At 36.1% G+C, this 141,964-nt stretch overlaps 5 protein-coding genes, 1 long non-coding RNA gene and 8 pseudogenes across 6 annotated transcripts; 10 read left to right on the top strand and 4 right to left on the bottom strand.

Annotated features, from left to right (window-relative positions):
- Nucleotides 1–2,766: 2,766 nt before the first annotated feature.
- Nucleotides 2,767–11,957, top strand: LOC137709104 (putative wall-associated receptor kinase-like 11; annotated as a pseudogene).
- An 18,995-nt stretch (nt 11,958–30,952) lies between these two features.
- Nucleotides 30,953–33,859, top strand: LOC137709395 (protein DETOXIFICATION 41-like). Its single transcript, XM_068448487.1, has 8 exons — nt 30,953–31,292; nt 31,539–32,083; nt 32,461–32,547; nt 32,671–32,727; nt 32,831–33,069; nt 33,168–33,286; nt 33,378–33,464; nt 33,563–33,859. The coding sequence occupies exons 1-8, from the start codon at nt 30,978–30,980 to the stop codon at nt 33,629–33,631; spliced, it is 1,518 nt and encodes a 505-aa protein (XP_068304588.1). The 5' UTR covers nt 30,953–30,977; the 3' UTR covers nt 33,632–33,859.
- A 5,835-nt stretch (nt 33,860–39,694) lies between these two features.
- On the top strand, nt 39,695–42,165 carry LOC137709102 (wall-associated receptor kinase-like 1; annotated as a pseudogene).
- A 9,753-nt stretch (nt 42,166–51,918) lies between these two features.
- On the top strand, nt 51,919–53,893 carry LOC137709101 (protein DETOXIFICATION 41-like; annotated as a pseudogene).
- A 90-nt stretch (nt 53,894–53,983) lies between these two features.
- LOC137708453 (uncharacterized) lies at nt 53,984–54,511 on the top strand. Its single transcript, XR_011064791.1, has 3 exons — nt 53,984–54,091; nt 54,182–54,268; nt 54,353–54,511. It is a non-coding gene; the product is annotated as an uncharacterized lncRNA (long non-coding RNA).
- Nucleotides 54,512–54,927: 416 nt separating this feature from the next.
- LOC137709100 (pentatricopeptide repeat-containing protein At3g59040-like) lies at nt 54,928–55,662 on the bottom strand (annotated as a pseudogene).
- A 2,408-nt stretch (nt 55,663–58,070) lies between these two features.
- On the top strand, nt 58,071–63,055 carry LOC137709099 (wall-associated receptor kinase-like 10; annotated as a pseudogene).
- Nucleotides 63,056–64,287: 1,232 nt separating this feature from the next.
- LOC137709098 (wall-associated receptor kinase-like 1) lies at nt 64,288–67,207 on the top strand (annotated as a pseudogene).
- Nucleotides 67,208–68,613: 1,406 nt separating this feature from the next.
- LOC137709097 (wall-associated receptor kinase-like 1) lies at nt 68,614–70,653 on the top strand (annotated as a pseudogene).
- Nucleotides 70,654–78,598: 7,945 nt separating this feature from the next.
- LOC137708525 (protein DETOXIFICATION 41-like) lies at nt 78,599–81,602 on the top strand. The gene is made up of 7 exons (XM_068447620.1): nt 78,599–78,988; nt 79,310–79,854; nt 80,111–80,197; nt 80,367–80,662; nt 80,756–80,874; nt 80,965–81,051; nt 81,137–81,602. The coding sequence occupies exons 1-7, from the start codon at nt 78,677–78,679 to the stop codon at nt 81,206–81,208; spliced, it is 1,518 nt and encodes a 505-aa protein (XP_068303721.1). The 5' UTR covers nt 78,599–78,676; the 3' UTR covers nt 81,209–81,602.
- A 48-nt stretch (nt 81,603–81,650) lies between these two features.
- LOC137709096 (pentatricopeptide repeat-containing protein At3g59040-like) lies at nt 81,651–85,463 on the bottom strand (annotated as a pseudogene).
- Nucleotides 85,464–87,002: 1,539 nt separating this feature from the next.
- Nucleotides 87,003–91,360, top strand: LOC137707707 (protein NPG1-like). The gene is made up of 6 exons (XM_068446611.1): nt 87,003–87,227; nt 88,077–88,329; nt 88,480–88,732; nt 88,836–90,046; nt 90,310–90,457; nt 90,730–91,360. Exons 2-6 carry the CDS (start codon nt 88,177–88,179, stop codon nt 91,047–91,049), a joined length of 2,085 nt encoding a protein of 694 aa, XP_068302712.1. The 5' UTR covers nt 87,003–87,227; nt 88,077–88,176; the 3' UTR covers nt 91,050–91,360.
- A 446-nt stretch (nt 91,361–91,806) lies between these two features.
- LOC137707708 (polyamine oxidase 2-like) lies at nt 91,807–95,366 on the bottom strand. The gene is made up of 10 exons (XM_068446612.1): nt 94,871–95,366; nt 94,598–94,725; nt 94,420–94,508; nt 94,187–94,300; nt 93,722–93,809; nt 93,475–93,560; nt 93,270–93,372; nt 93,009–93,106; nt 92,484–92,913; nt 91,807–92,379 (listed from the first exon to the last, which is right to left on the bottom strand). Exons 1-10 carry the CDS (start codon nt 94,908–94,910, stop codon nt 92,074–92,076), a joined length of 1,482 nt encoding a protein of 493 aa, XP_068302713.1. The 5' UTR covers nt 94,911–95,366; the 3' UTR covers nt 91,807–92,073.
- A 6,164-nt stretch (nt 95,367–101,530) lies between these two features.
- On the bottom strand, nt 101,531–102,163 carry LOC137709094 (uncharacterized). The gene has a single exon (XM_068448232.1). The coding sequence runs from the start codon at nt 102,161–102,163 to the stop codon at nt 101,531–101,533; it is 633 nt and encodes a 210-aa protein (XP_068304333.1).
- Between the last annotated feature and the right edge of the window lie 39,801 nt (nt 102,164–141,964).

Here is a 141,964-nt window from a genome sequence, read left to right as displayed (position 1 = left end):
AGTGTCACATTTGTGGCAAAACAAATCATTCCACATGGTACTATTTTTATAATGACAAAGGTCCCAATTATATTGGTGGTGGTTCCTATTAGATTTATCTTCCTATGTCTCCTCAGACTTATGGACACACTTATTCTTAGCATTTCCAATCTCAGCCATCTTCTATGCATGCTATGCATATTGCAGTTCAACCATCTCAGGCATTCACCTCTCAGGGCCTCCCTCAAGTTGGCTCACTAACTCCGGTGCCATAAATCATATGACTACAGATCTGTCTAACTTGTCTTTGGCAACTCCTCATCCATCCAATGAAACGATTCAAACAGAAAATGGTGAAGGTTTGTTAGTATCACACATTGGTCAATCTGTTATTAACGGTGAAACCAATAAACTTGAATTTTGTGCTTTATGTTCCAAAATTGTCCTAAAACTTGTTGTTAATGCATCTGATCTGTTTGGATAACAACTGTTGGTTAATTTTTTATGCATTTTGCTTTTGGATTCAGGACAAGGCCACAAGGAGGATTCTCTACAAAGGGTTGTGTAGTAATGGACTCCATCCCATTCCTTTTGCATCTTTTCAGTCTATCCTAAAAAATATAACACAACCACCTTAAGCATATCTTGGTCAGCTAGTACTATCTTCTACTTGGCATCATAGACTAGGTCACCCTACAAGTAAGATTGTTACATTGATGTTGCATAAGGCTCATATCTAATGTAACCAGGTTTCTTCACCAATCATGTCACAGTTGTCTACAAGGCAAGTTTTGTAAACTTCCTTTTCACCATAGTGTCAATAAGTCCGTACAACCTTTTCACACTATACATAGTGACCTTTGGGGTCATTCTCCTTGTATTTCTATAGATGGATATAGGTACTATGTGATTTTTGTTGATGAATGTACAAGGCACTGTTGGTTGTTTCCATTAATCAATAAAGGTGACTTGTTTTTTGTGTTTGTTACATTTTACAACTATGATCAAACTTAGTTCTCAAGTTGTATTTAGATCTTCCAAAGTGATTTGAGAGGGGGGTGGAGAATATATTAGCAGAATCCTTTCTTAAAGATAAGGGTATTCTTCATAAAAAAAAATCATGTCCTTATACTCCTAAACAAAATGGGTTGGCTGAGAGAAAACATAGGCACCTTATAGAAACCACAATCACTTTAATGCAGAACGCTAAGTTACCTTCCTATTTCTGGTCTTATGCTGTCCAAACTGCATCTTACTTAATTAATTGAATGCCCATATCAGTTATACTTGATAAGTCTCCCTTTGAAGTTCTATTTGGAGTTGTTCCACAAATTTCTCATTTAAGAATATTTGGTTGTGCCTACTATCCCTTTTTAAAACCATATCTTAGTAACAAACTTCAACCCAAAACCATTGAATGTGTGTTTTTAGGTTATGCTTCACAATATAAGGGGTATATTTGTTATGATGTATCTTGGAAAAAACCTACATTTCTAGGCATGTTGTATGTCATGAACATGATTATCCATTTTCAGACTTATTGCTACATTCCAAGTCCTCCTATACACCTTTTGTGATGCCCCAACCTTCATCTCCTTTACTTACTGTCATAAACACTAATGTTGTTGTTCTACCTGTGTCTCATGTCACTTCCATTACTCATACAACTCCTACATTTAGTAATTCGACTGAGTCTTGTTCTCTAGCGCCACAAACATCACCCTTGTCATCCTCATCCTCTCTATTTGTCCCACACTCACCTCTGTCCATTATTGGTAAATCTGAATCTTCTCCATCAGTCCTTATGGTACCTGAGTCCAATGCTGAAGCAATATCACTTGTTCATATGCATCAAGGTTCTTCATTTCAACTTGAAATTTTGCAAATAGTTTTGGAGATTCCTCCTATCAATTTGCATCTGTTGCAAACTTGAAGCAAAAATGGAATTGTGAAGAAGAAGGCTTTGCTAAGTACTTTACAAGAATCTGGTGGTGTTGATTGGTCTTTGGTTGAGCCAATTAATTACAAAATTGCATTAAAAGTTCCTATTTGGATGAAAGCTATGACAGAAGAAGTTGATGCTCTTCATTCTCAGGGAACATGGAGTTTGGTGTCATTACTTACAAATAAAAATTTAGTTGGGTGTAAGTGGATATTTAAGATTAAAAAGCATACAAATGGCCCTATTGCTAGACATAAAGCTTGATTAGTGGCTAAGGGCTTCACTCAAGAACCAGGTCAAGAGTATGGAGAAACCTTTAGTCCTGTTGTCAAGCTAACTACTGTCAGGATTGTCTTGGCCTTTGCAGCACACTTTGGTTGGAGTTTAAGGTAGTTAGATGTCAAGAATGCATTTCTGCATGGAATTATCCAAGAAGAAGTATATGTGGCTCAACCTCCTGGATTTGTGGATCTCAATCATACAAATTTCGTCTGCAAACTTCATAAATCGTTATATGGGTTAAAACAAGCCCCAGAGCTTGGAATGAGAGGTTAACTACATTTCTACCTACACTGAGGTTCAAAAATACATACTCTAATTCTTCCTTATTTGTGAAACAAGTGGATTTTGAGATTGTTATCTTATTGTTGTATGTTGATGACATCAATATTACTGGCAGTGCATCCAATGCAATTCAGGATGTTATTCACTCTCTCATAGTTGAGTTTGAGATCAAAGACTTAAGAGATTTGAATTATTTTCTGGGAATCCAAATTTCCAAAACCAAAACTAGGTTATTTATGTCTCAGACCAAATATGTTTAGGATTTGTTACTCAAGACAGAAATGAATGAGTCCAAATCTTGTGATACTCCCTGTCTACCCTATAACAGATTGCTTAAGGATGATGGACAACCGTATGGAAATCCCACTTTGTACAAAAGCATTGTAGGGGCATTGCAGTACCTTACTTTTACCAGGCCTGATATTGCATTCTCTGTGCATCAGGTTTGCCAGTTTATGCAGAATCCAATGGTTGCTCATTTCACAGCTGTGAAACGCATACTCAGGTACTTAAAGGGAACACTACAGTTGGGAATTAGTTATAATAGAGGTGATTTGAATTTAACAACATTCAGTGATGCTGATTGGGCAGGAGACCCAAATGATCGACGATCTACTACTGGACTAGTTGTATTTCTAGGACCAAATCCTGTGTCTTGGTCTTCTAAGAAACAACAAACTGTTTCCAGGTCCTCTACTGAGGTAGAATATCGTACTTTGTCTACTACTTATGTAGAACTCGATTGGATCAGACAACTACTTGTGTTTCTGTAGGTTCCTATCTCTAAAGCTCCAGTATTGTTTTGTGACAATCTGCGAGCTATTGCTCTCTCATTTAATTCAATTCAGCATTAAAAGACAAAGCATATTGAAATCGAAGTGCATTTTTTTAGGGAACGAGTGGCAAAACAGCAGCAGTTTGTTCAGTTTGTTTCCTCCAGAGAACAGTTTGAAGATATCTTGACCAAGGGATTGAGTACTCCTTTATTTCAAACACATTGTAACAATCTCATGCTTAACTTATCAAAGCAAGAGATTGAAGGGGGATGTTATAGTATGAGTTAGTGAGTGTAGGATTGTTACACTTGTCACAAGATTAGGAGCTATGGGTTGGTTAGGTAGTTAAGTTTGTTGTGTACAAATAGTAATGTAGATTGCATTACTTGCTGATTAAGTTTGTTATGTATAAATAGTGATGTACATTGCATTACTTGCTGATTAAGTAAAATCATATACAATTTCTTTCTTCTTTCTCTATCTCTCACTCTCTCTCTAAAACTGTTCTTCGTAGATCACAAATCTTCCATTGATATTGATTAACATCCATCACTGTGACCCAACATCATGGCAGCCACCGCCATCTCATCTCTCAATCTTGGAATTGAAGTCTTTCCTCTCATTGAAAGCAGCTCTTTCCTCTTTTTGAAAGCAGCCACCGCCGTCCGATTATGAACCCCACCGCCACCCTCCTTGCTCCGCCGTCCGGCTTCCTTCCCTCATTTTCTCAAACCCATTTCGCCTCCCTCTCCTTAACCGCCGTCGGCATGTCCCCAACTCACTCTCCACCATAACCACTACCATGAGGTACATAATATAAGTAACTCAAACCCTAAGCTACCCTTCTTCTTTTTTGTTGGTAATTTTGCGATTTAATCCATTTTTTCTTATGGATACTCACAGGTACAGAGTGTTATGAGGTGCTTTCTTCCTTAACCTTGACAGATGAAGATTTGGACAAGCTGGGTTCGAGAAGGTCATCGAGGAGTTCATCGGAGAGTGCAAGTCGGAAGCTTTGCTTCTCCGCCATAAAAAGACAGGTGCCCAAGTCGCTTCCATGTCCAACGCGATGAAAATAAGGTCTTTGGCATCGTTTTCCGAACCCCACCGTGAGTACTCTTTCAAAATCTGAAAATTTTCATTTTTTGTCTGTTTGTTTATTTATTAATAAAATGGAGCTACCCATTTATGTAGTTGCTGATTTTCTGTGCTCTGCTAGCAGTTAAGTCTTCAAAAATATTATATTAACTAGCATACACACACAAACATATATATATATATATAAGTGTGTGTGTGTGTGTGTGTGTGTGTGTGTGTGTGTGTGTGTTTGTTTTTGTTTTCATTTATTTTTCGGATCAGAGCCTCATTTTTTAGCTTTAATTATTTATTGATGCAAGAAGGATTCCACTGGAATCTCATACATTCTGCAAAATGCTGTGAGGTGTGGGTCGAGAAAGTACCCCTTGAAAAAGCCATTTGATGAGTTGTTGAAAGGGAGCCTGGGAGCTGGGGTAGACCATTTCAAATATTCTTATAGGTAGCTACCCAGTCATGTCCCCAAACACAAAGGTAAATCATGGGTTGAGAATGTATAAATGAAAATACATGTATCTACTCTGTAATCTGTATTCTAACACCAAGGATTGTTGTCACATCCCGACCCAGGCTCCACGACATCCGGGGCTCGACTCTGCCATAGCACGATATTGTCCACTTTGAGCCCTGACCATGCCTTCATGGTTTTGTTTCTGGGAAATCACACGAGCAGAACTTCCCAGTGGGTCATCCATCCTAGGAATGCTTTGGCCCATTCTCGCTTAACTTCAGAGTTCCTACAGAACCCGAAGCAGTGAGCTCCCAAAAGGTCTTGTGTTATATGGAGGTGGGCATGTGTTGGAAATGTGCCCTAAAACCAATCATATGATGATACTTTATGGACATTTCACATGTTAAACTAATCTAGTTTAATATTAAGGGCAAAGATTATTGTTTGAGCCGTCTCATATAAATGTTATATGCTTAAACGATAAGTCCAAGGAATATGTGATTGGAAGAATGCGATCTAAAGAAGTTAGATTCATGAGACCATTCTTTCGTTGACACATCCTAAACGTTCCTGATCATAGGATTTTCAATTGGGCATTGACAGTCCGTTAAGATCAGTACGTGCTATGTCTTCTCTCAGGGAGAGTGACTAGTCTCGAGTCATTGGTGTGTGTGACATCAAGACAAGTACGTAGGTGCTCAATAGAGAATGAGTTCACTGAACACGATCAACGAAGAGTTCTCATATTCATGTCACATGAGAACTCATGGTTGGGATAATGCAAAGTAGTCCTTTGACCTGAGGCATCACAGTTGTCTTGTGGTTAGGTCCTTAATCTTTGATTATGTCAAAGTCACTCCATCAGGAGGGTGTCCACGGCATCGTCGGGGTTAAGCCACTTAGCCATGGAGGCAAGTGAATGCGCAACAAGGGATCTCTAACCTTCAAACTGTTTGAGGGAGAATACTCTATGATATGATTTAGAATCTCTGGCCAGAGTATGAATGAGATGTTGGAATGCGTTCCAAGTCACATTCAAGGTAATCATATAAGCACACGACTCACATTGGATAGTAGACATGAATAAACTATCAAACCAAACAATGTGGTCAAGAGTATTGTATTAGAGAAAGACCGTATTGCATTTGTAATCCTAAAACTGAATAGGTTCTCCACCTCTTCTGATTAGCTTGGGTAACCATGACATACTGCTAGGCGTCAACCATGGTTTGTGGAAGCCCTAAAAGTGTATTATCACTAACGGGAGAATTGAAAGTAAGTTTCAATTCACAATCGATTTGAAAGAGTTTGAATCGCCCACTACCTCGCTAAAAGGAACCTAATGGATCGTACACCGTGTAAGGTAGAGATTGAAGATTCAACGGAGATGAGTAAGAATAATTAAATGGTTTAATTATTTATGGCAAGGATTAATTAATATGATTATTAATCAAACGAATAAGTTCGTTAAAAGACCTCGGGATAGTTTTGGACCTTAAGGCCCAATGGGCTTCGAACGTCAAGTCCATTGACTTAAGTTGTATGACAACTTAATGAATAATGATTCACAAAGGCCCAAATAGCCCAATAAATCCCCTTAAATTCGGCCATTTAGAGGAGGGTAGTGAACTTGGCTTAATTGCAAGTTTGCCACTCCATTGTGAGGTGGTATAAAGACATCTTTATAGCCATTTCATCCTTAGGGTTTTTCTAAGGAGTAAAGATGAAAACAAACTCTCCTTTCTCTCTAAAATGGCCGGCCACTCTTGAGGAAAACATCTAGCAATCTTACTTCCTCAAGGTCACTCATTTCTTCTCCAATCTTACCTTGGTGTGGAGACTTAGAGGTTCTCAATTTTGGGAACTTGGAGAAACCTTTTCATCCATCCAAATCCATGGATCTAAGATGCAAGGAATGAAGGCCCTCTCTTTGGGTGATTAGCCTTTGCTTATGCAAAGAGGAATCTACAAAGGTATTGATTTCTCAACTCACTTTGTTTTGAGTTGAGTCTTGGTTCACCTATCTACTAGGCTTTGAAGTTCATGGGTTAAGTTTTGTTTTTGAGTGCATATAAACATGATTCCGCCTTTTAATTGTTAATTGCATGTTGTTGATGTTGCTCAAATGAACTTGTTTTTAACAAATTTTCCTTCAGCATGTACATATAAGACACATCACCCCCTCTCCGTTGGTCGATGTGAGATGTTACAATCCACGCCCCTTAGGGGCCCGACGTCCTCATTGGCACACGCGCACCAAATGGCAGAGTGGCTCTGATACCATCAAAAGTTGTCACATCCCGACCCGGGCTCCATCACATCTCAGGCTCGACTCCGCTGTAGCACGATATTGTCCGTTTTGGACACCGACCACGCCCTCACGGTTTTGTTTCTGGGAACTCAAACGAGAACTTCCCAGTGGGTCACCCATCCTAGGATTGCTCTCGTGCGATCTCGCTTAACTTTGAAGTTTCGATGGAATCCGAAGCCAATGAGCTCCCAAAAGGCCTTGTGCTATATGGAGGTGGGCATGTACATATAAGGCACATCACCTCCTCTCCATTGGTCGATGTGGGATGTTACAATTGTTGTTTTTGAATGATCAGGATTTTTATAATCTCGTTGATATGACCCTCGACGCCGTCTTCTTTCCTAAATGTGTGGAGAACTTGCAGATTTTCTAGCAGGAGGGTTGGCATTATGAGCTCAACCGCCGTTGGGAAGATATCACTTATAAAGGTTGAAAATTTGATTCATGTGCTTAGTTCTCTTTTGTTCTTTTTTTTTTTGTTTTTTTTTGTTTTTTTGTTTCTTCTTTTGAAATGTGTTCCCTTATTTCATTTGGAAATGTTTCATTTTTGTTAAACTCCATTAATTTCCAATTTTGAAATTAATGTGTTATTTCTTCTCAAATGATTATTTTAAAAGCTACTTTCAATGAGAGGAAAGACTTTTGTTATTTCATGATTGTCATCCTTACCGTATTTTTTAACATGCCTTTGCATTTGTTTATTACAAATGTTCTCATTGTGACAGAATTACTCATTGTTAATAATCTATATATTGCCTTTGTTTCCTATATTTTCTCTGTAACTGTTTGGAGTCTAAGTGAGAAATGGTTAATTTCTTACGTTTTATCACATGACAGCTCATTTAGAAAGGACTGACTATAGATTTTAAGGGTATCTGATTATGATAATCCCATTGGCAACTCATTGGAGTCTATGATAATCCCATTGGCTTTGGTAGACTCAAATTGTATATTGCCTTTGGTTCGATTCATCAAGTACTAATCACCGTCAAATGCTTTATGCATAATAGCTAGTATATATTCGTATTTCTTAGTATACATATGTGGATGTATATAAGGATAGGTCATCGCCCTAACGGAGGAAGTGGAAACCCTAAAAGATAAGATTGCAACCGAAGAAACAGCCTGGAAAGCCCGGGAAGCCCAGATTGCAGCCCATTTATCGGCCCAGGACGAGAAGATGAGTATGATCTTACGGGCCTTACATATGTCTAGCCTTCAAATCCCGATGCCAGCACTTGTTCTTACTCCACCTTCGACCTCCCAGCCACTTTGTCCAGCCGATACCCAGTAGCCTGATGCATCCAACCTAGACGATTACTTGTTGTAGTTTTTTCTTTTATGTCCGGATAGCTTGTATAAACATTTTCATATATGTTATAATTAAATACGTTTTCTTGGTTTATTAATTATTATTTATAATTTAATTACAATATTTATAAATAAAAAAAAATTAAATAAAAAATATTTTGTCAAAAAAAGAAAAAGCAAAAAAAAAAAAGGTTTGCGCGACGAAGAAGTAACTTGCATCGCGTAAAAACCTTTTGCGTGACGCAAATACTGTCGTCGCGCAAAGAGCTTTTGCACGACGTAGGTATTGTCGTCGTTCAAAGACTTTTTGCGTGACACAAGTACTGTCATCGCGCAAAAGTTCTTGGCACGACGCGGGTTACTTCTTTGTCGCGCAAACCTTGTTTTCACGACCTTTGCACAACAGTTTGCACGTGACAAAGTTGTCGTTGGGCTAATTTTCAAGCAACATTTTTTAACTTTGCGCTACGACATTACCTACGTTGCGTAAACTCTTTTTTGTACTAATGTGTGTATATTATATATTCAGTACATCAATTCTTATAGTTATTCACACACACACACACACACACACTCACACACTCACACACAATCGATTCAAATTCAATTTAATTCAACAGAAGTTTCAAACTTAGTCGATTCAAACTCAATTCAATAAAAGATTTGAAATTGGAACACAACAGAGGTCAAGGTTCAAGAACCCAACAAAATCCCTAAATCTAGAAAACCTTAATTTAATTTTCAATCCTAAATCCCTAAAACATAATACCTTAAAACTGAAAAGGACTATGAGCAGAGTCGTACGCTGCAAATATGTGTCTGAGTCAGACGAAGAAGATGACTAATTTGTCGTTTCGAGTTATTCGACTTCATCGTTCGTCCCTTTGAGTTTGTCAAAGAAAGGGAGAGACTAGTTTCCAAAGAGTGAGTTAGGAAGAGAAATCGAGGCTTGATGATGATGGCAGCGAACGGAGCGAGGAATACATGAGAGAATCAAGAGGAGAGATCGAGGTCTGATGATTATGGTGGCGGCATACGGAGCTGGGACGGTGGGAGCGAGTTAGGAAGAGAGAGGTCTGAGTGAAATGAGAGGAGTCGGGAAGAGAGATCGAGAAGACTAGGATAAGGAAAAAAAATTCATTTTAAGATCCGCCTCAACCCGCTAATTTTGTATACCCGCCTCGCCCTGTTTTGTGTTTTGAAATTTTGAACCCGCCCCTACCCACGTGTCATGGACCCGTTTGCTCACCCCTAGTCTTACCTGCTTTTTAAGGTTTTTGATCCATGATTTTTAAAAGACAATTAATTCTCTTAAGGAAACTTTCATGAAAAGTGTTTGGGCTAAATTTATTTTAACAAAAAATCATGCTATAACTTTATTTAATGAAAAGACTTAAATTTTAATAAAAATCTCTTAAATTTTAATAAAAAGAATAAAAGAACTTAAATTTTAATGAAAAAAACATAACTTTATTGATATGAATTGATGAATAGAATTGTTGATTATTGATGAACTGAGTTCTTGATTATTGAATAATTTATACGGTTAGTGTTATTGATTAATTGAATTTTTGTTTATTGGATAACTTATATGATCATTGGTATTGATTAATTAAATTGTTGGTTTAATTAGTTATTAGTCATATAGTATACTCTACTCTAGGATTAAGAGTCTAAGACTTTTTCTTCTCATTATACAATTATTTAATGAAACGATACTATAAGAAACAATGCTTAAATCCTCCTTCAAATATTCAGAGTAGTCATCCTTCGAATATTCTAGGTAGTCCTTCTTCGAATATTGACGTTAGTTCACAACAAAATGAGATTGGATGAAATATTGACTAATTTTCCTGCAGACCCCAGGTATAGATATCGAATGCTTGATTTAACCGCCTAATTATCGTGAATCAATTTGTAGACACTAGCCCCAAAATGATCATTGTCAACCTAAATTCCACATCATGCCAAAAAAAGTTTAGTGACAATCGATTTTTATGTTCCTCTGTCATTGAAATGCAGATATTGATGAATGCAAAGATCCAAATAGATGCGGTTTCGGCAATATCTGTGACAATATACGATTGTGTCGTTTGAATGCCCTTCACCTGCACGACCATCACGGGTTAATGTGGCCGTCACATTGCTCTCTTCAAATCCCATAAAAAAAAAATAAAAAAAAAAAGAAAAAGATAACCTTTGATTATGGCAGCTGGTATTAGCATTTCTAGTGTTGCTCCTCCATTACAAAACTTTTTTGTTTCAAACCATCCCTGCATTACTTAGATTAGATATAAGAAGGAACAATAATATCTGACCAATTGATTTTTTTTCTTCCAATTGAGCTATTCAGTTACCAGCTGCATTGTTGGCCTACTGTTAATACACATTGGAGCATGGTGGTCGCACAAAGTCAATATGAAAAGGAAAGGCACCAACCGCAAGCAGAAGTTTTCTAAACGAATTGGCAGTTTCTTGTTGGGGCAGCAATTATCTTCCGCTGAAGCTAACGTTGATAAAAATAAATTGTTCAGTAAAGAGGAGCAAGAAAACGCCTGGGACCATTTCAGCGTAGAGAGAATTCTTGGTCAGGGAGGCCAAGGTACCGTATACAAAGAAGTGTCAGCAAATGGGAGAACTATTGCTGTAAATAAGTCGAAAAAGTGTAGTTAGTGGAGACGAAGTGAGACAATTCATCAATGAGATTGTATTCTGTCACAAGTTATTCACAGGAATGTGGTTAAATTACTGGGTTACCGTTTGGAGACTGAAGTACCCCTTTTGGTTTACGAGTTTATACACAATGGAACACTCTTATTATATTCAGCACCCGAATGAGGAGTTTCCTCTTGCATGGGAAATGTGGTTACGAGTTGCAACCGAAGTTGCAGGAGCACTATCATACTTACACTCGCAGTTCCTGTCCTATTTACCACCGAGACATCAAGTCTTCGAACATATTGTTGGATGATAAACACAGAGCCAAAGTGTCAGACTTTGGGACATCAAGATCTGTCGCCATTGACAAAACACACCTTACCATGACACAGGTAAATGGAACATTCGGTTATTTGGACCTGGAGTACTTTCAGGCTAGCCAATTTACGGACAAGAGTGACGTTTATAGCTATGGAGTGGTCCTTGTTGAGCTATTGACAGGGAAAATAACCAATTTTTAAGACAAAGTCACAAGAACCCATGAGCCTATCACATTATTTTCTTCTTTCCATGGACGAGAATCGTTTGTTCGATATTCTTGATGCCCGAGTTTTGAAAGATGCTAGGAAGGAAGAGATTATGGTAGTTGCTAATCTTGCAAGACGTTGCTTGAATTTGAATGGAAAAAAGCGTCCTACTATGAAAGAAATAGAAGTGGAGCTGCAGGGAATTCAATTGTCAGTGAAAGATTCGATGTCCAACAAAATTTTTGACGTTGATTATGTCCAAACTCGAGTACACGAGGTTTGGGATGTTGGTTCGGCATCAACACATGAACCTAGCACATTATTTCTTCTCCATTTGATGTAGATCCAGTTTTGTTTATCTGGACAGAGTGAAAAATAAATGTTGTTTTCATTGTAATATTATGTATGTATTAGATGTAAGGCTAGTTTAGGGATTGTTGTGCTATTTAAAAAAAAAAAAAAAAAAAAAAAAGTCTTCTATTGTGCGTTGAGAATAATCATTTGTAAAATAAAACAATCGAGGATTTGATAAACTTTATTTTCAAAAGTGTTATGAGTAACAAATCAGTGGAAAAAAAAATGCTTTTTTAATGTAAGAGTAGTATAGTTTTGTATAAAGACGAAAATAGACATAACAGTCACCTAATATTTGTTGAGTATGGGGACTGCTAAAATGTACTTATATTTAGGGTATGAATATCACATTAGAGAAAAAAATGACTTTATATATGTTCTAAGTAGTTAAGCTAGTTCTCATACCGCCAATTAATTTTATAATAAAATCTTAACTTTTTTTTACGTAAATGTGAATGATAGATTTTAACTTACCCTTCCAGGAGAGTTTCAAGATTACAATGTATAGTATCCTTCATGGAGACAATCGTTCCTCAAAACATACTAATAGAAAATAATGTAGAGATTATTTACATGCATATATCTCTTTTCATTCACCCCTTATTTTTTTAATGTTCTAAGAAAGTTGGAAGTAATGAAGAAGCTTATGACATGGGATGTATATCCAATATTTTTAGTCTAGTAGTGGCGTATGAGACACTGCCCACTAGTAACTTTTTTAACAATAATCCTTAGCAGTCATTTGCACAAAGCATATACCGAAGCAATTAATAATATTAAATGCTAAAGTGTTAAAAAGGATTAAATATTTAGTAGCAAAAAAGGAAATTTAGGGAGGGAACAACTTTTTAAGGTTAGTCCTCTCTGTGTGCCCAACTGTCCTTCTACAAATTAATTAGCACAACTATGTAGGACATGCAACTTCCCCTTGAGCAAAAAATGATCATGAATTTTGGAATGATTTAAATAGGAGGGCGTTTACAAGTTTTTCAACTTGTTAGTGTCAAAGCTTCAGATTTTTGTGCCAAGTCGTTAAAGTATGGCAAATAAATAAAAGCCCAGCTCACAAAGCTGGCAGAGTTATGTTTCAAGCTTAATTGGGCTTTTTGACGACAATAACGTTTTTGGGGGTCTAGACCTTGGTTTAGAGCGCTTTTGACGATTTGTTTCGAGGGTGTTTTCTATCTTTTATTCTTAATAATATTTTTCTTTTTTATTATAATTGTGTGTAATTAATTCTTTTTACTAGGGCGAGCCCACAAGTATTAACATAAATGCCACAAGCACAATATGCATTAGGAAAACTTAACCTTCAAAGTTGCATATGTAATTCTTAAATATATAGTAAAATTACATAGGATTGTTAACGATGATGGCTAAACCTTAGTGCATTTTAGAACGAATTTTCTCAAATTGTTTTCTTTCCTGCTGCCGATTTAATTTACAAAACCAATTTCAATTATTTTATTTTATTTTCTGTATTCATTAGTTTAATTCATAATTCAAATCTTTTTCTAAAATAGGTTTTTAAATAGTTAATTAAGGATTAATTTTAAGTAGAAATTATTTATTCAAGTTTTGTGGAGAACAATCTTGAATGAGGATTTATACTATGACTATTTTATGCTTTTGTAAGTATTTTGTGTAATTTTAATCCTATTTAAATAGGGAATAAAAATCCTCTCATTGGCCAAACAAATATAATCAATTTAAGCCTAACAATGGACCACCTTTGGAGCACTAATAATCACAAATAATTAGCAATACAATTCTTCAAAGTAGGCGCCCTTTGAAAAACTATGCACAAATAATATAATTGATTTTGTTGGCATGGTCTTGATCAGAAAAAGAGAGAGACACGGAACTCCAACATATCTAGGAGACAACCCTTCCTTAAAACTTACCAACTACATGTATATTCTCTGTTCAGTATCCCCTTATTTTTTTAATGTTCTAAAAAAGTTGAAAGTAATGAAAAAGCTTACGGCATCATCTGTAGCCAAGATTAATTAATCAAGTAGTGGCTTTTGAGACGATGACATCAAGTAAAATTTTCAACAAGAATTCTAGCTAGAATCTTTAGCAGTCATGTTCACAAAGCATGTACTGAAGCAATCAACAATATTTAAATGCTGAGGTGTTAAAAAGGATTAACATTTAGTAGCAAGGAATAAAGGAAATTTAGGGAGAGAACAGCTTTGTTAGGTGAGTCCTCTATGTGTGCCCAACTACCCTTCTATAAATTATTCAGCATAACTATTTAAGTAAAATCCTCCAATATATTATTTCTTGATTTTATTGTTCTTTACCCATACAATAGAATTATTGCAGCCGGCTCTTAATAATCAACTGGAAGAAGAGGTTGCATGCATGCATCCCTGGTGACTTCCTTAAATTCTAGAGAGATTTTTTTTCATACACTTTGAAACACATTTTGATACCCTATATGACATAATATAAATGGAATTTGGAGCGAAAATCTATTTTCAATATCCTTCCACTGATAATAATGTGACATGTAATGTACCGGCTTATATTTTAGGTACACTAAAAAATGATCTTCTCCTTCTCGTCATGCCAAAATAAATCGACCCGAGCAAAACAATGTGCTTCCTTTGAAAGTTCAAACCCTTCAAGGGTTTAGGTTTTGTTTAGGGTTCAGAGATTTAAAATTTATGTCCCCTCTAATTGTTTACTTTTGAGTAATTACCTGTAATATTGGGTGTCCTAGTTGTGATTGTGAGACTATGTTTCTATGTATGTATACCCTATATATATATATACACACACACACACCTCAACATTAGATGAATAATATGTTAGAAAATTGGGTACACGATCCGAAACGGATGTCGTTAGACTATCGATCACAATATGGTGTGAAGGATATGAACAAAGAGTGAATATGGAATTTAATTGAATGAATTTGACAAAAAAGAATTTGACAAATATATAGAGATTGAAGTAACCTTTCTGGAGGAGTTGTGTTCTTTAGGAGAAGTTATAACTTCTCAGGTTGAAATACAAATGTTCATATCCTTTAACTAATTAATTAAATAAATAATTATATTATTTTCTTTATTAATTAATTTATTTATTTCACTACAATCATATGTATATTAGTACACCAATGTTATGGTGTACCTTCACATATGATTACACATATTGTGAAAACCATGTTATCATAATTATATTCCAGCATCTCCTATTTGATTATGATGACATAAATGGTTTCCTATTTTGATTTGTTTCTCAAGAGTATTACTCATAAACAAATTGAATGAAACAACAGATATGTGGCTTCTTTACCTGGTGCGCACCATTCCACTTAATCTGATAACATTTTACTCTTTAGTAAAATGGTATCATATCCAAGTCACTAGGGAAAAAACAATCCATACCCAGTTACAAATAATGACTTAGCCCCGCACTATACGCCACAGTGTTATATAAATTATTTCTTGAAGCTTATTATGGATTTTACTTTCAAGATGATTTATTATCACATGGTTACCTCACTAGTGCCCTCTATCTTTAACCGACCAAGTACTAAAGAACCAGATAGAGTCACATCTACTTGTCCATGTTTCAAGCATCCTTAAAACCATACAACGATGCCCGCCGCACATCTCACACTACAACACATCTAGATCTTTTGCAAACCCGTTATAGTCCCATGCTCTCTGAATTTTTCCAGAGACAATCCCTTGGTCATTGGATCGGCCACCATCTCTTCGGAGGATATGTAGTCGACCTTTACCTCTCCTCTCTCCACTATATCTTGTGTATAGTGATAATTAATATCAATGTGTTTTCCTTTGGAACTATTTGCTCCACTCTTTATTAGAAAGATGGCAGACTTATTATCACAAAACACATTGACGTGTTCCTTAGGTATACCTATATTTAAATTATCGATAAATCGTTTAGCCCATACTGTAGTACTTACCGCTGTGTTACAAGATATATATTCTGCTTCCATGGTAGACTTTGCAACACAACTTTGTTTCTTACTTAACCAAGAAACAGCAGTTCCACCAAACAAGACAATGTTACCACTTGTTGACTTTCTGTCATCCAAGTCGCCTGCGAAATCTGCATCGCAATAACAAACTAAATCCAGATCATTTAATCCGAAACAAAGCTTCATGCCTTGGGTGCCTTTTAGATATCTAATAATTCTCCTTACTGCCATCCAATGTTGCTTTCCGGGGTTGGATTGATATCTACTTACCAATCCAACTGCATGACATATGTCAGGTCTTGTGTTGGTCATAGCATACATCAAACTTCCAACTGCTTGGGCATACGGAACATTTCGCATACCAATGATGTCTTGCTTATGTACTGGACACATATTTTTGGAAAGCATCATTCCTTTACAAACAGGTGTACTAACTGGCTTGCAATCTTGCATATTAAATATTTTAAATATTTTATCCAGATAATTTTGTTGATCCAAATAGAGCATTTTGACATCTCTATCCCTAGTAATTTTAATTCCTAAAACATAAGATGCTTCTCCCATATCTTTCATTTCAAATTTGGATCCCAGATATAACTTAGTCTTTTCAATCATATCTATAGAGTTACCTGCAAGTAAGCTGTCATCTACATATAGTGATAATATACAGAAATTATCTTGGCACTTCCAAGAGTACACACAATGATCCAATGGATTTATTTTATAGCCCATTTCCATAATGGCTTGGTGGAACTTTAAATACCATTGTCTTGATGATTGTTTAAGGCCATACAATGACTTTCTTAATTTATAGACTTTGTTTTCATGTCGTTTGACATGATATCCTTCGGATTGAATCATATAGATATCCTCCTTCAATTCTCCATTCAAGAATGTTGTTTTGACATCTAACTGATGAAGTTCTAAATCCATTCTAGCAACAATTGCCATAAGAATACGAATGGATGTAAACTTTGCAACTGGAGAGTAAGTGTCCACAAAATCTATACCGGGTTTCTGAGTATAACTTTTAGCTGCAAGTAATTGATCAAGATTTCCATCTTAATTTAGACTTGTCTCATGATCATGACATTGACAATGATCAAGTGGGAGACGTAAACATGGGTGATCATAACAATGTCAATCATGACACACACATGGATGATGATCATGATATTATCATGGAAGACATAAATAATGGGAGAAATGATCAAATCAATGGGCGTAAAAGAAAAAGGGAACCATCTAGAAGATTGAAAGATCACTTTGTTTTCAATCTTGAGGAGGTAGATCATTCAGTGGGAGATCCAGACCCAAGGAATTATAAAGATGCAATGGATAGTTTTGAGTCTGAACAATGGCAACAAGCAATGAATGAAGAACTAGATTCCATAAAGAAAAATGAAGTTTGGGAATTGGTTGATCTACCTAATAAAAGAAAGCCCATCGGTTGTAAATGGGTACTTCGTAAGAAGTACAAATCAGATGGTACCCTGTGTAGGAGAATTTTCTTCTCCCAAAGATTCCAATTCTTGTATTGGATTAATCAAATAAGTAGTTTCAATAAAAGTAGCATCTCTACTTTCGATCAATCATTTCTTAGGATGACAAAACCTATATCCGTTACTATTATCAGGATATCCTATAAATTTACATTCCAAAGTTTTTGCTTGTAATTTATTTCTTAATGGCTTTGGAATGAGGACATGCGCTTTACAACCACAAATTTTTAAGTTTGATAAATCGGGTTTTCCCCCATGCCATAATTCATATGGAGTCAGTGGCTTTGCCTTTGTATGAACTTTATTCAATATATATGTTGTAGTAGTCAAAGCTTCACCCCAAAAATGTAGAGGTAAGTCAATATAAGACATTATAGATCGCATCATATCCATTAGAGTTCGATTTCTTATTTCTGCAATACCATTTTGTTGCGGTGTATAAGGCATAGTATAATTATGCCTTATACCATTCTCTTTGCAGAAATCATCAAAGGCTTCAAATTTCTCCACCTCTATCACTATTAAGGGTCTTTATGGATCTACCTAATTGGTTCTCTACTTCTACCTTAAACTCTTTAAATTTGTCTAAGGCTTCATTTTTATGTTGCAAGAAGTAGATATCTCCATAACGGGAATAATCATTGATGAAAGTCACAAAATATTTCATTCCTCTACGGGTTTTAGTTCTCATTGGTCCACATAAATCTGTATGCACTATCTCAAGTAAATTTGTAGAAATTCAATGCTGAGAAAATGATTTTCTAGTCATTTTTCCTTTAATACATGATTCACATGTATCAAAATCAGGTGCATGTACTTGAGGCAACATTCCATTTTTACTCATTCGTATCATTTTATTTTTATTTATGTGACCTAAACGTAAATGCCATAAATATGACAAATTTTGAACAGTAGAGACAAAGACATACTCGGAAGAAATACTTTTATTAAACAAACTGAGTACATATCATCGACTCTTATTCCTCTTACATAAATATAACCCTTTTTCCCAATAGTGACAGCACCATTCATGAACCTTGTCTCAAAACCTTTATTTTCTAGGATAGAGATAGAGACAAGATTCCTCCTTATATTTGGTGCAGACAAAACATTTTTAAACACAATGGTAGATTTACTATTGTTGATCTTGCAATCTCCTTCACCCAAAACATCAACATAAGTATTGTTACTCATGTAGAGACGATGTTCTCCTAGTGCTTTCTCCTTGAAATTGATGAAGCAACTTTTGTCCTTGCATACATGACGAGTTGTTCCTGAGTCTATCCACCATTGTCCTTGATCTTCAGCAATGAGTGCTTCGGAGACAGTCAAAATTAGTTCTTTAGGATTTTTGTTGTTCTTGCGTCATTTTGGGCATTTATACCTATAATGACCACACTCTCCACAATTGTAACATGCACTCTCTTTTCCTTTAAACTTGTTCTGCTTGCGATGTCCAAACTTTTTGAAGTTCGGGCGCTTGTTACTACTATGTGACTTATGCATGTGTTGCTTGTTTTTCTGAGAATCTTTCGCTATGAGGAGTTTGGCTCTACCTTGTCTAGTTTCCTTTTTCCTATAACTTTTATGAACTTCTTCAATAGCCAACATTGCAGGCAATGTATCCATTGTTAATTCAACTTGACCATAAGTCATGGAAGTAACTACATTTCCCCAAGAATTAGGGAGGCTACCAAGAAGAACACTAACTTGCATTTTATCAGAAACTGGATGGTCAGCATTGGCTAAGTCTTTAGCCATTACTTCCATTTTAGTAATATGATCGACCAAAATCAGTTTCCTCCATTTTTGTCCCATTGTATTTCTCAAGCAATAACTGAATGTACGTTTGAGATTTAGGGCCATACTTCTTTTCAAGTAATTCCATGATTTCTTTGGCCGAATCATATTCTTCATAAAGAGGTATTAATTTATCTTCCATGTAATTGAGAATTGTAGCCTTAGCCAACTCATTATCTTCCACCCATTTATTATAAACTCGAGAGGGTCCAAGGGGTCTTTCATCCTTGATGGTGTACAAAGTCTTGTCATGGATTAAAAGATAAGTTATCATTTTCTTCCATATTCAATAATTAACGTTATTAAACCTCTCTACTTTAAAAAGTTCGGATTTGGAAGATTTAGTAGCCATAGTTCAGAAGATTACAAAACAAACACAATACTTACAAACTTAAATGCAAATATAAATACTACTAGTGTACTTTTAATTATTACAAGCCACAAATACTAAATGTTCTTAATAAATTAAAAACTAAAAAATAAAATAAAAATAGAGACTTATTTATTCTTAGCAGCAGATACCGCACACACTCACAGAAGTTTTGTCCAATTAGTGAAAGACGAGTATTTGTTCCGACAATCACGTCGATAGAAGACTTGTGGATTTCTTATTTGTCTACTTGGCCAGGTGTGATCAATTCTTCCTCTGTTTGCTTGATTGTGACTTTGTGATGGACACCAACAGTTTTCCTCTTCACATACACTGTCAGAGTGCAAAGAATCAAAAGCCTTTGATTTCGTCCCCACGTGATGCCTTTGAAATATCACCAAAACTTTTGACTTTTGTGTAGTCTCCGCGTGAAGCCTCCCCCAAAATAAATTCAACTTCTTTATTTTCAAAACCATCTTCTTCTTCTTTATTTTCAAAATAATTCCTCTGAGAGAAAACCGGTTCCACTGTCTGCTTTCTCTGGAAAAATTTTGTTCCGCAGCCTGGCGGATAATCTCGAACAGCAGAGACAATTCTCCTTGGCGGATAACGGTGTCGGCGGTATTGTGTATTACCGCGAGAGGACGAGATCACGGTTGAACGACGAGACCACGGGGGAAGAACACCCCCACGCTGCTGCCTGCTATGGTTCAGTGGGTTGCTGTGGCGAGTCCACGGTGGAGGAAGGCGCGAAAATCGCGGGTTCAGTCTCAGATTTGCAGCAGTCAGCGAAGGACTACGAATCAATCGCGATGTTGCAGGTAAGCCTTTTGGGTTTTGTGACCAAATTGCAGAAAAAGGTTCTGAAATTATGGATCTAAAAGGACACTGCAGGTCTTCAATTTTCTGTGCAGGTTTGATCTTTGCAGCCAGAAACCCCGATTTGTCTGAGGGCCTAATGGGACTAAAAACTTTCTGAATTTGGATAATTGTTGGATGAATTTGTATGATAAAATGGTTTATTTTCAGAAAGAATTTTGTTCTCTGTTGAATGAAATGGTGTAGGGGAATAAAGTTCAAATTGTTGGGTTAATTCAGGCCTAGGTTCAAATGGGTTGTAGGATGGGATTTCGAACGATTGGGTATTTTTGTGAGTTTTGGATTCTACAGGAAAATTCTCAGATGACGATTTCGAACTTTAGATCAAAATTGGTTCAATATTCTCCTTGGTCACCAACCCCCTCTTCCCTATTTCTTCTCAAGTTGAAACTTAGAAAGAACGGTTGGATTCGTTACTTGACGAAGAGGAAGTCTCGAATGAAAACTGGGCTAATTGTTTTGATTCATGAAAACCTGGCTCTGATGCCAATGTTAGAAAATTGGGTACAGGATCGGAAACGGATGTCGTTAAACTATCGATCACAATATGGTGCGAATGATATGAACATAGAGTAAATATGTAATTAATTGAATGAATCTGACATAAAGGAATTTGATAATTATATAGAGATTGAAGTAATCTTTTTGAAGGAGTTGTGTTCTTCAGAAGAAGTTATAACTTCTCAGGTTGAAATACAACTATTCATAACCTTTAACTAATTAATTAAATAAGTAATTATATTATTTTCTTTATTAATTAATTAATTAATTTCACTACATATGTATATTAGTACACTAATATTATGATGTACCTTCACATATGATTACACATATTGTGAAAATCATGTTATCATAATGATATTCCAACATAATATATCATTCAGAATCAAACAACATTCCTCTTTTTAGCATCAGAGCTGGGTAAAGAAAATTGAGAGGAAAAAAAACCCTGGCTAGCAGCCACGGCAGAACCTCGCAACCTTTGCAACCCGCGAGACCCCACGATCGACAAAACCCAACGCAACAAACTCGTACCGCTGAATCTGTCGCATTAAACCTCGACAACCCACAAGTACTTGCGACCCAGCATCGATCCAATCAAGGAATGGCCATTACTACAATATTAACTTTAAGTGACGGATGATGGTGGCAGATATTAGAAAAATCATGTCTGATAAATTATATCTGACACATCATTTAATTAGTGACGGATATTAGAAAAATCATGTCGGTTATATCCGATATAAATTTCTTATGGATATCAAAAAGATCATGTCGGTTATAACCGACAATATTTTTTAATCCCTTTTTTAAATACTTTTGACATATTATGATGGTTTTTAAGTTAATGGTGGTGGTTATAATCCACAGAAATTGACTATTTTATTATTTCTGATGGTTATTATTTTAGTATTCTGGTGGTTATAACCGATAGAAATGAAAATTTTATTATTTAAAATGTTATATTGATTAAAATAAATAAATAAACACATATTTAAAAAAAAAAAATTTCACTCATGACCCTAAAGTCTAATGAACCCAATTCCCACGAGCCATAAATTTTCTGAGAGAATAATAACAACAAACTACAATCTGAAGCTCTATCATTTTTGTAATAAGGATTATGCTCCCTCATAGGCAAGCAACAAGATACAAAGAAATTCAAACAATTTTTTTCAATGCATCACAAAGCACATTGTCTGGCACATAAACATACATGAACATCTGGTGTACTCTATCATGTTTGATTTTATTATTTTAAAATGTTATATTGATTAAAAATAAATAAATAAACACATGTTTTAAATATTTTTTTTTTCACTCATGGCCCTGTCGGATATAACCGACACGAACAAAGCACAATTTTGGACAGCCGCCAGAATAATTTCTGAATGTTTTTTTTTGCAATTTTTTACACATGCTATCTCATAGTATATACAAACATATTTGAGGGTTGGATCGTCAAAACTAGTTTCGTGCAATGCATATCCTATCAAATTGATAGATTTAACAAACACTTAAGAATTTATGTTATACTTCTATTAAGTATAAAATAAGATTTATTCACTAGTGTAAATATTTTAAATTGATCGAAGATCGAATTCATTCATTGCATTCTTATAGGGTTGAGGAGTTTAGCTGTAAAAAATCATCAAAATCGAAGCTAAAATGACTGTTAAATTGTGATTTTTCATTTATAACCATCGAAAACTTTTGTTCCGTTACCTAATCTCTGAATGTTTGTTTTTTGCGATTTTTTACATATACAATCTCGGAGTGTGTACAAACAAGTTTGACGGTTGGATCGTCGAAAACATTTCATCGAATGCGTATCGCATCAAAACAGTAGATTAAACAAACACTTAGAGTTAATGTTATACTTCCCCATCAAGTATAAAATAAGATTTTGTGGCATCCAATAGTGTAAATATTTTAAATTGAAGATCGAATTCGTTCAATGCATTCTTATAGAGTCAAGGAGTGTAGCTGTAAAAAATCATCAAAATCAGAGCTAAAATAATCGTTAAATTGTGATTTTTCGTTTATAACCGTCGAAAACTTTAGTTCCATTACGTAATCTCTGAATGTTTGTTTTTTTTACGATTTTTAACGTATGCAATCTCGGAGCGTGCACAAATAAGTTTGACGGTTGGATCGTTGAAAAAAGTTTCGTAGAATAAATATTGCGTCAAAACAATAGATGAAACAAACACTTAGAGTTAATATTATACTTCTATTAAGTATAAAATAAGATTTTATGGTATCCACTAGTGTAAATATTTTAAATTGAAGATCAAATTTATTCATTACATTCTTATAGGATCGAGGAGTGTAGCTATAAAAAAATCATCAAAATTAGAGCTAAAATAACCATTAAATTGTGATTTTTCGTTTATAACCGTAAAAAACTTTTGTTCCGTTACGTAATCTTTGAATGTTGTTTTTTTACGATTTTTGACATATGCAATATCAGAGTGTGTACAAATAAGTTTGACGGTTGGATTGTTGAAAAAAGTTTCGTAGAATGCATATTGCGTCAAAACAATAGATTAAACAAACACTTACTGTTAATATTATTCTTCTATTAAGTATAAAATAAGATTTTGTGGTATCTACTAATGGAAATATTTTAAATTAAAGATCAAATTTATTCATTACATTCTTATAGGGTCAAGGAGTGTAGCTGTAAAAAATCATCAAAATCAAAGGATAATTCCAAGGAAGGATGATACCAATGCTGGATACCAATTTCCTGCACTGAGAATTTGACCTCAACAAGTATAACAATGGATGGAGCATGGAGGATGGAGGAAGAAGAAACATAGAGAGCATGCTTGTATTTTTTAATATATATATTTTTTTTTTTTATCAAATAACCGTTAGGAGACTATTGTTCCCTTTAAAGGCCTGGACCGTCCAAGAGAGCCAACTCAGCAATCCACTAAAAACCCCTTATAGAAAAGACAAAATAAGAAAAATTGGCTAAATAACTAATTCTTAGTGATCAAGAATAATCACTTATTTTAAGTTCCTATCACTCGTAGCTAAGGTTTTGGAAGATGTTAAGTTGAGTAACGAATAGTTATTAGATAAAATAAATATATTTGTTGCATTACAATAACACAAATTGAAAGTTGGTTTACTGGTTAAGACTTTTTGATCTCCTAAATGAGATATTGGGGGTTCGAGTCTTCTAGGCATCAATTTTCGAACCAGTCGGTTCAGGATAAAAACAGAACCTAGAATGTAATCAAATGGATTCCAAGATAAATTTGCCCGATTTTGGTTAGGGTTGGGTCGGTTTCGAGATTTTCGACTTAAGAAGTTTTTATATGGATTGAAGCATTCACTGAATTTCAAAATCCATGAGAGACTTTAGTTACAAGCAAAGAAGTTCAGCTCACACTTACTTATTATGTATGTCGATGATATGGTTGTAACAAGAAATGATCCAGATGAACTAAGGGCATTACATCATTATTTGTCTTGAAGAATTCTTGATGAAGGACCTTGGTCCTTTGAAATACTTTCTTGGTATCGAAGTATCTCGATCCAAGTTTGGAATCTTTTTGTCACAAAGGAAGCATATGATAGACTTGCTAAAAGAAACTGGCATGTCCTTCTGTCAGCCTGCCACTACACCATTAGAGAAAGCACTCAAACTTGGAATTGGTCTGAATTAAATACTGGTTGATAAAGGCATGATCTTGTATACACCTAAGTATGGTTAGTCAGGTTATGCATAATCTTGGAGAACAATATATGAATGTTGTTATGAGGGTATTGTGGTATTTAAAAGGGAGTCCAAGAAAAAGTATCTTGTTTGCAAAAAACAGACATCTCAAAGTTGAAGATTATACCAATGTAGGTTGGGCATGATCAGTTGATGATAGGCGTTTGACATCGGGTTATTTTACCTTTGTAAGGGGAAACTTGTCATGTGGAGAAGCAACAAGTTGTAGTTGTTCGTTTTAATGAAAAATATAGTTTAGAGGAATGGCTTTGAGAATTTGCAATATTTTATGGATTCAGCGGTTACTAAGGGATTTGAATTTTGGGCCAAATCAGCCAATGAAACTATTTTGTGATGATCAAGTTGCGCATAATATTGCTCAAAATTTAAACACGATAAAACGAAACATGTTGAGATTGATTGGTTCTTCATTAAGAAGAAGCTTGAAGATAAAATTATTGAGGTACCAACAATTAGGACAGAGGAACAATTAGCTGATATGCTTACAAAGGCAATATCAGACCAAGTGCATTCTAGGTTCTTGGACAAGTTGGGCAGATGTTATATTAATGCACCAATTTGAGCAGGGGTGTTGACGTTTGTGTAATTACTTGTATTATTGGGTTTCCTAGTGTAGTCCTGATTAGTTGTAACCTATAACTAGTCCTGTAATTGTGGGATTATATTTGTAAATCATGTATATATACCTCAATGTTAGAGATGAATAATGCATCATCAAAATCAAACAACGTTCTTCTTCTACTAATTGGCCGTAACATGTCTCTCTCATTCATCATAATAATTTTCATTGTAGGGCTGAGATTTCTTGTTAGGAAACAAACGGGCCTTCTTCTGACTAACAAAATCATAATAATTCTTAAACTCACCTTCGGACCTTCTAACTAACAAAATAAACCTTGCTCACGTTAGGCCAAAGAAAATGAGAGCCAAGTTAGGCCAAACAATGGACCACAATTTAAAGCACTAAAGACTAGACTTGGCATTCGTGTCATGTTTCTCGTGTTCGTGTCGTTTTCGTGTCATACCCGATAGCTTAACAGGTCGTGTTGTGTTGTGTAATATCCGTTAAAGTAAATGGGTAATATGACCCGACCCAAATCAACCCGTTAATATTATCAGGTAATATGACCCGACCCGTTACCCGTTAAGAAAAATATATTTTAAATCAATAAAAATAAAAATGAAAAACATAATTTGACCCCAAAAAAGATGTAAAACATAATACTAAATTAGTATATACATACTAAATTTCGGAGTTGACCCCTTCATGAAAATTGTAAAGCTTTTCATTACGAGTGATTACATTTTTCACACTTCTACAATAATTTTTACTAATTTTATTAATTTTGCGCTCAAATAAAAAAAACACTATTCATGAGATTTGGAGGGTTTTAAAAATCTAAACGACTATGTAACCATCGTCTAAGTGTTGAGGATGCAATTATGAACGTTTATTTTGCTTTCACATATTTCAGACTTATCCATTAATGATTATGAATTTTATTTATTTTGAACTCCCTTAAAAATACTATTCATGAGAGTTTGTATGGTTTTAAAAATTCAGACAATCATATACCCATCCTCAAAGCGTAGATGATGCGACTACGAGCGTTTGCATATTTTTTTTCATATTTTTAGCACTTGTAAATTAATTATTATAATTTTTTAATGTGTTCGGTATTTTTAAATTACTTAATATTTTTATTTTTAATGTGTTTTATGATTTTTAATCTCTATCTTTGCCTATAATATACTATAAAAATAAATAAATAAAACTTAAATTTTAAAATTTATATAGAATAATAATTAATAAACAATATATACATATTCTTTATATCTATTGTATTTTATAGTAATTTTTTTTAGTAGTTTAAAATATTAAAATCATCAAAATAATTTTTTTCTTATAGTGTCGAAATAGGTTATCTGCGTGTTACTCTCGTGTAAACCTGTTAATGGCCCGTTATTAACGGGTTATTATCGTGTTGACCCGAAACCCGTTATTTTCTTGTCGTTTACGTGTTGTGTTAACGGGTTGTGTAAGAAATTGTCAGGTCTACTAAAGACAAATAAGTAGCAATATAATTTTTCAAAACAGTAGCCGTCCCTTTTTTTTTTTTTGGTAAACCAGTAGCCGTCCTTTGAAGAACTATACAGAATATAATATTATATCAGAAACCGATCGCAATTTTTAATTAATACACCAAAATTTTACCTAAAATTAATTACGCTAACTTATATTTTTTTTCAATTTTTTAGCCAAAATAGTCTTTGAAATTGGCATAATTTCTCACTTGGTACCTGAGTTTTTTTTTTTTTTTTTTTTTTGAACAATCGATATTATCTACATCAAGGAGTGGGGGTATAGGCTAAGCCTTACACTGAGTTAGCATAATAATGTGGTTTAAATTCACCTTTGATGAGAATTGAACCTAAGACTTCTCACTTACAAGTGAAGAGGAATGGTACTAGATTAGATATTTGAAATCAATAAAAGTGATCCTGAATTTGTCTACCATCAATTATTTTGGTCATTTCATAATGGCTAACAAGCCTTATTTATACTACTCTAATTAAAATCCTCCTAGTAAAAGGTCTTAGAATAAAACTAGGAAACCTAATAAAATAGAAATAAAATAGAAAACATAATCCTAAATTAACGTGGTAAATTCGGTTAAAAATCTGCATAGCCACGTTTTGGACCCAAATCAGCTCCAAAACTGGCCCAAAATAGTTGGAATTAAAGCTTTGACTATTTTGAACACTTCTCCAGAAGGCCACGAATCCATCTGAGGTCATCTTGTGCTCCAAAAACTCAATTTAAGCCTATAAACGTCATTTTTCAGCAACGTGCACTGCTTCTTTATTTGATCGTCAGAAAATAACTGCTTGGTAGAAAAATCCCAAATTTTGACACGAAGATGGCAACAGACACATGAACGTCCTCCAATTTGAATCACTCCAAAATTCATCCATTTGGCCACGTTTTGCTCTAGAGGAAGTCGAATGTCATATGTTGAAAATATAAAGTAAAATATCAAAATTCTACCAAAATAATCAATAAGCTAATACTAAGAATAGGGTAAAATATATAATATAATATTGACTCATCATTAGGCCAAATAAAATGAGAGCCAAGTGTGACATCCCACATCGCCCATGGGAGTGATCCTTATATGTATATTCCCATCCCTACCTAGCACGAGGCCTTTTGGGAGCTCACTGGCTTCGGGTTTCATAGGACCTTTGAAGTTAAGCAAGAAGGGGGCTAGAGCAATCCCATGATGGGTGACCCACTGGGAAGTTGCTCGTGTGAGTTCCTAGAAACAAAACCGTGAAGGAATGGTAAGCCCAAAACGGACAATATCGTGCTACGGTGGTGGAGCGGGCCTGGGAAGTCATCCACCCCAGGCCGAGATGTGACAATTGGTATCAGAGCCTAACCCTGGCCGCGTGTGTGCCGACGAGGACGTCGGGCCCCTAAGGGGGGTAGATTGTGACATCCCACATCGCCCAGGGGAGTGATCCTTATATGTATATTCCCATCCCTACCTAGCACGAGGCCTTTTGGGAGCTCACTGGCTTCGGGTTTCGTAGGAACTTCGAAGTTAAGCGAGAAGGGGGCTAAAGCAATCCCATGATGGGTGACCCACTGGGAAGTTGCTCGTGTGAGTTCTCAGAAACAAAACCGTGAGGGAATGGTAAGCCCAAAGCGGACAATATCGTGCTACGGTGGTGGAGCGGGCCTGGGAAGTGATCCGCCCCAGGCCTGGATGTGACACCAAGTTAGGCCAAACAATGGACCACAATTTAAAGCACTAAAGACAAATAATTAGCAATATAATTCTTCAAAAACCAATATAATTAACAAATAATTAGCAATATAAGTAGCCATCCTTTTTTTTTTTTTTTTTTTTTGGTAAATCAGCAGCCCTCCTTTGAAGAACTATACAGAATACAATATTACATCAGAAACCAATCACAATTTTTAATTAATACACCAAAATTTTACCTAAAAGTAATTAAGCGAACTTATATTTTTTTCAATTTTTAGCCAAAATAGTCTTTGAAATTGGCATAATTTCTCACTTAGGACCTGAGTTTTTATTATTATTTTTTTTAACAATCGATATTATCTACATCAAGGAGTGGAGATGTAGGCTAAGCCTTACAGTGAGTTAGCATAATAATGTGGTTTAAATTCACCTTTGGCGAGAATTGAACCTAAGACTTCTCACTTACAAGTGAAGAGGAATAGTACTAGATTAGAGATTTGAAATCAATAAAAGTGATACTGAATTTGTCCACCATTAATTATTTTGGTCATTCCATAATGGCTAACAAACCTTATTTATATTACTGTAATTAAAATCCTCCTAGTAAAAGGTCTTAGAATAAAGCTAGGAAACCTAAAAAATTGAAATAAAATATGAAACATAATTCTAAATTAATTTGGTAAATTCGCCCAAAAATCTGCACAGCCACGTTTTGGATCCAAATCAGCTCCAAAACTGGCCCAAAATAGTTGGATCTAAAGCTTTGACTATTCTGAACACTTCTCTAGAAGGCCACGAACCCATCTAAGATCATCTTGGGCTCCAAAAACTCAGTTTAAGCCTATAAATGTCATTTTTCAACAACGCGCACTGCTTCTTTATTTGATCGCCAGAAAATAACCAATTGGTAGAAAAATCCCAAATTTTGACACGAAGATAGCAACAGACACACGAACATCCTCCAATTTGAATCACTCCAAAATTCGTCCATTTGGTCATGTTTTGCTGCAGAGGAAGTCAAATGTCTTATGTTGAAAATATAAAATAAAATATCAAAATTCTACCAAAATAATTAATAAACTAATACTAAGAATAAGGTAAAATATATAATATAATATTGACTCATCATTAGGCCAAAGAAAATGAGAGCCAAGTTAGGCCAAACAATGGACCACAATTTGAAGCACCAAAGACAAATAATTAGCAATATAATTCTTCGAAACAGTAGCCGTCCTTTTTTTTCTTTTTTCTTTTTGGTAAACCAATAGCCGTCCTTTGAAGAACTATACAGAATATAATATTACATCAGAAACCGATCACAATTTTTAATTAATACACCAAAATTTTACCTAAAAGTAATTAAGCTAACTTATATTTTTTTTCGATTTTTTAACCAAAATAATCTTTGAAATTGGCATAATTTCTCATTTGGTACTTAAGTTTTTTTTTTTTTTTTTTTTTTTTTTTTTTTTTTTGAACAATCGATATTATCTACATCAAGGAGTGGGGTGTAGGCTAAGCCTTACACTGAGTTAGCATAATAATGTGGTTTAAATTCACCTTTGGTGAGAATCGAACCTAAGACTTCACACTTACAAGTGAAGAGGAATAATACTAGATTAAAGATTTGAAATCAATAAAAGTAATCTTGAATTTGCCCACCATCAATTATTTTGGTCATTCTATAAAAAAATCCACTAAAATAAAGATAAATAACAAAAGTATCCTAAATTTTTGTCAAGTCACTCTTGGATGTTATTTTATTGAGGTTATTTTTATTATTTTGATTCTTATTTAACAGAATCTTTTACACAAGAACTAAAATAATTGAAGATTGAAAAATTCAATAACTACTTCTATCGATTTCAAATTTTAGGTATTAAAATAAAGAGTTGTGTCAATATTAAAAATCATTTTGATTAAAAGTTTTTTTATTTTTTATTTTAATTTTTTTTATATTCAGCTGACCTATAGATACCCACGTGTTTTTTCAAACCAACCACAACAGAAGCAGATTCGTTAAACCTGTTGGAATGCATTCGCTCAGAAAAGACACTGAACTGGCCGCCACTAAGGTACAACTGAATAGATATTGAAAAGTACAACTTGCAGAGTTTCATATGAATAGACTGGCGTGATTTATGCATTGTGAATAGATTGGTGTGATTTAATATTTTAGTAGATTGAGTGCTGAATTTCTATTTATGTATTTCAAGAATGAAATTCTCTTTTTCTTGAATTATTGTATTCTTTCTTTTAATAATATTTTTTCTTTTCTTTTTTTGAAATAGACTGGCTGTAAATTATCTAACTTCCGTGAATGGTAGTTAAACCTAACAGTTTCAAGTATTTTTATTCACTTTGTTTGGTCAGGCATCATAGTACAAATATGTCCGCCCTAGCCTCTTCCGAGTGACACACACTTTTGAAATCCTCAAGTAGTGGTGGCACGGAAAACCAACCATGAGAACGGTGGAGGAGAATCAGCAGCCGCTGTTAGTTGGACTTGACACGCATTCTAGGCTTACTGACTCGTCATCCCGCGCAATTGAAGAGTTTCTAGAGCACCCGCCAGTGGCACTCCGATGGTGGCCTAGGCTGGTTGCTTGGGAGTCAAGACTCCTATGGATTTTATCTGGTTCATCCATCATTGTTTCCGTATTCAACTACATGCTCAGCTTTGTCACCCTTATTTTTTGTGGGCATTTGAGTGCGTTGGAGCTTGCCGGAGCCTCTATCGCTAGTGTGGGAATTCAGGGTCTTGCTTATGGGATTATGGTTTGTACCCCAACTAATGTGCCTATAATAAAAAATGTGAACCATTACTTACGCTCCAAAATAGTTATCATGCATTCCTTTTCGTTTTTTCACCTAAGGGTTCATGATAACTATTCTGAATTGTCACTCCTCCCTAAATTATTCATGTACGCAATGTCATCTTTATGTTTTCTTCCATTTTTCTATTTTGTTGGTTGACCTAATACTTTTTTGTTCTTGTTTCTTATTCTCGGTTCGGATTCAAAGTTGGGGATGGCAAGTGCTGTGCAAACTGTGTGTGGGCAAGCATATGGAGCCAAACAATTGCCAGCAATGGGAATCATATGCCAAAGAGCAATAATCTTGCACTTGGGAGCAGCAATCCTCCTCTCATTTGTGTATTGGTGGTCAGGTCCTATCCTCGTAGCGATCGGCCAATCAGAAGAAATAGCCGAGCAAGGCCAAATCTTTGCAAGAGGAATTATTCCTCAGCTTTTTGCATTTGCCATAAACTGCCCCCAGCAGAGGTTCCTTCAAGCTCAAAACATAGTCAACCCCTTGGCTTACATGTCTGTTGGAGTTTTCATCCTTCATATTCTTCTCAATTGGGTGGTGGTTTTTGTTGTGGATTATGGCCTAATTGGGGCTGCTCTTACACTGAGCTTCTCTTGGTGGCTTCTTGTCATTATATACGGGCTTTACATTCTTCTGAGTCCCAAGTGCAAAGAGACTTGGACTGGCTTCTCTTGGAAAGCCTTCAAAGGAATGTGGCCTTATTTTAAGTTGACTGTTGCCTCTGCTACCATGCTCTGGTAGGTGAAAAATAATTCAAAATTGCAAAAGCGACCACTTTGGCTTTCTTAGACCACGTTAGTCAAGATCCTTACTTACGTCGAAGCTTATGTGTCAATTACTCGGCAAATAAGGCGGTTCGCTAATGTGGTTTTAAAAAATGTAGTGTCTATATCATTACTCGTGTGTAAATTTTGACCAAAGCTATTTAGACACACAAAGTTAACTACTTTGCTAACACACTCTCTAACATAGGTTGATCCTTGATATAACAGTACGGCCTACCTCTACTAGAGAGTGTCTAAAATAGCATTACCAAAAAATTAAACCCTTAGTCCCCCATCTTTTCCAAGACTATCACATGCTAATATCTTTTTCCTTTTGTGAATGAATGTAGTTTGGAGATATGGTACAACCAAGGGCTAACACTAATATCAGGGCTCCTCCCCAATCCTACAATCTCCCTAGACTCCATTTCTATTTGGTAAGTATGGATTTGTTAATGCATTTAATCTTTTCATTACCAGTTTACTCCATGAGTTATTTAACCATGATTGCTATTATTATATCCAACTTTTACATGTCCTTATATGATGAACAATTCCAGCATGAACTACTGGAACTTCAGTCTGCAATTTATGTTAGGCCTAAGCGCCGCGGCCAGGTTTGTGACAAAAAAAAAATGCTTATAAGAAATCAAATTATTCCTTTACATGCTCTATTATTGGAAGTGATCTAATCATAATAAGATGACTTGGCTTATGCAGTGTCCGAGTCAGTAATGAATTAGGGGCTGGTAACCCAAAGGTGGCAAAATTTTCAGTGTTTGTAGTGAACGGAACGAGCATCCTGATTAGTATAATCTTCAGTGCGATTATATTAATATTCCGAGTTGGACTTAGCAAGCTATTTACAAGTGATGCTGATGTTGTTGAGGCGGTGTTGGATTTAACTCCATTGCTGGTTGTTTCCGTTTTCTTGAATGGGATTCAACCCATACTTTCAGGTATTGATATACGATAGAAGCTGCAGTGCAGACGAGCAAACCAGGTTTTCATACAAATGTTTACAACCATTTCTAATTTCAAATGCGTGGAATTTCAGGTGTGGCAATTGGTAGTGGATGGCAAGATGTCGTGGCTTACGTCAATCTCGTTTGTTACTATATAATTGGTTTTCCAGTTGGATGTCTTCTTGGCTTCAAAGCAAGTATGGGAGTCGCGGTAAGTTCACTCGCTCCCACTCTCATTCCGTACAGTTGTTTCTTTGTGAGGAATACTGATAGAAAGTGATGCGTTTTGGCATTTTTTTCAGGGGATTTGGTGGGGGATGCTTATCGGAGTTTTTTTACAAACAGTAGTTCTAATTGTTCTCACCGCTAGAACAAATTGGGATGCCGAGGTGAAATAACTTTGATGAAAGTAACTCGTGAACTTATATAGTAGGCATGAACCGCGTTTGGCCACGTTACCAATGGATTTTATCATGGTTTTCTGTAGGTTCTAAAGGCTGCTGATCGCTTGGACAAGTCTGCAAATGAAGGAAACTCAGACTTGGTCTCCGCATAAGCCCAAGGCCATGAAAGTGTTCAAACTTCATTTAAGCAGGTTTTCGTTTAGTGAATTGGAATGCAATTCTAAAGGGAAAAAGTTGTAGTGAAACAGTAACCATGTCAATTACTGTCTAGCCTTTCGACACTGTGATTTGTGAAGGCAACAGCTAGAGATGGGAAGTGGGATGTTGCTTGTGCATCAACAGGATTTTGTATGCAATGGTGTACCGGTCTTCATTTGATGTCCAACCACAATTTTTCTACTTAAAATACTTTGTTGTATATGTTCTTACAGTTGTAATTTGTTACCTCATCTGTAATGGTTTTTAGCTTTTCTTGGTTATATACATAAAAATAAATCCTTAATTTTGAATTTGTTTCCTCGAGTTTGATTTGATTTTAAAACTACAATTTTATCCAGACTCACCTAAATGATGAAGGTCTTTCAAGTATCCTCAACCTACATGACAAGGTCGTTTACGAGATTTTCAAAATTTATGAAAGTACTTCTCCTTAAGATAGTTTTTCAAAAAAAAAGTAGGACAATGTATTAATATTAGAAAACAATAACTTAAATCAAAACAAAGTTTAGGACTCATTGATTCTAAGTTTACAAATGCTATTAAATAATAAGCAAAAGAACTACAAGCATAAATAATCAAAAGCGGTTCAATCTTAAACAACTAAAAAGGAAAAAAAAAAACAAAAACTTCAACGCTCTAATTTTAAAGTTGCACTTGAAATTGAAAGAAAAAAAAAATCATTTTAAGGTGTTATTATTGCTACTCCAAATATCTCATTGTGCACTCCAAATTTTTATATTTTGAAAGAAATCAAATTTACACTTATAAAAACTGCATGATGAGATTTAGGTGCAAATAAAAATAATTTTTTTTAATATATTTAGGATCATGGGCGATCGCACCTTTCACTCCTCGTAAAACTGCCTCTGCTTCCTGATGTAATCAAACAACAAAAAGCATTGTTTTTAGCATATTCATCGACAAAATTTAGAAGTCCTAGCAGAGGATGACGAAATTTGGTGTCAACTTCGACTTTTTGTTAGGGAAATATTGATTTCTGGATACCATGCATTTTACTTTTCATGCACACTCCTGACCTTCAAATCAATTGAAACAAATAAAATTAGGGGGTATAAAAGGAGAATTAGGGTGTGCATAAATAGCATAAGGCATTAATGAATACCCATTACAGGAGAGTATGTCTCCTCATAATCAATTCCAGGTCTTTGCGAAAAACCTTGTGCAACGAGTCGTGCTTTATATCTTTCTATCTCGTTGTTCTCATTGCATTTCCTTGTGAATACCCATTTGTAACCCACGAGGTTTACACCAGGCGAGGTTTGGACTGTTGGTCCAAAAACATTTCGCCTTTCCAAGGAATTTAATTCTACATGAATTGCATCTTTCCACTTAGGCCAATCTTGTCTCTGTTTGCATTCATCAACAGAGTGGGGCACAAGATCATCACTTGATTTTTCATTGGCTACTATGAATACAAACATGTCGTCGATGATTATTTCATTATGATCCCACAATTCATTAGTACAAGCATAATTTATGGAGATTTCTTTACTTTCATGTACCTTTATGTCTTCAAGTACATGTGTCTCATCAATGACATTTTCTTTTTGTGAAAGTATAGAATAAAAAATTGTGGACGTGTCATTCTTTGAACCTAGGGGTCTACCACGCTTCAAGCGGGCACCAGATGAATCATTCGCTAACACTTTATTTTTTCCAACAGGGACATCAATTCTTGCAGGTGCATTTGCAGCTGGTACATGTGATTTTGTCACTTTCATAGCATCATTAAATGCATCTAGCATTTGATTAGCAATACTTTGAAGATGAACAATCTTTTTCACTTCATTTTCACATTGAGTGCTATGTGGATCAAAATGAGATAAGGTGGGAACAACCCATGTCAGCTCTTTCCGTTTTTCTAGAACGGTATTTTCTCCCCCTAACGACGGAAAGACTGTCTCATCAAGGTGACAATCAGCAAAACGAGTTGTAAACATATCACCTGTCAAGGGTTCCAAATATCAAATGACAGATGGTGAATCAAAGCCCACGTAAATTTCCAGTTTGCGTTGAGATCCCATTTTAGTTTGTTGTGGTGATGCAATAAGTACATAAACAACACAACCCAAAACTCGTAAATGTGAAATGTTTGGCTGATACCCAAACACAGTTGTACTAAGGAGTATTGGTGGTTGGCTATAGGTCTCAATCGAACCAATGATGTAGCATGTAAGATGGCATATCCCCATGCAGAAACTGGCAATTTTGTTTTCATGAGCAAAGTGCGAGCTATTAACTGAAGCCGCTTGATCAATGCTTCTGCTAAACCATTTTGAGTATGAACATGAGGAACATGGTGTTCAACATCAATGCCCAATGTCATGCACTAATCATCAAAGGTTTGAGACGTAAATTCACCAACATTATCAAGTCAGATTGACTTAATGGGGTAATCTAGGAACTGTGCTCGCAACTTAATTTTCTGAGCAAGAAGTCTCGCAAAAGCTACATTCCAAGTAGATAAGAGACAAACATGTGACCATCGGGTAGATGCATCAACCAAAACCATAAAATATCGAAATGGTCCCCAAGATGGTTGAATGGGCCTACAAACATCCCCTTGAATTCTTAGCAGAAATGATGGGGATTTAGCATCAACATTTAGTTGTGATGGTCTAATTATCAACATCATTTGAGAACAAGCCTTGCAAGAGTTTTCATTTGAGATAGCAATGTGTCTGCTCAATAATGGATGTCCATTAGAGTTGGTAATGATCCTATGCATCATGGTAGATCCTGGGTGACCCAGACGGTCATGCCAAAACATGTAAACTTTTGAATCAATGAACTTTTGGTTCATGACAGTATGTGATTCAATTGTCTTTATGTATGTATGATACAATTCACTCGACAAACCACACAACGTCTCCAATATACACTTCTGGGTATCATTGGAGGTAATGTATAGATACTCCACATTTTATGCACTTTTTGTTTCAATGTGGTATCCATTTAAACGTATGTCTTTAAAACTTAACAAATTTCAAGTAGATCGAGTAACGTACAATGCATTCTATATGAACAATAGTGTTTCATTTGGTAACATAATCTGGGATTTCCCTGAGCCTTCAATCACATCTGATTGCCCTAATATTGTTGTTACCCTTACTTTTGTAAGCATCAATCTTGAGAAATACTTTCGATCTCAAAGTATTGTATACGTGGTTGTGTTGTCTGCAAGACAAATATCTCCGTTATTTCTCATGTTTTGAGAATGACCATAGTTTTTATCCATGCTCTCTGAGTAAGGGAATCATAGTTAAAAGCAAGTTATAATAGGAAATTTAAACACCACTTTTATTGAATTTGAAATGCTAGTTTTGAACTACAAGTTCATTACATCAAACATAACTAATTTAGTCAGACTGGTGTACTTCATTCCCCTTTTCCACAATAAAATCTAAGACATCTAGGTGGGTTGTGTTCAACTGCCCTAATAAGTCACAAACTGGATCAGGTATATCCATTGATTTAGCCTGGTCAAAAAAATTAGTCTCGACACCCTTATCCTTGATGGAGGCTTGATATAGATCCACCAGATGTTTTGGGGTACAATAAGTACGCGCCCAGTGCCATTGCCACCACATTTATGGCAGGCTCCTTCAGAGTTTCTAGGAGCATTGTTCATATAAGCTTTGCCTTTGTAGCGATTTACATTTTTGAAGCTTGGGCCTGAATTATGCCTTGGAACCTAGTTGTGAAACTGGACACCATGATTCTTGCCTTTCTCGTTCTACCGTCCTCACCTATGGCCACGTCCTCATTTATGATTATTGCCATCAGAGGATATGGCTTTCACTTCGAGGGAAGCATCATTCACTTCTGGGAATGGTGCAGATCTAGTAGGTCGGGAATGATGATTTTTCAGCATGAGCTCATTGTTTTGTTTAGCAACCAGGAGCACAGAGATCAGCTGGTTATATTCAGTGAAACCTCACACTTTATACTGCCGCTGCAAGAGCACGTTGGAAGCATGAAAGGTGTTGAAAGTCTTTTCTAACATATCTTTCTCAATGATGGTTTCCCCACAGAGTTTCATCTAGGAACTAATTCTGAACGTCGCAGAATTGTACTCATCCACTGACTTGAAATCCTGGATCCTTAGGTGAGTCTACTCATAATGAGCTCTTGGAAGAATCATTGTTTTCTAGTGATCGAATCTGTTTCTTAATTCCTTCCAGAGAGCTAACGGATATTCAATCATTAGGTACTCGCTTTTTAGTCCTTCATCAAGGTGACGACAGATAAAGATTATGGCATTCGCCCGATTTTGAGAAGATGCATTGTTCTCCTCCTTGATTGTTTCTGCAAGATTCCCTGCCTCCAGATGGATCTTGACATCCACTACCCAGGTAAAGTAGTTTTTCCCAGTAATGTCCAGGGCAACAAAATCAAGTTTTACCAAGCTTGCCGTTTTCTTTTCTGAAAGAAAACTGAGATGTGTAAGAACTTGCAATAATATGTAATCTGGGGATGTAGTGTTAGAACTTCTGGTTCTTACAAATTCTTCATTTTGGTCTTCAGGACAAAATGATAAGCACTCGAAACTTGTGGCTCGAGATTTACACGATGAATGAGGAGAGCGATTGTATCACACCATTCTCATAACATAAGATGGGCGATTATTCCACACCACTCTAGTTGGAAGAAAATTTAAATACGCAGAGTAGGGTGGGCAATTATACTGCTCCACCTTAAAATGCAATAAAATTAAACAACAGGCAAATTTAAATATGCAGGGTAGGGTGGGCGATTATATCGCTCCACCTAAAATTTGCAGTAAAATTAAATCTGCAGTCCAAGATAAGCAATGATACCGCACAACCTTGGATTGCAGTAAGATTAAATTTGCAGTTCAAGATGGGTGATTGTACCACACCATCTTAGATTGCAGTAAAATTAACATAAATAAACACTGGGGTTAGTAATCAAGATCTACACCAAACAAGAAATCAAAGATATATGTAACTATTAGGTTGAGAACTAAAAGTAGGCATGGTGCAAACAGTTCTTCGCGAGGGTATATCCAACAGTTGAGGCAGAGGAAGAAGATGAACATTAAAATCCTTAGAGGAAACACTTTTTTTTTTTTCGTTCGGCGAAAAGGAATGATTTATTTCGGCGAAGAGAAATGAGAAATGGTTATATTTAGAGAGTCGTGCTGATAACGTGTTATAAATAAGTAAAAGTTAGAGAGATAACCTTTATTAATGACATGAGAGAAGCAGGTGTAATATATCATAATATAACTATAACACAAAGGGATGACAAATAAAAGAGGGAGAGATAGATAATGATGTTATTGATCCTTCTTGTTCTTTCTGTGTATCTTGATAGTAGTCGGAGTGCTCTATTTATAAAGCAACTCCAGACAAACATTTTGAAATTTACATTACACATCTTTGAAAGTACGATCCTCCTTCATCTCCCAAGTCAATATCATTTTGTATGGGCATTGAAAATATGTGTGGGCATTCATAACACTGCCAATGTTTTCAATACTGCATTGAACATTGCCAATGTTTTAAAAAAAAAAGATTATTTGAGAAAAGAAGGGAAAAATCAACATAACCATTCTATTTCCATGCGAATTTCCTCGTGTTAAAGTGACTTGTTGAAAATTTGGCTTCAGATGGATTGGAGAGAAAGGAACAGGTCTAATATTCTAGAATGCTGGAGAATTTTCACAACACAAATTTCATTATACCAAGAATTGTTCCTTCAATCTTGTAAGGCCTTCAGTGAAATCAGCAGGAAAGTGCAAAGAACTATATATCCGAGCCCAACCTTCAATGTTTCTTCTTTGACTTTGATCTTTCTGCGTAACGCGTAAAAGAATATATTATTAGTCGGACTCCTCTTTATAAAGCAGGGATGGGGAACTCGGATTTTTTTCCGTCACATTCAAAGGCAGAGAGAGAGAGATGAAAATGTTGGTACAAATTTTTCAGATGGTTTTGCTTTTCTGGTAAATGAGTAGTGCATTAGCACAATCACCGCCTCTGGCAAAGTCTGGTTGCCAACCAGAGTGTGGGGGTGTTACGATTCTATACCCTTTTGGAATTGGACCCAACTACTACCTTGATGAATGGTTTTCAATATCTTGCAATGATACTTATAATCCTTCCAAGCCCTTCTTAATTAGCACCAAACTTGAAGTTCTGAATGTATCGATGAAACTAGGCACAATTTGTGTCAACTATCCTGCAAAGTCAACGTGTGGTGATAGGAGCAGTGCCTATGTTATGAGCTTGGAATGAGGCCCTTTTGTTTTCTCCCAATGCAACAATAGATTCACTGATATCGGATGCAACAACTTGGCTCAGATGACAATGAACGGTTCTACCATTAACGGGTACTTATCTTTATGCCGAAGTGGTTCAACTGCAGGTAGTAGTAGTAGTACCTTCGGATCTTCAGATGTTCAATACATCTATAGAGAGCGTGGAAACCAGGGAACGCATAGAGGGATGCAAGTATGCATTCTTAGTAGATCAACAATGGTTTGAGAACGAAGGACCAAGAAAAGCCTCAAACATACAAAACATGGACTACTTTCCTGTGGTGCTGGAGTGGGGATCGATAGACGGACATATGACTCGCTTGCAACGAATAAATCAACAACTTTAAACAATTCAACTCGGTGTGGAAATACCACCTCTTTTAGTAACCAGAACTCCGTGGTTCGATGTTTTTGCAAAGGGGGATACAGAGGAAATTCGTATCTTCCTGATGGATGCCAAGGTAAACCTCTCACAAATTCACTATCTTCTTAATTATTTTTTTTTTATTTTGAACTACAAATACTTTGGCATTTCAAGAAATGGCCTCAAGTACAAGGCAAATATTTTCACTATTTATTTCTAATTCATTTTTTATAATGTTCATTCTTCTGCCGTTTGGTTAATCAGTCTTTTGCACTTAATTCGTATCAGATATCGATGAATGTGCGGATCCACAGATGAACCCTTGTTTGCTAAAAAATCTTGGAAACACTTGTTTCTGTGGAAATTCTCTTGGGAGTTATGTAGCTTACATTTACAGTCATCCTGAAAGGAAAAAATCTGCAATGAAACCAATGGTTATAGGTACGCCTCTGTCCCCTCAGTTGGTCTGGTGCAACTTTCAGTGGACTCAAATGCAAAAAAACTTGAACATTTCACTAAGTTTTCCAAAGAGATTAACCAAAGATTTGGGTATTTTTTTGTAAAATGTAATGATTTGTGCAGGTGTTGGTGCAAGCTTGGGGCTATTACTCCTTCTTGCTGTTGCGTGGTGGTTATCCAAGGTAGTGAAGAAAAGAAATGACACTAAACGCCGAGAGAAGTTCTTCAAACAAAATGGTTATCCAAGGTAGTGAAGAAAAGAACAATTGAGCTCCGGTGAAGTCAATGTTGAGAAAATAAAAATATTTGATCCAAATGAGCTAGAGAAGACCACAGATCATTTTAATGTGAACAGAATACTTGGTTAGGGAGGCCAAGGTACCATTTACAAAGGAATGTTGACAGATGGAAGACTTGTTGCAGTGAAAAAGTCGAAGGTGATTGATGAAGGGAAACCCAGGCCTTTCATTAACGAGATTGTCATTCTTTCACAACTTAACCACAGGAATGTGGTTAAGCTATTCGGGTGTTGTTTGGAGACAAAGATTCCTCTACTGGTGTATGAATATGTTCCCAATGGTAACCTTTTTGAGTATATCCACGAAGATAATGAAGAGTTTCCTCTTCCGTGGGATATGCGCTTGAGAATTGCCATTGAGGTCGTTGAAGCCCTTTTCTACCTGCACTTATCAGCTTCTATTCCCATTTATCATTGTGATATTAAATCCATAAACACACTTTTAGATGACAAGTACAGAGCAAAAGTAGCTGATTTTGGAACTTCAAGATCAATTTCCATCGATCAAACTCATGTAATAACACTAGTTCAAGGCACTTTTGGATACTTGGATCCAGAGTACATCCAGTCAAGCCAATTCACTAAAAAGAACGATGTTTATAGCTTCGGAGTAGTCCTCGTTGAGCTCTTGACGAGTCAAAAACCAATTTCATTCACAAGATCGGAATAAGGCAGAAGTCTAGCCACATACTTCATTCGTAAAATGGAAGAGAAACATCTGTTTGATATCGTTCATGTTCGGATTATGAAGAAAGAAAGTAAAGAACAGATTGAGGCACTTGCTTGCCTTGCAAGAAGATGCTTGGACTTGAATGGAAAGAGACATCCCACGATGAAGGAAGTTGCAATGGAGCTGGAAGGGATTCAAAAATCAGTTAAAGGTTTTAATGTGCAGCCAAATCATGAAGAAGTTGAATATGTTCCAAATGAAGTGACTGGTCCTTGGGATGATTTCTTTACATCAACAAGTTCAGTTGTGGACAGTAGTACTGCTTCATCAACTGATCGGCATCTGTTATTGTCGTCCAAATTACTATGAACATAGACCGATCTTAGGCTGCGTTTTATACAACTTTTGGGAACAGATTCTGAATTGTCAACTGATCGGCATCTGTTATTGTTGTCCAAATTACTATGAACATGGACCGATCTTAGGCTGCGTTTTATACAACTTTTGGGAACAGATTCTGAATTGCATCCAAAGCTTCTGTCTCCCAAAAGTGTCTACTTCGGCCTAAAGCTAAAGGACCACCATCTATTTTGAGCACATTGGTCCAACCTAGCTTTTAGCATATTTAAAAACAAAAATGATTTTAACACTCATTTTTTAGCGACTCGCGCACCTCTGTTTAATCGTATCTATTAATTATGTTTCTTTTTGCACTTTTTTAATTTTTTTTTTTTTGTATTTTTTAAACTTTAAGATGTTTAATTTGTACTTGTTTTTAACTTTTTTTGTATATACTTTTGTATTTTTCTGTGGCTATTCTGTCTATTTTGTACCTGTTTTTGTTGAGCAAATTCTTTGATTGATCTGAATGATCCCCTCTGATAAATTAGCTTATCTTATAAGTGTATATGTCCCTTAGGCATATGTTTTTCATTTTTATTTTTTTCCAGTAGAGTAATTACAAATGGAATAGAAAGGAACATAGAGATCCTTCCAAAAACTAGTTGGATTTGTAAGACCCATTCAATTTAGTAATGGTTCATGAGACTCTATATTAATTTTTATTATATTCAAGGGGATTTTCTACAATAATCCTACAGTTATAATAAAAACATATGACGATGTGATTATTGTATTTAAAAATTTCTTCTAAGTAGTCATGTGTAAATAAATTATTTTTAAAAAATTTTAACTTGGTTAAATTGTGACGAGCATTTAGTTTTGAGATACTATTAATTAGGCCTAATAAACGGATCGTGTCGTGTCACATTTACTATCTTAACGAATTCTTGACAAATCGTATTATTTTACCCATTAAAATTAACAGGTAAATTGACTCAACCTGTTATGGTTGGTGGTTGGTAAAAGGATCTAGTACATACACTTCAGTAACAGAACTATTTTTGGTTGGTGGTTGTGTAAGAGGGCTACTAAACTAATTCTCCAAAATAGAAATTTAAATTTAGAAAAAACAAACTAAAGAAAGAAAAAAAGACCTGAAATGTTTGTTGGTGGTTGTGTAAGAGGGCTACTAAACTAATTCCCCAAAATAGAAATTTAGATTTAGAAAAAACAAACTAGAGAAAGAAAAAAAGTCCTGAAATGTGGCCTACTAACGTAATGGCACTTGTCCTGACACACACTGATATCATCTGATGTGTCAATCAATTCAAGCTTGTATTTAATGGAATGTCGACCAAAAAAATAGGTAGTTTAGTTGCAGCTACACTTCTCTTGCTAAGATAACACGTACAAACTAGTGGGTGCCTAACATTTTGAATGGTAGGTAACTATACCTTCTTTTTTTTTAATCCGAAAGTCAATTTTCATTAAGGCAAAAACTAGTACAAAATTCAAAAAGGACCGGGTAAATAACTACCGAAAATGTAAAAGGTCCAAGAAAATAAGAGTAACAACTCAAGATATAATGGAAGACCCATATAAGCTTAGGTCCAAAGGCAGTCGACACTACAAAAAATATGGGCACTGCACACTATAAATTATTTGTGCCCTTTGAGGTCAAAGGGCACCAACATATGCGTCCATAGACCAATGGCAACCGTGCAGCAACTAAGTTTGTATCTGTGCCCTCTATGGGCGTCACCATTACTAAAAGGGCACAATACACTGTTTGGTACTCAAAGACACAGGCACAAATAAAGGCCTTTTTGTGTCTATGTTCTGACAAACTTGTCAGATGACTTTCTCCATCCATGTTTGCACTATTTTTGTTATTGTGCCCAGTAGGTTCCATTTAAAAAAAAAATAGAAATGCAAAATTTTGAAATAAAACCAAAAATTTAAAATTTTCATAAAATCAAAGATGGCAAGCAATCCAATAGTAGAAATGGAATGTCTATAATGAAACTACAGAAATATTCCTCATAAAGAACATGTTTACAAGTGTTAAAGATAAAAGACCAACAAAATAATGAGATTTTCCCATCAATGTATCCATGCATTCCTACATAATTGCCACCCGTAACTGATTTTACCCTTTTTCCCAGCTCAGTGGATTATGCAATCACCTTCCTGAAATCCAAACCAAAGGAAAAATGAAAAAGGGAAAGGATCACATATTTTCAGTGAGTTTAACTACCCAAACATCCAATCAACATTGAGAATTCATAGTATCTTGAAAATCGATTTAAAATAACCAAATGTGATCAGAGCTCGTAACACCAGCATGCTTATGTTTTCAAGCGCATTCTAAGTGCTGCTTGAAATATTATATGATTAACATATTGGAATCTGGTAGCCTGTTGTTACCAATGCGTAGAAAGGGTAGCTCACCTTAAGTTTGACTCCAGACTCTAGACGTGAGCGCGCCCCCACAATGGAGTGTTGAACGCTACATTCTCGCAAGAAGCAACCATGAGAAATAATTGCATCCATAATCTACAAAATTCATTTGGCCATGTGATCAAATATGTTCTCAATAATTACAAATCAAGTGATATAATATTTTTAGAGCCAGAATTTGATCCCAAGTGCAAACCAATCCATAACTATAATGCCAGTGAAGAAAAAGACCAACCTCTGCCTTCTCGATGACTGGAGACTTCTTGAATGGCAGTAAAATATGTGGGAACAAATACATATAGACCACAATTGATCAAATCACTCATTTGCATTTAGAAAATAGATAACCCTTACATAATGTGGCATGTAACAAAGTACATAAAACAAAGAATTGAGATCATGAAGCACCAACTAAATGAACAATTTTGGGACAGTAATTGCATCGTGTACATACAAAAGTCACTGGATTCTCAGTATAATGCAATAGTTCTTTGGTGGCAGGATCAACAACCAACTGCCAAAACTGGTTCAAAGATTCAGCAAAAACTTACAGATGAACCCAAAAACGAAGTATGGCATGACGAAAAAACAAGAGGAAAGAACATCAGGAATATGGGGGAGAGTTGCAACATTATTCAATAGTTCAAGCAGTCTATCAACAAACTAACCCTTTATTACTAACATTGTACCCATCACCTTATATCCTTTATGAGCAACCGCAATGACGAACAAGAAGAAGCAATAAAAGGAATTAACTTTTCAAAATCTTATCTATAATTCCAAGCAATAATCACAAACAATTTTCATTAAATTCCAGAAATGAATTGTATAGTGGTACGACTAACAACTACTAATTGATCTTTTGACATGTCGCAACAGGCCACACCGCAATCAAAATTTAGGTCCATTGACATCAATGGCACTCTAGATTAGAATTTCATTAACCTTCAATGTTTATCGTGTTTGAACTCCAATCCAAATCAGTCGTGACTATGTGTTCGATATATGCAAATGGATTTGAGTGTTTAAAAAGGATTAAAGGCAACTGCAGAAGAAGATGGGATGGTGCTTAGATAACTACACATGCTTAGAAACAGAGAGCTATTCTTCCTACTATCCAATCAACAAAATTTGAAACATCAATTTGTTGCTTTCCTAGTTTTATTATGCCAATGCAAAATGCAATGCTAATTAATATGCAGTATGCTGTGTTTAAGGTTCAACATTTCTTACCAAAGAAACATGCAAAACTCGCCAGGGCCTAGCTCGTCCCATAATCATAGCAAAGATTAAGAAATAATTAGATGAAAGTAAAACCCATAACCTCATGTATTCCACACACAAAAGTAATAGAAGAAAAAAGCACAGCAGACATGCAGCAGAGCTATAAACAATCAACGTAAACAAAATTAAGAACCAAACAGATGAGTGAATCGTTTCTGCACCTCAGAATCGCTTCAACTTTGTAAAATTTGGAGTCTGGGACATAACCCACGAGCAACTAACAATATGGAGTCAGAAGCCATGCCAAGATTTAAAATTTAAAATCCAAGACACCCAAATCATAATTTGAATGGAACATGCAATAACATTGAAAACCCATAAACCATTTTTCCAGAAAATGGGAAGAAGACAAACCATTTTTCCGAATTCGAAGGTTTCCACAACGGCGATGAAATATTGATGACGACCACGACTCCTCACTCCCTCTTCGACTCGCACCTGCTCTTCCCTCACCAACACCTCCTAACCTGACGCACCTCCCTCCCATGATCCCTCCCTATCGGACTCCGATCCCAACGCGATTTCCGATTCAGGCTCTACATCCACCGATCATCCCAAACCCGACCCACCCCCTCCCTTGATCTCTCCCTACCAGACCCCGATCTTCCCAAACCTTCCTCCATCACGTGCATGGGGTTTCTGCTAGGGGATTCTGGCGATTATGGGGCTCAAGAGCCTCCACGATTTGTCTGGAGAAGGTAGAGAGAGAAAGAAGGGTTGGAGAGAGAGAGAGACGAAGGTGAGAGAAAGAATCTGAGGGGAAGCAGGGCGAAAGGGGAAACTAAAGGGAAAGAGATAGAAGGGACCCGAGATAGAATTAGGGTAGAATTTTAATTATTATTATAAGAGTTAGTGGGCACAATTGTGTAATGCGGTGGTGGAAACCTAAGTTTTTGAATTTAGTAGTGGGAAACCCAAACTTGCACCATAAAAGAGAGGGAGAAGTCCAATTTGGAGAAAGGGGAAACTTATTATAAATCCAATTTTATAAGCTTGTCACTTCCGATCTCGACATACGTCCCGGATTGACGCGTGACGTCATCAAGTATCCGTACGTCTATCATACCCCGTCTTCGGGATATGGCAAAACATAACTCGAGCATTGATTCGCATAGTATTTTTTTTTTCTTTCTAATTTCTGATTGGTTGCTCAACCTCCAACACCCCCCCCCCCCCCCCCCAAAATTCTGATTGGTCCTCCACCATTTAACTTATTGGTTCCTTCCCTTTGGCCTGAATGGCCTCTTTCCCACAAGGTGGGAGTTTATATTCATTTAAATCTATAGTTTAGTGAAATGACTTCAAATGTTTGTAACTATGCCGTTATAATCCGGATTCGCAAACGGTTTTCATCTGTGCGTTCGTTGTCTCGAGATCTATTTGAAAACATCAATTGTGAACTTGAAAGGTCAACGAATTTTAAAGATTGATTACGAAAATTCAAATCCGATAGTTATTCGATTTAATTCCAAAAATCAATGGAATTAAAATTAACTAATGAAAATAATGTAAACGTAAAATACGAATTTAAATAACGAGATATGTAATTAGTAGTGAAATTTCGAGTATGGGATTTCACAAGGCCATTATTAGTTATAGTCCAATTTTGTTTTAATTTTGAAGCTCTATCGAAGGTTAATTGTGTTTAGCATGATAAAAGGCTTGCGTTGTTCTTTTATTATTTTTTTCTTTTTTTCTTTTCGTTTTTCTTTTGTTTTTTCTTTTCTTTTGTTTTTTCTTTTTTGTATGAACCGGGAAACATAATTATAAACCAAAAAATATATAATGTTGGGAGTATCTATATCATGGGCCAATTAGAAAGAAAATATTATTATATTGTAATACTACATAAGTTGATAAAAGGACCCAAGAGGAGTCCAGCATAGCATAAGATAGTTATATTTTCACAGTACACCAGTGAAATATAACATAATACAAAATATATTAATTGTCCTCGTCATCGCTGCTTAAAATCTCAACGGTAACATTCTGCATATTTCGTGAGCTCAACTGTGGGAGAGACAGACCTCTAGGACGAATTTGTGCTTGATAAGTGCGTGGTTTTTCAATAATAACGACAGAACTGGTAGACTGTTTAGTTGTTGTTTCAGCAGAAACCAAATTGACAGGATATTGTTCTGTCCTACCTGGGTTTGCCCATGCTGGCAATACACGTCCTTGAGGTGCGCGTACGCATCCGTTATTGAAGGGTAATGCGTAGCCAAGGCGACCATCAGCAAAAGTAGTAAGAATGTACTGATTATCAAAAGAACGAGGTATGCGCCCGGCATTAACAGGTTGTCGTGGACGTTGAACTGGAGGATTCGTTGTGGAATTTGCTGTTGTAATGTTGGAAGCAATATACGAATGTGATGCTGGAGATTCAGTTCCAATTCTAACTCCACGACGTCGCCTATCCGCCATTCTCAATGATGTAGAACTTGATCAAATTCAAAAGAAACACAAGTGTATGAAGCAACCTTCTTAATTTCCATATACAAATTAGTAAGGGAGTGTGTGGACATTTTATGGTAGAATAAAGGCACAAATCCATAATTGTGCCAACATATTCTTTTGCTATAGAGTATTTATTATTTATTAATATTTACTGGACACAATTTCTAACATTTGTGTCAGAAAAGAGGAATTTATAATTATTAAAATATATTCTCTATTTGAAGACCCAATGAGAAGTAGAGTGATTTATTATTTATTAATATTTAGTGGACACAATTTCTATCATTAGTGTCATAAAAAGGAATCTACAATTATTAACTCATTTGTCTATCTGAAGACCAACTAACTTTTGCACAGAGACCAACCCTAAGGGCACAATTGTTGGTTATGTGTCAGTGCAGGTAGGACTTTAAAACCAAAAACCATATCACCAAGTATAAAAAACAAACCTGCAAGAAGATAACAATCTAAAAAGCAGTTCAAAAAGATACGAATCTAACAAACATTCATTGCACCAGGAAATGATCCTTTGTAAATCTAAAACATGCCACTTAGTACTACGGTGTAGTAGTATTCTTCTTTACTTGTAAGTGAGAGATCTGAGGTTCAGCTTTCAGGTAAAACAAATTTGAACAACATTATTGCTAACTTATTTTGAGGCTAAAATATTGCACGGTAATAAACAGCTTCATACAATTATTTACCACAATTTTATAAATTTTAATTATTGGTGTGCTAGTGGAGGTAAAGACAAACGAGAGAGAACATATAGTGCCTCTGACAAATAATTTTTATAGACACAAAATATTTTTTGTGCCCATTTTCAGTAAAAAAGTTGTCATGTGACCCCACTCGACACGATTTCCGTGCCCATTAGTGTTTTGTGTCTACTTTTTTTAACATTGGGCACAATAGATGGTGCCCTCTATGGAATGGGAATTGTTTAAGCTTTTTGGTGGTCAAACTGACACAAAATTCTCAATTGTGCCCTTTATTTTGTACCCAAAGCTCATTTTTCTTGTAGTGCGAAAACAAAAAGCAAAAAATTCTAATCTCCAGCAGCAAAGACCACATCGTCACCACCATCACATCCTCGGATAAAGCCAAACTCCAGATCGAGAAGGTGTCTACCAGATCTAAATCCACTTCACGAACTCCTGCAAATATATACAAACAAAGTATCATATGGGTAGAGGGTGAGACTAAGGGTATGTAAATACCTAACACTTGACCTCAATTGGGATCCTGCATAGGTATGCGGGTTGGGGAAGGGGAAGTGAAGGAGGGTAGCAAATTTAGAATCCATTTTTTTATCAGAGGCCGCCTATCCGAGTACATGGTGGGATGGGAATGTAGTATCACAGCTAAAGAGAAGGGAGGACATAAAGTTAAAAGACAGTTTCTCCTCTTTCCCTTCTTATTTTTCCTACATAATGTGACAACGTATAAATATATTCACCTTACTCCTTCTAGTTTCAGGTGAAACACTTACATTCTCTCTCACCCTGCACCTTTCAAATAAACATATTCTTTTAAACTTAATATTCTCTGATTATTGAATGTTAACGCATAATGCAAATTTATAATAAAATTTATTGCACATGTAGCATATCGAGCGAGTGGTAGGATGAAATAGAACCTCATGATTAGAGCTTCTGACATGTGCAACCATTCAGCTGGGCCAAATAGCATGACTAGTGCTCTCAAACTAGGTTATACCGCTAGCTCGACTTCGCCAGGAGAGTTCAAATTCTCACACATTTTCTAAGGTGTAGTTATGTCTATTCGCATCCAAGCATGGTTATTTCGTATGCAATATCAAAATAACTTCGTAAACTTGTTCTAGAAGTTGGAATGTTAATTCAAATTGAATAGACATATATTCTGTAAATAGATTGGATTCCGATCGGATCAGGATGAATTATCAGATTTGTATGGTATTCAAATCATCGATACAATTGTAGAAAGAAATATGTTAAATTTTAAAAACCAAATCATAGGAAATTGGCCAAAGACCACTTTAAGATTTAAAGGATATCTTTGAAAAATAACAAGAGGCGTCGTCAACTGAAATGTGCCTCGCTAACCTAATGACACTGGTCCTTTGAAAGAAAACCTAATGACAATGGTAGAGAATGACTCATATGGCGCAGGTGCAATTTATATGGCATGAGTTTGTCGTCACGGTAGCTTTTTGTGCTAATAAAATAAAAACATGTGAAAGTGTTTGTTCATATATCTTTATTTCATTAGCACAGAACATAACGTGATAATGAACTCGTGTCTTGTAAGTCATTTTTGATACCAAGTACCTGACCAGCCACTAACAATTTTAGTTTATCTTTATATATAAAGCCAGCAGACCCCATTTGGGGTCACAACTTCACCAAAACATTTTGGACAAAAATGCCTCCAAAAAAAAAAAAAAAAAATCAAACGCAACCAAAAATAATGCATCAAATAATGTAGGCGATTTTGGTAATTTTTTCATCATAAAATATAATATAAATATAAGTGCGAAGAGATAAATGAATAACAAAAAATGAAAGAATGAGTGAAAGTTGATGGTGCTTATGTGAAGGAGAAAGGAAAATATCATAAAAAATAAGAAAAATCATCAATATTGTGTTCAAAACAACTTAAAATGTGCGTAGCTCCGGTGATAAAAAGAAAAGAAAATAATGAAATAAAAAATATTGAAGCAATTTACGCATATAAATACATTTAAAATATATAAGTCGCACGTAAGCTGTGATTCAAAAAATGCATTTTGCACACGGTTGTTTATTAAATATTATTTCTCTATTTTCAAATACTTAAGAGACGTGTAGTGCCAATTATAAAATAAAAAATAAAATAAATAAATAAATAATGTTCTTGCATGCTCATAATAATTTGATTCAATTAGTTGTTAAATGATAATTTTTTTCTAATTGAACAAACGATGTTATCTACACTAAGGGGAGGAAGTGGGCTTAGCCTCATAACGGGTTAGGAATAATGTGATTCAATCAGTTGTTTATTAATTTTTTTTTTTCTAATCTTAATGTAAATTCAATAGAATGTAAATGGAAATTGAAAGATCGCTTTTATTAATGTGGATTTAGCTGCTTTGATTGGTTTATGAGGGGTTTCTTCTAGCATATTACTTACTTCAAATATTTGACTTTCTTTTTTGACAAAAAAAATTATGGAAGCAATTCTCGAATATAAATACATTTAAAACGCGTAAGTAATGCATAGCACGTCGTAATTCAAAAAATATTTTCTGCACTCATGTGAGCATGTGCATGAAGGTTAATACATATATAATTGAACACTGCCTTTGAATGTGGACATTTGACTTTATGTCAATTTCAAGAATATATAGGTAGTTGCAGCTAAACTTCCCCTGTACACCTAATATTTTGAATGGTAGTTAAATATAACATAGTTTCTCCTCTTTCCCTCCTTGTTTTTCCACACAGTGTAACAGCGTATAAATACATCATGCACACTCCTTCCACGTAAAGCACATACACACTATCTCACACAGTTTCACAACCATCAAATGTTGGTGGCTCAGCCGCTGAGATAACCATGGGGACGGCAGAAGAGTACCAACCGCTACTTAACGGGCTCGACTCACATTCCCGGATTTCTGACCTTTCGTCCACTGCCGTTGAAGAGTTCCTGGAGCACAAGCCCGTTGCAGTTCGGTGGTGGCTTAGGCTGGTGGCATGGGAATCAAGACTCTTATGGATTTTATCCGGCTCATCTATCATCGTCTCCATATTCAACTACATGCTCAGCTTTACCACCCTCATGTTTTGTGGGCATTTGAGTGCCTTGGAGCTTGCTGGTGCCTCTATTGCCAGTGTTGGAATTCAGGGTCTTGCTTATGGTATTATGGTACGTACCCAAACTGCTAATGTACTCTGATAATTAACGACAACGGTTATTAGCACTCTAACATAATCATTCTGCACTCGTGCCAGATTCATTGAATGTCTATTTTAAAGTGCAAATAGCAGTTTTCATTTAGTGTCTTTTTTTTTCGCTGCTTCAGTTAGCATCAAGCGCTCACATTATACATGTAAAAAAACACAAAATGTTCAGTTTGGAGTATCTGAATCTAAACCGAGAGTGCCAAACTTGTTACGCTAAAAAGCCACGTAGCCCAATTTTCTTTCCATATTTTTCTTGTATGGTTGGACTAACACTTTTGTGTTCTTAATTCTTGGTTTGGAATCAAAGTTGGGAATGGCAAGTGCTGTGCAAACAGTGTGTGGGCAAGCATATGGAGCCAAACAATATCCAGCAATGGGAATCATATGCCAAAGAGCAATCATCCTGCACTTGGGAGCAGCAGTGCTCCTAACATTTTTGTACTGGTGGTCAGGTCCAATCCTCTTAGCCATTGGCCAAAAAGAGGAAATAGCAGCGCAGGGACAAGTATTTGCCAGAGGAATAGTCCCACAGCTCTATGCATTTGCCATAAACTGCCCTCAGCAGAGGTTTCTCCAAGCACAAAACATTGTCAACCCTCTGGCCTATATGTCGGTCGGGGTTTTCCTCGTCCACATTCTGCTCAGTTGGGTGGTGGTTTATGTGGCGGATTATGGGCTGACGGGGGCGGCTCTCACTCTGAGTTTCTCATGGTGGCTTCTTGTCGTCGTATATGGGATTTACATTTTTGTCAGCCCCAAGTGTAAGGAGACTTGGACTGGCTTCTCTGGGAAGGCCTTTAGGGGCATTTGGCCTTACTTTAAGTTGACTCTTGCATCCGCTATCATGCTCTGGTAAGTGTAAGATTTTTAGGAAATACACGCAGATACAACCGGTTGCAAAGTTTTAGTCACAATAGAACGGAGAGCGACAACTTATTGTCTTTTTAGCGTCCCCAAGTTCTTCTTTTGATTAAAAATTTGTTTCCGGTTTTATTTGTATGTATTACTCTTTTCACCTTTTTTGTACTTTACGTCTCACTTATAAAACTCATTTTTACGTACAAATAACCGTTGGGTTTTGTCATGCATTGATGTAGTTTGGAGATTTGGTACAGCCAAGGGCTGGTGCTGATATCAGGACTCCATTTCTATTTGGTAAGCCTTTCGCTAAATCAATTTATTTCAGAAATATTTTATGCTCCGAATCACCATAATTTTTTTTTCTTTCTATTTCATCTTTTATTGGTCAATTTTGATCAGGTTTTTTAACAGACATTTTAATCTAATTTTACATTTTTTGATGTGATGCAATTCCAGCATGAACTACTTGAACTGGGACTTGCAATTTATGTTAGGGCTAGCCGCGGCAGCCAGTGTTCGAGTCAGTAATGAACTCGGTGCCGACCACGCGAAGGTGCCCAAGTTTTCGGTGTTTGTAGTGAACGGGACGAGCATACTGATTAGCATAATCTTCACTGCGATTATATTGATATTCCGAGTCACTAAGCAAGCTTTTTACAAGCGACAACGAGGTTATAAATGCAGTATCGAATTTAACCCCATTGCTGGCCATCTCTGTTTTCTTGAATGGCATTCAACCTATACTCTCTGGTATTCATACATGATATATAGATGCAGTAGATGAACAACCTATAAGCAAAGTATTTAGCCGCCGTTTAGAATTTAGCTTGTGTGGAATTTCAGGGGTGGCGATCGGAAGTGGATGGCAAGCTGTTGTGGCTTATGTTAACCTGACATGTTACTACATTATCGGTCATCCAATCGGATGTGTTCTAGGCTTCAAAACCAGCACGGGAGTAGCAGTAAGTTGAATATCTCCTAACTCTTGCTAGTAAAGTGATTGATTTTCTTTGTGAGTGATGAAAAATGATGAATTTTTTTGTATATTTCAGGGTATTTGGTGGGGTTTGGTCATTGGAGTTTTTCTACAAACAGTAACTCTAATTGTTCTCACTGCAAGAACAAACTGGACTGCTGAGGTAATTTAAATTTCGAAATCTAATCTTAATTGCAAATATGAAGTGCATTTGACTAAGTTCTCACCAATGGCCATGCTTTTGTAGGTTGAAAAAGCAGCTGAACGATTGAAGAGATCTGCAAGTGCGGAAAGATTAGACTTGGTGACCGATATATGAGGTGACCATGAAGGTTTCCGAACTTCATTTCACCTGCGCTTCATGTAGGAAATCCTTTGTTTTGATATCGCATGGTTGACAAGAATTAGCCTTGATGTTTGTTTTGTTTCTTCCCCTGCACACAGCTCATCAGACTGAAAGCAAAAGTCACTGTTTGATAGAATGAGCAGTAAAAATTTCTACCGGACATTTTAGTGTGGAAGCTGCAACACTTGAATCACAAAATTGTGCTTGTGGTTATACACAAGTGCGAATTCCCAAAAAAATGCACATTAACTAGGCTGCAGCAACATCAAACGGTTAGATTTTGTTCTCCCTCCGTCTCATCTCAAAGAGCAAGACGATCAAGGGTGGCCGGAATACTGATCCAATATAGTTCACAAGCAGCAAAATATACTCACTTAAGCTGGTGTGAAGTAATTCCGCTCCCACAAAGTAACTCTTAACTTATATTCTTGGCTTAACCGTCAAGCCACTATACCACAAAATAGAATATCGCAACTTTACAAATCTGCAACTGCAAGTAAGTCCTCGAGGTTTTTCTCATTATCAGAGTGTAAATAAATCAGTTCATGTTTTCGCTCATCATTTGATGAAGTGACTTGTGAAGAACACTCTAATTCATCATCATACTTTTCATCATCCTCTTCGTCATACTCATCGTCACTATCATTCTCATCACAGGCACCAAAGACTTACTAGTTCCTTGTTCATTGTTAACTCTGATCCAAATTTCCTACAAGCTGGTTAGCCACCTTCTGTTCCTCTGCTGTTTTTGCCAGAGAAAAGGGTATTTTTTGCTTTCTGATCAGGCGGAAGCCTACAGGATTCCATTTCCTGGTACCAAACAACAGCACTGCCGAAATCTCTGTTCTTTCCATACGCATCCATGATTGTCGTCAAGACTGTTTGATTTGGTTAATACCAGATGCCAGTATTTCCTCATATTTCTCCATCATCTTCTCAATATTATTTGTCTTAGAATACCCTTTGATTAAGGTCCCATAAGTGACGACATTGGGTTTAAATGCATCTTGTATTATTCTTATGAAGAATTTCTCAGCACCCTCCATGTCAGATGCATTCACATATGCTGATAGCATCGTCATATAAGAGCAAAGATAAGGGTTAAACCTGAATAAAAAACAAAGAAAAACAGAGGGGTCACTATCGAGATCAGAGAGTAAATTTTTAGGGATATCTTTAATTATCTGTAAATGGACCACTGTTTTTGACATACGATACTTGACATTATGCCACCTAATAATTCATGTTCTATCAGACAGTAGAACCATAAATTGCATACAAGACCTAGGTATTTCGCTCGACAAACACATGTCAAGGTAATTGGTGAAGGGAGAGAAGTGAGAGGAACGACCTGATAGATGCCGATCGAATCCAATCCAACATTGACTGGTTTGTAGTATTCTGCTCGTGATGGAGCTAGACAAGAAGGGAAGACGACGTAAATATTTTACAGAGTTGAAACTTTTTCTTATCCAGTTTTGTTTATTAGGCCTATCCCATAAAGTGCACATGGTGATCAGTATTCATTTACTGCCACTAGTTAGCACAACAATCCTTTCGGAAAAAGCGAAAAAAAGAAAAACAACGTAAAATGATAAGCATGAGAAAGAGGAAAATACAGGATTTTTACGTCTCCTTGATCAATAATCTTTGCCAATTTTAGTAATTTTCATGTGCGATTGGCAACCATGTAAAATCATTGTTAAACCTCGATGATAACAAAACGCATATTCTCATTTAGGCAAGCTAGCTCTTTTTTTTTTTTTTTTTTTTTTTTCTCAAAATAGACCAGGAAATTATTGCTGCAAGACCGCACATTCTTCTATTTGGATCATATATCAACCAATGATGCTTAAAAAGTAGTAAAAAAAACAGACCAAGGAAACTATTTTCTTTCTTCAAAACAGACCAGCAAAATATTGCTGCAACCCTATTTTATAATTGTAAAGCATACTCAAATAGGAAGGTTTAGCATGCTTTACCGAGCTACATGGCTAATTAAGTAATTATTCATGTACCTTACAAAAATTTACCTGGTTATACATCTTGGAGACTTCCTTGTATTATTTTCAAATGATATCCAGCTATTATAAGTGATCGTCGATTGTGGAACACCTCTCTCAGACATCACTGCAAACATCTTACGAGTTTTGTCATAGCTCCCCGCCTTCTTATACATATAAATCATCATGTGGAACATGTTTTGGTCTGGCTTTAAAGGTGATTTTTCCTCATTTAAAAGAGTCTCAAATATTTCTTCAGCTTCCTTGAACTTACATCCCTGTAATTCAAGGTACTATATGAGGCAGGTAGAAAGACTCCAACGAAAGCATGCATAATGCTCAAAGGGCGGCAACATTGAAAATATTGAAGATGCCGGCATCATCAAAATGTTGTCAGCACTAAACTGAAAATTAAGATTTAATCGAAGTTGTTAGGACAGTGACAAGTTCGGCTCAACAAATATCTTTAGTTTATTTGATGTGTCACGGCAGACGGTTCAGGCCCAGAAGACAGCATCCTTCTAAATATTGCTTCAGCATTGTTATATCGCCGTCCTTTTCCATATGCTTCCATAAGAGCAGTATGAGATATTACACTAAGAGGATGACAATGAGGATACCGACCAAGAGGATTCTTCTACAACCACCCGAAAACCTTTCCGGAGTAAAGAGCAACCACCAGAAAACCTTCCCAGGGTACAGAGCAACCACATCATTGAATCACCATTCTCGAGATGTCGAGTGTCACCCCAGTTGAAAGAGATGCATTATCTATTGACCTCGGGCTCCTACCACCAATTCACCGGAATTCCTTGCTTGACAATAGCACCGATTACTTAAGCAATGAAAGGGATATTGAAGATGATAGGGAAACATACTAGTATATAGACAGCGATTAAAGGTTCACTTCTGTAATATTATTATATACTAAATAAAGTATTCAATCAACTTTATTTGAGTTCACAATGACCATTTATTTTCATGTTTAAAAAGAAATTTAAATCGTCCGATGAAAATTCGATAATTTTGTCGGGTTAAGATCTGTCGCTCGACAGAAGTTTAAGAATTTCGTCGGGCAAACGTTTATTTTATTATTTAGGATTTAGGGTTTAGCATTTAGAGTTTAGGGTTAGGTTCGTTGGGCAAAGTTGAAATTTTTTTTGTCAGGCAAGGATTTAAGACATTTTCAAATATTCAATTACTTCGAGGATTGTCTCAGGAAGCAAAATTAATTTGAACAATCCAACTGTCAATGTAATTGATATATACTATGTAACAACTTGTTCTAGAATTTACAGAACGAAAAGAATATTTTTGTATTTTGACAAAATTTGGAAGTATTTTCATTTTTAAAATGGTTTTTAGGTGTGCCCAAGGGGCCCACCCCCTTATTTTTGTCCCCCGAGCCTTTCATCTCTGTCTTCTCTCAGTTCTCTCTTCTCTCTCATTTTCCTCACCCCTGGCCCTGGACCTCTCCCTCCCCGTGCACTACCTCTATGATCTCTCCCTCTCTTCTCGATTTCATCACTCACAAGCAACAACAACCCCAAACCAACATCACTGGACGTAGGAACCTCAGGAAAACTCAAGCAAACCTTCACGAAACCCCAACAGTGATGGTGTCACTGTTCATCGTCTTCTCCGACGTGTTTCGTGTTTTTCCGACGTTGGTAAGCTTCTAGAAACCCTTGGGTTATGTTTTAGGGTTAGATCGAAGGTTGTTTTAAGTGTTGTATACGTGTGAATCGCAAAAAATAGCTCGGAGTAGCTTTTCCAAATTTTTCTGCAAGCACCACCCCTGTCGAGGAAATTTCCGGCGAAACCACGGCGGCTTGGCCGGTGTACCAGGTATCAATCTCTTCATCTCACTGAGTACTACAACTTTCCTTTTAGTTTCACCCAATTTCGTTGAGTATTGAAGAAGTTATATTCATTTGAATCTTGCCCAGTTTCCGACGACCTCCACGGCTTTCGAGGCATTTTCCGGCCAAATAACGACGATTTGGACGTCTTGTAAGGTACCATTCTCTTCCTCTCTTTGAGAGCTATGATTTCCGTTTTTGAATCACTCGATTTCGTTGAGTATTTACAAAGTTATGAGGGTTTAAATTTTGTTCAGTTTTCCGGCCAAATTCCGGCCTTCTCCTTGCTTTGGGTCCTGCGACGCATGTTTTGAACTCAGGCCGGGCTTTCAAGCCCAAAGCCTCTTCGAACCAAACCCTTTGGGCATTGTAAAACGTGGGCCTTTGGCCCGTTGCCAATAAAGCCCAAACCCTTATCCTTTTATTTGGTTTAAACCCCAAAACCCTTGTAGATAGGCCTTTGGGCCATTCAACGTAACCCATCCCTTAGGGCAGCCCAACCCGTGTCCCTTTAACCTTTTATCTCAAGCCTTTGGGCCGTCCTACCAAGCCCAGCAGCAAGCCCAAGCCCTAAACCTATTTCCCCTTAAACCCATTAACCCTAAACCCTTAGGGCCCAACCCGGATCTAACCCTAAGCCCAAATCCGGTTGACCGACCTGATACGTTGACTTTTTCTGACCGTTGACTTTGACTTTGACCTGTCAAAGGTCAACGTTGACTTTTCAGGTTTTTGTCCGTCACCCTCCTAGGCTAATTTCGACGTCCTGGACCCGTTTTTGAAGTCGGTTTTTCCAAATTCAATCATTCGAGTAGAGTTTGACTAAATGTACCATTTATGTGCTTAGGGGCAATTAACTGTGGTGTTTCCATCTTCGCTAGTTGCATGACTACTGTGAGTGAACCCCTTCTAAAAATACATGTTTTGATAGTAGAAATGCATACATGAAAAGCATGATTTGATGACTATGTTTTATGAGATAATATGCTTACTGAGGTTAGTTTGAATTATTACTATTTTTCCTATAACCTGTGTTCTTATAGAATATCCGATGGATAACGATATGATATTTAGAACATGTTTAGAACACCTCTTTATAGTATAGATGATGGATAACTTTATACTATGAAGTTGCTTTTCAATATATGTATGTTCACTGGTTTTGTACTTATCTAGTGGTCCTTTTCGCTACGGGGCGTAGGGATAGATCTGGTCCGTCCCGGGAGACGGTTTCGGTGTTGGCATAGGGCCTGAAGTGTGTTTCCTCTGGCTATTTAGCACAGGGACGGGGAGCCGACATGGGGCCTGGAGTGTATTTTCCTCTGATTATCTGCTCAGAGACGAGGAGCCAGCATGGGGCCTGGGGGTTATTGGACATTCACTAGTGATTATTGTATATACAAGTTATGATTTTAGACATTACACAGCATGCTGGGTTTCGGAAAACCTATGTTTATCATGGTATATGTGTTTTCATAAAACCTGGGGGATAGTACGTTGATAACTGTTTTATTATATATATATCAACTTAGTCCACTCATGTTTGTTTTGCACCCCCTTCAGGACTTAGAATCGAGGCATACAATCTCGGCGTACAGGTACTTCCACATTGGTATCTTCAAGTCCTCTTGGTGTAGGATCCATTCTTTTATTTATTCAATTTTATATTATTTCTTTTAGTGTTCTAGATTAGATGTGTGCTCTGAACACGTTCCTTAATTGCATATTCATTATTCCTTTATATTTATAAGTCTTATCTACCCTTTGTTTTCAACATTTACACTCAATAAATGACTTTCGTCACCCTCGGGTATCGGCCAGCACGTACATAATTGTCCATCACGATTTAACGACTATATCAACTTTTGGTGATTTTTTTTTTTTTTTTTTTTTTTTGTAAGGATGCTAATTGAGGTTTAAAACACATGTTGAATATACCTGATGTTCATATTCGATGATCATTTAACCATTTGAAAATAAATTTTAAAATTATGGAATAATAGAATTTTTAAGTTTGACCAAGGAACATAGTATTTCGTTGAGTAAAGTTTACCTAGTTCGTCAAGGAATATAGTATATTTTGTTCTAAATTTTTAGAGGTTGAAAATATCAAATTTTCAGATAATAGTTTATTAGATTGATTGATGCTTCCTCCAATCTTTTTTGATGAATTTTCTTATTCTTTGACTGATATTTTGCAATTTGAATTTTGACTTATACATATATAATATATTTATAAATTAGCATGCTTCAGTCTTTCACCGTCAAGTCACCTAATTTTTCAATCGTCAAGTACTAAATGCAACAACAAAAATATATAAAACAAAAAAACAAAAAAAAAAAATTGAGAAAAGAAGAGAAAAATCAACATTACCATTCAATTTCCACGCTAATTTCCTCGTGTTAATGTGACTTGTTCAAAATTTGACATACCAAGTAGGAGGTGCTGGAAATCCAAAACCTTTCTTGAGCCGTACCAAGTAGGAGGTGCTGGAAATTTCTGTTGAGGACAGAAACACATTCAAGGTCACAAACCGGATCGCCTTCTCAAATTGCAACAACAAGCCAATCAACCGCCAGACGGCCAACTTGGAGGGAAGCCCTTTTGCGTATTCCATTGATAACATGTTCACTGCGGTAGGTTGTGATGTTACGGCCAACATCACCTCAAACTCAGACGGCTACTCTATTTCAAGTGGATGTAAGTCCGATTGTAACATTTCGATCAATAAGAGTAACGGTACTGGGCATAATGAATGCAATGGGGTGGACTGCTGCCAAACTGCCATCCCTTCATTTCTCTCCGCCTTCAATACCAGCTTCCAACCTGATGATAATCAAAGACGGAGTTCATGCAATTCCGCATTCTTCGTAGACCGCAAATGGTTTCAGTGGTATGTCAACAATTCAACAAACATTTCTGCCATCAACGACAGGGACAATATTCCTGTGGTGCTGGAATGGAACTTGTTTCATTCCACAGCTGATGTGTTTGGAACCGTTATGGAAGTAAATGCGACGACAGTGAGTTCTGACACAACCCGGCCTTATTGCCAATCCTACAATGACACTGTTTCCATATATAATGAATCCTTAAGGCTTGAATGTACTTGCAGAGGGGGCTACGAAGGAAATCCTTTTCTTCTCAATGCATGTCAAGGTAAAACTCTAATACAACAGTTTCAATGCTTTACGGAATAATTTCTAATTTTTTCAATACGCATTAATCCAGACATTAATGAACGTGTGCTCAACATGACGTGTAGCAAGAACCAAGTTTGTGTGAATACTGTTGGGGATTGGCGATGCTATTCCCGCAAAGAATAGCAAATCGTAGGTCAAAATCATCTTAATATGTATGTCCCTGCACTACACGTTCTATGCTATATGTAACAATGCATAATCTAGCATTACCAAGATGAATTGGAATTTTGAAAAGCAATTCATAACCAACCATGTAACACATTCCAACAAATGAAAAAGTGAAATATCTCTGGTTATATTTGTACTATCCTTTCTTATTTTCTAAAGTTATTGAGGTATCGGCAGTGGTCTCGAATTCCTGTTATTGCTCGTTGGTGCATGGTGGTTGCACAAATTCATACAGAAAAGAAAAGCCATTAAACGCAAGGAGAAGTTCTTTGAACAAAATGGTGGTATACTGTTGGAGCAACAATTGGCTTCTGGTGAAGTAAATGTTGAGAAAATTAAGTTGTTCAATTCAAAGGAGTTGGAGCAAGCGACTTACCATTTTAATGTGGATAGAATCCTTGGCCAGGGAGGCCAAGGTACTGTTTACAAAGGAATGTTGACAGATGGACGCATCGTAGCTGTAAAGAAGTCTAAATTAGTTGATGGAGGCGAAGTTGCACAGTTCATTAGTGAAATTGTCATTCTTTCGCAAATTAACCACAGGAATGTGGTTAAATTGTTATGGTGCTGTTTACAGACAGAAGTTCCTCCCTTAGTTTATGAATTCATACCGAAAGGAATGATTTATCAATATCTGCATGAAGAAACCGATGAGTTTTTACTTACATGGGAAATGCACTTAAGGATTGCCACCGAAGCTCTTTCCTACTTACATACAGCAACAGGTTTTCCAATTTACCACAGGGATATCAAGTCTACAAACATACTCTTAAATGATAAATACAGAGCAAAAGTTGCAGATTTCAGGACTTCGAGATCAGTTTCCATTGACCAAACGCACCTCACCACAATAGTAGTTGTCACCTTCGGGTACTTGGAACTGGAGTACTTCCAATTGAGCCAGTTGACGGATAAGAGCGATGTGTATAGCTTCGGAGTTGTCCTTCTTGATCTATTGACTGGAGAAAAGCCTGTTTCTCTAACAAGGTCACCTGAAATCAGAGGCCTGGTTACATACATATTTCAATTTTTCGATGGAAGAGAATCGTCCGTTTGATATTCTTGATTCCCGAGTTAAGGAGGAGGGTGTAACGGATGACATTCTGTCAGTTGCTAACCTCACATACAGATGCCTGGATATGAGTGGAAAGAGACAGCCGACGATGAAAGAAATGGCAATGGAGTTCGAGAGGATTCAGAAATCAGTCAAGGCTTCTTATAGCCTGCAACAAGACTACGACGAGGTCGAATATCTTAGAAAAGAAGGAACTTGTCCTTGGGATATTACTTCGAGATCAACAGGGTCGGGTTTGGATGGAGGTACTGCTTCATCGAAAGATTCACTACTGCTATTAGCATATATGTAAACTGGAGATTTCCCTGATCTAGGTTTGGAAACGAGAATTTTCTTTATTTTTTTCTCTGGTTTTGACCAGCTTTTTCAGTGGTGTCTGTCTGTTGTGATTTTGCTTGATGTTTTTGTAGTAAAAATATTGATGTGTTTGACAATTGTATGTTTGTCTCAGCAAACTGTTATTAGCAGTTTAAAAATGTCGTCTTGCATCGTTCGTATATATTTTATGTCTCGTATTTTTATTTTTTTAGAAAAAGACTAGAGAATTATCGTTTTGGACTACAAATAACGGCAAGGCTTCTAAATCCTAATCAGCTTTTGTGTTGTCCACTTCTGTGGCGTTAATTTTCTGTTTTATTCCCGCCACCCACTAGTCAAAAGAGGGTGATATTTGGCAGTCTATTTCCAACTTGGATGTCTAATTAGAACTGTCAAGGGACACTTGGCTGATAACCTTCACTGTCCAAAGATGGTCTGCGCTAAATGTTTGAATCAACCCTGGAAAGAAAAGGAAAATTATACAATTAAAAAAATTTAAAAAAAATTAATAGAAAGAAAGTTTGGAAATATAGGAAAAGAAAAGAAAAGTCCGGTAAAACTTTCTTAAGTAGCACCAAAAAATGAAGTACTAAGGGTAATGTTAAGAAACCAAATTTTTTTAAGTGGTGATTGATAATTGCATTATTATTTTTTTCTTTTTTAAAAAAACGATATTATCTAAACTAAAGGTGTGGGGAAGTAGGCAAAATCTCATAATCGGTTGGCAATAATGTAGTTCAAATTCAACTCTAGCGAGAATCAAACTTAAAACATCTCACTTACAAGTGAAGAAAAATAACATTATACCGTAGTACCAAGAATAACATTAAACCATAACACTAAGTAGTAATTGGATTATCACCTAAGTATTAATTAATATACTTATTTCTTATTGGTGACACATCATTTAATTGTCAAATTTAGTTTATAAATCCTTAAGGTAAATTAGTCAACGGCACATGACAAATTTGCTATTATAGTAATCCAATCACAAATACTTGGGTTTAGATCATTGGTTTGAGTAACAGTTATCAATTAGATTTGTCAATCATGGTTACTAGAATCCAATCCCGACCTTCAATGTTTATTCTTTGACTTTGATCTTTCTGCACAACGCATCGAGGAAAATTCAGCACAGAATTTTCACATGGGCAAAAAGAATATATTACTAGTCGTACCCCTCCTTATAAAGCACGGATGGGGAATTCGGATTTTCTCCGTCACGTTCAAGAGCAGAGAGAGAGAGAGAGAGATGAAAATGGTGGTACAAATTTTTCAGATGGTTTTGTTGTGGCAAATGAGTAGCGCATTGGCGCAATCACCGCCTCTAGCAAAGTCTGGTTGCCAAGCACAGTGTGGGGGTGTTACGATTCCATACCCCTTTGGAATTGGACCCAACTGCTACCTTGATGAATGGTTTTCGATATCCTGCAATGATACTTATAATCCTTCCAAGCCTTTCTTAAATAGCAGCAAACTTGAAGTTCTGGATGTATGTCGTGTCAACTATCCTGCAATGTCAACGTGTGGTGATATGAGCAGTGCCTATGTGATGAGCTTGGAAGGAGGCCCTTTTGTTTTCTCCCAATCCAACAATAGATTCACTACTGTCGGATGCAACAACTTGGCTCTGATGACAATGGTCAACGGTTCGACCATTGGCGGGTGCTTATCTTTCTGCCGAAATGGTTAGTAGTAGTACCTGCAATGGGATTGACTGCTGCCAGACAACAATCCCTTCAGATCTTCAGGTATTCAATACAACTATAGAGAGCGTGGAAACCGGGGAACGCACAGAGGGATGCAAGTATGCATTCTTAATAGACCGACAATGGTTTGAGAACGAAGGACTAAGAAAAGCCTCAGACATACAAAACATGGACTACTTTCCTGTGGTGCTGGAGTGGAGGATAGATAGACGGACATTTGATAGACGGACATTTGACTCGCTTGCAACGAATAAATCAATAGCTTTCAACAATTCAACTGTGTGTGAAAGTGGAAGTTTCATCAATTCCACCTCTTTTAGTAACACGAATTCAATGTTTCGATGTTCTTGCAAAAGGGGATACGAAGGAAATCCGTATCTTCCTGATGGATGCCAAGGTAAACCTCTCACAAATTCACAATTTTTTAATTATTTTGTTTTTATTTTGAACTACAATTGGTTCGGCATTTCAAGCAATGGCCTCAAATACAAGGCAAATATTTTCACTATATATTTCTAATTCATCTTTTATAATGTTCATTCTTCTGCCATCTGGTTAATCAATCCTTTTGCACTTAATTCATATTAGATATCGATGAATGTGTGGATCCACAGAAGAGCCCTTGTTTGCTAGAAAATCTTGGATATACTTTTATTTGTAATAATACTATTGGGAGTTATGAATGTTACTTTTTCGGTCCTCCTGAAAAGAAGAAATCTACAGTGAAACCAGGTACGCCTCTGTCCCTTCAATTGGCCTGGAACAACTTTCAGTGGATTCAAATGCGAAAAAAATTGAACAGTTCACTAAATTTTCCAGAGAGATTAGCCAAAGATTTGGGTACTTTTTTGTATAAAATGTATTGATTTGTGCAGGTATTGGTGCAAGCTTGGGGCTATTACTTCTTCTTGCTGCTGCGTGGTGGTTATACAAGGTAGTGAAGAAAAGAAATGATACTAAACGCCGAGAGAAGTTCTTCAAACAAAACGGTGGCTTATTGATCAAAGAACAATTAAGCTCCGGTGAAGTAAATGTTGAGAAAATAAAAATATTTGATCCAAGGGAGCTAGAGAAGGCCACATATCATTTTAATGTGAACAGAATACTTGGTCAGGGAGGCCAAGGTACTATTTACAAAGGAATGTTGACAGATGGAAGAATTGTCGCTGTGAAAAAGTCGAAGGTGATTGATGAAGGGAATCTTAGGCCTTTCATTAATGAGATTATCGTTCTTTCACAACTTAACCACAGGAATGTGGTTAAGCTATTCGGGTGTTGTTTGGAGACAATGGTTCCTCTACTGGTGTATGAATATGTTCCCAATGGTACCCTCTTCGAGTACATCCATGAAGATAATGAAGAGTTTCCTCTTACGTGGGATATGCGCTTAAGAATTGCCATTGAGGTCGCTGGAGCTCTTTTCTACCTACACTCATCAGCTTCCATTCCCATTTATCATCGTGATATTAAATCCACAAACATACTTTTAGATGACAAGTACATAGCAAAAGTAGCTGATTTTGGAACTTCAAGATCAATTTCCATCGATCAAACTCATGTAACAACACTAGTACAAGGCACTTTTGGATACTTGGATCCGGAGTACTTCCAATCAAGCCAATTCACAGAAAAGAGCGATGTTTATAGCTTCGAAGTAGTCCTCGTTGAGCTCCTGACAAGTCAAAAACCAATTTCATTCACAAGATCGGAAGAAGGCAGAAGTCTAGCTACATACTTCATTCTTAAAATGGAAGAGAAACGTCTGTATGATATCGTTGATGTTCGAATTATGAAGGAGGGAAGTAAAGAACAGATTAAGGCAGTTGCTTGCCTTGCAAGAAGATGCTTAGACTTGAATGGAAAGAGACGTCCCACGATGAAAGAAGTTGCAATGGAGCTGGAAGGGATTCAAAAATCAGTTAAAGGTTCTAATGTGCAGCAAAATCATGAAGAAGTTAAATATGTTCCAAATGAAGTGACTGGTCCTTGGGATGTTGTTTCTACATCAACAAGTTCAGTCGTGGACAGTAGTATTGCTTCATTAACTGATCGACTTCTGCTATCGTCGTCCAAATTTCAATGACCATGGACCGATTTTAGGCTGCGTTTGGTACAACTTTTGGGAACTGATTCTGAATTGCATCCGAAGCTTCTGTCTCCCAAAAGTGTCTACTTCAGCCTAAAGCTAAAGGACCACCAATCTGTTTTGAGCAAACTGGTCCAACCTACATTTAGCATATTTGAAAAGGGAGATGACTTTGACACACATTTTTTAGCGGCTCACGTACCTCTGTTTAATCATATCTATTAATTATGTTTCTTTCTGCACGTTTTTAATTTTTTTCTTGTATTTTTTAAACTCTAAGATGTTTAATTTGTACTTGTTTTTAACTTTTTCTGTATATGGTTCTATATTTACCTGTGGCTATTTTGTCTATTTTGTACCTGTTTTTGTTGAGCAAATTCTTTGATTGATCAGAATGATCCCCTTTGATAAATTCGCTTATCTTATAAGTTTATATATGTCCCTTCAACATATGTTTTTCATTTTTTTTTTCAGTAGACTAGTTACAAATGGAATAGAAAGGAACATAGAGATCCTTCCAAAAACTAGTTGGATTTGTAAGACCCATTCAATTTAGTAATGGTTCCTGAGACTCTATATTAATTTTTATTATATTCAAGGAGATTTTCTAAGATAATCCTACAGTTATAATAAAAACATGTGACAGTGTGATTATCGCATTTAAAAATTTCTTCTAAGTAGTCATGTGTAAAATTATTTTTAAAATTTTTTAACTTTGTTAAATTGTGACGAGCGTTTAGTTTGAGATACTATTTATTAGGCCTAATAAACGGATCGTGTCGTGTTACACTTGCTATCTTAACGAATTCTTGACAAATCTTGTCATTTTACCCGTTAAAATTAACAAGTAAATTGACTCGACCTGTTATGGTTGGTGGTTGGTAAAAGGATCCAGTACATACACTTCAGTAACAGAACTATTTTTGGTTGGTGGTTGTGTAAGAGGGCTACTAAACTAATTCCCCAAAATAGAAATTTAAATTTAAAAAAAAAAAAAAACAAACTAAAGAAAGAAAAAAAGACCTGAAATGTTGGTTGGTGGTTGTGTAAGAGGGCTACTAAACTAATTCCCCAAAATAGAAATTTAAATTTATAAAAAAACAAACTAAAGAAAGAAAAAAAAGACTTGAAATGCGGGCTACTAACGTAATGGCACTTGTCCTTTCGAAGAAAACCTAATGACACACACTGATATCATCTGATGTGTCAATCAATTCAAGCTTGTATTTAATGGAATGTCGACCAAAAAAATAGGTAGTTTAGTTGCAGCTAAACTTCTCTTGCTAAGATAGCACGTACAAACTAGTGGGTGCCTAACATTTTGAATGGTAAGGTAACTATACCCTTTTTTTTTAATCAGAAAGTCAATTTTCATTAAGGCAAAAACTAGTACAAAGTTCAAAAAGGACAGGGTAAATAACTACAAAAAATGTAAAAGGTCCAAGAAAACGAGAGTAACAACTCAAGATATAATGAAAGACCCATATAAGCTTAGGCCTGAAGCCAGTAGAAAACAAAAAGCAAAAAATTCTAATCTTTAGCGGCAGAGACCACATCGTCACCACCATCACATCCTCGAATAAAGCAAAACTCCGAATTGAGAAGGTGTCTACCAGATGTAAATCCACTTCACGAACTCCTGCAAATATATACAAACAAAGTATCATATGGGTAGAGGGTGAGACTAAGGGTATGTAAATACCCAACACTTAACCTCAATTAGGATCCTGCATAGGTATGCCGGTTGGGGGAGGGGAAGTGAAGGAGGGTAGTAGATTTGGAATCCATTTTTTGATTGGAGCCCGCCTATCTGAGTACATGGTAGGATGGGAATGTAGTATCACAGCTAAGGAGAAGGGAGGACATAAAGTTAAAAGACAGTTTCTCCTCTTTCCCTTCTTATTTTTCCTACATAATGTGACAACGTATAAATATATTCACCCTCCTCCTTCTAGTTTCAGGTGAAACATTTATATTCTCTCTCACCTTGCAACTTTCAGATAAACATATTCTTTTAAACTTAATATTCTCTGACTATTGAATGTTAACGCATAATGAAAATTTATAATAAAATTTATTGCACATGTAGCATATCGAGCGAGTGGTAGGATGAAATAGAACCTCATGATTAGAGCTTCTGACAAGGGCAACCAATCAGCTAGGCCAAATGGACAAGGATTGTCTGCCCTCCCACTTCCAGTGCCCTCCCGTGTCCTCCTGTTTTGTGTGGTCACAGTTAAGCCATGTCAACATTTTATATTGTTTTTTTATAGAGATAATAAAACAAAAATGAATAGTAATATAAAATGTTACGTGGTTTAACCGTGACCACACAAACAGGAGGGCACCAAAAGTGGAAGGGCAGACAATTCTTGTCTGAGCCAAATAGCATGACTAGCGCTCTCTACCTAGGTTATACCGCTAGCTCGACTTCGTCTGGAGAGTTCAAATTCTCACACATTTTCTAATGTGTAGTTATGTCGATTCGCATCCAAGCATGGTTATTTCGTATATAATATCAAAATAAATTCATAAACATGTTCTAGAAGTTGGAATGTCAATTCAAATTGAATAGACATATATTCCGTAAATAAATTGGATTCCGATCGGATCAGATTGAATTATCAGATTCGTATGGTATTCAAATCATCGATACAATCGTAGAAAGAAATATGTTAAATTTTAAAAACCAAATCATAGGAAATTGGCCAAGGACCACTTTAAGATTTAAAGGATATCTTTGAAAAATAACAAGAGGCGCCATCAACTTTAAGATTTAAAGGATATCTTTTGCGAGTATATCCGTGAAGATAATGAAAAGAGTTTCCTCTTACGTGGGATATGCGCTTAAGAATTGCCATTGAGGTCACTAGAGCTCTTTTCTACCTGCACTCATCAGCTTCCATTCCCATTTATCATCGTGATATTAAATCCACAAACATACTTTTAGATGACAAGTACAGAGCAAAAGTAGCTGATTTTGGAACTTCAAGATCAATTTCCATGGATCAAACTCATGTAACAACACTAGTTCAAGGCACTTTTGGATACTTGGATCTGGAGTACTTCCAATCAAGCCAATTCACTGAAAAGAGCGATGTTTATAGCTTCGGGGTAGTCCTCGTTGAGCTCTTGACAAATCAAAACCCAATTTCATTCACAAGATCGGAAGAAGGCAAAAGTCTAGCCACATACTTCATTCTTAAAATGGAAGAGAAACGTCTGTTTGATATCGTTGATGTTCGGATTATGAAGGAGGAAAGTAAAGAACAGATTCAGGCAGTTGCTTGCCTTGCAAGAAGATGCTTGGACTTGAATGGAAAGAGACGTCTCACGATGAAAGAAGTTGCAATGGAGCTAGAAGGGATTTAAAAATCAGTTAAAGGTTCTAATGTGCAACAAAATCATGAAGAAGTTGAATATGTTCTCTGTGGCTATTCTGTCTATTTTGTACCTGTTTTTGTTCAGCAAATTCTTTAATTGATCAGAATGATACCCTCTGATAAATTAGCTTATCTTATACATTTATATATGTCCCTTATGCATATGTTTTTCATTTTTTTTTCCAGCAGAGGAGTTACAAATGGAACAGAAAGGAACATAGAAATCCTTCCAAAAACTAGTTGGATTTGCACGACCCAAGTCAGCGTCGTTGGTCTTCCCGGAGTCGGCGTCGTGCTTCTCCAGAGTTGGCTTCGTGATCAAGCTTTTTCTCAAGCTTCCCATGTGTGTATCTTTCCATACGGACTGGTGGTGAATACTAACAATAACTTTGATGGTGGTACATTTTTCCTGATTTTTTCTGCAACATTTAAAGAATAGAAGATGATGATGTGTGCAGATAGCAGAGAGAGAGAGACTTGAGTTCTTCATGGTCTTTAACTCATTGTAAACAATCTGGGAGAGGACCAAAGAAGAAGGATCCGGTGGGTTTGGGTCTGGAGGGGATCCTCTCCCCCTTGCATGAAAGCCTAATGACAATGGTAGAGAATGACTCATATAGCACATGTGCAATTTATATGGCATGAGTTATATATCACGGTAACTTCTTATGCTAATAAAATAAAAATATGTGAATGTGTTGTTTATATATCTTTATTTCATTAACACAGAACATCACGTGATAATGAACTCGTGTTTTCTAAGTCATTTTCGATACTAAGTATATGACCAGTCTCTAACAATTTTAGTTTGTTTATATATCTATTCTATATATTAAGAAAACCCTCGTGGTCAACTTTTTGCCATTTTTCTTTTTTCAATTTTACCCTCACTTTTGAGACACTCTTGACAAAAAGGATGGTAAAATAGTAATTTTGTACCTTTTGACAAAATGACAATCATATCCCTATTTTTTCTATTTTACTCTCACTTTTGATTAGACTTGACAATTTGTTACACAACCCATTAACACGACACGTAAACGACACGAAAATAACGGGTTTCGGGTCAACACGATAACTCATCGAGTCATTATCGGGTCACACGATAATAACCCATTAATAACGGGTCCTTAACAGGTTTACACGAGAGTGACACGCGGGTAACCTCTTTCAACACGATAAGAAAAATGCTATTTTGATGATTTTAATTCTTTAAACTACTAAAAAAAACTTAATATAAAATGCAATAGATATAATGAATATGTATATATTGTTTCTTAATTATTATTCTATATAAATTTTAAAAATTTAAGTTTTATTTATTTATTTATTTTTATAGTATATTATAGGCAAAGATTGAGATTAACAATCATAAAACAAATTAAAAATAAAAATATCAAGTAATTTAAAAATACCAAACACATAAAAATATTATAATAATTAATTTCCCGCCTTATATTTCAAGAGTTTCATCCATTTCCTGCCTAATATTTAACCCAAAGAAACTCTAAGTGTTAGTTAATGTATCGTTTTGATGGGATACGCATCCTATGAAACTAATTTCAACGATCCAACCGTCAAACTTGTTTATATATGCTTTGAAATCGCACACGCCAAAAATTACAAAAAAAAAAAAAATTCAGAGATAAAGTAACGAGACAAAAAATTTCGACGGTTATAAATGAAAAATCACGATTTAACGGTTATTTTAACTCTGATTTTGAAGATTTTTTACAACTACACTCCTTGACCCTATATGAATACAATGAATGAATTCGATCTTCAATTTAAAGTATTTACACTAGTGGATACCACAAAATCTTACGTTATACTTGATGAAAGTATAAATAAACTCTTAAGTATTAATGAATCTATCGTTTTGATGGGATACGCATTCTACGAAACTTATTTCAACGATCCAACCGTCAAACTTGTTTATATATGCTTCGAGATCGCATACGCCAAATATTGCAAAAAAACAAACATTTAGAGATCAAGAAACAAGATAACTTTTCAACGGTTATAAACAAAAAATTACGATTTAACGGTTATTTTAACTCTAGTTTTGATGATTTTTTACAGCTACACTGGTTGACCCTATATGAATACAATGAATGATTCGATCTTCAATATAAAATATTTACACTAGTCGATATCACAAAATCTTATGTTATACTTGATGAAAGTATAAATAAACTCTTAAGTGTTAGTGGATCTATCGTTTTGATGGGATACGCATCCTACGAAACTAATTTCAACGATCCAACCGTCAAACATGTTTATATATGGTTCGAGATCGCATACGCCAAAAATTGCAAAAAACAAACATTCAGAGATCAAGTAATGAGACAAAACTTTTCGACGGTTATAAACGAAAAATCACGAATTAACGGTTATTTTAACTCTGATTTTGAAGATTTTTTACAGCTACACTCCTTGGCCCTATATGAATACAATGAATGTATTTGATCTTCAAGTTAAAATATTAACAGTAGTGGATACCACAAAATCTTACGTTATACTTGATGAAAGCATAAATAAACTCTTAAGTATTAGTGAATCTATCGTTTTGATGGGATACGCATCCTATGAAACTAATTTCAACGATCCAACCGTCAGACTTATTTATATATGCTTCGAGATCGTCTACGCCAAAAATTGCAAAAAACAAACATTCAGAGATCAAGTAACGAGACAAAACTTTCAACAGTTATAAATGAAAAATCACGATTTAACGGTTATTTTAACTCTGATTTTAATGATTTTTTACAGCTACAATCCTTGACCCTATATGAATACAATGAATGAACTCGATCTTCAATTTAAAATATTTACACTAGTGGAAACCACAAAATCTTACGTTATATTTGATGAAAGTATAAATAAACTCTTAAGTGTTAGTGAATCTATCGTTTTGATGGGATACGCATCCTACGAAACTAATTTCAACGATCCAATGTCAAACTTGTTTATATATGCTTCGAGATCGCATACGCCAAAAATTGCAAAAAACAAACATTCAGAGATCAAATAACGAGACAAAACTTTTCGACGGTTATAAACGAAAAATCACAATTTAACGGTTATTTTAACTCTGATTTTGATGATTTTTTACAGCTACAATCCTTGACCCTATATGAATACCATAAACGAATTCGATCTTCAATTTAAAATATTTACACTAGTGGATACCACAAAATCTTATGTTATACTTGATGAAAGTATAAATAAACTCTTAAGTGTTAGTGAATCTATCGTTTTGATGGGATACACATCCTACGAAACTAATTTCAACGATCCAACCGCCAAACTTGTTTATATATGCTTCGAGATCGCATACGCCAAAAATTGCAAAAATCAAACATTCAAAGATTAAGTATCGAGACAAAACTTTTCGACTGTTATAAAAGAAATATCACGATTTTACGGTTATTTTAACTCTGATTTTGATGATTTTTTACAGCTACACTCCTTGACCCTATATGAATACAATGAATGAATTCGATCTTCAATTTAAAATATTTACACTAGTGGATACCACAAAATCTTACGTTATACTTGATGAAAGTATAAATAAACCCTTAAGTGTTAGTGAATCTATCGTTTTGATGGGATACGCATCCTACGAAACTAATTTCAACGATCCAACCGTCACACTTATTTATATATGCTTCGAGATCGCATATGCCAAAAATTGCAAAAAACAAACATTCAGAGATCAAATAAAGAGACAAAACTTTTCGACAGTTATAAACGAAAAATCACAATTTAACGGTTATTTTAACTTTGATTTTGATGATTTTTTACAGCTATACTCCTTGACCCTATATGAATACAATGAATGAATTCGATCTTCAATTTAAAATATTTACACTAATGGATATCACAAAATCTTACGTTATACTTGATGAAAGTACAAATAAACTCTTAAGTGTTAGTGAATCTATCGTTTTGATGGGATACACATCATATGAAACTAATTTCAATGATCCAACCTTCAAACTTGTTTATATATGCTTCAAGATCACATAAGCCAAAAATTGCAAAAAACAAACATTCAGAGATCAAGTAACGATACAAAACTTTTCAACGGTTATAAACGAAAAATCACGATTTAACGGTTATTTGAACTCTGATTTTGATGATTTTTTACAGCTACACTTCTTGACCATATATGAATACAATGAATGAATTCGATCTTCAATTTAAAATATTTACACTTGTGGATATCACAAAATCTTATGTTATACTTGATGAAATTATAAATAAACTCTTAAGTGTTAGTGAATCTATCGTTTAGATGGGATACGCATCCTACGAAACTAATTTCAACAATCCAACCGTCAAACTTGTTTATATATGCTTCGAGATCGCATACGCCAAAAATTGCAAAAAACAAACATTCAGAGATCAAGTAACGAGACAAAACTTTTCGACGGCTATAAACGAAAAATCACGATTTAACGGTTATTTCAACTCTGATTTTGATATTTTTTTACAGTACACTCCTTGACCCTATATGAATACAGTGAATGAATTCGATCTTCAATTTAAAATATTTACACTAGTGGATACCACAAAATCTTACGTTATACTTGATGAAAGTATAAATAAACTCTGAAGTGTTAGTGAATCTATCGTTTTGATGGGATACGCATTCTATGAAACTAATTTCAACGATCCAACTGTTAAACTTGTTTATATATGCTTCGAGATCGCATACGCCAAAAATTGCAAAAGACAAACATTCAGAGATAAAGCAACAAGATAAAACTTTTCGACGGTTAAAAACGAAAAATCACGATTTAATGGTTATTTTAACTCTGATTTTGATGATTTTTACAGCTACACTCCTTGACCCTATATGATTACAATGAATGAATTCGATCTTCAATTTAAAATATTTACACTAGTGGATACCACAAAATCTTACGTTATACTTGATGAAAGTATAAATAAACTCTTAAGTGTTAGTGAATCTATCGTTTTGATGGGATACGCATACTACGAAACTAATTTCAACGATCCAACCGTCAAACTTATTTATATATGCTTCGAGATCGCTTACACCAAAAATTGCAAAAAACAAACATTCAGAGATCAAGTAACTTAACGAGACAAAATTTTTCGACTGTTATAAATAAAAAATTACGATTTAACGGTTATTTTAACTCTAATTTTGATGATTTTTTGTAGCTACACTTCTTGACCCTATATGAATACAATGAATGAATTCGATCTTCAATTTAAAATATTTACACTAGTGGATATCACAAAATCTTAAGTTATACTTGATGAAAGTATAAATAAACTCTAAAGTGTGAGTGAATCTATCGTTTTGATGGGATACGCATCCTATGAAACTAATTTCAACGATCCAACCGTCAAACTTGTTTATATATGGTTCGAGATCGCATACGCCAAAAATTGCAAAAAACAAACATTCAGAGATCAAGTAACGAGAAAAAACTTTTCGACAGTTATAAACAAAAAATCACAATTTAACGGCTATTTTAACTCTGATTTTGATGATTTTTTACAACTACACTCCTTGACCCTATATGAATACAATGAATGAATTCGATCTTCAATTTAAAATATTTACATTAGTGGATACCACAAAATCTTATATTATACTTGATGAAAGTATAAATAAACTCTTAAATGTTAGTGAATTTATCGTTTTGATGGGATACGCATCCTATGAAACTAATTTCAATGATCCAACCGTCAAACTTGTTTATATATGCTTCGAGATCGCATAGGCCAAAAATTGCAAAAAACAAACATTCAAAGATTAAGTAATGAGACAAAACTTTTTGACGGTTTTAAACGAAAAATTACTATTTAACGGTTATTTTAACTTTGATTTTGATGATTTTTTATAGCTACACTCCTTGACCCTATATGAATACAATGAATAAATTCGATCTTCAATTTAAAATATTTACACTAGTGGATATCACAAAATTTTATGTTATACTTGATGAATGCATAAATAAACTCTTAAGTGTTAGTGAATCTATCGTTGTGATGGTATACGCATCATACGAAACTAATTTCAACGATCCAACCGTCAAAATTATTTACATATGCTTCGAGATCGCATACGCCAAATATTGCAAAAAAAGCAAACATTCAGAGATCAAGTAACAAGACAAAACTTTTCGACGGTTATAAACAAAAAATTAAGATTTAACGGTTATTTTAACTCTGATTTTGATGATTTTTTACAGCTACACTCCTTGACCCTATATGAATACAATGAATGATTCGAACTTCAATTTAAAATATTTACACTAGTGGATATCACAAAATCTTATGTTATACTTGATGAAAGTATAAATAAACTCTTAAGTGTTAGTGAATCTATCGTTTTGATGGGATACGCATCATACGAAACTAATTTCAACGATCCAACTGTCAAACTTGTTTATATATGATTCGAGATCACATAAGCCAAAAATTGAAAAAAACAAACATTCAGAGATCAAGTAATGAGACAAAACTTTTCGACGGTTATAAACAAAAAATTACGATTTAAAGGTTATTTTAACTCCGATTTTGATGATGTTTTACAGCTACACTCCTTGACCCTATATGAATACAATGAATGAATTCGATCTTCAATTTAAAATATTTACACTAGTGGATACCACAAAATCTTATGTTATACTTGATGAAAGTATAAATAAACTCTTAAGTGTTAGTGAATCTATCGTTTTGATGGGATACGCATCTTATGAAACTAATTTCAACAATTCAACCGTCAAACTTGTTTATATATGCTTCGAGATCGCATACACCAAAAATTGCAAAAAACAAACATTCAGAGATTAAGTAAAGAGACAAAACTTTTTGATGGTTATAAATGAAAAATCACGATTTAACGGTTATTTAACTCTGATTTTGATGATTTTTTAGAGCTACACTCCTTGACTTTATATGAATACATGAATGAATTCGATCTTCAATTTAAAATATTTACACTAGTGGATACCAAAAAATCTTATGTTATACTTAATGAAAGTATATATAAACTCTAAGTGTTAGTTAATGTATCGTTTTGATGGGATACGCATCCTATGAAACTAATTTCAATGATCCAATTGTCAAACTTGTTTATACATGATTCGAGATCGCATACGCCAAAAATTGTAAAAAACAAACATTTAGAGATCAAGTAACAAGACAAAACTTTTCGACGGTTATAAACGAAAAATCACGATTTAACGGCTATTTTAACTCTGATTTTGATGATTTTTTTATAGCTACACTCCTTGATCCTATATGAATACAATGAACTAATTTGGTCATCAATTTAAAATATTTACAGAAGTAGATACGACAAAATCTTATGTCATGATGATTTATGAAAATTGAGGATTTTGTAACAGGATTAACATGTAAGCTTTGAGTTCCTTTGGGAAGGTTGCATGGTCGTTTAGATTTTTAAAACGCTCCAAATCTCATGTACAATGTTATTTATTTTAGTGAAAAAGTAATACAATTAATAATAATTATTGTAGAAGTGTGAAAAATGTAATCGCTCGTAATGAAAAACTTTACAACTTTCATTAAGGTGTTAACTCCGAAATTTAGTATGTATATACTAATTTAGTATTATGTTTTACATTTTTTTGGGTCAAATTATATTTTTCATTTTCATTTTTATTGATTTAAAATATATTTTTCTTAACGGGTAACATGTTGGGTCATATTACCTGAAAATATTAACGGGTTGATTTCGGGTCGGGTCATATTACCCGTTTACTGTAACGGGTATTACACGACACGACCCGTTAAGCTATCGGGTATGACACGAAAACGACACGAACACGAGAAACACGACACGAATGCCAGGTCTACTTTTGATACCCAATATTTACATGAAGAGGGCAAAATGATAATTATGCAATATTAAGAAAAATATGCCCTTACTAAGAGATCTCATCATCATTGTCTCATATTTTTTAAAAAAAATTTAAAAACTAATCACACTCCTTAATCAAAAATAAAAAATAAAATGAAATTATTCACACATAAAGTGTCCCCATATGCTAATATATAAATAATTGAACACTGCTCGATATTTGACTTTATGTCAATTCCAAGAAAAAAAAAGTGTACAGATATATTGACTTGGGTAGTTGCAGCTAAACTTCTCCTGTACACCTAATATTATATCCATATATATATATTGACTTAGGTAGTTGCAACTAAACTTCTCTTGTACACGTAATATTTTTTAATGGTAGTTGAATATAACCTAGTTTCCCCCTTTTCCCTTCTTATTTTTCCACACAAAGTAACAGCGTAAAAATACATGGTGCACACTCCTTCCGCGTAAACCACGCACAGTATCTCACACAGTTTCACAAGCATCAAATAGTGGTGTCTCAGCCGCTGAGATAACCATGGAGACGGCGGAAGAGTACCAACCGCTACTTAACAGACTCGACTCACATTCCCGGATTCCTGACCTCTCGTCCACTGCCGTTGAAGAGTTCCTGGAGCACAAGCCCGTTGCAGTTCGGTGGTGGCTTAGGCTGGTGGCATGGGAGTCAAGGCTCCTATGGATTTTATCCGGCTCATCTATCATCGTCTCCATATTCAACTACATGCTCAGCTTTACCACTCTCATGTTTTGTGGGCATTTGAGTGCCTTGGAGCTTGCTGGTGCCTCTATTGCCAGTGTCGGAATTCAGGGTCTTGCTTATGGTATTATGGTACGTACCCAAACTACTAAAGTACTCTGATCATTCTGCAGCCGTCCAGACTCATTCAATGTCTTTTTTTTTAAGTGCAAATAGCAGTTTTCATTCAATGTTTTTTGTCTTTTTTTCACAGCTTTTCAGTTTAGCATCTAGCGTTCACATTGTACACGTAAGAAAAACACAAAATGTTCAATTTTGGAGTATCTGAATCTAAACCGAGTGCGCCAAACCTGTTACACTAAAAAAGCCATGTAGCCCAATTTTCTCTCCGTATTTTTCTTGTATGGTTGGACTAACACTTTTGTGTTCTTAATTCTTGGTTTGGAATCAAAGTTGGGAATGGCAAGTGCTGTGCAAACGGTGTGTGGGCAAGCATATGGAGCCAAACAGTATCCAGCAATGGGAATCATATGCCAAAGAGCAATCATCCTGCACTTGGGAGCAGCAGTGCTCCTAACATTTTTGTACTGGTGGTCTGGTCCAATCCTCTTAGCCATTGGCCAAACAGAGGAAATAGCAGCGCAGGGACAAGTATTTGCCAGAGGAATAGTCCCACAGCTCTATGCATTTGCCATAAACTGCCCTCAGCAGAGGTTTCTCCAAGCACAAAACATTGTCAACCCTCTGGCCTATATGTCGGTCGGGGTTTTCCTCGTCCACATTCTGCTCAGTTGGGTGGTGGTTTATGTGGCGGATTATGGGCTGACGGGGGCGGCTCTCACTCTGAGTTTCTCATGGTGGCTTCTTGTCATCGTATATGGGATTTACATTCTTGTCAGCCCCAAGTGTAAGGAGACTTGGACTGGCTTCTCTTGGAAGGCATTTAGGGGCATTTGGCCTTACTTTAAGTTGACTCTTGCCTCCGCTGTCATGCTCTGGTAAGTGTGAGATTTTTAGGAAATCCACGCAGATACAACCGGTTGCAAAGTTTTGGTCACAGCACAACCGAGAACAACGACTTACTGTCTTTTTGTCTTTTTAGCGTCCCCAAGTTCTTATTTTGATTAAAAATTTGTTACCAATTTTATTTGTGCGTATTACTATTTTCCCCTTTTTTTTTCGTTACGTCTCACTTATAAAACTCATTTTTACGTACAAATAACCGTTGGGTTTTGTTGCCATGCATTGATGTAGTTTGGAGATTTGGTACAGCCAAGGGCTGGTGCTGATATCAGGGCTTCTTGCCAATCCTACAATCGCACTGGACTCCATTACTATTTGGTAAGCCTTTTGCTAAAGCAATTTATTTCATAATTATATTTTATGCTCCGAAGCACCATAAATATTTTTTTCTTTTATCCATTTCATCTTTTATTGGTCAATTTTGATCATGTTGTTTAACAGAAATTTTAATCTAATTTTACATTTTTTGGATGTGATGCAATTCCAGCATGAGCTACTTGACCTGGGACTTGCAATTTATGTTAGGGCTAGCCGCGGCAGCCAGTGTTCGAGTCAGTAATGAGCTCGGTGCCGGGCACGCGAAGGTGGCCAAGTTTTCGGTGTTTGTAGTGAACGGGACAAGCGTACTGATTAGCATAATCTTCACTGTGATTATATTGATATTCCGAGTCGCACTAAGCAAGCTTTTTACGAGCGACGAGGAGGTTACCACGGCGGTATCGAATTTAACCCCATTGCTGGCCATCTCTGTTTTCTTGAATGGCATTCAACCTATACTCTCAGGTATTCATACATGATATATAGATGCAGTGGATGAACAACCTAGAAACTAAGGATTTAGCCGTCGTTTATAATTTAGCTTGTGTTGAATTTCAGGGGTGGCGATCGGAAGTGGATGGCAAGCTGTTGTGGCGTATGTTAACCTGGCATGTTACTATATTATCGGTCTTCCAATCGGATGTGTTCTTGGCTTCAAAACTAGCATGGGAGTAGCAGTAAGTTGAATATCTCCTCACTCTTGCTAGCAAAAGTGATTGATTTGTTTTGTGAGTGATGGCAAATGATGAATTTTTGGTACTTTTCAGGGTATTTGGTGGGGTTTGATCATTGGAGTTTTTCTACAAACAGCAACTCTAATTGTTCTCACTGCGAGAACAAACTGGCCTGCTGAGGTAATTTAAATTTCGAAATCTAATCTTAAATTGCAAATATGAAGTGCATTTGACTAAGTTCTCACCAATGGCCATGCTTTTGTAGGTTGAAAAAGCAGCTGAACGATTGAAGAGATCTGCAAGTGCACAAAGATTAGACTTGGTGACCGATATATGAGGCGGCCATGAAGGTTTCCGAACTTCATTTCACCTGCGCTTCATGTAGGAAATCCTTTGTTTTGATATCGCATGGTTGACGAGAATTAGCCTAGATGTTTGTTTTGTTACTTGCTTCTTCCCCTGCACACAGCTCATCAGATTACCAGACATTTTAGTGTAGAAGCTGCAATGCTTGAATCACAAAATTGTGCTTGTGGTTATAGACAAGTGCGAATTCCGAAAAATGCACATTAACTAGGCTGCTGCAACATCAAACAGTTCCATTTTGTTCTCCGTCCATCTCATCTCAAAGAGCAGGACGATCAAGGGTGGCCGGAATACTCATCCAATATAGTTCACAAGCAGCAAAATATACTCACTCAAGCTGGTGTGAAGTAATTCCGCTCCCACAAAGTAACTCTTAACTTATATTCTTGGCTTAACTGTCAAGCCACTATACCACAAAATAGAATATCACAACTTTACGAATCTGCAACTGCAAGTAAGTCCCCGAGGTTTTTCTCGTTATCAGAGTGTAAATAAATCAGTTCATGTTTTCGCTCGTTATTTGATGAAGTGACTTGTGAAGAACACTCTAATTCATCATCATACTTTTCATCATCCTCTTTGTCATACTCATCGTCACTATCATTCTCATCAACGGGCACCAAAGACTTACTAGCTCCTTGTTCATTGCTACTCTGATCCAAATTTCCTACAAGCTGGTTAGCCACCTTCTGTTCCTCTGCTGTTTTTGCCAGAGACAAAAGGATATTTTTTTGCTTTCTGATCAGGCGGAAGCCTACAGGATTCCATTTCCTGGTACCAAACAACAGCACTACCGAAATCTCTGTTCTTTCCATACGCATCCATGATTGTTGTAATACCAGATGCCAGCATTTCCTCATATTTCTCCATCATCTTCTCGATATTATTTGTCTTAGCATACCCTTTGATTAACGTCCCATAAGTGATGATATTGTGTTTAAATGCATCTTGTATTAATTTCTCAGCACCCTCCATGTCAGATGCATTCACATATGCTGGTAGCATCCTCGTATAAGAGCAAAGATCAGGGTTAAACCTGAAGAAAAACAGAGGGTTCACTATCCAGATCAGAGAGTAAATTTTTAGGGATAGGGCTATTTCTACCCTCCAACAAAGGCATATCTTTAATTATCTATAAATGGACAACTGTTTTTGACATACGATAGTTGACATTATGCCACCTAATAATTCATGTTCTATCAGACAGTAGAACCATAAAATGCATGCAAGACCTAGGTATTTCGTTCGACAAACACATGTCAAGGTAATTGGTAAAGGGAGAGAAGTGAGAGGAACGACCCAATGGATGCCAACCAAATCCAATCCAACATTGACTGGTTGGTGGGATTTACAATCTGATCTAATAATGATCAGTTTTTGGAAACTCAAGTACGTTCATGTACATGCTCAGACACGTAAACAGACAAAATTCACTATAAAACAATATTTATGTAAATAGGATGGACAAAAAAAGGCAACACATGTCAAATAAATTATACAAGAAAAGTCCTGCTTGAAAATGATACTAATTTAAATATCTTATCAAGTATGAAATACTGAATCATCCAAGACTTCTAGATCCTAGATTCTTAGGATAAGTGAACCCAACAACTAACAGGTCCAACCTAAGACGTCAATGAAAGAGAGACGACGTAAATATTTTACAGAGTTGAAACTTTTTCTTTTCCAGTTTTGTTTATTAGGCCTATCCCATAAAGTGCACGTGGTGCTCAGTATTCATTTACTGCCACTAGTTAGCACAACAATCCTTTCGGAAAAAGCAAAAAAAAGAAAAACAATGTAAAATGATATGCATGAGAAAGAGGAAAATACAGGATTTTTACGTCTCCTTGATCAATAATTTTTGCCAATTTTAGTAATTTTCATGTGTGATTGACATGGTTTTACGTCTCCTTGATCAATAATTTTAGTAATTTTCATGTGTGATTGGCAACCATGTAAAATCATTGTTAAACCTCGGTGATAACAAAACGCATATTCTCATTTAGGTAAGCTTTGTTTTTTTTTTTTTTATCAAAATAGACCAGGAAATTATTGCTGCAAGACCGCACATTCTTCTATTTGGATCATATATTAACCAATGATGCTTAAAAAGTAGTAAAAAAAACAGACCAAGGAAACTATTTTCTTTCTTCAAAACAGACCAGCAAAATATTGCTGCAACCCTATTTTGTAATTGTAAAGCATACTCAAATAGGAAGGTTTAGCATGCCTTACCGAGCTACATGGCTAATTAAGTAATTATTCATGTACTTTACCAAAATTTACCTGGTTATACATCTTGGAGACTTCCTTGTATTATTTTCAAATGATATCAAGCTATTATAAGTGATCGTCGATTGTGGAACACCTCTCTAAGACATCACTGCAAACATCTTACAAGCCTTGTCATAGCTCCCCGCCTTCTTATACATAGAAATCATCATGTGGAACATCTTTTGGTCTGGCTTTAAAGGTGATTTTTCCTCATTTAAAAGAGTCTCAAATATTTCTTCAGCTTCCTTGAACTTAGACCCCAGTAATTCAAGGTACTATATGAGGCAGGTAGAAAGACTCCAATGAAAGCATGCATAATGCTCAAAGGGCAGCAACATTGAAAATATTGAAGATGCCGGCATCATCAAAATGTTGTCAGCACTAAACTGAAAATTAAGATTTAATCGAAGTTGTTAGGACAGTGACAAGTTTGGCTAAACAAGGTATTTACCTCAACAAATATCTTTAGTATTATTTGATATGTCACAGCAGACGGTTCAGGCCTAGAAGACAGCATCCTTCTAAATATTGCTTCAGCATTGTGATACCGCCGTCCTTTTCCATATGCTTCCATAAGAGCAGTATGAGATATTACCCTTGGTGGATGGCGGCCTTTCTCATTCATCAACCTTAAAAGCTTCTCAGCCCTTGTGTAGTGCCCTTACTTTCCATAAGCTGTCATAAGCATCAGGAAATCCATTTTGCTGAAGTCCCACCAGTTTTGCGTCTGAAGCCATTCGAGAATCTAGAAGTCAAAGGAACATAAGCAACAAGTGATTTAATCATCAAATAAAATCCAGCATTTAAAGAAATGCGCTCAGAAACCGAATAATTGCACAACAAAAAGAGCATCTTTACACACCTGGCTGACAAGGTTCCATTTTTTCAGTTGCTTAAATCTAACCAAAGTTCCAAGGACAACATCCTTGGGAATAGTCTTGTCTTTGAGCTTTTCACTTTTGAGCACAGAAACTGCAGAACCTGTCTTTTCAATTTCATTCATAAGTCTCCTCCAGTTCTTCTGCTCGGCTTCATCAGCAGCATCTTTGAAAGCTTCTACTTTCTTCCTTTTCTGCAAGAACCTTCTTGGTGCCAGCATGCCCATACAAATGACACGGGAACCTATAGAATTTGTGCATTCTTTCAATTTACTGAAGACAAAAAGTCCACAGTTATTACTGAATATCACAATGAACACATATATCATCAAATATCTCTCGGACTAGTAATTTCTAAGAAAAACATGAGTGTCCCGGGTTGCCGGCAATCTGAATGTACAAAGTCGATATGCATCCACTTGCGCAAACAAGCCAAAGGCCGGAGCGCAAAGAAGTAAATTACTTAACACTGCAATTAGGAAGATATAAAATAATGTAAAACTCCTATATCTATAGTATATGCTTGTACTTCGACTTTGAGTGTAATGGCAACCCAATTTCACTCAATGAATTATATGACTCCCTACTTTGATTCCAAAGACATACAGAACCACCATTCTCACCTTCAACCCCAAGAAATGCAGCAGCACCAAATGCAAATATGCAAGATAGGAAAACTATAACAAGAAGAAAAAAAACATACTTCATATCCATATCTTTCAGTATTTTGAATCAAAATTGAAAATTTAATGAACCACGGTTCCCTGTTTGGCTGCCCAGATAATTTCATAGCTAAAGCCTAAAGCATGCAACTTTCAAAGTAAAAACTAAAAACTACAACCCAGAGACCCAAATTCTCCATGTTATCCCCCAAATTACACAATCAACCCAACAGGACACTAAAGATTCAAACTTTAGAACCTGAAACAAAACACAAATGCTCAAATGTAAGATGGGGTTCTGAGGGTTTTGCAGGGGTTTAACAAACGGGGGTGAAGGAAGAGAAACAAACCTCCAATTATCCAGAGGAGCTGATGAAATGAAAGGCTTCAAGAAAAGGGTTTGAGGCATTTCTTATCTGGGTGCCTCTCAGAAGCGTTTGAACCAAAGCTGAGTGTCAATGGAGTTGAAGGGGCTTTTGTGAAGGTGTGGGAGCGGAAGACTCTCATTTTTCTTTGACAAAAAACTTAAGTTACTCGCTCAAAAAGGAACCAGAGTGGACTAGGTGGACACGTGGGAATAATAAGTTGAAACAAATTTAGACTTCATAATTTAAGATATTTGACCGTTTAAAGAACATTTTAAATAACTACTTAACGTTTTGAAAATTAGATATATGTTAAGTCTTTAGAGTGTAATTAATGACGTGAACAAATATATTGATGGGCATGTTCAAATTTTTATTGACACGTCGTCTATGAAGCTTTGATTCCTCAAACAGATCGTTTTTCGCAAAGTTATCCTTAAATTTCCTTGGCTAAAAGGATAGCTTTGAGGATTTAGAGCTCCATAGATGCCACGATAGTAAAATTCCAACATGCCCTTTAATTTATTTGTCTACGCCATCACTTGATGCGAGTGATATCATCAAGGCTGAAAACTAGTTAAGGGTTAGTGGGGGAATGTGCCACCAATAAGTTTTTGGATTGGGATATAATGTGGCCTAAGTAGGAATTAAAGTCCCACTTAAGTCGTAGTTGATTTTAATCGCTCAATACGATGTCGAACTAGACTATGACGAATAATAATCAACTCACAATCACCACCAAGTCTATCACTCATTCTTCATTAACAACCACTAGGAGGCGGATATAACAGAAAGAAAAAGAAAAAAAACGGTTTAGTTGCAAAGTTGGTTCTTGTAACTCATGAAGAGGAACAAGAAGAAGAAAATAAAAAGTCTATATGTTTTAGGGAACGTAGTTTTGATAAGAAAAGTTCTAAGTTAGCCATTTTAAAACGCAAATTAACCCTCTCTACTGCCATACATCATTTTAATTTGAGCTCCTAACCCTATATATATATATAGGGTTTATATTTGTTCACTATAACAATATTAACCTAAAGATGCTATTAAAATGACACAAAAAGTAGGGATGTTAAGCACACAAAATGTATGAGTTAACCAAGTGCTCGATGAAATGTCTCACTTAAAAAATTAAAAAGAAAATGGGCACTCTTGGATTGCACAAAGACCTGCATTCGCCACTTCTTAGTCGTGTCTCGATGAACTTTCTAGCTTCATCCTTGGATGTCATCACTTTAGGTTGGCAACATAACATTAATGTAGGTGTAATTTTAAAAATATTAGATATGTATTTGGAATATTCTTAAAATTAACACTAATATGAAATTAAGTTATTAGTACTTAATATTTAAATTTATATTTAGATCAGAATATTACTTGAATTATTTTAAAAAAAAAAAAATATATATATATATATATATTAATTAAGAGTTAAATAAAGGGATCTAGGGAACCGTTCACCTTTTTTTTTATTTTTTGGAAACTGAACCGTTCACCTTTGACACCAATTTTAAATTAAAGATTTACCCCCAAGAACGAAATAAAATAATGAGGACTGAAGACGGTAGAGAAGAACGTTTTTTTATGTCTCGCAGCAGCTCCGAATAACCCCATTAAATTCTCTCACACACGCACACACGCACACACATCGCTTTCTCAACCTCACAAACGCCCTGAATTTTCTCACTTGCCAAACACCCCGCTTCCGCTTATTCTCCCCTCACCGGTCGCGTTCCGTCGCGGGAATTCAATATCCAGCTCCGTCGTTTTTCAGCGAACCGTGATCTGAATCTGGTACGACAGGCAAGGTGAGCAATTAGTACGAACTGGGGATTTTTAAAGGTGTTTGGTTGGTGAGAAAATTGAGAGAGAAAACGAAAGAAAATGGAATGGCAGTGTAATGAAATTGTGAAAGGTCGTGTTTTGCAAACGGGGTTCTTTTGGAATTTCAACTCAATGGATACTGATTGAAAATGTTGCTTTTTGGGTCCTGGATTATGAAAGCTTGTAAATTTTTATTTTTGATAACTTTTCATTTCAAATTATTGTGTTTCTTAGCAACCGAATAATAGTTTGACTTAAAATTCTCCTTTTCCAGCTTAATTGGATTGCATTGGATCTGTAGATTGGTAATTGTCCCTTGGCATTGTTCTTTACGTAAAACTCTAGTTTATCTAGATATCAGTAATGTAGTACTTACCATCTGTTTGGCTCCTGAGAAAATTTGGGAAATGGAATAGCTTCGAGTTATATGCATTTGGGCTTAGCTGAGATGAAATGTGTTATAGGTTAGATAGGGAAAACCTGAGATTCAAATTTTGTTTTTTGGCTTCCAATACCCTCCCCGCAAAGTTTTGGTATGATTCTCTGTTTAACTAGAACAATTTCCCCCACATTTCCTGTTATTTTTCATGTTATTGTTTTTTGGGAAGGAATGCTAGCATGGTCTAATGGTGTGAAGGTTATGCATTGTAAGGTTTTGTTTCAATTAAGTGAAAGTTTACAGCTCGTGACTTTTTTGTTATACAAGTCCATGTAGATGTATACATGTAAGTAGTGCACATGCACCGAATGTGTCAGGGTAGCTGGATTTGTTACACAAATTGTTATGTTTTATACTTTAACTAACTTTACCGTTTGACTTGTAAGAACTGCAGCGTTATATGTTTGTCAGCTAAGTGTTGAATGGATCAGAGACCAGGACAAAAGTGATATTTGTGAAACAGGGTGAGGCAGCAGATAGTCAGGAGCCGATCAATGGAGTCTGGCGAGTACGAGGAAGGCATGGTGGTTGAATTCTCTGCAAATGGGAATTCCATGAAAGCAACAGAGGTTCAGGCCAAGCTTGATGAAGGAAACATTCAGGAGGCAGAATCTTCGTTACGAGAAGGGCTCTCACTCAATTTCGAGGTTAGTTTATGCCATCATCTATAGGTGTCAAAATATTTTCCATAATTTAACCTCTTTCTGTGCAACTATTCGCACAAATCAGAGTAGTGCTTTCATGATTGATTATGACCTACCCAAGATGGAAAGACACTCATTTCTGATAATCTACAGGAAGCAAGAGCCCTTCTTGGAAAGCTGGAGTATCAAAGAGGTAACCTAGAAGGTGCACTTCGTGTGTTTGATGGCATTGATCTTCAAGATGCCATAGGGCGATTGCAACCTAATCTTGCTGAGAAAACACCTTCTAAGAAGGGCCGAACTCGTTCTGACTCACAGCATACAGTCTCACAGCATGCTGCTACTCTCATTCTTGATGCCATATACTTAAAAGCCAAGTCTCTACAAAAGCTTGGGAGATTAAAAGGTTTGGTACTGTTCCAGTAACTTTATGCGACGGTTTTCATTCTCTTTTACATTTTAAGTTTGAATTAAAGTAAATTGGAACCTCCTTGTTTATGTGTTTGTAGAAGCTGCTAATGAATGCAACAATGTGCTTGATGCTGTGGAAAAAATATTCCATCAGGGCATACCTGATGCACAAGTAGATAGTAGATTACAAGAGACAGTCAGCCAAGCTGTGGAGCTTCTTCCTGAGCTTTGGAAGCAATCTGGCCACCCTCAAGAAGCAATATCTGCTTATAGACGTGCCCTACTTAGTCAATGGAACCTTGACAATGACCGCTGTGCAAGAATTCAGAAAGGATTTGCTGTGTTTTTGCTGTACAGTGGAGTAGAGGCTGGTCCACCCAGTTTAGGTGCTCAGGTTGAAGGCTCATATGTCCCTAAAAATAACCTGGAGGAGGCTATTCTGCTTTTGATGATCCTTTTGAGAAAATTATCCCTAGATAAAACCAAATGGGATCCCTCATTGATGGAACATCTAACATTTGCTTTATCCTTATGCAACCAAACTTTTGTTTTAGCAAAGCGACTTGAAGAAATCATGCCTGGAGTATATCACCGTGTTGATCATTGGAATTCTTTAGCCCTTTGTTATAGTGGAGCAGGACAGAACGAAGAGGCGTTGAACCTATTAAGGAAGTCTTTGCACAAACATGAACGGCCAGATGAACTCATGGCATTGTTATTAGCCGCCAAAATCTGCAGTGAGGATTCCCATGTTGCAGCTGAGGGAGTGGGATATGCACAAAGGGCTATTAGCAATGCTCAGGGATTGGATGAACATTTAAGGGGTGTGGGACTTCGCTTGTTGGGTCTTTCTTTGGGGAAGCAAGCTAAAGTTTCTTCTTCTGACTTTGAGAGGTCTCGTCTTCAGTCTGAAGCACTGAAATCACTAAATGAGGCGATTACTTTGGAGCCGAACAATTCAGATTTGGCCTTCGAGTTGGGAGTTCACTACGCAGAGCACCGGAATCTGAATACTGCTTTGCGCTATGCAAAACAGTTCATTGATCAAACAGGGGGCTCCCTGATAAAGGGTTGGAGGTTGCTTGCTCTTGTTTTGTCTGCTCAACAGCGATTTTCAGAAGCTCATGTGGTCACTGATGCTGCTTTGGATGAGACCACAAAATGGGAACAAGGGCCACTTCTCAGGCTTAAAGCAAAGCTAAAAATTTCCCAATCATTACCCATGGATGCAATTGAAACTTATCGTAACCTTCTTGCTTTGGTTCAAGCCCAAAGGAAATCTTTTGGACCTCTCAGAATGAGTCCTCAGGTGAAACCTCTGACTTCTGCTTATGTTCTTAACTTTGTCTCAAAATAGAGTCTATCGGATTGCTACTAAATAGAGGAGTCCTCCCTAAGCTATTATTTGTAGTGGTGGGAAAGTTAAGTGGTATCATACTATGATTCTGCAATATTGCGGGGAGATTCACATAGTTCATTTCTGATGCAATACTTTGTCTTTTCTAAAATTACATTTTAAAGATTTTATTCTCAACAAGTTCCTTCTATGTTTTTGTTCGCCTTTTTTGATAGGCTGAGGATGATAAAGTCAGTGAATTTGAAGTTTGGCATGGATTGTCAGACTTGTACTCTAGCCTTTCGTATTGGAAGGATGCAGAAATATGTTTGAGTAAAGCCAGAGAGCTGAAGCAGCACTCTGCAGAAACGCTGCACATAGAAGGCAAGAACTAAACTCATCTATTACATTTAACGAGATTTCCAAGGCATTTCTATTCTACTTCTTCGAAAGTGATATGCATGAAAATTTCTAACATGTCTTTCAAGGGTGAGTTTTAATCATGAAGGAACTAAATAGCGTAACAAAACTTTCGAACACTTCCAACACTAGGGGACCTAACGTGGCATAGAAGCCATATACCTCTATAGCAATCAGCAACGTAATGTGATCATTTGATGTGCATTATGTTGACTGTTAAGTTACATTATGTGTAGGTGTCATCTTTGAAGGACAGGGGCAAATTCAAGAAGCTCTAGCCACTTATATCGATGGTCTTCTGGTGGAACCCTGTTATGTTCCTTGCAAGATTTTGATTGCCGCTCTTCTGTCAAAGATGGGATCAACGGCATTGCCTGTGGCAAGGAGCTTACTCTCGGATGCATTAAGGATTGATCCTAGCAATCGAAAGGCTTGGTATTACTTGGGAATGATTCACAGAGATGATGGACGAATAGGGGATGCCATAGACTGCTTCCAGGCAGCTTCCATGCTTGAAGAATCGGATCCAGTTGAAGGCTTCAGCTCTGTTCTCTGATGTCTCCCTCCGAAAGAGCCACTCGGGGAACTTGGAATCTGCTCACTTCAACTCATTCATCTGTTGAAGGGAAACTATTTTTTTGAGCATATTACACGAGAAGAAACGAAAGCAAGGGAAGTAGAAGCTCATTTAATTTTTGTGGATTGCAGAGAAGTGAAAATATAGGAGATTTATTTTCTTTTATTCTTTGTTTAATTTTATTTTTTGGAGGGCAGGTTTTTAGCAATACTTCTGCTCAGCTGTGTAAATGTATGTGGTTTAACCGAGGAAAGTACATATCTAAACGAAATTCACATTCGTTTCCTTCATTTGTATCAGGTCTATCTTCTCATTCTCTCAGTCTGTTTCAAGTGTAAATGGCACTCTTAACACTTGAACCCTCTTCTACTCAGAAATGGTTTTACGTAACTGCATGCCACCATGTAGCGTTACAAATTCACTTCACGAAACACACTGTCAAATACTATATTCTAATCCAAGTTTATGAAATACCAACTATGTCATTTAGCTATATTGAAATACCAACTATGTCATTTAACTATATTGTAGCACGCAGATTAATAACTCATTTCGGTGGTGCCACAACCACAGCCGGAAATCATCTACCCTCTACGCCACTAGTCCTAAGTTTGCCATCATCATCTCCATCTCCATCTCCATTATCGCTTGTATACAAAACACGAAACACAAAGTTTAAAATGCTCATTTCAAGATGTTTCGCACTCTAAATTGAGGCATTTTAGCCACTCGGGTATACATTGTATCACAATTTATTTATTATTCCATTAGCTATATTTGTTTAGGATAGATTGAACAATAATTCAGGGATCCCCAATGATTGTGCAAATACAGACATGCCACTCAGATGAGAGCAACGAACACAAACACCAGTGCTTGATCCACAGGGAAAACGGTAATTTTCCACGACCTTTCCCGGACAGCCAATCGAAATGGCATATGCGTGTGAGCCCATATGAAGTGAACATATCTAAAATACTTCCGGAGGATGGTGGCCGGGAAGTTACAGGCGGGAGATCAGAAGCGGAATGGATATGGCCTCCTCACCCATGACTGGCTCGAATAAATCCAACTCCCCATAACGCTCAAGAACGCGCATTCTGCAGTCTTCAGCAGCCATTACTCCAGTTGCGAATGCACCATGCACTGAGCCTGGGAAGTCAACACTTGTTGCCTCCCCAGCAAAAAATAGGGTATCTACTGGGACCCTTAGCTTCTCGTACAGATCATGTGGTTTTCCAACTATGTCGTAGCTATACGACCCAAGTGTGTTAACATCACTGCCCCAATGAGAAACAAGATACTGAATCTGCAAAGTTGAAAAGGCATCAATTAAGTTAGGGTTCAAATATGAAACAGACTCAATTGCATTTCAAAATGTCTTGACAGAGTTTGAAAGAAAAAAAGAATTACCGGAGTAGAAGCATCAGGAAGGATCTTCTTGAGTTGCGTAAAAGCAAAATTAGCAGCCTCTTCATCAGACATTTTCTCTATGTCTTTAGCCAGCTGCCCTGCAGGCATATAAACAAGCACAGAGTGACCAGTTGCCTTGTGAAGATTTAGAAAGTAGCTGCAGCAATAAGATGTGTCAGCAACCACTCCTAAAAACTCCACGTTTGGCCAAAACACCTTTTCGAAGTGCAATACAATTTTATTCTCTATTCCCACTCCGAGGTCTTCAATGGCTGCTTCCTTCCAATCAGGTAGCTTCGGCTCAAACGTTATGCTCTTTGCTTTAAGCACACCAAGAGGAACAGCAACAACAGCAGCATCCGCAACAAATGTTCTCCCATCCTCTACTGTCACCTTCACCCCATTATATCGCCTTGTTATTTTTGTGACCCTGAGAACAGGAATGTACGTACAATGCTTGTTAATTTAGCTACAAGCAGATAGCCAAACATATAATAAAACAAGAATAAAAACATATATGCATACCTGTGGCTCAAGCGTATGTCAAGACCTTTGGCTAGGGTGTTAATAACAGGGAGGTAACCCCTGACCATGAGACCATGGCCACCAGGGAGCAGTTCTTCCTATAGAAGAGAGACAAAATTTCTAATTAAATCGGCATTCAAGGTTATAAACTTGTTAATGCAAGGATCAGGATTACTGTACACAGACAACAAATTATAGTCGAATTAAAAACTCAAAAAGGCAATGAGTATAGAAATGTAATCTGATGGATGAGAAGCTTGCCTGATCCCAGCATTTAAGTGAAATTGTATCAGCATCAGCTGCAAACCATCCTTCCATTCTGCACAAATACCACTGCAGTACCTTATGCGCAACTCCCTCCAACCTGTCCAACGTAAAACATAGCACTTCCCACAAACTATTTCTCGACCAACAAGACATAAACAACCGAAACAAAATAATTAAATATGATATTAAATTATGGTACCTTAATTCCGGTTTCCTTTCAAAAACAATTGAGAAAGCACGGGTGATGGACATGTCCTCACTAAATTCCTGTCTTACCGCGTCTGTCTGCATCAAAGAAAAACAGCGTATCAAAAAATGGCCAAAATGGCAAGACACTATTTAAGGCTTAAGATAAAAGCAAAGCAACTATAAGAGCATTTCAAAAACCCTAAGTCATAAACAATGCAACAGCTACAGAAACAATAACTATACATCACATGACTTACCTCTTTCAAAATTTTCTCAAATGCTTCACCAACTTTCGTGACCAAATCTTGAGGAACTTGATTCCCATCCATATCAAAGAGTGCATAGCTGCAAAGAACACATGAATATATCCCTAATGTCAGACATCCCCCTACATATGAAGGCTGGGGAGGAAAAAATCAACTTCACATAAAGGCGAAAGCAACATGTTACCATCACAAATATTTAAACACACTTGAATGTATCAACCATATAAATTACATTGTTGACTGTTGGTAATACTTTAAATCATCGATGGCATACAAATGTAGGACAATAACACATTTTTTTGGAGTATGAATCGACATAACTGTTCAGATCCAAAAACAAAGAACCAAGCACGGTAAAACTAAAGCAATGCTCACCGACAACCCAAAATTGAACATTTAAAATTCAAATCATTTCAATACAACCACTCATTTCAGTTAAAGGAAGATATTAAGTACCTTTCCAAGTCATGGTCATATAAGACAGAGTTATCCTCACTCGTACGGTATAAAGGTAACCCCAGCCTCCCAATTAATGGTGCCAATGGGTTCTCTTTGCACACTCCATGCAACCTGAAGCGTCAAAAAAACAAGATTTAGGCTTCTAATTCTAAATTCAAGCAACCTGAATTCCAAATACAAGCAATTCGAGTTCCAAATCAAAGCAAGCAAATCACACATTGTTGGATTACCATGATGCACCCAAGTCAATAGGGAAACCAAACGAGTAATCGGTGCAAACTCGACCGCCCAGCCTGTCTCGAGACTCCAACAGCACAACCTGAATCAAAATTCAAAATTTTAAAAAAAAAACCCATAGCTGCAAATTTCAATGTGCAAAATCCTGATCTGGAATTTCCATCTGGGTACCTGAATTGATGCATCATGAAGAGCCCGAGCAGCTGAAATGCCCGCCATACCGCCACCTATCACTATTACAGATGGGGACGGCGCCGTCGCACTCGATGGCTGCCTCTTCTCACCATTTGAGCAAAGAGCTGCATTTTCAAAATATTACCAAACAAATTATACTTACATTCATAATTTTACAAATAATCCATAATTACGAAAAGCAGTAAAACCGTTAAAAGAAACGAACTTTCAAACCCCAAAAGAAAATTAAAAAGGGATTTGCAAACGGACCTCTGCGCAATTGGGGATTACTCTTGCTTCCAGACGCCATGGTGATTCAAATCCAAATTCGTATTGGAATTAAAATTATAATTTAAATTAAAATTAAAATTGGGTAATAATAATAAGGGATCGAGGGCCTTCCTCTCGAATTTAAGAAGGGTAAGAGGCAATTGAGGGGAGTAATGGAGAATGAAGATCAAAAGACACGTAAAGAAGTGATTGGAATTGGAATTCAATGTCCTCTTTGTAAAACCCAGCTTTCCCAACCAGCTCATGCGACTTTCTTGTTACCTAACGATTTCTCAAACAGCCGCGATCAGAGATCGGCTTCCGATTTCCGGCGAGAGATCGAGCGCAATCGCGCACCAGAGTCGCCGGCTCTGGAGATATTGGGGTGTGAAAGTCGGGATTTTTGGCTACGGATTTGGGTGCAAACAGAAATTTAGGGGGCTTTGGTGAGAAATTGGTGGGAATGGAAAGGTGAATTCTGGAGAGAGAGATTTGATTCCCACCGTCCTGGTTGCTGCGTATATATAGACAGCCAGGCCAGCCAACAGGTGAAGAAGATGAAAGGTTCCTGTACCCGCGGGGGTAGCTGGATGTGTACTCGCTCCAGGATTTTGCCACGTGGAGACAATATTTTGGAATTTACCCGGACTGTGATTCCATATTTCGCGCAAAAAGGGCCTTTCCCGAGTAGGGGTAATCTGGTAATAACAAAAAGAAAGTGAGAAGTATTGTTGGTTTTGGCGTCGATTGGTCTTACCGTGTACGACCTTCAACCTTCAAATATTTTTTGTGATATTCACAAATTACTTTTTATTTTTCACATATTTACTTTTTATTTTTAACTGTTTGATCGAATGAATTTAAAGAATAAATTATATAATTTAAAAAAAGAAGTATGAAAAAGAAAAAAATAACATGTGAATTGCATTAAAATATGATTTTTTTTTTCTTTTCATGTAGGTACTTTGTGGCCCATTTTAATTTTGTTTTCTATTCTTTATTTTTATTTTTTAAGTTAATGAAAATTATAAAAAAAAATTCATGAAATATATGCCACGTATCACTTGTTATTGTTATTATAACACATCTAATTTATTGTTGTTGTTTTTTTTTTTTAACAAACGATATTATATACACTAAAAGAGAGGCGGTGGGCTTAGCCTCACAATGTGCTAGTAATAATGTGATTCAAATTCGCCTTTGGTGAGAATCGAACCTAAGACCTCTCACTTACAATAAAGAGGAATACCACTAGACTGTAGTACTAAATAACTAATTTATTGTTGTTTGTTGTTGTTGTTATTATTAGGTTTTTTTTTTTTTTTTTTTGGTAAAAAAATTAGGGTTATTTAGGGTTGACAACATCCTTTAAGTTTAAGGTGGTTTTCAAAATAGGTTACGAAATTCAATTTTCTCACATTGTGGCTAGGATTTTGAAATTAATCAATTTACACTTTTTGTTTCTTTGAATGTCTAAATCTCTATTAAATTGACGATTTTTGTTTTGTCAAGTTGGTGAAAATGAGAGTTATACCTTAGATTATCTCCGAAGGAGATATCAAATATGTCAAATAGGACTAAAAGACATTCAGGTACTAAAAGACATTCAGGTGCTCTCCACTGAATATGTCATATATGATGTGGCAGCTGAGTCGTTTTTTATTTTTTTTCGAACAAACGATATTATATATAATAAGGAGAGGGGGTTGGCTTATCCTCACAATGCGTTAGCAATAATGTGGTTCAAATTCGTCTTTGGCGAGAATCAAACCTAAGACCTCTCACTTACAAGTGAAAGAGAGTCAAATATATTTAATTTAATTTAATTTTTTTAATGCATTGGTCCCATTGGAAACTAATACAATAAAAATTAGATTTAATTTTTTTTAATATTTAATGTAACTATGGGCTAATACAACAATAAAATCAATATTTGACATATCTATTTTAAAAGAAGAAGATTTAACATTTGTATCCATCAAATAAAATTTTGACATATTATATTTGACATCTATTTTGGAGAAGCTTTTAGCCCGTATAAGACCATTTTCAAAGGAGATGTCCAATACGATAACTAGGACTAAAAATCATCAAGATTTTCTCTAAGGGATATGCCATAACTGACGTGGCAATTGAGCAATTTGACTTCTTACTTTCTAGCTGTCTTTTTATACAACAAACAAAGATAGAGTCAAATGCCTTAATTTATATTTTTAAAGCATAGGTCCCATTGACAATAGGATGAAAACTAAAATCAATTTCAATTATTTTTTAATAGTTAATGTAACTATGGAGCCCATATATTAATCAAATAAATATTTGACACATCTATTGGAAAATAAATTTTTTTAACATCTATATTTAATTGACCAGATCAATCATCACATGAAATTTTAACAAATTATATTTGACATCTTCTTTGGAGATGGTCTAAGTGTGACAGCCCGTCCCGGACTTTTCGTACCGTAGGGGTGAAATGACGGTTTTGCCCCTAGCATGTTTGTTTCGTTGTGTGTCATTTTTAGGCTTTGGTTAGTGGAGTTTGGACCACACACACACCCTCACACTCTCCCTTATTCCCTCTGCCCTGTCCCGAGCACTCTCTCTCTCCCTTTCCTATTCTTTTTGTACGGACGACAACCAAAACCCTTGAAACCTTCACAGATTGAGGAAACAAATTACATATTCGTGCTCGTGAGGTCCTTAGGAGTTCAACCATACCCATTTCAGGTAAGGATACCTTCGTTTTCACGTCGAACTCGGGATCCCTCGATTTGGTCACTGTTCATGCACACATTAATTCTTGTGTTTTTAGGAATTTCAAGCTTGTAGGAAGCTTGGTGAGGTCTTTAGGAGGCTCGGGGTGGTTCGTTTGAAGGTTTTGGACGTCGGGATCGTGAGTTACAAGTTTGGCCGGAGTTGGTGGTGTTTTCCCGGCGAGATTCTGTGGGTTTTAGAGCTTGAAAGTGATATGGATTTGTTCCTCTTGTTGTAAGCTTCAATTTGGTACCAATTTTGTGAAATTTGGTTAAAAAACGAAAAAGATACAAGGTTTTAAAATTTCTCGGTTTTCCGACGCCGGCGACGGCGCCAGAGTTTGGCCGGAGAAGACGACGGAATATTCCATCAGTTTGGACGGAATATTCCTAACTGCGTTAACGGAATCCGTCAGAGTTAATGGAATATTCCTGACGGCGTTAATTGACGTCGTCAGTGTGCCAGGCACGTGCCTGCGCGTGGGCGGTGCGCGTGGCCGTGACTTGGCCGGCGCGTGCGGCGTCGGAAATTTTTTCTAAAAATATGGGGATGTTCCTGAGGTTGAGCAGATCACGTTGGTGTATTCATACACCCCATTTGAGCATTGTTTGAGAAGTTATTTCGTGATGTTGGTTATGTGCTTTAAAATAAACGTTTTTATAATTGTTTCCCATATAGGTGAGACTTATCCCGAGGACGAGCGTGGTCACTCGAGGCAAGGGGGTTACGACCCTTCTACATACCAGTGAGTGGGCTTTTGGTTTTCCGTATATGCGTATATACTCACGTTTTTCCCAGAAAGTGAATGGAAACGTTTATACATTTATATGCCATGCATTATGTTTGCCATTTGTTTATGCATTATTAGTAGCATATATATTTTTGTATGTTGGTGCTGCGAGCGCATAGGTAAGTGCCAAGTGAGTATGGTTTATGCTTATGTTCAGTAGTGATTTGACATGCATAGAGAGCTCATAACCTGCACCCCCGGTGTTAATGCTCATGCCCAGAGTTGGGCATAGTCCTTCACATGATGTTCACCTCCCGCACCACACGCTCATCTTGGATCCAAGTTAGGTGCACAGTTTTGTCGTACATACCACTTTAGGTGGTTCCGACTTGTAGGTGACCCGCGATTATTCGCCCAGCCTTCACGTGATCGTAGTACTTAAGCGTACTTATATTACACCCAGTCCTGTCGTACAGACCACTTTAGGTGGTTCCGACTCGTGTGCAGGTATAGTTAGTGAGATGGAGATTGAGCTCTAGATTCAGCTGTACATGTCACGTTAGATGACTCTGGTTGACAGATTACATGGCATTGATTTGACTTTTCCTGAGCACTTGCATTCTATTTAGAGGCATTTGACATGACATATTTTCGAGCATGATTTATATATATGTATATTATATTTTCTGGGAAGTATACAGGTTTTACGGTGACGGGTTAGAACTTTGTTTATGAAATGGTTTTTGAAAAGCTTTGTGTTTGCCCACTCACGCTTTCTGTTTTACGCCCCTCCAGGTTTTAGTTGGCTAGCACTTTTGGTGGCTCCCCAGAGGATTTCCCCGGCATATCTGACAGATTATCACCAGTGTAGGACCACCTTTGGGTGTGTTTATGTAGTATTGTTTCTCTCGGACTGCATTAGGTCTTCGTGCTCTGAACTTTGTTTTCACACTTACGCTTGCACATGTATGTTCTTACGTTGTGTATAGCTGGTTTTTATTTATTCGTACTCTTATTATTATTTATTAGCTTCCGCACTGTACACATGGTTACGTCACTTCCACGTGACGCCCAACATGCCCTGATCTTGGTCGGGGTGTGTCACTAAGGGTCTCAAGATCACAATGTTATCAATTTAATTAATTGTCTTACAATTAATGAGATTAAAGGCACAAATTGACAAGATTACAATACCTTGGATGCAAAATGAGAAAATTGAAATTTGTGGTCAATTTTAAAGATCACCCCAAATTTGAAGGATATAAAATATAGTTAACCCTTATTATCATAATCATCATCATCAGATCTCATCATAATCATCATCATCATCGTGATGTAGAGTCTCTTAAAGCATCTCATTTCTTAAGTGAAAAGCCATGCAATAAAATTTAAGATAAATAGAAAGAACTTAGTATTACGGTGTAGTGATATTTTTCTTCACTTCTACGTGAGATGTCTTCATTCGATTCTTATCAAAGATGAATTTAAATCGCATTATTATGGCTCGTCAATTGTGAGGTTTAGACCCACTCATTATCATTTGTAAAATTAAAATTAAAAAAAAAAAAAATAATAATAATAAATAATGCACTAATTATAAATAATAAAAATTAGTTTTGAATATTAATTGAATAAAAAAACATATAAGTTAAAAAGGAGAAATTTGATATTTTTCTTTTTGACATTTCCATTAGAAATACTCCTTAGCATTTCACTTGCTTGTAATATTCGTAATATATAATTATCTGAAGTTCATTTAAACTATCAACAGAAGATGGAGCACACTGAAGCCAATTTGGCTAAAAAATAAACCGAGGATTGCTAGTCCTATCATTTGCTTTGTCGTACATCATACATCCTATATTCGTCATTTCCCTTACAATTATATTTACTTCTCTTAAATCTAATTCTTACTTATGAAAACGTTGCAGATTGTTGTATTTTATAAGAGACAAAATACCGTTTTTGCAGGAGTAATGATATTCATACCATGTTTTTATATCACATTTATATACTACCTTAAATAGCATCTGATGTCACATCCTGGCCCAAGCCCTCATCACATCTCTGGCTCGACTCCACCATGGTAAGATATTGTCCGCTTTAGGCCCCGACCACACCCTCACGGTTTTGTTTATGAGAACTCACACGAGAACTTCCCAATGGATCACCCATCCTGGGAATGCTCTCATTCGAACTCGCTTAACTTCGGATTTCCGATGGAACCCGAAGCCAGTGAGCTCTCAAAAGGTTTCGTGTTAGGTAGAGATGAGAATATACATATAAGGTTTACAGGATCCACTTCCTAGATGATGTGGGTTGTAGTGATGCAGTTGCATGATTTTTATTGGATTACGGGAAATTTTCATGCCCATATCGTTGAAAAAGATGAAGTAAATAACCGATGCCGTGTGCCAAAGACGAACGTGATTTCTAGTGTGACGTTTTCTGCAACCAAATACGACGAACGTGATGAGTGCAGCTGCTAGGGCTCAACTACTGATGTCATGTAGAATTTCCAATTTACAAGCCAATGAATATGTCCAATCGGGCTTGCTGCGAAAAGTTTTAATTAATTTGTGTACATTTGAAATGAATTCATTAATATTATTCTAATTCTTGGTTTGAAATCTTAATTTTGTCGTAGTTATTGGCTACATGTGTGATGAAATACGAGTGAGCACGTATACGGGAATGGGGTTACTCACAAATGCTAATTAGGAACCCTTTTTTGTATCATATGGCTCCATGTTTTTGACATCTTCCATTAATATTAAACTCCTTGTTTGATTTCACAAGCCACAATGGAGAGTAGGGATCGTGAAAAAGTTTAGAGTTTTACTATAAAATTAATTGGTAATTTGGCGAATAGTTCATAAGCCAATGTAAGGTCTTTTGTTTCCATGAAATGAGATTCATACACTCAACACAACATCTCACATACAGTGGCAAAGCCAGGAATTGACAGAGGAATGAGCGAAGTTAAAAGAGTGCAACGTTCAAAAGAATAGCAACAACCAAATTATTTTATATAGTAATGTCTTCCATAATTTATCAATACAAACAAATTACAATTATTACTGACAATGTTTCATATCATGAAAAAGTCGCATAATAGGCTCAATAAAAGCAAATACATCTCTCTCAATGTAAACAAGCATGCTATCACTCAATCATTGATCTCCCATTTTGTTACGCAATGGTGTTTTCACAATATTCATAGCAGAAAAAGCTCTCTCCACCGAAACGGTTGCAACCGGTAACACCAAAGCCAATGTAAGAAGCTTATACACTAATATATAGCTTGCACAGCTCCCGATCTTCACCAACTCCTTTGCAAGATCACCAATTCCTCTCAATGATGAAAACTCACTATGCATCTTCATATCGTGAATGTAATTGTCAAGTTGAATTGGAAGATTCATGAGGTCCATGCGATCAAAATCTTGAGGATAAAGTTGAGCTAGACGAACAATTTTTGCTTTGTCAAAAGTTGCAAAATTATTTACTGGACTCAAGCATGTCATACAAAGAAACAACTGGGTGTTTACCTCATTGAACCGATCATTCAATTCCTTTAATTGCGTATCAAGAACTTGAACATAAAGGTTCACATGATAGTAATGGAAGTTTGTGAGTCTTGGAGCTTTACGCCTTGATTTTCCGGGTACGAAATGCAAATCCTCCATGTTAGGAACGACAATATCATGCTCTTGACAAAACTTTTGTACATCATCAAGCAAGTCCCCAAAGTCATCATCTCTCAAGGATTGTAGTCTTTGCTTGCATACTTCCACTAACGCCATTGCATTCACAATATCTTGATTTTTCTTTTGTAATGCTTGTGATAACTCATTTGTAACTCCCAATATGAGTCTCATAAAAAAAAAGGTGAAACACAAAATCAAAAGTTTGTATGTTATGGAATAACTTACTTGTTTCACCAAAATTGTCTTGGTTGTTATCATCTTTAATCCATTCAAGCACCTCCACCATGGCTTCAAACATGAGAATAATACTAACTATAGTACCATAATGTGAGTTCCAATGTGTATCACAAGGACGCATGAGACTACTCTCTTGATTTAACCCTCTACCCATTTCAAAATCACCAATATCAAGAACTTTCTTAATTTGTTCTAGTTGTTTCTCTCTAAATGCATCACGACGCTTATACGATGATCCAATAGTACTGACCAAAATACTAGCATTGTTGAAGAAAATGGCGACACCCTCAATTCCCTTTGAACGGCTACAAGAGCTAGTTGAAGTTGGTGTGCAAAACAATGAACATAAAATGTTTGAGGATACTTGTTCAAAATCTTTGTTTTAAAGCCATTTAGCTCACCTTTCATATTACTAGCTCCATCATAGCATTGTCCCCGTAACTTGGACATACTCAAATTTGTTGTAGCAAAGAATCTCTCAATAGCCTCTTCAAGCGAGTTACTAGTTGTGGAGGAGACATGTTGAACACACAAAAACTTTTCAATTGTTTCTTCTTCTTTGTTCACATAACGCAATACCACCGCCATTTGCTCTTTAGTTGAAGAATCACGTGATCCATCAACCAAAAGAGAAAAAAAATTCACCTTCCATATCTTTAGTGATTGCATCTATAGTTTCAATGGCACAAGCACGAACATGATTTTTTGAATATCGGAAGAAGTATACTTAAGATTCTTGGGAGCATTCTCAAACACAACCTTCCTAACTTGCTTATTATGCTTGGAAAGAAATTGCATAAGCTCCAAATAATTACCTCTATTACTTGATTTCAACGATTCATCATGACCACGAAAAGGCAAACTTTGTCCCAACAACCATCTTGTGCACTCAAGTGAGGCACTCAATAAAGTATGATAATTAATGCAAGCTTTATCGGTTTGCTTAATCACAAATGTTTCAATGTGTGGTTTTTATTTCATCAAATCTCTAGCTTGTTGTATAGCTTTATTATGAAGACTTCCAATACCTCTATTGTGGACTCGAAGATTTTTGGGTCCTTTCCTCTAATTTGTAAACCCTTTCTCATTGAAGACATCACTTCCAGTGCTACCCATTTGATCAAAATCACATTTGAAAAGATAGCAATAACGGCAAAATGCAGCATCTTTTGATATACTATACTCCAACCACTTAAACCTATCAAACCAACCGGTGATAAAACATCTTTTGTTGCTAACTTTTATTGGCATAATGTGGTCTCTAGGTTGACAAAGATCATTTTGGAGATAGAGTCTATGAACTGCTTCACGATAATTAGGTGGATAATCAAGCATTCGACGTTTATATCCAGGGTTTACAGGAAGATTAGCCAATATTTCATCCAACTCAGTGTGCTCACTTTGTTGTGAACTACTCGAAATATTCGAAGGAGGACTTCTTGGAATATTTGAAGAAGTAGGAGGACTACTTGGAATATTTGAAGGAGAAGGACTTCCCGAAATGTTTAAAGGAGGATTTAAGCATTGTTTCTTATAGTATCCTTCCATTACGTAATTGTAAAATGGAAAGAAAAAAATTTCTTGGACTCTTAATCCTAGAATAGACTATACTAATATGCATAATAAATAACCCAACCAACAATTCAATTAATCAATACCAATAAGCATATAAATTATTCAAGAAATAAAAAATTCAATTCAACTAATCATATGAATACAACTAATAAAGAATTCAAATTTTAATTTTCATCCAAATTAATAATTTCATATCAATAATCATAGAATCATATCAATAATCAATAACCATATTAGTGCATTACCATATGATTCTATACTAATTAAATGAAATTCGTATTAAATAATTAAGTAGGGTTAGGGATTATAAATTTAGGAATTAAAAAGTTTACCCTTGAAGGCTAGAAGCTGGAGTGGAGCCTAGAGGCTGGAATGCCTGGTGTTAGTAGCAAAAAGCTAACGAAAATCAGCCAATGGGGAATTATGTTCCGTTCCATTGGGGTTGGGCATTGGCTGCAGGCTGCTAGGATTTTGGGAGCAGCTTTGCTCTCTCTTCGTCTCTGATTGGCGAAGGGAGAGATTGGAATGGTAAAGGCACGACACACAGGCCTGAGTGAAGGAACAGGGGACATGCGGTCCCCCCAATACATATATATTTTTTGTTTTCAAACATCGAAACGACGCCATTTGACTTTTGATTTTTTAATTTTTTAATTTTTTTTTAACTAGGACCAAAACGACGTCGTTTTGGCCTGGATTTAAAGAAAAAAAGAAAAAGAAAAAGAAAAAAAAACCCAATCTGATGTTGCACAAAGCAAAACCAGTTCATCGGAGCCAGAACAGACATGGAGGGGCTGGGTTTTCCGGTGAGGGGAGGGGTAGAACCTCCACTCCTGTTGTGTTTTCTGATGAGGAGAGGGGCCGCCACTCCTTGTCCTCATGTGGCTTCGTCATTGCTCACATATGATGAACTTTCAAGCTAAACATGTGGGCAATACTAGCTGGGTAACGTGAAGCACATGTGGCATTTGGGCATCACACGAGGGACAACTTGCTATAATAGCATGAAGAAAATTGAGGTTTCTCCATATGACCAATTAGTAATATGGGAAGTAACCCAATTACGTATAACACTACCAGAAATTGAATTCAGATTTTTCTAATGGCTCAAGTTATCAAAATAGTCGTGCCACATCAGCAAATTAACAATTTTTATGACAGAATAAGGTAGTGTTAGACATAAATGAAGAGTAAGTTTGGTAAAGTGAAACAAAAAAAAGTGTTGGAGGTAAAATGAGATTGTATGAAAATTACGAGTGTCATGGATAAAGTTAAGCCAATGTTAAAACTGATGTAAGTGGAATCTTTATATCGTATAATGATAACATCTAAAAGTCCTATTATTTTCTATGATAATCTAGCTAGCGTTTTTTTACTATACTGTCACACATAGAACTTTCATTGCCAATTATATTCACTTAACAGGTCTTCCAATAAGAATAAAGTGGAGTTAAATGAATAAATACAAAATTAAAAGATTAAATAAAATGCCGACGTTAAAACGAAAAAAGTCGTATCTAATAACCATTATAGTTGGGTAAATTCTCTATTTACATTCACATGGATCTTAACTTAAAAATGAATAAAATCAGAGAATCACGTTTTTACATCACCTTGACCATACAGAAGAGAAATTTTTAATTGTGACGGGAACACAGATGGTATATCACGTGTTTTTATGTAAGTGATGGAAAATTTTAATATTTAAGTTATTAACTTTTTAACACACATAACTCATCATTTATATAAATATACATGATGTACCATCTCGTATAACGGTCACATTGAAAAATCTCTTCATACATACATTATCACATCATGTTATTATTATTTTTTTTAATTTCAGCCCCCACTTATTATTATTATAAATCCAACCAAGTTGGACCACTTGCTTGCTTTTTCAGCGGACGCTAACAGCACCAGATGAGTGCCTTCTGCAGAAACAGAAGGAGCCAAAAGTTCATCATAGCTTTTCGAGTGGTCAAAATTAATCGAATGCTTAGTATAAAACTAAAAGCGAGATGGTGACCGCCTTCTTACGCTTTGGATTTAGGGTTTCCGGTTTCCCATATTACTAGTGCATGCAAACTCTACTGGACATGTGTAAAATAAAACAATATAATTTAGCGCATTTAACTCATTCATATATACAAAATTAAAAAAAATAATAATATATAAAAATGTGATCATGTCAAATACTCCGAAACTTAAATTTTGCTTGTCCTTGAGTAAAACAAAAGAAAACATAAAGACGCAACAAAAACAAATTAATAGCTAACTTCTCAAATTTTAATCTTAGAGATAACACCAAAAGTGAGATAACTGTCAAGAAATAAGCAACAATAGTTCAAGAAATATCCAAGAGTGATAAGAGCATATTTATGCCACTTTGTTATCTTATTTCTTTGCATTTTCTTAGTTAATTTCCATTTATTATAGTGATTTAGTTTATTTTCATATTATTGTAAGTTCAATTGGTGAAGATGTCAATAAAGGCCAAAAGGAGCAATTTGGAGCAGTTTTGGACTTGGATTGGATATCATGTGTATGGAGCATAATGAATGGACGTTTTTGGTGACAAATGATGATAAAAATGTGCTACAAATCTGGAAGAATTAAATTAAGGCTTGGAAGTCAAGGAATCAGCTGAATACAAGGAGACTTTATCCAATCTTATCCTATCTTATCTAGTTTATCTCATCTTTATCCAACCTTATCCAAACTAATCTTATCTTATCTTATCCTATCATAATCCTACCTTACCTTATCTCCAGCTGCAAAGAGGGATTCCCTATCATATTAAAACCACCTCTTATCTAATTTCTAGGAGTCCTAAAACAATGCTAAGAACTAATCCTTTTCCTCCACAAACAATGTTGTGTATCTGCCCTATAAATGCACACCCTTGCCGCAAAGAGGGAGAAAGAGTTTTTAGAGACAAAAATATAAAGGAATAAACACATAGTGCCGTAGTTTGCAAGGAAGGAGAGCTTGGAGCCGTGCCTGTCATCCAAGGCTTTGGATTGCTGGAGCGTTTCTAGGTGTATTCTGTCTTTAATTTTTAGTTCAATGTTTGTTTTAATTTGGTTTTTAGTTATGACAGACATGTTGAACTAATTTCGTTTTAGCTAGAGATGAATTCAAAGCCATGAACATATGTGTGATATGAATTGATTATATCCAGTTATTATTTCATAAATCGTGAATGCAATTTACTTATCTGTTTGATTGATAACTTATTCTTGTATGTTGATTAAGGAGGCCTACTTAGTTTGCATGCATGAATTTGATGCTAAAATATAAGGGAATTTCACCTAATAGCTATGAATTTATAAGTAGTGGAAATCATTAGTCATGATTGTGTTAAGTAAATTCCTGACAAGAGTATCATGCTTTTCATAGTTACGAATGCCATATCAATGTTTATGATTTTCATAGAACTTAATGATCTTTGATATGTATCTCTATCATGCAGTTCATATAAGGAACTTGATAAGAATAATTTGATTGCGTCGATGAGTCCAATTCAATGAATTTAGGAAAATTTGATGGTTAATTTGTGCAGTTCATGGTTAACTTGAGGCATTGTCATTCATGGTTTATGGGAATAGTAATTGGAAATTGATTTGTGTTGCATATGTGTCATGTGTGGAGAAGGACCCTCTAGCTAGCCTTTCACCCCCTTCATTCACCCCAATTTAGTATCAATTAGTTTGTTTTCTGCAAGTTACTTAATTTTAGTTTTAAATTTCGTCCAAACCAAACCCGCCGATAGTATTTTAAGTCAAGTTAAATATAGAATTAGTCCAAATCACCCATTAGTTCCTGTTTTGAGTCAATTTGTTTGTTTTGCGCTATTTTGAGTCAGTGTGGTCAGTTTTGAGTCATTAGATTCTAGTTTTGTGTTTTTAATTCTAAGTTGTGTTGATTAGCATCCCTTCTAATCCCCGGCCTAGAACGATCCCTACTTACGTATACTACAATTGTCTAAAAAGGGTTTAATTTGTGTGTTAGTTCCTACCACATCAAAGAGTAAACTAAATTTGAATCGAATCAACTTGGAGTGTACGTAGTGTGTGTAATAACCATGTCAATGCAATTCCAAACTTCTTTAAACATCATATGCAAACCCGTGAGCTTCTCACAAGGCATACACTCATTCACACATATATGTGGGTTAGTGTTTCACTCATATGATCTCACAAAACATTCCGTCATATGCTTACTTGTCCACCTAACTTGGTATCAGTATTATGTAACTTCTTAGATCAAAAGGTCTTTAATAAGGTTGTAGTTGGGTTAAGGGTTAAGTGGCTAAACAAGAAATGGAATGGAAAATCAAAGATCTAAGAAACATGTAAAGCACTCTAAATTTTTCCTCTTAGAGAGAAATTCAAATAACTTGAAAGCAATTAGAACTTAAGCACAACTTTACACTTTTTTTTTTCTTTTTTCTTCTTGCCGCATATGTTTTTTTTTTTTTTTTTTCCTCAAACATTTTATTTTTATTTTTACGGCACTACTTTCTTTTTTAACTTTCCACTTGACTGATTTTGCTTCATTAACCACAAAACAACGTTGAACTGTATTTTTATATAAAATTGCTCTACAAACTCCTTAGAAGGGTACAAAAGTTTTACATGAGGCTAGGTAGGGAATATATGGGTTTTAGAACAAAAAAAAGCGCACATAAAGGTTCACTGGGGCTAACGAGGAAAAATAATTATAAGGGTTGGTTAGAAATGCTCAAACGAAAGGAAAAAAAATGCCTATATCATTCCAAGATTTTACATGAATTGATGAATGCAATGAGAGGTATAAAGTAAGTTCTAGAGATACATGTAAAAAAGAGATCATACGCACAAGAATAAATGAGATGGATTCATGATGCTTCAATCATATATAGGCTCAAAACTCACAAGGGTTATAAAATCTCAATTCTCAAAGTTCACATAAGAAGCTTTAAATCATGCACTATATGCGTTTGTTTTTCCAAGTCATGATCATAAAAAAAATATGGATAAAACAAAGATAATTTAGTGAACTAATGTCAAGCTTAATTTCTTGAACGTTATGACAACATTAAGACCAAATCTCATCAGTGAATTGGAAAGTAGCCAATAATAAAAAGACTCAAAGAAAAATAAAATATTTTTGAGGTTTTCAAAATTTATATTTTTTAATGCATTTTCGTTATTTTTCAGAATTAAAACAAAAAGATTGAAGAAAAAAAATGAAGATAAGAAAAATGAAAATAGACAAGAAGGGTACATAAAAAGAAAAATATATGAATAAAGCTCTTGTACAAGAAAACTTCTCGGGTTTAAAGGAGCGGCAAGTGAAGATGTAGATGACAATCCACCCCCGAACTTGAATTTTGTATTGGCAACAAGGTAAAGTGGCTTTAATTTTCTACAAAAACAATAAACAAATGGGTAAGCTAAACGAGAGACTTAGGAAATAATTTATTATTGAAAAAAACCCACTAACATTAAAGTTAAACCAACTAAAAAAATGTAACAATCCAATTAAGTAAGTAATAGATTCAAATTCGATCCCCGGCAACGGCGCCAAAAACTTGTTGTGAAAATTAGATAACTAAAATTAACCTCGTTAAGTTTCGAATTTTAGTGCTTGCAAGTATACAAATCGGATGATAATATATTATTAAAGCACGGATATCGTCCCATAGAGATCGAATTGATTCTAAAAATCTTACTAACTAAATTGAAACAAATTATCGTGAGAAGCTTTAATGGAAAATAGATATGATTTTTAATTAAACTAAAATTAAATAAAACTTAAAAAATAAAATACAATAATAATGAATTGAAAACATAAGAAAAGAAGACCTAAGGCATCCGAATTCACCATAACTAATTCTACTTAATTAGTTCCCTTAATATTTTATGCTCAAGTAGTTCTCCAATATTGATGATTGATTTTCCCAAAATTATTCAATGGCCAAGGCATCTGGTTGCATCAAAAGTATCCTTACATGTTAACCCTCTATGGCATCTAGATGAATTTAAACAAGCAAGAACTTATTAAGCTCTATGAAAATCGTTGGAAAATCACATAAACCCTAATTGCATGGCATCTACAAATAGGTGTTTATGGTATCAATTGCAATTAAGAAGCCAATAAACCCATGTAAAGTATGACATCTACTCTAACTTGCATCAAATCAACTTAAGTAAAACTTATATGGTGATCAAGCATCTAAATAAAAATCAAGCGCATTACGAATTGAAAAAAAAAATTCAATAAAGAAGAAAAACTTGGTAACAACAATGCCACAAGGCAATTAAATAATCATGATCAGGCTAAATCGTAGTCCAACCTTCTCTTCCAATATATGATGATTTTGGTTTTGGTGGCTGACCTTCTCCTTATAAAACCCACGGCAAGAATTGAAAGGCCAAGTAGAAAAGCCAAGTAAATGACCACTAATTCTAGCTCTAATGAAATTTTAAGTCCTTATTAAAGATAATGAAAAATAAACAAAAATAATAAAAACTAGTAATTAAATCTCTCCTTAAATCCATTGAATAGCATTCCCATGATATACAAAACCATTGTAATCTCATCTTCTTAATGTAATGCATATGTCTTGGTGCAGTTAATTAGCCTCGTGCTCCACTGGATTTTCTCTAGACACCCGAAAGCTTGTTTTTCACTTCTTTTTCATGTAACTCCGGTATTGAATGCTTATAAAGTAAACCAATAGAATTAAGTGCATTTAATCTATTGATATATACAAAATCCAAAAAAATAAATATATATGATAATAATATATGAAAATATGACCGCGTCATGTTCCAATAGGGAAGGTGATAAGCTTTCAACAAGCCCAAGTCCTATCACAGATTTTGAAAAAGAAGAAATGAAAGACAAATCATATGCTTCCGTAATGGGCAACTTAATGTATGCTCAAGTTTGTACCAGATCACCAAACTTGGCATTTACATTTAGTGTAATATTGCTCATTGGAATGCTGACAAAAAGGTTCTAAGATATCTCCAGAAGACTAAATCTTATGTTCTAGGATATCACTTTGTGGATTCACTTGATTTGGTTTGTTACTCAGATGATGATTTGAGAGGTTGTGTTGATGATTGAATGTCAACAAGAGGTTATATAATGTTTTTTTTTTTTGTTGGTGGAGCAGTTTCATGGAAAAGTTAAAATCAAAGAACTCGTTATGTTTCAGCCATGGACTCTGAACATATTGGTTGTTGTGAAACTACTAGCTAAGAAAGGAAGGTGGTTATGGAATTTTATACGCTGCATTGAGATTGTCAAAAATATAGAAAGGCCATTGAAACTTTCTTGTGAGAATAGTGCAGTAATCATCTTGGACAAAAACAATAAGAGGTGTGATGCTTCAAGATTATTGGCTAATCAAATACTTAAGGCTTCAAGACAGAGTCAGAGAAGGCATGGTTGACTTAGAACACATTAGCACATGATTGCAGATTTTCTAAGAAAAGGGCTGCATGTGACAACAATTCGTAAATTTTTACCTAAAATAGGTCTGCAACCATCTAACGATTTTGTTTGAATATGGGAGTAAGGTACTTATGATTTATTTTGTTGCATTTGAGTAACAGATAATTGAAGAATTTCGTATATGATGAAATTATGTCAGGATGGCTTATGAAATGAAATTCTTTTCTGATTCTGATGCAGGTTTTATTTACTTTTGTAAAAGCTGCATTGTATAATGCTCATGACAGCATAGGACCATATATATGTGGGAGTCTGATGGTACCTGTGGTCCCGTGGAGCAAAAAATAATACATAAAATCTTGCAGTTTACACGGAGATATTTACCTATAAATAATGAGAATGTCCTCATTAAATTGGTGAGACTCATATCTGCTCCTCCCGCAGTCCAACCTTATTTTAGCAGTTGACTACAACCTCATCAAGCTCTCCTGCCCATGGCAAAGAGAAAAGTTAAAGGTATTATAGATATGATTAATTACTAAATCTTATCTTATTACATTCCTAATTGAAGGTCAAACTCATCAAGTAAGAAATTATAATCATATATAATAAAGACTATTACAAGATAATCTCAAGATATTATTTAAAATATATTTGAGATAATTTTGTTCTCATTCATCCAAATGACTCACCTTGGCCAATCAAAGGCCGACACATGTCAGAGCAAACCCTACAAATGTGGTCGGCATATGCTCTATAAATACACCATTCTCCATCAAATTTTGGTAAACTTTTGCAACGCAATTAAGCTCTAAACTCTCTTTTTTTTTCTTCAAAGAAATTGACTTAGACATCAAAGATTTATTGCCAAAGCCCCCCCTCTCCCCCACTCCTTGGGTGTGTGACTTTACTATTTTATCAAAGGTGTTTATTTAGTTTGTAGGTACAAGTTCGTCAAGATTGAAGATGGTGAGTTTTTGCTACCACAATACCAAAGCTCACTCTTATTATTCCATGTATGTAATGTAACTTTTGTGCTATGATAATAAGGATCACCTCCCTCTACACCTCCAAGCCCGTCTCGTACTAAAAAAAAACTGAGATTAATTTCGCTGCTCTTCTCCGGCATTTTCATCTTCCTCCTCTTCTTAGTCAGCCATGTCTGCACCATTGCACTCTAGCACTTGGCCCCCGTGGTTTCTGTGCTCGAGCCTATCTACGGGTTCGCTATCATGAAGAAGAGTTATGTGTTGCTTGAGGGGAGGGTTGGGATGGCCTTCGTGCTCATTTTTGGGTACTTGACTATTTGCAGGGTTATCAGTGCGATTTTCGGATCGATTGTAATGCACATCGGGGAGGATTACGGGGTTTTGTGAGGATTGTGGTTGGTGGGTGTTCTAGTGATTGTGAATTTGGTTGAATTGCTATTGCATAGTTTGTTTTACTACGCCTGCAAAAATAGAGATTAATTCCTCAAATTGACACCAGATTCTCATTTTAATTTGGCTTTTTGGTTCTTCTAGGGAAACCTCATTTAAAGGGTATATTAGTAATTTAGTATCAACTTTTGGTTATAATTACAATGTACTTAAAATGGTGAATATAATTGTATATGAGTTTCAAAATTTGGTTCTTTTTTCCAAATTTTCAAAATCTATTGATTTGTAAACGGCTTATTGGAATAACGAACACAGAGAGAGATAAACCACCATGGGGTAACCCAGTGGTTAGGGATGAATTACATACCCGTATTCCACACGACACATTCTGAATTCGATTTCTGGCACTGGTAAATCGCACAATGGTGGATAGGGAAAGTCTAAAATGCCTCTATGAGTCTTCCTGACATCCAGAAAGGTTGTCTGCCGTGACGAAATCACTAGCTGGTTCCCTATACGTAAAAAAAAAAAAAAAAAAAACACAGAGAGGTTATAACTTAATTTTGGCCCGCCGTTATATAATTTTGATTGGAGGCTTAGTTGTCGTGCAAATCATATATAAGAAGATGGACTCTGCTCGCTTGTTCCCTACTGTTTAATTTTGAATGATTGACCTATCGATATAGTCTGGCCATTATCGAATACGGAGAGGAAAAGATCATCCAGTAAGTGTTCTTTATGTTTTCCAAATCTGAAAATGTATAATGTAAATCTCATTGGAATGTGTTTTAAGTATTTAACTGGTTTCTGGTATATAAGTGTGTGTGCATATATATATATATATATGTATGTATGTATGTATAAACACACTTATTGAATGACAAAGACACTAATCATAGTCAAAGAAAAGAAAGAAACTATTAGCAATAATCGAAGACAAACCAAGCTGCTAATGGAGGGTGATTAGGCATGACGAATGCTTATGCAATATGTAGGTTGATGGATTTACCAAACTGATGGATAGATTTGAGAGATGATTGCAAGGATTATCATTTGAGTTGGTTGGTTTAACTTGTTAAGAACGATGCTTGCACAAGGATTATATCAGTTACAAACTTTTACTTTGCTTTTGGGTAAACATGAAAGATAACAAATAAATAATGATTAAATCTGGTTAATCCAGTCAATATTGCTCTTTGATTACTCAGGCTGTCACCACCACCGACCACGTTTTTGTGTGAAACCCTAAAAACGCCATTCCCGTGCAGAGATGGGACATGTCATGTGGTCCTAAAGGGGTGTTCATGAGGTTATGGGGGCAGTTGACCAACCACGTGTTTAAAATACATTAATATTTCGTTTATTTATTTGTTGTCGCATAAATATCTCCTCTTTTTTTTTTTTTTTTCTTACTCTTTATTTTAGGTGAAGTTCTCGGAAGCTCTAATTTGGTATTGATATGATTCTGAAAAAAATGGTTATAAAAAAAAGCTGCGAACTTTTTTATGTTAGGTAAACATTCAGCTTCAGTTTTTTTTTCAAAGTTTTGGATAAAAAAAGCTAAAAACACAAAGCTGCAAAATCCAGCTTTGAAAAACCAGTTTTTTTTCACATATGTTTTACATAAAAGTTTATCAAATATTATAATACTGTTTTTTTTTTTTTTTCAAAAGAACTTTTACAAAAAAATTTTCCATACACTTTGCTGTTTTATTTCACAGCTGTTTATTCTCACAGCATAACAGAAACAGTTTTTTTTTCAAATAATAGCAATACCAAACCAAACCTAAGTATGTTACTTTCCACTCCTCTAATTGAAGATCGTAAAGTCAAAGGCTTGGGAACAGATACAGGCATTTCCTGACGTTTGTTTTGTTTGTCTTTCTGACCATGGAGTTAATCAAGCTGTTGAGCCGGTGAGTCGGTGTTTTCTTTTGTTGTTTTTCTTAACGAATAATTTTGTGAATATTTTTTACTTTTTAACTGTTAAAATCTTTGGTCTTCCTTGATGATTTTGCTTTTCCGTAAAAGAAATGGAGTATAGATTCTTTGTTGACATTTTATAAGCTATTGTTCCTTATAAGCTTATGTTGAACAAAGTAGTACAGTTTTAAACAGCAAGAGCAAGAGTAAAGTCCTCCAACCCTATCCTTTATGTTTTGGTTTTTTCTTTTTTTTCTTTTTTTTCAATTTATTTATTTTTATAAAACTTCGACGGTATGAGATGAATTTTATTGAAGAAAAAAAAGTACACCTAGTCAAGAAGGACATAAACATAACCTCTCATAATATAAGGAAAAAGGATAAAAAAATACATGAAAAGAAGGGGGACATAAACCTTACACTTCTAGAAACAAAATCAACAAAGACACAAGGAAAAAAGGTGGACATGAAACCTAACCCCTCTAAAGCCGAACTTAAAGGTCTAATCCTGCAAAACAGAACAAGCAACATCACAAGGTTAAGGAAAAAAAATCAAGAAAGTAAGACAAACAGGTATGCCGAAATGCACAATAATTTGAGAAACGGAAGCTAGGAAAACCAATATAGTTTGAAAGTGATTCGGTATGGGATCCCATACCGAAACCCTTGTCCCGATTCACAAACCAAAATTTTCGGGAATCCCAATTGCAATACCGATTCCAAACCAAATTTTCGGGAATCCCGAAATAGTTTCGGGATTTGGGGATAAATCGGGAATCCCGAAATGGTTTTGGGCTTTTGGACAAAAAGCCAATATTGGGCCGTGCCCAGAATCTGTCCGCCCAGTAATGAACCTACCTATCAGTCCAATTGAGTGTAGTGAATGTGACAGCCCATATGGGCTTAACTTGATTCAACAAAAATTAATTTTGGGTTGCACGGTACCAAGTGATATGCCCAAATGTGCCTAGTTTGGTGATTGTAGCTCTAGGATTAAATGAACATATGAGCAGCAATAGTGAAGTAGAACATGTCAAAAGCAATCTGCCAATCTGCCTAATATGTGTACAAATCTACCTATTCAAAAGCAATCTGCCAATCTGTGCACAATAGGATGATAGCATTTGCCTATTCAATTTTTACTACACATGCATGCAATAAAAATAAATTAAGTACCAAATCCAAAAGCAAAAATATTAGTTACAAGCCAAGGTTTTAAAATAAATAAAGTAACAAACCCAAAAGCAAAAAAATTAGTTACAAGCCAAAGTTTCAATAATTAAGTTACAAACCAAAAGCAAAAAAACAAAGCTTAAAGTTTATAAAGATTGTTGGCCTCTTCGGCCCCTTCGACCCCTTGATATTGTTGATACTTGTGGTTGCTGCCTTCTTGTTGGTACTTGTACTCTTCCCCTTGATGTTGATGGTTGAGCCCTTCCCCTTACAATGGGTGGTCATGGTCGTGGAGGTAGTGATTGATTTTGATGTTGTTGAACTTGAACTTGAGGTGGTCGAGGAGGTGGAGGTGACATTTCATTTTCTTGTGTTGTATTCTCCTCACCTTCCAAATTAGCCAGGCCTAAAACAATAAACCACAAATCATTTACATTGAATTATAGTCTAATAGATAAAGATAATAAATACTAAGAAAATAAAAGAGGAAATTAAATTGTTTACTTACTTCTTTCTAAGCGTTCAAGCTTTTTGTAGAAATGGAATTCGTCAAATGTAGGCTTCTTGTAGAAACAAAATTCCTTTCCTCTAAGCCAATCACTAGTACACACTAAAGCCTCAACCGTTTTAGGTGTTAAGGAAGTTCTAAAAGGATCAACAACTCTCCCACCAAGACTAAGGGCATTATCACTAGCAACGGTGCTACTAGGAAGGGCCAATACATCATTAGCAACTTTACTAAGAGTTGGATATTGAGCACAATTTCCTTTCCACCAATCCAAAAGATTGAAACCCTCATATGTTAGGCTTTGATGTGGATCATTGAAGTACATATCCACTTCATTGGCTATCTCATTTTGTTGTGCCTCTGCTTTCTTTCGTTGGATCTTCTTTGTCATACTTGAAGCAACATCAATATCTTTGATCACACCCCCCCCCCCCCCCCCCCCCCCCCCCCCCCCCCCCCCCCCCCCCCCCCCCCACATCATCTAGTACAACAACACTTGATCTTTGCTCCACATTTGAGGTAGCACTACTACTAGTACTACTACTACTAAGGACCACTCCCTCCTTATATGCATTATACAACTCGGTTACATAATCTTTAACCCTTACTTTCTCCTCCCTTATTTTGTCCCATCCATAGCCAAGATCTTCTAGATTTGTCTCCAACATATCAAATTTGTACCTCGGGTCGAGTACTTGGGCTACAAAGAGAATAAGATTCACCTTTTCAATGTGACCCCAATATTTGTCAAACTTGAGCTTCATTGAGGTAGCCACACTTTGCAAAGTGGCATTAGAGGCGTTTAAAATTTGTTCTTGTATCTCCACTTGCAAAGCAATCACCATGCTAAGTATTAAGTGTGACGTTGGAGTAAGGGTTGCACTCAATGTTAAGGTGGCATCATAAAACTTTTTAAGAAAGTGAGCAAAACTCATCGACCTTTCCCAATCATCCACCTCTGGATGACCCACCCGCTTGGCCTTTCTTGTCATCCCATCAACCTTTTTCGAGACCTCCTATTTAAAGTAAGCAATAAAAGAGTCACACTTAAAGGCCATCTTAGAGAACACTTTTTTAAACTTGAAAGCACTATTAAGCATTTCATATGTGGCATTCCACCTTGTGACAACATCAAAAGGGATACTTGACATCCTATCAAATCTCAACAAGACACAATATTCCTTAAAAGACTCCAACCTTGCCGGGGATGAGTGTATAAACTTCACACAATTTCTTATGGCATCAATCTCACAACTAAGATCTGTCATTCCATCCTTAACTATCAAATTGAGGATGTGACAAGCGCACCTTATGAGCAAGTGAGCCTCATCAAGTAAAAGAGTACCATTTGACTTGTGTCTTCTTTTCATGTATGCAATAGCGGTGCCATTTGCACTAGCATTGTCAATGGTAATGCTAAACACCTTGTCTATGCCCCAATCATTCAAGCAAACCTCTAGACATCTTCCAATATCATTACCCTTATGAGAAGTAACTTGGACAAAGTTTAGGATCCTCTTATGTAACCCCCAATTAATGTCCAAAAAATGGGCCGTGATGACCATGTAGTTTATCATTTGAATCGAGGTCTAAGTGTCGGTTGTAATACTCATTCTCAACCCCTCAATCACACTTTTTATTTTTGCCTTCTCTTCAACATACAACTCCAAAATCGCCACCGCCACTTTTTGCCTATTAGGAAGTTTGTACTTTGGATTCAAGTCATGAATAAAATCTTGAAAGTCTTCTTGATCAACCACCCTAAAAGGCATCTCCGCTACTATAATCCACCACACACATCTCCTATCAAGTCTTTTTTGATTGAAAGTGTGAGTGACAACCGGACCTCCCATCCTTGCTTGTGTTAATGTAGGTTGGTTCGGATCCACATTCTCAAAGAGACTAGAACCCGGACATTTCCTCAAATGCTTAAGAATTCCCGTTGTCCTATGAGTTATAGGGTGTGCTGGTACTAAGAGTTTGCAATGCTTGCATTCGACCATGAAAGATTTCTCCCCATTATTATCTGTGATCATTACCCTCTTAGCATCATTCCACGCCATACTTGGACCCTTTCTCCTATTGCCTTTTTTTCGAGAAGGACCCTCTCATTGTCTCACTACTTCTTCTACTTCCTCTTCCCCCTCTTCCTCATCTTCCCCCTCTTCTTTTATTTGTTCTAATGCAATATCCTCCTCCATATCCGGATCATCATCCCAACAATCTACATAATAATCATTATGCAAATAATCTTGAGGGGAGGGAGTGCCTAGTTGAAGGGTATCACTAGGTTGTGTTTGTTTTCATTTTCCTAATACCGAGACCATATGTGTACTAGATTGGCTACTAGACCCGTCCATCCTAACAAATAAAATAGCAATGCATATTAATATATATCACAACCACAGTTCAGCAAATATCCAAATTCCAATCAATAAATAAAATAAATGGTTCAAAAATCTGAGCATTCAACATAGAAATATATGGTTGTGAGAAAAAAGAACTCAAAATATATCGTGTATTTGAACTAGAAAGCAAATAAAAACCAACTTGTTTCTAAACTAGGAGAATATAAGTAGCTTGTTTCAAAACACTAAATTAATTACCTAATTTGGAGTGAGACTGAGACTCGGACTCGGTGTGGTGGTGAGAGAAAACAAATTTGTACATACCATAAGCACCTTGTTCAGATGACTTGCATTGGAAAAAGAAAAGTAATAAGAATTTTGTACGCACAAATACATCAATACTTACAATGATGATTAAAACGAACAAAATATGACGTAATACAAGGTTACATGCAATTCAACAAATATCAGTAAGAATGTAAACAGATACAATTTGATAGTATCATTATTTTTAGTAACCTTGCCCCAGGTACTAGTTTTGTTAAAAGGGTAAAGATATTAATGCAAAATGTCTAAAAAAATTTCGTTGAAATTGTGAAAACTGCATATAGTGAAACGAGAAACAAGTATACAATGCACCTAAGGTTAATCAAACCTACAGACAAAAGGACATCTGTGTCATACTAACTTTAAAAACTGCACGGGTTTTACTTTGGGCACAGCTAGACGGATGGGGGGAGAGGAGAAAGGTAGTGCAACTAAGATCATATTATTTAGCCAAACTAGATATTGTCAATTTTCTTAAGATCAAAACTAACAATTCTAGTTAGTCAAATCTAATACCGCTTAAGGAAAATAAGTCCAAACTTGAAAAAAAGGATTTGGTTTGGTTGGTTTTGTATGGTTTACAACCTAGTCGTAAGTAGTAACTTACTAGCAGAGGGAAAACATTTTGGTCAAAATAGATGGGTTAAGAAAATGTCAAACAAATTCTCATATTATATTATATTCTAGAGATACAATAGGCACACCCTTTACACGCCCTCCTTCCAAAGCAGCAACTTGGTAATCTTGCTTTGATAAATGTCCCCTTCTTGAGGACAGATATCACTCAGGCTCCCTAGCTGCACTTCAAATTTATCATCAAGAAGTATACTACTTGCTTGAACATCCCTACAAAAAGAAAGCTAAATCACTACTTGCACCAACAAGAATACAGAACCAATAGGGAGGCTCTCTGTCACCTGCATAAGTTAATCGTTGATGGAAATGTAAGGATGCAGCGCATAAAAAACATTTACTCTTCAAACAATTGACGTATATAAACATATGAAACCAGTAAGGGAAGATTTAAGATTGAAATTAGATTCCAAACCCTAAATTAAATTTCAAAAGGAAGACAGAAATTAGATTTCAAAACACTAAATTAATTACCTAATTTGGGATGAGAGTGAGACTCGGACTCGATGTAGTGGTGACAGAGATCGCAGGCTCTGTTCTATCCGTGAGAGAAAATCACCCAAGAAATAAAGATCGTGAGAGAGAATGGTGGCTGTGTGGTGAAGGAAGGCTGGAGAGTCAGAGACGACAGTATGGTGTGGTGGTAGGCTGGTGGCTGGCTGGAATTCAACACAGACAGTCAGATGAGAGATGAGGGCTCAGTGAGGGAGGGCTGCGCTTCGAGTTCGATGGATGGAAACAAATGAACAAAAGTGAAATCTGAAATGGGATCTGACCTAAAAACGAATGAACAACATAGATTAAATCCAAAATAATGAACGGTTGAAATAATTCTCTTATAATTAAAAAATAATATATATAATTTTTTTTTTCAGTTCGGTATGGGAATACCGAAAAAATGGAGATGCAAAACCGAATCCCATATCGAAAATTTCGAGAATTTTGGTTTGGGATCGGGATTTTTTTGGTTTGGTTTGGGAGTTTTGGGATTTTTTTTTCCAGCCCTAGAAACCACCATCGGAGGGGAATTACGCCAAACCAAAGTTGGAGAAGACAAGCCCATGCTAGCAAAATTGTTCGCAACCACATTTCCTTTGCGATATATATGAGAGATATAGAAAGCCATGTTTCGAATGCGGTCCAAACAAATAGAACATTGCGTACGAGAGGCGAAGGAGGATCAAAATGAATCGATTAGATAGTAGAAATAACATTAGAATAGTCACTTTCCAGCCAAAGACAATGCCAACCCCAATGATATGCGAACTCTACACCAACAATAAATGTGGATAATTCTACATAAAAAGAGTTGAGATGACCAATCCCTTAACAAAAATCACCAAGAAAGTGACCATGGCAATCCCAAAAAACTCCACGACAAGCAGCAGGACCAGGATTTCCTTTAGACAAACCATCAGTATTAAGTTTGATACAAGGGAACCAAGGAGAAGACCGAAGAACATGAAGAATATTTGGCGCCTTGCGAGGGATAGGTTTAATCCCTAGAGAATAATTGATTCAAGCATCAAAGTCCTGAGAGTAACCAGGAATAAATTTGCCACCATGAACGATTTCAGAATTGATAGACATGCAGTGACGATAAAAATAGATTGGGCAACCCTAAAAAATAAACTTATTTCGAGCTTCCAAATAGTCGAAATAGTAGAAAGACCCGCAAAAATCTAGAGAATGTGCAACTGTTGGGAAAAGGGCTTACGTACGTAAGCATCCTAAAAAATAGATAGGGAATTTGAAAAAGACAATTAGGTACCAAATTGACATGCTAATCACCTCCAAAGCTGTCTAGATATTTGGTACCCGAAGAAAAGATGAAAAGTAGATTCCTCAGAACTATGACATAAACAACAAATGGATGCCAGAGAAATCCCACGTTGTTGTAATGCACCTTAGGTAGGAAGTTTGTCATGAAAAATCCACCAAGCCAAAATAGACAGTCAAGACAGAATAAAATGTCGCCAAATAACCTTAGCCCAAGCACAATCGCTATGTTTTTTTTCTAGAATAAGTTGACAACCAAAAGAAAATGAAAATTTCCCAGTAGACGACGGCTCCCAGATCAGTTTGTCATCCTCTACATTTAAAGGCAAAGCTAAACGAAGAATCTGTTGGGCCATAGAAGGGAATAAATCTACAAAATATTTTGGTAAATACCACATTTGAGCTTCAGTAGCATTTGAAATCCAAGGAAGAACTGATGAAGGGCCAATAATCAGGCCATCCAACCATTTGTCGAACCAAAAAGAGACTGGCCTCCCATCAACAATAATTAATCTAAAGACTATTATTATTCATAATAGGTAAAGCACGCTTCAAACCATGCCACACAGAAGACCGTAAATATAGATCTTGTTTTTTGTAAAACGCAAGAGGAAAAACGCTAATGTGTGAAAGAACCCCACAAAGAAGAAGATTGTAAAGCATCCCATCCAAAACTAAGCAAAGCCGCCAAGTTCAAAGTAGCCAAATCACAAAGACCAAGCCCACCTTCATGCTTAGGTCCACACACCATACTCCAATAAACAATTACTAATTTTCGGGAAGCCAAGTGTCCTGACCAAATAAAATTTTGTGCGCAAGTAGAAAGATGCTTTAAAAGGCAAGCTATCCATTGATAAACTGAGAAGTTATGAAGAAACAAGCTTTGATAAACAGATTACACCAATTGGAGCCGTCCAGCCATTGAGAGAAGTTTACCTTTCCACACTGAAAGGCGAGCTTTAGCCTTATCTACCAAAGCTTGAAAATGAATTCTCTGTGGCTTACCGTGAAAAATGGGAAAACCAAGATAAGTGAAAGGAACAACACCCATACGAAAGCCAAGATGTCTCGCGATATGCACTCTACGATGGGTAGAAGTGGAACTGAGATAAAAAGTATTTTGCATTAATAAGCTGTCTCAATGCACAACCATACTTATGTAAGAAATTTCGAAGGGAACAAAGAGATCAATTATTCCCACAACAAAAAATAAAAAGACCATCAACATACAACATATGAGTCGAAGGGCAACAACCTCACGGAGCTAAAATAGTAGTAATCCATCCAGTAGAGAAAAGTAAAGATAAACCTTTGCTCAGAGCTTCATCCATTAGACAGAAAAGAAGTGGGGAAAGAGGGTTTCCCTAACAGACACCTTGTGAGCAAGACAAAACCTATGTGGCGTGTCGTTTACCAAAATTGAAAGACGAGCTGACTGTAATAAAACATGCACAAATTCCACAAAAGTACAAGAAAACCCAAAGCTAGAAAGCACGTGAGGAAGAAAATTCCAATTCAAAGTATCAAAAACTTTAGCAATATCTACTGTTATGCCCACATTCCCACCAAATGCCTTTTTATCCTCTATGTTTTGCTTAAAGAGTAAATTCTAGCAATAGTTCCTTAACTTTAATCAAATTGAAGCAATGGTCCCTTAACTAAAAACTCATTACCATTGTTCTCTCAACTCATCAAAATGTGTAGGTATGGTCATTTTCGTCAACTTCATCAGAATTTTGTCAAAAAAAGTTATGTTGGAATGGCCATTGCTACAATTGGGGTCTCTTAACTCATCAAAATGTGTAGCTATGGTCATTTTCGTCTACTTCGTTAGAAATTTGTCAAAATGAGTTATGTTGGAAGGACTATTGCTACAATTGGGTTAAAGTTGAGGGACTATTGCTCTAAGTAGGTTAAAGTTGAGGGACCATTTCTCCAGTTGGATTAAAGTTGAGGGACCAATGATAATGAATTTTTAGTTGAAGGACCATAGCTACACGTTTTGATGAGTTTAAGGACCATAGCTACACATTTTGATAAGTTTAAGGACCAATGGTAATGGACTTTTAGTTGAAGAACTATTGCTCCAATTGAGTTAAAGTTAAGGGACTATTACTCATTGCTACAATTTACTCTTTACTTAAAATTAGGATTATATTCCATTTTCAAGCTTCAACACCCACCCCCCCTCCCCCAGCCAAAAAAAAAAAAAATTAAACAAAAAATCTTTTATAATATCTATCAAGTCCTTTTTAGGGTGATTTAATCAAGTTATGCTCAGATCTAAGTACTCAATTACTTATACATATTCTACCCTTCCCCTAAATCCTCTCTTTAATATCTTTTTCTCTAACTTTTCTATTCTCGATTTGGTGGATTAGGGTTTAGAATTTAGGGTTGCTACTATTTGCCCATGTGCGCTAGCTTTTGTTCAACTTTGTCAAGGACTCTTAGTTGCTATTATACGACTCTTATCACTATTATGTGTAGTTGGATTGTTGAATGTTGATTCTTTCTTAGATATGCTCATTACTCATTAGTAGGTTCATCATGGTCAAATGTATGGAGTTTCATGACTCTACAATTTCGATTCGTAGTTGTAGCCATGACTTAGGTTTATGTGCAGTTCATTTCCGTCCTATTTAAGGATAACAATCTAATTTGAATAATACTTGAATTCCCCCTTTGGGGTTAAGCTTATTATCTCATTTACAAATAACGTAGGTTCACCATAGAAAATTCATAATCATAACCGTTCAATTTCTTAATCTTCATTTACAAAAAAGAAAATCATCCGAATTGGAGACCATTTAGTCATTCAAATAAATGAATGATATAAATACCAAGTAACATATTGACGATAAACCATTCATTTATTTGATACATTTGCATGACTAAACGATTACGATAAATGATTTTTTTATAAAGGTGATTTTCAAATGAAGGTTAAGAAATTGAACATTTACGAATATGAATTTTCTACTATAAAGAACATTATTTGTAAGTGGGATAATAAGTTCATCCCCCTTGGAAAATGCAAGTATATATTACTCATCTAATGATCCATATAATCTACGAAACTTATTATGTTAGGATATATGCTACATGTAGATACCAATGGGATTACCAACTAGCTATGTATTCCATATTTCCTTCTCTTCTTCTATTGTCCTTCATGCCCTCTCTCTATCTCTCTCACATTAACCACTGAGAAAGCTTCTATTCATTCATTTCCTTCCCATTGATAGTGAACTCATCCACCAACAATATCTACAAGGGGGGTGATATCCACACACCTCTTTTTACTTCTCACACCTTTGTTAATTTCTACCCTTTGATCTTCTTTAGTTCAACCGATCTGATGCTTGTGAATTAAGAGGGTGTATGTGAAGTAAAAAAGAGTGCGTGGGTAGCACACCCCTATCTACAAACCATGGTTGGTTTGCCACCATTAATATGAAAATATGTTCAATTTGCAAAGAACCATCGTTATCTTTTTCTTTATATATATATGGACGTAATCTAACCCAAGAATATCCCTCATAACTCTAATCCTCTTATCCCTCATGTTTATCACACCCTAAAATGTAGTTTTCATTCTCACAAGATGAAGAAAAACGTGGAATAAAAAGTTCATGATCCACATCACATGCATGTTACCTGCATGCACTCTACACTTATAATATGCCCTACGTACGTACGTGGAGCAATTATCGATGGGGTTAGATAATAAGGCAACCTCTTTTGTAAGCATCCTCTTTTAGAGTATAATCAAGGGTAGATATAGTGCCATTTGTCAACTCAATATAGGTGTAGTTACTTGCGATTGTTAGAGAGGCAGTTATGATGTATGGCTTTTCTATAAATATCAATAGGATGTAATAACTTCTATAAGAAGAAATAAAGAACAGTTTACAGAAAAAATCTCTCTCTCCCCTTTAAGCGTTCTCCTTATCTCTCTAAATTCCTTCAATTCTTGATCAATGGTTGATGCTTAACATGGTATCCATCGCGAGTGTTGCTTGCGCATCTTCGATCCTCTAGTTGCTTCCGCTACTCATTGCTCGTCGAGTTCTCCATCCTTTTCCCATAGTGATTTCTGCAATTGGTGTTGTGGTTCTTCAAAGATTGGTATCTTCTTATTCGATTTCTAGGGTTTCTGGTACTGTCATCTTCGATTCTCTTCAAGATTACAAATTTTTCTGCTCGCCAAGTGTTTGTGATATTGCCTCAGTTAAATCTCTCAATTGATATACGAAATTATGGTGACTGTTTCTCAACTTCAGATTGTTCAATCTCCCATAACATCTCTTGTTTCCACTATTTCTGCATCTGTTCATGTGAAATTGGATGATTCTAACTACCTAAATTGGCAATTTCAAATGCAATTGTTGTTGGAAGGACATGGGATTATGGGATTTGTTGATGGGTCTACCCCTTGTCCTGCTCGTTTTGTTCAACGTTCTGGAAATTCTAATGTTGTTAATAACAATGAGACTTGTTTATCTACTGTTGAAAATGAGGATTACATTGTCTGGAAAATGCATGATCGGGCTTTAATGCAGTTGATTACTGCAACTTTATCTCCAGTTGCTGTCTCTTGTGCTATTGGCAGTGTTAGTTCTCAAGATTTATGGACTAGATTAAAGGAACAATTCTCCACTGTTTCTTGAACTAGTATCTTTCAAATGAAGTCCAATCTACAAACAATCAAGAAAGGGTCTGATAGTGTGTCTCAGTATGCAAAAGATTAAAGAAGCTCGAGATTATCTTTCTGCTGCCAGGGTACACTTTCCAGATGAGGATATTGTGATTCTTACACTTAATGGATTACCTCATGAATATAGTACTTTTGGATGTGTGATTCGGGGCCGTGAGAATGTTATATCTCTTAAGGAGTTCAGATCTTAACTTCTTGTTAAGGAGCTCATTGTTGAAACTTTTTCATAGTCCACTTTTGTCTGCTATGGTTGCAAATCATTCTTCTGCTACCAAAGGATCTACATCTCAGTTTCATAATAATCCTGGTCAATCTAGTTTCTTCTCAGGAGGGAACTGACAGTTTAATCATAACAAACAAAAGGGTAGGGGCAAGTTTAATCAAGGAGTCAAATTCAACAGACATTCTTATAATGTGTATCCTAATTCAACTTCAAGAGTTTTGGTTCTTCTCTAAATTTGTATAATGGTGAATCTCTTCCAGTCATCTGTCAGCTGTGCAACACATATGGTCATTCTGCATCTTTTTATGGATCGAGATCTCCATCAAAACAAGGCTGTCATATCTGTGGAAAGACAAACCACTCCACTTGGTTTTGTTTTTATAATGACAAAGGGCCAAATTACATAGGTGTTTCTCAGTCTCATCAATTCAATGCCTCTTATGCTTTTTCTGGATATCCTTCACAAGTGCCAATGTCTTCTTGTCAATCTCCAAATATGCCTTACATGCATGCTATGAATACTGTGGTCTCTCATCAACCACAAGGCTATTCTTCTCAAAATTCTCCTTAATTTTGGCTTGCGGATTCAGGGGCTTCAAACCATATGACTGTTAACTTTAAAAATCTGTCTCTAGCTTCCCCATATCCAACTACTGAGCTTGTGCAAACTGCCAATGATGAAGGTTTGAATGTGTCTCATGTTGGCAACAGTGTTATAAAACCTTCCACTTATCCCATTAAACTAAATTCCATTTTATATGTACCAAAGTTAACTCATAACCTGTTATCAGTTCATAAAATATGTCTTGATAACAATTGTTGGCTCATCTTTGATGCCTATTGTTTTTGGATCCAGGACAAACCCACAGGGATGATCTTACACAAAGGCATATGCAGTAATGGACTTTATCCCATACCAACTGTTGCTCAATCTTGATCTTCAATTCATCAGGCTATTGCATGTCTTAAACAACTTGTCAATTCCAGTGTTTGGCGTAAACGTTTAGGCCATCCTTCTAATACTACTACCTCATTAATGCTGAAAAATGCCAATATCACATATGATAAAGATGTTGTTTCCACTGTGTGTCAAAGTTGTTTAGAGGGTAAATTCACTAGGTTACCTTTTTCACCTAGAACTCATCAATCTTCCATTCCATTTGAAATTGTACACAGTGACTTTTGGTGTCCTGCTACTTGTACTTCTATAGATGGTTTCAAATATTATGTCACACTAATTGATGAGTGTACTCGTTTTTGTTGGATATTCCCTCTTATCAATAAATTAGATTTCTTTGACACCTTTGTGAGTTTCTGTTCTTATGTACATACTCAATTTTCTATTACTGTCAAAACATTACAAACTGATGGTGGTGGTGAGTATGTTAATCACAAGTTGCATTATTTCTTAAAACACCAAGGCATTCTACATCACAAATCCTGCCCATCCACACCCTAACAAAAGGGTTTGGCGGAGAGAAAACACAGGCATGTTATTGAAACCACAGTCACACTACTTCAACATGCTTCTCTACCTTCCAATTTTTGGTTTTTTGGTTGTCAAACTGGTTTTTACCTTATAAACAGAATGCCTACCCCCATTCTACAAAATAAATCTCATTTTGAAGCTTTGTATGGTAAACTCCCCATCATCTCATATCTTAAGATCTTTGGCTGTTCATGTTTTCCCTTTCTCAGACCTTATAATGCAACTAAATTACAACCAAAGACTACTAAATGTGTTTTCCTTGGTTATGCTTCTCAATACAAGGGTTATATTTGTTTTGATGTTTCTCGAAACAAGTATTACATATCCAGGCATGTGGTGTTCAATGAGTTAGACTTCCCATATAAAGACCTGATGTTTCATAATCATAAGTCCATTCTGCCTGAGTCTTCGAGCAATCTTTTTCATTCCACTTTCATTCCCACATGAGATAACATTTTGGTTTCTTCCTTATCTGGAAGTTCTATTTCAAATCATACGCTTCCTATTTCTACAACTCACGAGTCAGTGCCACTAGCACCAATTTCTCTTGTGGTCTTCTATTCACATGTTCCTCAAAGTCCTTTTGTTTCTCAGCCACAAATGTAATCACAGTCCATTACTACTGGCCCCAATTCTTCCTCTACACTCCCTATGGATTCTACACATAGTCCTGAGGATTCTATACCTATTGATTCTGTAAGTCCTGAGAATCTGCAAGGTCATTCTTATTACTCCCATTAACTTGCATTCTATGCAAACTCGGAGCAAAAGTTGTATCATCAAAAGAAAGGCATTACTTGCTGCCTTGGAGGACTCCAATGAAGTAGATCTATTAGCTATTGAACCTACATCTTATAAGAATGCTCTTAAGGTTCCAATTTGGTACAAGGCTATGCAGGAGGAAATAAATGCCCTTCATTCTTAAGGAACTTGGTCCTTGGTCTCCTTACCATCTCAGAAGAATCTTGTAGGCTGTAAGTGGGTGTTTAAACTAAAAAGAACTGCTGATGGTTCCATTGCATGACATAAGGCTCGTTTGGTTGCCAAAGGTTTTAGTCCTGTGGTCAAACCAACCACGGTGAGGTTAGTTTTATCTCTTGCTGCTCAGTTTGGCTGGCCTCTCAGGCAATTAGATGTGAAGAATGCATTTTTGCATGGTTTTTTGCAAGAAGAGGTCTATATGTCACAAGCCTCAGGGGTTTGAAGATTCTAAAAATTCACACATCTTGTTTGTAAGCTTCACAAGTCTCTCTATGGCTTGAAACAAGCCCCTTTGTGCATGGAATGAAAGGGTTCACTGCATTCCTTCCAACAATAGGGTTTAAATCAACATACTCATATTCCTCTCTATTCATAAATACAATTGGCAGTGCAGTTGTGATTTTATTATTATGTGTTGATGATATTATAATTACTGGAAGTTCAATGACTGCTATACAATAGGTTATTTGTTTGCTTACTTCTGAGTTTGATCTTAAAGATCTTGGGGTTTCTCTCACAGTCTCAGTATATTCAAGATCTATTGCAGAAGACAGAAATGATTGAATCCAAGCCTTGTGAGACTCCCTGCTTACCTTATAACAGACTTTTGAAGGATGATGGCATTCCATATACCAATCCTACTACCTATAGAAGCATTGTAGGTGCTTTACAATATCTTACATTTACTTGTCTAGATATCTCATTCTCTGTGCACCAAGTCTGTCAGTTTATGCAAAACCATATGGTGTCTTACTTCACTGTCGTAAAGAGAATATTAAGGTATTTGAAAGGCACCATGCAGCTTGGTCTTACCTACTCCAAGAGTGACTTGACAATCCGAGCCTTTAGAGATGCTGATTGGACAGGTGATCCAAATGATCGAAGGTCAACCATTGGTTTGGTGGTGTTTTTTGGTGCAAATCCTATCTCGTGGTATTCCAAAAAATAGCAAACTGTCTCTCGATCTTCCACAGAGGCTGAGTACGGGGCCATGTCTACTACATCCGCTGAGATTGATTGGATCTTACAACTCCTTTTGTTCCTGCAGTTTCAAATACCTTCTCCACCTGTTCTTTTCTGTGACAACTTATCTATTATCGCATTATCATTTAATCCTATCCAGCATCAAAAGACGAAACATATCAAGGTGGATGTTCATTTTGTTAGGGAGAGGATTGCAAAGAAGCGGCTTGGACTTCAGCTTGTGTCCTCTCAAGAACAGTTTGCAAATATCTTCATTAAGGGACTTAGTGCACCATTATTTCAAACTCATTGTAACAATCTCATGCTTGGCTCATCCAAACATGGGATTGCCCGGGGGGGGGGGGGGGGGTGATGTTAGAGTATAATCAAGGGTAGATATAGTGCCACTTGTCAACTCAATATAGGTGTAGTTAGTTGGGATTGTTAGAGAGGTGGTGATGATGTATGGCTTCTCTATAAATATCAATAGGATGTAATAACTTCTGCAAGAAGAAATAAAGAACAGTTTACAGAAAAATCTCTCTCTCTCTCTCTCTCTCTCTCTCTCTCTCTCTCTCCCCTCTAAGCTTTCTCCTTCTCTCTCTAAATTCCTTCGATTCTTGATCAATGGCTGATGCTTAACATCCTCTTCGTTAATGGTAGTCGAAACTTGAAATGCGTCTAGAAAAAATTTTACCATGCAAGCTAAAGTTCTTAGGATTCTTTCTCAAGGAAGAACAATCTGAAGGGTATGATAACTATCAGATGCTAAATTACTATCACAAAAATAACATGGCTGACACCCAACGCTACTACGATGTAGAAATTTTTATTCGTGCTTAAAAGACAATGTTGGTACACTGATAACGCTACGTGCTATAATATAATGGTGAAGACGTATGAGTTTGAATTCCACACAAGCGTTCTCTATTTGGCATATTTGTTAAGGAAAGAAAAATATTCACAAAAGGTCCAAACAAGCCTTGGACACAAGCATATGAACGGCCTCAGCACTAAACCGTCTGTGTGGTTTCTTTAATTAGTATAAGTTTTGTGCATGATTCTCAAAATCTCATGGTCCCCTTATATTCCCCATGAGCACATTTTTTTACAAGCTATAACGAGAGGAGGAGAAATCGAATCTTCAACTTCGGATACATAAACTTTTAACCTCTAAAACTACATGCTTTTTGTTAAAGCTGAATGGTAAAAATCCAAGACGGATAAAATAGAGTAAATGGTCTCTGAATTATATATTATTCAAGTAAAAATTAGGTCCCTAAACTATTATTTTGGTAAAATAAATTCTTAAACTCATTAAAAATTGTCAATTTCGTTCCCACTATAAGATTCAAAGCTATTCAATCTGATTTCCCGTTAATTTAAGTCACATGACTCCACATGACACTTTTGGGAGGTAATACGACCATTTTTAGGTCCACAAACCCTTGGGCTGCGTATGGTACACGGAAATGAATTCATGGGAAATTAATTCCCATGCTTTTTCCTAGAGAATGGTTTCATTTCCTATGTTTGGTAATGCTGGGAACTTAAGTAACTAGGAAATATATCATTTTATTTCCTTTCCTATGTTTGGATAATTCATGGACTGGAAGCAAAGCATGTGTTCCAATAGTACCCTGAAAACTAGTAATAATGCAAAATTTGTTTATAAAATTCTAATATTTCCTTTTTATTTTCTTTTAAGTAAATGAATGTACATTTGTTTGTTGGATTAATAGTTTGCTGGTTGCATTTAAAAAACAAAAATAGTTTGCTGTTGTAAACAAATGTACATTTGTCTGGTGGTCAAGGTGTCGAACCTCTTTGATGTTAAGCTCCAAGTGCGTTGCTTGTACATTTATCTGATCGGTGGATTTTATGTTGCTTTTTTATCCTCTTATTTGCATACTATTAACCCTAAAAAAAATCAATTACAAGAAACTGTACAACTAAAATATTACATACGCAATCACTTAGTACTCCGGTTTAGTGATATTTCTCTTCACTTGTAAATGAGAGGTCTTAAGTTCCATTCTTGCCAAAGACGAATTTGAATCACATTATTACTAGTCCATTATGAGACTTAATCTCTCTCCCACTCCTAATAGATAATATCGTAAAATTGCATACGCAAGATGCAGCTAGCAAACATTTTGGATTTTGCAATTGTTGCTAAGGGCATATTTGTCATAAGAAAACAGTAGTTAATTCTTTGCCTTGGATTCTCCTGCGTCTTTGGTTCGTAACTCTATCATCTTCCAAATTATTGTAATAGTTTCAAATTTTCCTCCCTCCTCTTAATAATATTATTGTTAAAAGATAGAGTTATTTCACAATCTAAGAAAAAAAACCAAGGTGGATGAAAGGTTTCATTTCCCCCTCTACAATTTTCCATTCTCAAGTCCCTTTTCCCACATACCAAATGCAGCCTTAATGTTGCATACATGTAGCGAATATGTTCTTAAACTCCTTTAAAGTTCACAATCTATCCTCAAGAGTGTATTAAATGCAAGTAACACGACTTAAAACAGTAGAAAATTGAATATACTAGTTTCAAATCTTATGGTAGGAATTAAATTGGTCGTTTTTAATGAGATTATGAACTTACAAAATTGTTTAAAAAATTAAAAATCTTACTCAGATATTAATTCAGATACCAAATTGTCACTATTGGACAAATGAATGGGCTCTCCGAGTCTCCCTTAGGCTTTCAATGTGGCATCCAAAGTGGACTTAGGCTCAGTCCAATTGGCTGGGCTAGCCACACCAACAATGATTCTAGAGACATTGATTTCCAAGGTAACATCAGCAAATTAGGTGCATCAGCAAATCTTTGGGAAGAAAAAGGTGCATTAGAAATTAACCAAAGAAAGTTAACTACTATTCCCTTTTTTGTTTTTTTTTTTTTTTTTACATAGACGATAACATTAGTGGTTAGATGTTAGATTAAGGAACCGACGGATTTTGAACCCATGTCCAAATGCAAAGGCATAACACTTTTTCATCAATATGGTATAGGGCTACTTGCAAGTTAACTGCTCTTCTCTCTCTCAAAAAAAAAAAAAAAAAAAAAAACACTTTACTACTAATTCATATGATTAAGGAACCCATATAATATCATCTTGCTGAAAAAAATAGTTAAATAAAAGCCATGTAATCAAATTAAGACGGCAGTTTTGAAAGATTCTTGAGCACCTTCTTATACGAGGATCCTCTCCGGATTTTTTTTGTGGGGATCCTCACATCTTAGTCGTTTATCATACATCGTGCAGCAAATTTCGTTAGGTACTATTTGTGTTTAATTTTAAATAAAAAGATTTAAATGATTTCTGACCACATGATGTACGATGAATGACTGAGATGTGAGGATCCCTAGGATCCCCACAATTTGGATATGCGATCCAAATCCCAGGCCCAGTATAAGGTTTGCTATTTTTAAAACCAAACACCAAAAACCTAATATGTTTATGTTTAGACGGTTTAACACAATTACATAGTGTAACTAATTCATTTATGTAGTGACACGCGTATTTTTAGTACAGTTACTATATTCAATTGTATAAACTCTTCACTCACCTCACGTTATGAAATATACATTGATAACACCAATGACCATGCTCCAATAACATACAATAATTTACTCAAAGGGTGAAACGATAAGCAAAACAATTACAATTGCAAAAAGGGTGATGTTAAAGGCAATTCAAAAAAATTATTATGCAATCCTCCTCAAGTGTTTTTTTTTTTCATTTATATCTCTATGGCCGTGTTTGGTACACCAGATAGGACATCGGATAGGACTAATAATACGATGTTTGGTGTCCATTCGTATTAGATAGTCACCGAATTAAACAATCCAGGCCCACCGACTTAATATGCTTGTTACCCGACTGAATATAGGATGATGTTTTTGCAGTGCCTTTAGACACATCCATCTGAATACAGTAGAAAACGTTGCCGCACAACAAACAATGTGAACCAAAACGATAACTTGTTGTTGAGTTTTAAGTGTTTGCTTGTATGATATTTCATAAGGAAACAACAACACAAGGATACAAGATATATAAGGCAAGGAGTGATCACACTGATCACCCTTGAATCACTCCTACACGACAGCTCCATAAAACAAGGAGCAGAAAGTAAGGTAAGGGAAAAGCTAAAGAGCTATAACCACCCTAAAAGTATGGGAAAGAATAAACAAGATCTTTACAAGATATAACTAGAAGTAAGGTGACAGCTACACCTTAATCATCAACTTAACCAATAGCTCTGGATACCCACTATCCAGATACCCACTCTTGACTTTCAATACTCCCCGTCAAGCTGAGTCCAGAATGTTGATGGAACCGAGCTTGAATAGAAGACGCTTAAACTAATTTGGAGGTAATGGTTTGGTGAAAATGTCAGCTAACTGATCAGCACTCCTTGTGTAAAGAGTTTGAATCACTTGAGTTTGCACTTGAGCACGGACATAGTGGCAATCAACCTCAATATGTTTTGTTTGTTTATGGAACACTGGAATGGATGCTATATGCATTGTAGCTTGATTATCACAGTACATTGACATAGGTTGCTTTGTTTGAAACCCCAAATCACTCAACAGACCCTTAAGCCATATTAATTCACATGTTGTGAATGCCATCTATCTATACTCAGCTTCTGCACTCGATCTTGCAATGACATTTTGCTTCTTACTCTTCCATGTTATTAGATTTCCTCCCATAAACGTGCAATAACCTGTGGCAAACTTTTGATTTATTTGGTTTCCTACCTAGTCAGCATCACAGTAACCAATAACTTGAGTGTTATCATTCTTCTTCATGAGAATTCCTCTTCCAATCAATCATTTGAGATAACGAAGTACTTTCTTAACAAGGTTGAAGTGTTCTATTGTAGGTGCATGCATGAATTGACTAGCTAAGCTCACTGCAAATGTAATATCTGGTCTTGTGATAGTTAAATAAATTAACTTACCAACATGCCGTTTATAGTAACCAATATTAGGTAGAGGTTTGCCTTCCAAGCTAAGCTTGAGCTTGCTGTCAAGAGGAGTTTGAACTGGCTTGGCATCCCTCATGTTTGATTCCGTGAGAAGATTGAGGATATATTTCCTTTGGTTAAGAAATAGCCTTTTACTTGATGAGGCCATTTCTATCCCCAAAAAATATTTTAACCTTCCAAGATCTTTGACAGAGAACTTCTGTTGTAGAGAAACCTTGAGGTTTGTGATTTCATCAACATTGTCTCTTGTGATTATTAAGTCATCAACATAGATCAACATTACAAGTTTGCCAACCACTAATGTTCGAACAAACATGGATGAGTCTGCATGACTTTTTTGAAAAATACTTCTTCAAGAACCGAACTAAGTTTGGCATACCACGCTCTTGAGGGTTGTTTTAATCCATAAATGAATTTGTGCAACCTACACACCATGCCAGGCTCATTGTATTGAGGATGTCCCAGTGGTAGTTTCATGTAGACCTCCTCTTCAAGGTCACCATGTAAGAATGCATTCTTCATATTCATTTGGTATAGAGACCATCCTTTATTCACAGCAATAGACAATAACACCCTCGCAGTGTTCATCTTGGCAACTGGAGCGAATGTTTCCTTATAGTCCATGGCATATGTTTGAGTGAATCCTCTAGCCACCAACCTAGCTTTGTGCCCTTCAATCGATCCATCTGAGTGGAATTTGATCTTGTAAATCCACTTAATACCAACTGCCCTTTTTTTCAGGTGGAAGTCTAACTACACTCCAGGTGTTGTGATTAGTGAGAACACGAAGCTCTTTTTCCATGGCATTTCTCCACACTTCTTGGCAGCGTGCTTCTTGAAATGTTTGAGGCTCGCAGTGACTGGTGATGGTGTTCAAATAGGCAACATAAGATTTTGAAACTTTTTGGTAGGACATAAAACCACTGATTGGATGCCTTGCTGAATAAGTCACATAATCTTAAAGCCTTGTAGGAGGATGCCTAGCACACATTGGATTTCTTTTGCCTTAGACCTGTTGTGTTTCTTCTGTCAAGCTTTCTGGCTCTTCATGAGGAGATTCTTCATTATGCATTTGTTGGTAAAGATTGTGCTCACTAACTTGAGTTTCATCAGCTGCAATAGGAGCATTAAGAGGTTGTATCTTGAAAGATAGTTCCTCAGCCTTTGGTAAGGGAAAAAACTCAAAACATGACTCCCCCTATGACTGATCATCAGACAACTTGTTGTAAAAGGAGTTAGTTTCATCAAATCATATATCCCTTGAAACTACAACTCTCTTTAACTTGGGACTATAGCACTTGTAACCTTTTTGAGTAGATGAGTAACCAAAAAACATGCATTTGTTAGCCCTAGGGTTCAGTTTATCCATGTGATGTGATTGAATATGAACATAGCATGTGCATCCAACGACTTTAAGATGTGACAGACTAACATCCCTTCCTTTTAACACTTCCATTAGAGATTTGAACTCCAAGACTCGACTTGGTAATATGTTTATGATATATGCAGCTGTCATGACCCCTTGAGACCAAAATCTTTTTGGGATTTTCATGTGCAACATTAGAGCTCTTTTTTTTTCAAGTAGGTCACGATTCTTTCTCTTGGCTATGCCATTTGTTGTGGAGTACCAATACAACTAGTTTGATGCAAAATTCCATTACTGCTTAAATATTGTTTCATGATGTGTGACATATATTCCGAGCCATTATTAGATCTCAAAGTTTGGATTTGGGAATTGAAATGATTTTTGACAAGATTATGAAAGTCTATGAATGCTTCAACAACTTCACTCTTAGATTTCAAAAGGTATAACCAAGTAACTCTCAAGAAATCATTTATGAAAGTTACAAAATACTTATACCCATTAAAAGATTCAAAAAATGGCCCCCATACATCTGAATGTACAAGTTCAAAAACTTGTTTGGTCCCATTTGAGGATGAATCAAAAGGTAACCCAGTGGCTTTACAAAAATGACAAGTATCACATTGGATCACTTATTTACACAGATTTGGGAACAATCTTGACAAAATAGGCTCGGATGGATGAGATGCCACACGGTTTAGTCTTGACTTAGGTTAGACTTGACTTGAAATCCCTTGAGAAATGAAGTCTCCTTGGACAGGTAATAAAGACCATCTAAGAAAAAACCTTCACCAATCTCTTCTTGGTGATACAATCCTAAAAAATGACAGTGTAAAAGGAGAAAGTAATTGAACAGTTTAAGACATGTGTGATTTTTCCAACTGAAAGAAGTTGAAAAGGAAATGAAGGAACGTACAAGGCTTTAGACTTTATATTTGTCAGACACTAGATGTATTTTTCCCATTCCTAACATTTTACCTCCTTCCCCATTAGCAACTGAAACATGTGAAGGTGTAGGAAGTTTTTTAAAATCATGGAGCTTGTAAAATTGGTTTGTCATGTGGTATGTGGCACCGAAATCTATGACCCACAAATCATGCAACTGATTTATATTTAGAGCAGTTTTGAAAGCTGTCAATATACCTTGCATGCTGTCTTGAGTGAGCTTTTTTAAGTCAGCCAGAAAATCTCCAGACTTTCCCAGCAAAGCAGTTGAGTTGCCATTTCCAGAGGTACCAGCTTTATCACTCCCAAAGACTTCCTTCTTCATTTAAAGGTACGCAGCGAACTCATTTATAAGTGTGGTAGGATTGGAGGTAAAATTCAGAAGATCCTCTAAGCCTCTAATTAACAGGGATGAGGCATGATTAGCTTTGTAACTGGGAATAACTGAGGCTTATTCTAAATAAACCTTTCATTTTTCATGAAGTCTGGTTTGAGTTCAAGGTGAAGAATCCACCAATGCTCCCTCACATGTCCGTTGGCATCACAATGTTTGCATTTAAGATGAGGATTTTTTCCCTTGTACTTCTTATCACTGGAGAAGTATTTCCTATCACTGGAAAAGTAAGCCTTAGTTTCCGAGGCAGTCGTCGTGGTGCCAATGTTCATAACCTTTTTCCTCACTTCTTCCCTTTGAATTGTTGCACAAACATTTGCAAAGGTGGAAAGCTCTGGATTCATGAGAATGTGGCTACACAGATCCTCATATTCAAACCCTAGACTAGAGAAAAGCTAGAAGATTTTGTCTTCTTCAACCCTTTTAAGAATTAGGTTTGAGTCCATTGTATATGGATAGTATACCTCTAACTCATTCCACATACCCTTCAAACTTCCTAGAAGTTGAACAAAAGGTTTTCCATCTTGTTGCATGCTCGCGATATCTCTTTTAAGCTAAAACACACGGGCCGCATCATTCTGATTTCCATAAATCTCTTACACGAACTTCCATAGCTAGAAAGATGACTCAGAGTAGCTAAATATCTCAGCTATCTTCCGCTCCATGGAATTGAGGAGCCAGGACATGACCAATTGATCTTAGCTAAGCCAAGATTCATAAGTGGAAGAGGAAGCATCAGGAGCTTCAATAATTCCATTTATGAACCCTAGCTTTGATCTTCCTCATAAGGCAAGTGAAATTGCCCTCGACCATGGTAAGTAGTTGAACTCATTTAGAAGCATAGAGCTCAACCTTTGATTTGGATTTACATCGATCTCCGGTTGATTTTGGTGACTGGCTCCAAGTGAGCTATCAACCTCGGACTCAATGATAGGGTTTTCGTTAGTCATGGAAGAATGCTTGAAGAACAAAGCAACAAGTATCACAGAGACAGGTTATTCCTACTCTGATACCATGTTGAGTTTTTTAAGTGTTTGTTTGTATTATATTTCATAAAGAAACAACAACACAAGGATACAAGATATATAGGGCAATGAGTGATCAATACATAGATCACCCTTGAATCACTCCTACACAACAGCTCTATAAAACAAGGAGCAGAAAGTAAGGTAAGGGAAAAAGCTATAAAGCTATAACCACCCTAGAAGTATGGGAAAGAAGATACAAGATCCTTACAAGATATAACTAGAAGTAAGGTGACAAATACACCTTAATCATCAACCTAACCAATAGCTCCGGATACCCACTCTTGACTTTCATTACTTGTCAATACTAAAAGTTCTTAAATCCACCAGGAAATATAAGAGGAACGTTAAGATTACTTGATTGATTATACTAAGATAACATTCCTTGCAAAACTAAAGTTGCTTCTACAACTACTTCAAACCCTAGCATCGCTATTGGTGAAAATTTTCAATTTTGTTTTGGGTATTTTGATGTTGTTGTTAGGTGGTTTAGATCGTTTATTATCTGAGACTTTTGAAGGTCTGTATATGGTATGATGTAGAGGTGAACAATTGTTAGTTTGTGGTGCAAAATTAGCTATGTGGATTGTTGGCAGCTTCTGGTTTCAAGCAATTGCGATAAGTCATCCTTCACCTAGGCTTTTAGGGTTTTCTCTACTAGCTACCTTTGAGCCTCTACTGTTTAAGCCCCCTATGGAGGATTTTTTTATATTTTTTTATGTATTGAAACCCTTTTAATCTATCCGTTGGGACTTTGTTTTATGAATGTTTCATTACCTTTGACAAGAAAAATTGAAAACAAAATACGAAAAATAACAAATTTCAAAAATTATCCTCAAAACTTAAATTAAAGTTTTGACCTAGTAAATGATATAAAGTCCGTCACAACAAAACATTTAGTTTGACTCTTCTTGCCATTCTATTTGAAACAGTGTATTATCTTGCCCAAGTTAGAGTTCGGATTCCAACTATGCAAATGTTGCATTTTGTGTTTCCAAGCTTCCGCCTCACAAGCTTTTCTTCAGTCCTTTCAGTCATTTGTTGTATGTCATAAATAAAACTTACTGACCTGCTATTTGAGCAATGGATTCCATGACATTACTTTTTGTGATTTTATAAATTATATCATAGATCGTAGGTAAAAAAATAGATGTCTACACATATAACTATTCAAATATACTGAAATAGTAATCTTAATTAATTAAACAAACAGAAAACTTCATTTGTCATCAACCAAAGATTAGGTGGTAAAGGACACCAATGATTGAGAGGAGAAAAATTGATTCATAACGATCTAAACCTAGTTGTTAAAATCTTTAAAGTGTTGTACAACGATGGTGATGATTAATGCCATGAACATGACTGGATATCAATTTTTTTGTCGATCCAACTTGTGGACAAGACAGAAGCCGAGAAAAAGAAGATGTTCATGAAAGTTGGCCGGGCTAGAAATGGGACCATTCAGCGATGCCGATCAGTCTTCGTACATCTTTCCAACATCAAGAAAAAGATATGGAGTGGGGACGACTGAGCTAGAGACATATTAGTAAAAAAAAAAAGAGCTGCCCTTTGCCACTACTTCTTCGAACTGTTCCTGGATCATCCCTTTTGGTTATCTGTTTATATGGCTAGATCTTCTGGCAGGGCCCCCATCGGCAATATGTAACAGTTGGGAGGCAATAGTAGTCATGATATGATGACGGTGGTTGTGGTGGTGGTGAGGGCATTGTTATTTGCATTTGAAGTACAACAATGGGAATCTGACATGATCACAGGACCACCCCAAAACCCTCATCCCAAAAGACATAAAATAAGGTACAACTTGGGGAAGTGAGAACAAAATTTCTCTGTTGAAAATATTGTACTACATTCTGGTGTATGACATGAACATTCATGATTTTTTTTTTTTTTTTTTTTTGTTTTTGTTTTTTGTCAAATATGAAATGAACACGATGATGTAATTAGATGTGCAGTAAAAAATATAAAGGTCACAAATGACATTATATACCATTGCATACTATAAAAATCTTAAAATTATAGTAGTTAACGTTTACATGTACTGCATTTATTGATTATATTACTAATTATAGTTTTTGTAAAGATAAAACTGGCTCATATAAGCAACTTTTGCTCAAGTTTATTTTTTACGCAAGATGCGATCAATGAATGTATTGCGTATATAGTTTTACCATGATTAGTGTGCGTTAGTTCTCATTTTCCTATTCCTCCTAGTGAGTTTTTTAGGAACTTGGAAAGATGACAATGAACCCCACCCTCTCGGTAGAAGATAATGATATCTCATGCATGTCGGTGAAAGTAGAAATCCTTCTTGCTGGAAAGGGGAATGAGAATTTGATCAATTATTTTATAGTTTAGAATGATGATGGGAGACAAACGTCAATCATGCACGTCCACATGCAACTAGAACTGCACTAGTTAGTTCAAGTATCTAAACCCTAATCCTGAAATCCTACTAGGCATTTACGCTGCAGATGTGCGTTCCATTGTTGAGTGCAAGTGGCGGATGGCAATGAATGAAGCAAAGTGAACCCACCACGTATAAGATACTAGGGGTATCAAAACGTAAGTTTATCGGCCATCGATGCATGTCATGAGGCCCACATAGTATAAATAATTTGATAGTTGTTGTTCATTTAAGTAGGCGATTTCACTTAACATATCTCGCCAAAATACTAAACATATACTATCTTTGTATTAATGTTCTAAAAATCGACCTAAGAAATTGCTAGACATTAGGCGGTGACCATCTGCCTCTATTAGGCCCTAGGTAGGCTGGACGGTTTGATGAGTTTTTTATTTTTTATTTTTTTTAGGTGATTACGGTTTAGAATTTTCTCAGTTTTTGTTGTCTCTAAAAATTACAAAGCCTACGTGGCGCATAGGCCGAGTAACTAATAGGCTAACTAAGTCCTTCAGTTGAATGCGAGGCGTGCTAACTCGTCGGCCGAGCTCGGCCAAGGAGTAAAATTCGTTGTTGTCGCATTGAGCGCGTTGCTGACTTCTTAATCTTGCGACTGTGACCGAGGAAGGAACATTCTTGGTCTTTGGGTTCTGGAGCCTGAAGACGAGGCTGCTAGTTCTGCGAAGTTCACAAATCATCGGTGCCTGATTCGATCACCGTGATTATGTTCGTAAGAGTATAAGCACGTCGAATCGACACCAGACTATACGGACACAAATATTCAAAGGTGATGTATGTCTTGATGGTGAACGTGGTTTGGCCGTCAAAATGCCGAACTCTGAAACTTACTTGTGAATACCCAATCATAAAACCACTCGGTGTCCGATACGTCAAATGTCGTAACTCGTGACACCTTACTTCGCGAAGAAGGCTGATAAGATGACCCCTGCCAATAAGGATTCGAAAACCCTCCTCGGCTGAGACTTGGATAGGTAACCAGTCGGCCTCAACGTAGTGCTGTTTATCCAAACTGA

The sequence above is a fragment of the Pyrus communis genome, chromosome 11 (genome assembly GCF_963583255.1).
Source record: "Pyrus communis chromosome 11, drPyrComm1.1, whole genome shotgun sequence".
NCBI lineage: Eukaryota > Viridiplantae > Streptophyta > Magnoliopsida > Rosales > Rosaceae > Pyrus > Pyrus communis.
This window is presented reverse-complemented; position numbering and strand designations above follow the sequence as displayed.

What these genes read in the sequence shown, in the direction of transcription:
- LOC137709395 (XM_068448487.1), top strand. Translation starts at nt 30,978, where the DNA reads ATGAGAACGGTGGAGGAGAATCAGCAGCCGCTGTTAGTTGGACTTGAC. An exon ending in CTAGACTCCATTTCTATTTG is followed by an intron (nt 32,548 to 32,670) that starts GTAAGTATGGAT and finishes GAACAATTCCAG; the next exon opens with CATGAACTACTGGAACTTCA. An exon ending in GATTCAACCCATACTTTCAG is followed by an intron (nt 33,070 to 33,167) that starts GTATTGATATAC and finishes GTGGAATTTCAG; the next exon opens with GTGTGGCAATTGGTAGTGGA.
- LOC137708525 (XM_068447620.1), top strand. Translation starts at nt 78,677, where the DNA reads ATGGAGACGGCGGAAGAGTACCAACCGCTACTTAACAGACTCGACTCA. An exon ending in GTCTTGCTTATGGTATTATG is followed by an intron (nt 78,989 to 79,309) that starts GTACGTACCCAA and finishes TTGGAATCAAAG; the next exon opens with TTGGGAATGGCAAGTGCTGT. An exon ending in GCCTCCGCTGTCATGCTCTG is followed by an intron (nt 79,855 to 80,110) that starts GTAAGTGTGAGA and finishes GCATTGATGTAG; the next exon opens with TTTGGAGATTTGGTACAGCC.
- LOC137707707 (XM_068446611.1), top strand. Translation starts at nt 88,177, where the DNA reads ATGGAGTCTGGCGAGTACGAGGAAGGCATGGTGGTTGAATTCTCTGCA. An exon ending in AAAGCTTGGGAGATTAAAAG is followed by an intron (nt 88,733 to 88,835) that starts GTTTGGTACTGT and finishes ATGTGTTTGTAG; the next exon opens with AAGCTGCTAATGAATGCAAC. An exon ending in AGAAACGCTGCACATAGAAG is followed by an intron (nt 90,458 to 90,729) that starts GCAAGAACTAAA and finishes CATTATGTGTAG; the next exon opens with GTGTCATCTTTGAAGGACAG.
- LOC137707708 (XM_068446612.1), bottom strand. Translation starts at nt 94,910, where the DNA reads ATGGCGTCTGGAAGCAAGAGTAATCCCCAATTGCGCAGAG. An exon ending in TAATCCCCAATTGCGCAGAG is followed by an intron (nt 94,726 to 94,870) that starts GTCCGTTTGCAA and finishes TTGAAAATGCAG; the next exon opens with CTCTTTGCTCAAATGGTGAG. An exon ending in GACATACGCTTGAGCCACAG is followed by an intron (nt 92,914 to 93,008) that starts GTATGCATATAT and finishes TCCTGTTCTCAG; the next exon opens with GGTCACAAAAATAACAAGGC.
- LOC137709094 (XM_068448232.1), bottom strand. Translation starts at nt 102,163, where the DNA reads ATGGCGTTAGTGGAAGTATGCAAGCAAAGACTACAATCCTTGAGAGAT.